The following is a 144,179-nucleotide window of genomic DNA, read 5'->3' on the forward strand; positions in this document are numbered from 1 at the left end:
CAATCTTAGACAAAAATATGATTCTTTGTTGTTCTAAACCGATATGTTTTAGTTAATGATCAATGAAACTATCTGAAAATATATTACTCCATAAATGTGTCGTTGTTTTCTCCATGTGAGTTCTTATAACCATACTGTAACCTAATATGGCCTTATCGCGACGTCCTTCAGGCGTCAGAATGTTAACGACATTTGTCACCCCAGGCTTGCCGGCCTAACTGTAGCTAACAGTTAAGGTGTAGGATTGTCAGTCCCGTATAGATATATACACAAATATCTCGCTCTCCCTACAAGAGACTCTGGTTATAACTCAGTACTTTCGTGGGCACTTAAATAAGTACTTGAATCTGTCTCACAAATTGCTTTAACGAGTTTACGAGTAATAAACTGAAAACCCTTTTAGTAAATGAAAATGTAACTTTGTACTGAATAAACTGTAGGTGTGTTTCATAAACTATACCTATTATAGTTTATATGTATGTTTCCGTATTGTAACCTGGACTTTATAAATAGTACGTATGTTCCATAAACTATACCTATTATAGTTTATATGTTTGTTCTTGTATTGTTATCTGCCTTAGTAAAATAGTATGTAAGTTTCCCAAACTATACATATTATAGTCTATATGTATGTTCTGTATGTAATGAAAACCCTTGGTAATATAACATTTTGTATTGATAGTATTGAAATATTTGAGAAAGATACCCTTTTGCTCAACATGTTACAAAAGGATTAAAGTTTTGTTTAAATAAGTTTTATACTCATATATATATATATATATATATATATATATATATATATATATATATATATATATATATATATATATATATATATATATATATATATAAGGCATATATAATTTAGATTGAAAAGGCAGTCGGATAAATGATTCTTCCTTAAGCCCACAACCAAACAAGGAATAGACGTTAAGGCGGAAACACCAGTCCTAAGCATGTTAAATCTTAATTATATATATATATATATATATATATATATATATATATATATATATATATATATATATATATATATATATTGTGAAAAATCAAAGTTGAAATAATTGAAGTAGTTTGAAATAGTTTGAATCAGTTAAAATAGCTTGAAATAATTTGAAATCGTTTGAAATCACTTTAATGTTATCACAAGATTTCCTTGTGTTTTACTTGTATTCCTCCCCCCCCCCCCCCTAAAAACATTGAATAGTAAAAACGTAGGGGTATGAACTCACCTCGAATGCGTGTGCTCGTTTAGATACGAAGTGGTTGCAAATGATCCTCGAGTTAGAATACGTGAAAATAGTCGTATCCTAATAATAATTAAGCACGATGTCGTATTTAAATTAATAAAATATTAATTTAAATAATAATCTAAATAATAATTTAAAGTGTTAGGCAACACTAAATTATGTAAGAAATACTTACCAAAATTATTTGGAGTTATTTCGAGTTGTTCTTGGTGTTCTTGAATGAAATATGAATATCTGAAGATGTGTTTGGTGTTCTTGAGGAAAGACTTGAAGATATGAAGGAAATTAGGAAGATTTGAAGGTGGGATGAAGATCTGGGCAATATCCTATGAAGATATGAAGGTTTTCGGATGATACTTGAGAGCAAATTTGAGATGTTTACGGTTTGGAAATTGAGAAATGAATTGATTTCACGGTTTAACACATATATATATATATATATATATATATATATATATATATATATATATATATATATATATATATATATATATATATAGAAGATATGGGCCAAGGCCTTTGTGATTTCGGTCCTTTAAGAGGTGATTTCAGTCACCATAAACCGAAAACCCCTTTTTGATTCCATTCTAAAGCCGAAAACCTAATTGTTTTTTATTCCTAGGACGAAAACTCCAATGTGGGGTGTTATTCCATGGTTTTATGTTTAACCTTTTGCCTTATGTTATTTTATACTAACCCAAATTAACTTAGGTTTCAATCCATGCTTAGTTACTAGTTTATAATCATGCCTTCATGGTTATAGATGACACAAAGCATTAAGGTTTTCAATGTGGTTTCACTTGTACTTTTTTAGCGTTTAGACCTTTCTTGATCTAAAATTTTCTAGTTGTGACACCAAAGCAGGATGGCGGAAACGTTCGGGGGTGGATGACTTTCATGTATTGTATCATAACAATTGAGTAATAGTAAAGAAAGCAAACATAATCATCATATATATAATTGAAAAGTTACATCATTGTAAGTGTTACATGTTTCAAAAGTCAATTCCAATATGATGACAAAACATTTGTTTGACGCCTTAGCGTCCCATCCTCAAAAGCTATTGGTTACCTGTTTTACTGATTCTCTGAGAATACAAGTTGTTTGAAAGAGTGTCAAGAATTAAGTTGGTGAGTTCATAAGCATTTGTATGAAAATAGTATGCCTTACTGTAAAAAGATATTGTGTTTATTTCCAGAAATTCTGATGTTTTCAATTAAATGAGATGTAAGCCGTTCACTTGTAAAATGATGGTGTTTATTCCAAAAAATCCAATATTTTCCGCAGAAATGAGTTGTAATCTTAAATGTTCCAAGACCGAAATGTTTAAGTGTTTCCTATACTTAAAAATAATAATATGTAGTTTTATTCGTATATAAAACCGTTTGAAGGGATGTGTTTTCGTGTAAAATAAACGTATCGTCGTTTTCCCATGTGAGTTTTCATAACCGTGCTTTTAAGATGCAGTGTCTGCCTCGTCGTTCTTAAGGCGCCAAGATATTTATGACATTTGTCACCCATAACCTGTCGGTCTGATTGTAGCTAGTAGTCAGGGTGTGGGATCATCAGTCCCGTATAGATCTTTAATCATGTAGTTTGGTCGGGCTTAATACATAATCCCAATCCGGTCATCCAAAATGCGGGTCCCGACAACCCATAAACCATATAATCCAAATTAGGGTTTTCTAACCCTAATTAGGGTTTCCAACCCAATCACCACCCAATAGGCCCAAAAGTTAAGTCCTTAGATCCATTAGGGTTTCATTAGACCCACTAGGGTTTCATAAGTCGGGCACCACCCACTACCACCTCGGGTAGTGGTGGTCAACGGCGGATCACGGCGGCGGCCACCACCCCACGGTGGTGGTTATGGTTCTAGTCTATTTTTGTCCAAGCATCCTAAAAGCAATCCAAACACATGCAAAGCACACCGCCACCCAACACGGCGGCTGTTGGCGGCAGCCACCACCCTACGGTGGTGGTTATGAGTTTCTTGATTACACTAGTGACTAATTACAATTTACAATGACAAAATCCCAAATAACACACACACACACACTAAGATAAACACACACACACGTTTCTGATTTGCACAAAGGACCCAGCCACCCACCTGGTGGCTCAGGGCGGCGGCAGCGACAGTTTTGCGATGGCAGCCACCACCTCACGGTGGTGGCGGCGGTTTCTCTTGATCCTTTGCCCATCAACATGTTAACACACGCGAGCAGAAAACCTACAAACCGGTGACAACTTGTCTTCAACGGAAACAACAGCAGCAACGCCATCGGCCGGAGATAGCGGCGACAGGTCGTGGCTGACGACGGGACAGAAGAAGAGGAGAAGAGGGTGGCGACGGATGTAGCACCTTGACGAAAAGAACTAGAAGCAAGGCGGCGACTGCGACAGCAAGCCACGACGACAGCAGCAGAGGCAGGAGAAGGAGGGGCCTGCTCGTGTCCTCGTCGGCGACTGGAGTAGCAACGGCTCTGGATAGCGGAATGGACGTCGACGGTCGCTTGGAGCTTCACCAGATCGGAGAACGAGAGGGAGTCGGGTGGTAACGGCGCCGGAGACGGAGAAGGAGGGTGGCGGCCGATGGGGAGACATAAGGGTGGTGGTGGCGGCTATAACATGGTTCCTAGGGTTAGGGTTTACCAGGGTGACGAGTTTATATACCCCGAGCCCCATAAACTTCTCTCCATAATACCATCTTTGGTCCCTCCCTTCCTCTTTTCTTTCAAAGTGAGTCCGTAATTTACCTTTTTAACCCCACCCATCCAAAAACCCTTCAACTTAAGTCCCAATAATTACCATGCAGCCCCCCTCTACAAATTATTTTCAACAGAAGTCCTTATATTACCAAATGGCCCCTCCTCTACAAAACCTTTTCAAATTAGGTCCAAAATTTACTCTTTAGCCCCTGCTTCCATAAATCCTTTCATATTAAGTCCAAATGATACCAAACACCCCCTGTCTTCTAAAAATCTTTACAAAATAAATCTCAAATTTACACTTTAACCCCGAATAATCCAAGTTATAACATTTGGCTCCCCAAAACCAACACCCCACTAAATATTATGGATTTTTGGCCCATAATTCATATTAATTTTATCTATTTATTTATTTACTAAACAGGGTGTTACACGTTGTCTTCATCGTACCTAACTAAGGTATACACGAAAGTTCTGTATTATAACCGGAATCTCCGATACGAGAGCGTGATACTTGTGTATAGATCTATACGGGACTGATGATCCCACACCATAACTACTAGCTATAGTCAGACTGGCAAGTAATGGGTGACAAATGTCATAAATATCTCGGGGCCTGAAGAACGACGAGGCAGGCACTGCATCTTAAAAGCACGGTTCTGAAAACTCACATGGGGAAACGACGATACGTTCATTTTACACGAAAACACATCCCTTCAAACGGTTTTATATACGAATAAAACTACATATTACTATTTTTAAGTATGGGAAACACTTATACATTTCGGTCTTGGAACATTTAAGATTACAACTCATTTCTGCGGAAAATATTGGATTTTCTAGAATAAACACCATCATTTTACAAGTGAACGGCTTACATCTCATTTATTAGAAAATATCAGATTTTCTGTAAATAAACACGATATCTTTTTACAGAAAGGGATACTATTTTCATACAAATGCTTATGAACTCACCAACTTAATTGTTGACACTTTTTCAAACAACTTGTATTCTCAAGGAATCAGTAAAACATGTAACCAACAACTTTTGAGAATGGGGCGCTAAGGCGTCAAACAAATCTTAGTCATCATATTTTAATTGACTTTTTGAAACATGTAACACTTACAATGATGTAACTTTTTCAATTATATATATGATGATTATGTTTGCTTTCTTTACTATTACTCAATTGTTATGATACAATACATGAAAGTCATCCACCCCCGGACGTTTCTGCCATCCTAGTTTGGGGGTGTGACAATTGAAGTGCAAACTATTGTTGGAAACGAAGTTCGGAATCAGTAGATTCTAGATCAAGGGTTTCTTCAAACGGATAGCTCGAAACTGGAGAGGCTGGTAAAACAAGTGGTGTAGGCTAAACAAGTGGGATAGGTAGGATAACTCCAAAGGGATCCAAATAGATGGGTTCAGAATCAATGGATTGACCGAGCTGACTAAAGTGAGAGGACATCCAGATAGTTCTCTTAACGTTTGAGCAAGGTTGGATTCATGACCTTGCAGTTCGTCAAACAACTGATAGAGTTTTAGTTTTTTATAGATCCATTACTCTGAAGACATGACTTAACATTTCCTCATCCTTTTCCAAGGCTGGTGATGAGCTTGAGGTTTTACTCGAATGGAGTTCGGACTACTACATGTGATGTCATGTTGTTCACCACGATCCTATACCAATTAGATGTAGAGGCTACAGACTCACCAGGAGTTGTAGTGAAGGTGTCGAAGTCGTTTATAATGGATGTTAAACGCTTATCCTTCATGTTCCCTGATCCTTCCAACAAATTTTGTAGTGTATCCCAAATCTCCATAGCAAAATTGCACAACTTAATGTGCTCAAAGAGAGATGGGGGTACACCAAAAACCATTTCAGAGAGGCGATTTCATTTGTATGAAGCTTCTCGGTGTCTGTTGAAGTCAATGGTGATGGTTGTAACAACCCGTTACTTTCCAAGTCAACAAAACTCAAACCCGTCAAATAAAATTTCAAATTTTATTTAATTTAAATTCATAAGGGTTAGAAAATAATGTTTATGTAAGTTTTCGGAATAAATCACACTCAAAAATCAACATTTTTCCATTATTGAACCAACAACCCTCGGACCGAAAATCCCTTTTTCGGCCGAAAACTCTTGGACAGCAAACCATTTTCGGCCGAGAACCCATTTCTGGCCGAAAACCCAACCGGTATAAGTATGTTTCCTCGAAAATTTAGTCATTTCTCACCTTTTACACTAAAAAACACACTCATTTTGCTCTCAAACATCATCCAAGAACATTCAAACCTTCAAGAGAAAACCTTCAAATCTTCATATTTTTTGACCAAGAACACCAAGAACATCAAGAACAACTTTCAAATCTTCAAGTGACTGAAAACAACCCAAGACCGCAAACTGTGTTCGGCCGAGAACCCCTTGGAACCGAAAACTCTTCAACACTTGTGCAATTCTCGGTAATTACCCTCAACACAAAACAAGTGTTTTCTAACACTTTAATTAATGGTTTCGCTAATTTAAATACAATTATGTGTTTAAATATTATTAGGATACCGTTAGTTCCGCGTACGTCAGCTCGAGGGTCATCTCTACAGTTCCGCTATCTAGCTACAAACACATACTAAAAGTGAGTTCATACCCCTACATTTTACTGTTTTCAATGTTTTAGGTGGGGGGAATACAAGTAAACACAAGGATTCCTGTGTTTTATACAAATGATTTCAAACAGCTTCAAAACCTTTGCAATTGATTCAAACAGAGAATTCACTACAGTTTACTAAAATATTTATATATTTTAACCCTTGTTGTACTATGTCGAGCATAAGGGTGTTTTTCCTTCATACAACTAAATTGCAAAAGTTTTCAGTACAATTCAGAACATACAACTAAACTATAATTGGTATAGTTGAGAACACTACATTACTTTCACTGAGTTCAATACACGAAACTAGAACATTCATCCAAACTATAATAGATATAGTTTGGGGATACATTACACTATTTTACTAGTTCAAGAACATTATTCAGAAACTAACATATAAACTATGGTAGAAATAGTTTATGGAAAACGACACTATTTTTCCGGATACAAGGAAACATTACTAAATAGTTATTTAAGTATAATTATTTTACAGTACAAGTACTTTACTACAAGGTTATACATACATATTCAAGTACAAGAGAACACTACACTACTACACGTAAACTAGTTAATACAGGGTTGTGAGGCACCACTTCATTGTACCCACCAGGGTACATGGCTAAGTCCTTTACAATATAACCAGAGTCTCCTGGAGGGAGAACGTGAATTTGTGTATAGATCTATACGGGACTGACAATCCCGCACCTAAACTGGTAGCTACAGATAGGCCGACAGGCCTGGGGTGACAAATGTCATAACATTTCCGATGCCTGAAGAACGTCGTAGAGGTCACTAGTCATATCAAGCATGGTTATACGAAACTCACAACAGTATAAACTAAAATATTTGATTACGGGATTTCATTTCTTCAAACGGTATTATTTTCAATAATAAAACTACTCTACATTACAACTGGAGGATTCCAGGGATTACAAACAAACGGATTTATTTTAATTAATGAAACTACAGTGCACTACTATACATTACTACTGGTGGTATCCAGGAATTCATATACAGGTTTTCGTACAGTACACTATTATACATTACAGTTGGTAGTATCCATACATACATACAAAGGTTTTCATACAAGGGTTTCATAACAAAAACTACTATGATATGCTATCATATAATAGAGTAACAAACGTACATTTTGGTCTTAAGACCTAAGACAACTTTTCACTACTAAAGAAAATATTGGATTTTCTTGAGGAACACAAACGAACATTTTTCAAAAATCAAAGACAAGTTTTCATTAAAAAAAACATACTTATAAACTCACCAACTTAAATGTTGATACACTTTCAAAACCACTTGTATTCTCAGGGAACCGGTAGACAGGTACACCCGTAGTTTTTGAGAAGAGGGAGTTGTTAGAGGCGCGTATTTTATACTTTTGTTATACATTTTGATGTCATACAAACTATGTGTTGAACAGATGTAAATACCATATTCAATCAATGTAATGGTTGTGTTTTCTTTGATTTACTATTATGAAATTGTTGTGATACTGTACATGACATCCTCCGCCCCCGAACGTTTCCGCCTTTCCGGTTTGGGGTGTGACAATGGTCGAGTGTCCTCTTGACCCATGAGAGTGGAAACATCTCTAACTACTTGTCTTACTAGAACATGAGGACCTTCTTTCACTAAACTCCAAATTTTTTCACCTTTTTCTTTACCAAGTAAAAATCTCTCCATTTTAACTTTCCAGTGATAATACTTTTCAACAACTAGCAATGGAGCACGCGCTAGGCAACCCACGCTATTTTCTATTTGCATTGAGTACATTTATGGGGATTGATTAGAAGCAGTCATTGAAGTTAAGATATTAGAGCTGAAGTGGTATATAGAAGAACTTTTATCCTGAACACAGTAATGATTGAGATACCAAGATTTATTACTAATGAGTAAAGACATGATGTTGTAGTAGTAAATTTACGAGATTTTTGTTAACAACTTTAAGTTTTGAATTTAAGGATAACAAAATTACTTAATAATATTTTACACAGAAAATTTTACGGTTTCACTTTAATTTTCGCACAAGGCCTCCGACATGTCAGAGTTCGACCTCTCAATTTCCATACATTAAAAACATTTCAAGCTAAAAAAACTAGGGTTGTTCACTATTTGGATAAAACCGAATTGTCCAATTGAACAATTTGGATTAGACTATTTGGTTCGGATATTCGGATTTTTGGATTGGTTTTCAACAAAACCAGATTATTATTTTAGATTTCATATTGATTTTGGTTTATAAAATAAGAACCGAATAGCTCAAAAAAACAAAATAATAATTTATTATTTATTTATTTTTAACATATCTATAATTATTTATTAATTTTGTAACTTATTCTTTTTAGGTTCAAAAAGTTTTACCTAATAAAAAACATTAATATGCATTTTCTCTCAAAAAAAAATTTATCTATAACTTATTTAGTAATTTGGTAACTTGTTTTTTTAGGTTAAAAAATTTTCACCTAATAAAAAACATTAATATATTAAAGTATAATATAACTTGTTAATAGTTGTTTATAAATTTTAAATCACAACTAAATAATTTGATTTTGTTTTTTCTATAAAATTAGGTAATATTATAATTATATGTCATTTTAAAATGTTCCATTTTTTTAAAACCGAATTATAAAAACCGATCCAACTGAATTGTAATTGGATCGGATCGGATTTAAATTTAGTTTGGACTATTCGGATCCAGTTTTTGAAAACCGAAATCATTTTGAATTTACTTTATTGGATCGGATAAAACCGATCCATGCAAACGAACACCCCTAAAAACAACAAGTGAGTTTGAATATAAGGAGTGAGAGTGGGTATATAGCACGACTCACGTAGACATAAGATCATCCGTTATACCCACCACATACATCATATGTGGTGGGTGCCACATCAGCACCTAATTCTCCTACGACTAACACACTACTCCACCTCATTTTTTTATTTAAATTTAATTCAAAAATACATTAAAAACAATTTTTTAATACTAGTTTTCCATTAAATTAAAAAACCAAATTACATTAAATAAAAACTACAATAATTGAAATAAAAAAAATAAAACTAACAATAAAAATAAAAATTACATTACTTAAAATAAAAAAAATAAAAACAAAAAGTTAAAAAAAACAAAAAATTCCAACCATAAATAAAATAAACTACCCCATACGCCTACGTCGGGCTCGAACCGACTCTTTCATCGCTTGGAAAAGTTCCAAGTCTTCTCCCTCGAGGTCGTCCGCTTTCATTTTTAAGATTTGCATATCGGTTTTTGTTTGGATCGTCGCTTGTGCCTCTTGAAATGATGTTTGTGATTCAATCATTTTTTGCTCCATCCTAGTCATCACCTCGGCCTTCGTTTCTTGAAGTTGTACATATCGATCAAATTTATCGCCAAACATATCCATAACACTAGAATTCGAAGATGTTGAAGCCGCTTTTTTTGCTTTATTTCTTCCAACGGGCCGACGTAGAGGTTGGTCGTTTTCAAGATCTAGCGGATCGGCGTTGATGTCGATATGTGTTCGGTCGTCCGATTGTTGGGGAGGTTCCATCGGGGTTTCTCGAACGCTTTGAACCGGAAGATTGCGAACTTCCTTCCATTTGCTCTTTCCATTTTGGACCGTCTTTCAATTTTAGCCACGGTTTCATATACGAAAAAGCTATGCGTGTTGGCGTTGTTTTTTCAAATTGCTCCATGGCCGCCTTGAAAACATCAAAATTGTTCGAGCCGCTTTTGCGTATGTTTAGGAGGTTGTTGTAGATTCCTCCAAACTCGGTGCATTTTAGTCGAATATCTCGCCATTTCGACGTAATTTGATCGACATTTCGAGTTTCACTTTCCATTAACTCGTAGAACATGGCTCGGACTTTCTCCCAAAAACTTCCGTAAGGCTGACTATCTCCTACAATTGGATCTTCGGAAGCCGTCACCCATGCCTCTGCTAACTTTTCTTCTTATTCTTTTGTCCATGGGACCCTTTCTTGGGTGGTAGTGAGTCGGGCCGGTTTTTTTCTTTTTTCTTTTTTGGTTGAGGTGGTGGTGAAGGTTGCGTTTCCGCAACAAAATCCGGCGAAAGTGGTGGTTGTGAGCTTGGTGGTTGTTGTTGTTGTGACGATTGTTGTTGGAGTTGTTGGAATTGTTGAAATTGTTGGTATTGTTGTGAAATTTGTTGTTGTTAGAAAGACGGAAAAGGTTGATATTGTTGTTGGAAAAGTTGTGCTTGTTGGATAGGGGAACCAGTTTGAAGTAGATTGATAAAACCGCCTTGAGGTGACTCCATAGTCGGGAATTGACGAGGTGTTGTATCTAACGCAAAAGCGTTATCGGGTTTGCGATTTCTGTAGTTTGGAGGGGTATTTTGGTTGGGATCCATGGTTTTTGGTTGTGAAGATGTAGTGTGTAGTTTGTGTATAGAGAAAGAAAAGAATGGTGTAAAAAAATAAGGAATAAAAGTGTTGTATTTATAGGTAAATAAATTGGTTAATTTTTATTTTTTTTAAACAAACTAGCCATTCAACGGCTATAGTAACGGTCAAATTGAGGGCTTCGACTTGATTGGGTGTGCAATTCCGTTGTGCCGAACACGAGCCTAAACGGCAACGAGCCACCACGAAACAATGGGGTAGTGTGCACGCCCGTTGTTCGTGGCCAGCTCAACCACGAACATGCTCGTGCTTAGTATACCACTCTATGTCTTCGTTGTCATCCATATTTGAAAGTGACCTCTGAAAACATTTATGAGATTCTGATGGGTGTAAAAGTGTACATAACCAAAAATTGAAGGGTCTAATTTTACTCACGCTCAAGACAACGCGACAACACGGTTTACACCGTCAAATGAAACCTCAAGGAAATACACTTTTGGCCCGTTATTTCTCCTCTCTAAAATTTGTTGACCCTAACGCATTCAGCATTGTAAAATTTTAATTGATATATTATTGTGTTAGTCGAATATTTATCTTCTGCCCTAATAAATAAGAATCATTTTGTTACATGTCCTTTTCTCATTCAATTGACCACATGTCATTTTGTCATAATTTTAAGATATATTTATTTTTCACTTGTCATTTACTTCATTTTTTATTTCCAATATATCATTAATTTAGTTTCCATAAATTAAACCTCAATTTAAGTTTCAAATAAATTTACAGTTTAAACCTTTGTGTTTAACATTTTGTTATAATTACGTTTAATACACGCGTCTGATAACTAAATATATAATTTTAATTTATTTATTATTTGCATGTTTTTTTTTATAATTTTCAAATTCAAATAAACTTCTCATTTAATTGTTCCTATTTAACATTTCGTTTTAATCAACCTGTATAATATACGAGTGTCACAACTAGTTTCATATTAATTAAGATCAAATTTATGATATATTAAAAGAAGGTTAATCACCAAAATGAAAGACTCTAATTAATGAGGATATATTATTACAAATTTACTATTCTTTTTGTAAAATAGGCTAAAGTGAAATATTTACATACGTTTCGTAAAATTTTACCGAAATTCTCCTTAAATTCTTACGCCTTTCATTTTATAGAAAATTGTTAGCTCACAAAATGATAAAAAAATCTACCAAATTAAGTAAGGTGTTGTTTGTTTTTTTAAAAAAAAAACTTCAGACCACTTATTGCTGCGCCGCGCAGCACACGCTCAGCAGTTTTTAAGTTAGAAGTCTTTAGGAAAACAAACAGCGCAGCACTTGGCCTTTCGCAGCTGTTTGTTTTCCTGAAGACTTCTAACTTAAAAACTGTTGCGCGTGTGCTGCGTGACGCAGCACTAAACCAATTGCTTCAAACCTCTTCGCGCCTTACTTTAACTTACCGCAGCAGTCTGCAGACGTTAAAAAACAAACAGACTTTTTATTAAATGTTGCAGCCTTTTGTTCCATCTCTTCTGCTACAGAGGATTGCAGAGGTGGTCCGCAGACTTAAGACATTTTCGCTTCGAAAAAACAAACAGCACCTAAGTGTATTTTAGAATACAATTATTTAAGAATATAAATTACTTATTTGTTGGTTTACGTCTATAGCAAACGATGTCAATATGTAGGCGACTTTTTTTTCAACAAAAGCCATAAAATAAGAGCAAATGCTAGCTAGGAGCTAGCAACACAAAAACAAGAACAAGCTAATTAAGAGTTGGATTTTTCAACCAAATAGTCAAATTCTTCCTAGCTTTAGCGTTTCTAGCGCAAAACCAATTAAAAGATAATGTTACAATGTTATCAAAAAGAAAATATCTTCTATACTTGTTTTGGTGAAAAGTCAAAGCACTCTGGTAAGTCCATATAACCTAAATGACTGTCATATACATCGAGTTCAAAGTCGCACGCTTCAAACGAACTACAAGCTGGATATCAATCCACTCTGTCACATACAAGAAACAATCGGAAACCGAAAAAATGTAATTCCACACAAGTTGCAATCCGTGATCAAAACTGACGAGCGAGATAATACTTGAAAAAAAATGATGAACATTTTTAACATCATCACTACACGCCATACACTATAAACTATAAAGACTTCACTTCTACACCATGTTTATCTAAATTCCTCCGTGTAGGAATATGATCTATCATAACCCTCCAAATAAAGACATTAATCTTTATAGAAATCCACCTATTCTTACGAGTCGCATAATTACCAGAAGATGCATGTCATCAATATGGAATATGACAGATTGAACCAAGAACGTACTAGAATGAGCTAACTCTCACGCTAATCATCTGTTCTCAAAGTCATCTGTACTGTAACGTCCCAAATTCCACAATAAAATTTTCAATTTTTAAATAAGATAAAGTACTCATTTCATAAAACAAAATCATGAAAAACATTTGTTCCAAAAGACAATCATCCAAAAACTAGAATATGCTAACAAACATGGAGTCAAAAAATACTAAAGCTGCTAATAAGTGTGTACAATTACGCATTTGCATTCTTACGATAATTTGAAGTACCGGAAACATTTAATCCAGAATTGTAAGCCAAATCTTAGTGAGTTCCCCAAAATATCATATACAATAATAAAATACATACATGCAAGCAATGCTCTCGGTACTAAAACTGATCCGCCTGAACAACATCAAGTATCTAGGTTTACAAAACTTTAGTTGATCTTGCAATCAACTCGCCCCTTGTGAGTGTCTAGACTCACAAAACTTAATGTTGATCTTGTCATCAAGTCACCCCTTGGTCTTTAGCATAAAGCTAGTCTACCCACATATGTTAAAATATACATGAAACAAATTAACAAATAACTCATCATCACATGTAACACTCTACAAGTCTACATGCGTAACAACATACCAGAGTCTAATATCATCCTAGCACATTAGGACACATATTGTAGTAAACAGTATAATGAGAAAACTCACCTAAAACATAGGCTGAAAGATCAAGACTCAATGAATCGCCAAACATCTATACAAATCTCCTAACCTGTCAGAGGTCAAACCATAGTCAACCACTCAATATCGAGGTTTTTAGGTTACAATTACATTGTACATGTAAAATTTCACTACACTCTTAAGGGTACATGCAACCTAAATGGATCTATGTCTTTTCTCAATTAATAGCAACATACTTATGAACCAAAAACTATAAACCTTTTGAATGAAATTCATGAATAGAACCACATACCTCTTTCTGGATTCGAAACAAGCTAATCAAATACCCTTTTCGTCTCGTTGAAAAACTAGCTCGAAAAGTATGGTCGCCTCTAATGGTTCACACCCAAAACTCATGAAACCCTAGGATTAAAGTAGAGAGGGGAAAGAATAGTGAAGTTTTCTTCTTTACCTTTTAGGTATGAGAAGCCACGCAAATATGATGCCTAAGGATCCTATTTATAGTTTAGGTAACTTGCAAGTGAATCCATATTTGAATGATTAAATAATAGATTTAATCTCAATTCAAATCCTTTCCTTATCAACAACCACGAGCCTTCCAGAAACTCCTTAAAACCGTCCATACTCATGGAGGTTCTAGAATTTCTTCTTTTGTTCAACTATTTAACAATTTCAATTCACCCCTTGCACCATTAATTGATTTCACTTAATCCCGAATTAATTACAGATTAATTCTTATTAATAATTAACAAATTCCATCTATTTCTAATTAATTTATTATTCATATAATTAATTAAAAAATAAATAATTATTTTTTTTAATTAATATATTAATCACATAATATATTAACAAATCATTTTATCTCTCTCCTTTGATCAATCCAAGACATTTCCTGATTATAAGGGCAACCAAAAAGGACTTTACTTTTATTCATCAACATTATACGAATTTAGTTAGGACCTTAGACACTTTAATCCAACAGTCTCCCACTTGGATAAGTCGTTAACTAGAATTGCAAGTACAACTTTGAATAACCATTAAAAAGTGTTTTCCAAAGGCACTTCCAAACTCTGATTAGGCATTGGTCCTAAGATAAGTGATCAACTATTCCTTAGTTCTACTGGATATCGTATGGACATGAGACATGGATTAAAATCAATCTCATAATCTAAGATTTTGTTTCTTGATTTCCAATTTATGACAACTGAATTCAGACTACTAACTGAAAGCATCAACTAGTCCAGGCTCGGCAAAGCACTTCAGATTTCGGCAACAAATCATCGATGGGCCCAAAGATATCGTTTTTCCTGTTAAGGCAAAAGGAATGAATAAACTTTGACTGTATAATCATGCATTTTACTCACCAAATCATGCATGGAATTGCACTTTATAACACCCAGTTACGAGATGCGTTGGAGTAAACCAATGCACAGCTGATTTGCAAATATGACTTATATATCTCTATTTGAAGAATAGTAGATATTATCGTCTTAGAGTTACTCGTGATTGAATCCATGAAGTAATCTCTAAGCTTGGGTTTAACTAATACTTAAAATCCATATTTTCAAAGTACTCATGAATATTGCAATAATCCCTATGAAATATCCAATCCATATCGGCAATCTACAAGCAATTCATGACAGTCTTAAATCAATACTTACTCCCAGAAGTATGACTGGCTGTGGCATTTCGAATAAATTAATATTCAGGAAGTAACACGTAAAATGAAACACAATAATAAACTAACCGTTCTATGGCATCATACTCTTTGAATATAAATAATTCTCTATTATTTAATCACCATAACAATTACATATTTATCTATTGTATAAATGTTTAGGTGTAATAGACTTAATAGCTAAACTTTTCAAGATTCTCATGCCAATGCTCTTAGCATGAATATCATGTTTTTTTCCTTTGGTCATTGCTATTGTGAACGAATCATCAATAAAAGATATTCACTTCATAACTAGATCTCTATCCTCAACATTTTCATGGATGTTGTAGAATTTACTCCTTCTGTGCATTGACCTTCTGTGATCTCAAGAATATTTAGTCAATATGACTGCACTTTCACAAAATGTATCTAATGACAATTTGTTACTCTAAAAAAATCCAAGCTCAACTATGAAGCTTTCTATCCATGTACACTCTTTGGATGCTTCATGTAATATCTGCAACTTCAGGCTAGACAAGTAAGATATAATAAGTGATAATTATTATAATTTGAGCCCTCGAATAGCGAGATCGCTAGTCTTGTGCGTTGAAAACTACATATTATAAGTCCTTTAAGGAATTTATCGATAAGTGATAAGACGAAACTTTGATAAAAGGTTATTTAGGATATATATATATATATATATATATATATATATATATATATATATATATATATATAATATTAGCCAAAGTTGTAGTAGGTATAACAATGATTCCGTACACATAAAGAACTCTAATATCCGATTTCGTACGAAGAAGTTATGCTTCTTCGAAGTTTCGCGATTAAACCGACACGACTATGCGCGTCATAAAAATTGAATTTTAGATAGGTTGCTTATTATCCTAAGTAATCTAAAAGAATGTCGTAGTGATCATAAAATCCAACTCGTACATATAGAGAACGTCCAAGTGTTACTTCATATGAGGAAGTTATGATTTTTTGAAGTTTCAGCGTAACTATGTTAGCACAAAAATCGAAATTAAAATTGGTTGATTTTTAGGTAAAACAATCTAAACGAGAGTTGAAGATCTCATGATTAGGAGTCCATCGATATAAAGACAGTCGAGAACAGAGATCGTACGAAGGAATTACGAATTTCACACGGACTTTAAAAGTCTAAACCGGTCTAAATATGAATTTTAGTTAGAGTGAGAATTAGTTGTTGAGACCTTAATGAAAGTTGTAGAGCTCATCGAGAGTATTCTAAGGATATAAAGAACGTTCAAAACGGAGATCGTATGTGAAAGTTATGGCCGTTCGAAGATCTACGAGAATTAACCTAGACTGATGACGTGGAAATACCTGGTGGCGCCACATGGCATGGTCGGCAACCCCCTCTTTCTGAGAGACACGGTGACGTGGCTCAAGGAATACATGACACGTTGCACCGCGAAATGGTGACACATGGAATCTTCTAAAAGGGATGATGTGGGCTAATACAGTTTTGACACGTGGCAAAATTCTGATGGGACATCACCACCCTGAGGTGTGGTGCGCTTCTTGTTTGGGCGCAGCGCGCGCTTGCTGAATCTATATAAACCCTTCGAAATTCATTTATTCTCCTCACAAATCCACTCCAGATTTCTTTGGAAACCTTCCACCCTTTTTATCCAATATTTTGGAGCTTCTGAGTATTTTATCTAGGCTTTGGAGTAGCTAAAAGCCCGGAGAAGTAGGTCTTCTGTTTCGGAGTTTTGCACGCGCAATTTCCCAGTTTTCACTAAAATCTCTGTAAGTTAAGCTACACTTATTTTATTTCAACTGTAACTTATATTTATATTCATTATCGTTGTTATGAATTTATAAATTATATTTATAAGTGATTCCAAGTCATTATATTGATTGATCTACTTACAGGGGGTGATGTATAGGCTAGATTTAGTGAGGTGTTTAAAGTGGGATTTTCAAACAGTATACCATGTATACGAAATGGACCCTACCTCCAATATGATCTTACCTGGTTGCTACTTATTTGATAGATCTTGATGTAGACATTGGGATTCTTAAGGAATCCATAATATTATTAGTCACGGGAAATATTAGACTAAGACTTAGTGATAATTGAACCTAGATCTCAAAGGAAAAGTCAAGGTGTTAGGCGAAGTGCTTCCGAATCCACTAGTCATCCAATTTTAACAAGTGAGTGCATAGTTACTTTCATCTTAGACATAAATATGAAGTATTTAGATAATTAAATGCTATATGTGCTTATTATCTATGATTTAAGATGTTTAGTGTTAGATGAAATAATATAAGATGATCTTTATATGAATTCTACCATATATGTATTGTTATCCTTATAATATTGGGTAGTAATGGGTTATGAAACATGATAGATGATGAGGGTGATGGGTGATGAGAGATGAAAACCATGATAATAGGCCACGACTTTAAATAGTACTAGTGTACTAATGATGTAGTCATCTAACATAGTATAGGTGACGACCATAGACTATTCATGATAGTCCCATGGGACACAAGTAGGTTCATAACCTGTAGGTGATGAACTACGTGTTCATTTGATGTACTCTACTTCCTACTGACATGTATTAAGGAGAAATCCCTGAAACAGTACTGTCAGCAACAATGTTCATGATGATCCTTAGGATAGGTCCTTAGGGATGAATATAGAAGAAAACGAGGATGGGTAATTGGATTAATTGTTTTATAGATAATTAAACATATTAATTATATTATTGTTGGTTGAAAACTCTATGCACTCACCAAGTTTCCCAACCTGACCCACTCAATTTCTTTGTATCACATGAAGTAGTACAAAGATAATGATGTTTGGATCCGATGAGAGATTCAAGGAAATATAGGCCATAGTATAAAAGACATTGTAAAGCCTGCAAGGACTACCTTTATGATTATGTTTCTTGTATTAGTTACGACATCCCAAGTTTTTAATAATCAATGAAAAACATTTCTTCTGAAATACTTCTATGGGACAAATTCTGCATCCACAAAAGAATATTATGTTTTAAGATAAGCATAAAAAGGTCTTTTCGGGTCGTGAAAAATGGGGATGGCACACTTCACTTGCACTAATGTAGTCTTACTCACATTTTCGAATCAACCACCATCTCCCACATGAAACCTTTCATACTACAACTCAAAATGAATATCTATTTATACTATAACTCAAAGTCATCTCTAAAATTCATGTCACTATAACTCTTCTCAATCATTTTCTCTACTTTCCACAAGCAACCATTCCTTGGTATAACTCTTCTCAATCATGTTCTCTACTTTCCACAAGCAACCATTCCTTGGTATCTTTCAATAACTTAGAATGTTCTTGACAATTGTCTAGCGATTTAGTCATGCCAATTCCGACACAATCTCACGATGCTTAAAACATCTGAGACATCAGAATAAGTACGAGTCATAATAGTCATGATCGATCCATATACGAAGCATATAGAAATTGACTCATCCTATCATTTTCATGACTAGTACGAAGGATTATTGAGATTCACTCAACTCCTTGCTATGAAGCATATCAAAAATCCCTTCATAACTATCCCTATAGAAACCTTTCATCATATTGTGCTTTGACTGAATCCTATTATTTACTTCGATATACACTTTTAGATCTAAAACCAAGTATCAATTTTGTTTTCCTTTGTCCATCATAGCGACACTATTCCCAAGCTTTTGCTCTTTGCAACTCAGAGGCAATGTATCCTGTGAGTAGTATTGTCATCAGCATGCAATACTAGGAAGACAACGACACTCCCACTAGTTGTGATATGTACTCAAGACAAATTTGAACTTCTAAAAAGACAACATTCATTGACTTTCTCATGGAAGAACATATTCCTTTCTACACGATGCTTGGTTTAATCTACGAATAGATTTTTTTAAGGTTACACACCTTATTTGGATACTGTGTATGTTTAAATCCTTTCAGGATGTGTCACACCCCCCTCAAAAGTTTCCTTCTAGGGAAAGTTGTTTAAACATCCACTTTACCATATCTTATAATCAAAGAAGGCAACGATGGTAAAAAAAACAATAACTAAATAGACCTTTCTCAGCTACCAGTGGGAATGTTTCCTCACAATCAATTTCTTGAGTTTGAGGGAAATTCTTTTCGACCATACTAGTTAACGTGTATACCTACTAGTTTCTAATTTATAAACCAAACAAACTTAACTAGCTAAAACACACTTAGACAGTGTACCCAGTCGAATTCTAGAATAGTAAAGTAAGTCGGTTGTGGAACACATGGAACAATATTTTAATTAATAAAATAACTACTATAATCTAAACTAAGAAAAGCAACTAAAATTGGGGGTTGTTCTATCAGATTTTGCAAGTTCAGACTAACTTAATAAATTTCTCAAACAACTAAAAACTAAATAAACAATTAACGACGATTGTAAATCAAGATATTAAAGACATTTTCATTTAGCTTTGAATCACCAATTTTCCTATGGTTAGTTTCAAGACATGGATTAATTTAAGTGTTTACCAATATAAACATTATTATAAGTCTTGGTTCGATCTCCTAATGTTTTCACCAATTTATGAACTACTATGTTTTGGTCTTGCACAAGTGGGACACATAACTGATTATGAAGATTATTGGGTTATGAATGATAAATCTACGATTAATTATCTATGATCTAGGCAAATAACAAAAACACAAATTATGATCTAATTATGTTCTCTAACACAGTTAAAGCAACTATCTTTATCACCTAATCCATGATTTGGTCAATCACCAGCCCTAGCAATTTGAGAATCATAAATAACTAGATAAACAAGTTCATGCAATTAAATTGATCATGTAACTACATAAAACTTGAAATCTAAGCACAAAATGTTGAAATTGTTAGCATACTAGGTATTGATCTATGAAACACAAGTTAAACCAATTTCAATAAATCCATGAAAATAGAAAGTAACACATAGTATTAGGGCCTATCATCACTAAACGAAAGTATAAGGTTTTAGCATCTAATTAAAGTAGATACACACATGAAATTTGATTTAACTAGATAAGACATGGTAAAAACTAGCAAACCGAGTGATATAATGATGTTCCTATTCTAAATATCTTCAATGCATGATCTCTAATCTTCTTCTGTCTTCCAAGGGTTCTCAGAAGGTATTTTTTTCTCTTTTCAATCACAACTCTCTGCTCCAAGTCTTTTGATTTCAATTAAAAGATCGATATTTATGTTTTCCTTAATTCAACTTTCACGTCATGACAAAAAAAAAGTGTCACATCGTGAGAATCGTAATAATCCCGTGTGCACCAAGGATTCCGTGAATACCCATAGAAAATTCTAGACTTGACACATGGTTACATTGTGACATATAAATGGTTAAGTCGTGATAAGGGTTCATGCAAGGATTCGAGAAGATTTTGAATGTCACGCCGTGGAATATGGTTGTCCACGTCGTAGGAACTTCAACATCCACAATTTCCTCTTCCTTCTTCTCCTAATTTCAGCTCCAATCCTCCCAGTATCTAGCTTTCTTCAGTTTCAGTCATTTTTCCTTGAGAATGTCCATTTTGGCTGCAAAATAGAATTCAAACTTTATATGTACCAAACATCTTTGCATTTTATCCAAATATAACTCAAATATATTAAAATAATGCATAAATATGTGTATAAATATGACACTATCAAAATACCCCACACTTGCCTTTTGTTTGGGCTCAAGCAAAACTTATTTTAATACATCACATAGAACATCGCCCACCAACATCACACAAAACAATCCGAATTGAACTTGCTAATTACGCATCACCTCAATGCATGTATTTGTGTCTAAAATATACTAACTACTTCCCAAGCGCTAAATACTCACAATCCTCATAAACGTTCCCCGCCTATTTTGAACAACACTCATTTCTGCATCTCTCTAAATACATCATCAGAAAACTTTATTAACCTCAAGGTAATTTTTGTTAAGTTTCCAAGCATACATATGGTAAAATAACCTAGAAAGAAAAATTATAACTTTAACTACTAAGCCTTTGGCTTTTGGCAATTTTCCTTGTTCTTCGCTTTCTTCAACTTGAATCTTTGATATTTGTAACTTTGAACTTTTTCTTCATAATACTTGATCTTCATACTTTGTTAACTTTTATTCAATCAACAAACTTTGACAACTTTTTTTTTTCTTTTTTAACTTTTTTCACTTTCTTTTCATAACTCACTTTTCACTCAAACTAAAAACCTAAAAGAAAAACATATGCTTAAGCAAGTGAACTTAACTTCAACCCTTATTGGTTAATGGTATTAGCCTAAAGTGCAATGACTACATAAGCTTTCCTGGATATATTTCATGTACATGATGCAAAACATATTATGTCCCTCAAACTACACAAGCTTGTATTTTTGTCTCATGATTTCACTAAGACTAGGAAGCCACATATACACTATAACATATTGGATCAACTAAATCTTAGAGTTCACATCGAATCATCCCGCATAACACTAGAAAATAGTCCTAATGCAATAATATCAAAATTTTAAATGAACTCGATTTTCAAAATTAGACTATTTTTGCAAGTCTATATAATTAATTTTTAAATTTCTAGCATTTTTCTAATTATAACTTTAATGCTTGAAAATCCTTTTTGACAACCTACCCCACACTTATTTCATACAACCCCCTCATTGTATGCATAAAAATAATAAAACATATAAAACTATAAAAGGTAGAAAAAGGAACAGACTCCTATGGGGAAGTAGTGGCGAGATCAAATCTGATTGTGGTGGGAAAGCTTGAACATCTCGATAGATTGCTAGAAACTAGACTTCTGCTCGTGAATGTGCCGACAAAATAAAACCAAGAACTTTAAATTTAAAATGTGGTGCAGAAATCTTTAAATTTATGCAGTATACTTCAGTCACGACGTGAAAAAGTAGGAGCCATGTCATGAGATCGAATGTGAGAGTATCTGAATCTCGATCAATGAGTGTGTCACGACATGAAAAATAGTCATCACATCGTGAAAATGATAATGCCAAAATCTTCTTCGCGATGGAATAAATTGTCACGACGTGACATAGTGTTGGTCACGTCGTGAGAACCGGAGGTTCACAAAATCATGAGCTGCCAAAATGCATTTCTTGATAAGTCTTCTATTCACTTCTAAATAACATTAGACCCTTTCTAGTCTCCATTTTATGTAAATACTCTTTAAATCTCATCCTCACTCGATAAGCACCCTGCGCTTATCAAAAGTTGTGGTTCTCGATATCCTTTAACGCTCACGACTTTTCTTGAAAAACTTTTTAATTCTGCGACATCAAAAATAACAAGAATCCTAGAGATGAAACAAGGAAACAAATACAATCATTCGGTTACAAGTTTTAAAATAAAACAAATCAAAAACTAAAACAAACCAAATAAAAAAATCACTCCAAATTAAAATAAAATAAAAAAGGATAATCACTAGTCTTCCTCATCTCAGATACCACTCGTCTCGGCTCCAAAATCTTTGGTCACCAACAATTCTTCCGACGTTGGAATGTACGGTAATTCTTGTGGCATATTTTTTGGGCACTCAATGTAGAGATGTGAGAATAAAGTATCCATAGATTGACCGAGATAATTCACTCCCCCGCGAAGATTATCCAAGTACGTTCAAACCTTTGAAATAGGTCGGTCGGGATCCCTCGTAAATGCATGCCTCGTGGTGGAGGTTGTGCTTGCTCTCCACCTTGTTGTCTCACATTTCTTCTCCTTCGAGGTCTCAGTTCCTCCACACCCACATTTGGTAATTCCTCGTCATCCGGTGGGATTCCATAAATACCTCCTACATTCACCGCCACCATCATGGTCTCTAAGAAATTCATGGTAAGATCATTGCCTGCAATACAAGTCAACGAATGAACCATGCCCAGAATAAAAGATGCACAAGGATTCATACTCTCATATACACTTAGGTTTTTCGAAATGAGGATGGAGGCTGGAGTGGTGAAGGGTCTTGAGGCCATAATGTTCGTTAAATAGGGTGCAAACCCTAAGAATTATGGTTTTGTCTCTGCCTGCAAACGGCTGGCGTCCAATATAGAACGTCTGGTGTTTGAACGCCGAGCGTCCAAAGCTAAAAGCCTGGCGTTTGGACCAAAGGGCCAAAAATTCACACAACAAGGTTACAAGTGCAAATACATAGAAACCATGGTGTTACATTTTGAGAGATCATAAATAAAGAATACTCTCCTCCTGCCTGTGGACGTAGGTCACCTTGACTGAACCACGTAAATACTGTGTCTTTGTGTACTTTTGGTTTCTTATGTTATCCGTATTACTTCTTAACAAGGGTCATCAGAACTTGGAAAGTGGTATCAGATTTGTTCTGAGTCTTGACAAGTATCGTGTGGTTTCCCTAACACATCGACTCCAACAAACTAAGAACACCTCTTGGCACCTTAAACATAGACATGTAATAGATACCAAGACTACCCAAAACAGATTTCAATCAGGCTAAGCGACCTCGAACTGAAATCAGCTTAATCTTCTAGTTTGAAAACCGTTTTTGAAACTTTTCTACAATCACCTACGAACCTCTCAATCACAACATATTATCTCAAACAGGTAACCCTAGATACATAAAAGGGAATGCAACTCGACTACAACATGTATGTGATAAATATTGTCATTATCACATTCATTTGAGTATTTTTCTAAATGTTAAAGTTATTGATGAGATCTTTATAAGATAATGACATGTGTATTTTCAGTTACATCCATCCCAAAACATGTTAAGTAGTTATACATATAGAGACAAAATGCAAATGTCATTATATTTAATTTCCTGTTTATTCTAAGTACCATGTTATAATTAGACCAATGGGATATTCTAATAGCATCCATCATTACAAGTTCATAAATCTTTAGGAGGAAATACTTTGAATGAAGACATAAGAGGTAGAATATTCACAATATGAGTTTTTTTGGGAGTTTTTAATTTTTTTCAAGTGCCTTTTCAAATACAAAAGCTCTTGAAAATTGAAATAGCTATTGGATGAGTTCTTTCACGTTTTTTTTCAAAGACCTTGTAAATTAACAAACTTTTTTCATGATTTTTTCAACAATTTGGTGGGCCACATAGGTTCCCAACCAATTGTAAATAAACAACTATTACAAACAAAGTAAATGATAAAAACAAATGTAACGAGTCTCATAAATAAATTGAAAATGCTTTCATTTTATGGAGAGAAACTTATCACATTGAATAAGAAACAATCCAGATTCTAGCGAATAACATGCTTCACACTTTACAATCTTTAACAATTCAACTTCAATTTAAACCTTATTAATTGACTGCATCTTTTCGACTTTAGTCCCTACAATTGTTTATTGCAGAAAATCAACCACAAATGTTTATATAAAAACCCACAAAAAAATTTTAAATCAACAACAAACTTATTTATCAGAACCATAAAGAAAATCAACAACAAATGTTTATCTAAAAAATTTACAAATTTTAGAAATAAATGAAATTTAACACGAACTTGTTGCTTCGTGGTGGAGCTGGTGGCTGGGGGTAGTGGCGATGGTGGTGGCGATGGTGTCCGAGGGGAAGGAAGACCACGGTGATGTTGGGTCCAGATGTGTCGTTTAGAGCTTGAAAGTGTAATCTAAAGAAAAAATAAAGAGATGCTATTTTATGTAACATCCATCAAATTTCAGTAAAATTTAAAACTTTTTCAAACATCCAAAAGCCATTAGTTATTACAAAATGTTTTCAAAATAGTTTCATATCAGAGTATCCCAGAAACCATAAGTTCCAAAACAAGAGGATCTGTACGGTCACGCCTTCGCCTTGCCAAAACATCTGAAGCACCTGAAACATTAAACTGAAACCGTAAGCACGAAGCTTAGTGAGTTCCACCAAAATACCAACACACACTAAATAACATATATCATAAAACAACATACTACGGGCCCAATCAACCATCGGGTTTGAATGCCCCAGACCCTCAACCATCGGGTTGGAATGCCAACATACTATGGGTCCAATCATCCTCGGGATGTTATACCCTCGGCCCACAACCATCGGGTTGGAATGCCCACATACTATGAGTCCAATCATCCTCGGGATGGAATACTCTCGGCCCACAACCATCGGGTTGGAATGCTCATGTCTGTTGGCTCATGCACAAAGTAGAAAGCCTCAACCACCAATCAAACATATGCACATATATCAGATAATCACATAACAGTGTACAGACAGTCACACCGATCTACAGATCACTAAATATAGCATCATCCTATCTACCAGGATACCGATCTAATAGATCATAATAGCATAACAACATCCTATCTGCCAGGATACCGATCTAACAGATCATAATAGCATAACAACATCCTATCTACCAGGATATAGATCTAACAGATCATAACTGCATACAAGCATACTATAACCAGGATAACAATCCAAAAAGGGCCAGCCTTGGTGCCTTAGACCCTTGAGCATAGTGAGGAAACTCACCTCGAACGGTAGATGAATCCCATAATTGTTGCAGCTGCTACGAACCGGCTTCCACGAACTGGACCAATAACCAACTAACCATGCTCACAATTGGCCCAAGCCCATTGGGCCCAAACAAGGCCCAAATCCATTGGGCCCACTAAGGCCTAATTCACCATTCAAGGCCCATTAGGGCAAGCACAACAAGGCAAGCCCAACTAGAAATCCATTACCCTAAAAATCCTTAGTCCATTATGAGCCCAAACCAAAAGATAAGTCCAAGACCAAGCTAGCCAATAATCAAAGAGTCAAAACTTGCACAGGTGATACTCACGTCGTGAGCACCTTAGGCTCACGTCATGAGGTCGTGACTTTGGCTCAGAAACTTCCTCGAATACGTTCTCACATCGTGAGGCTTCATTCCTCACGTCGTGAGTCTAGATCTGACTAAAATGAGCATTAAGCTCTTAATCCATTAAGCCTTGACATGGGACAGTCTAGAGGGTCTTCCTTGACCCAAAGGGCCATAAAAATCGAAGCTTTTTGGACATGCATGTCTAATACATGTCCCAACATCAACTAGGGAACAAATGAAGAAATATGACATCAAATTTCATGCAAGAGTCATAAAACTCTACCAAACTAAATATCTAGAAATTATCATAATCAAGGGACCCTGGAGATCCATAAAGTTGGCAACATTATGGATTCCAATAACCACACCAACTTGGATCTAGAGAAATAAGCACAAAAAAATCTAGATCTAGGTTTATGGACACATAAAGAAATAAACTTGAAACTCACCATAGGTCCAGAAGGTGTCAAAATGGATGATGGTGATGCTTGAATGCAGAAATAATGGACTAGATGCTCTTCCTCTTCTTCTTTACATCTCCAAAACTCCACAAAAAGTTTAAGAACACAAGGAGAGGCTAGGCTTAGGGTTTTTCTGAGTTTAGGGCTGAGGGAGGCTGGTTTGGAACTCTAAAATAGAGCTTATGGGGTTTAAATACGATGGAAACCCTAAAAGATCGTGGGTTTGGGCTGCAGCGTTACTCACATCGTGATATCTTAATGCTCACGCCGTGAGCACAGTTTAAATCAATATTCCTGTTTAATCGCTTCTCACGTCGTGAGCTCAGTTTTTCCCTGATCCTTTCCAACTTCGAACGTCCATAACTTCTTCGTTTCAACTCCGTTTTTGATGTTATTTATATCCACGAAAAGGTGACGAGAAGCCATACACTTCTAGAAACTCATCATGGCCTTAAAACTTCCCGAAAAAAACTCAAAATCCATAAAAGGCCGAGTTATCAAATTACGGTTATACCCTTGGGCTCCGAAACGCCATCGAACACTCGGACTACTTAGACTTCAACACCCTCATCCAAAAAGGGCTAACTCCTTTCTTCCCCAAGAACTAAAATGATCTAACTACAACCCAGGAGATGAATTTTGAAATACATGAAAACCGGGGTGGTATATTTTAGGTTATATTAGGGTTTGATTTTGAAGACCTTAGACCTATATATATATATATATATATATATATATATATATATATATATATATAGAGAGAGAGAGAGAGAGAGCTAGGTTCATTTGTTTAAACTAATTATTGTGTTATTGTATGCATAAATGTGGGCCAATCAAAATTAAATAAAAAATTAAATAATTAAATAAATAAATAAGGGTAATATAGTAATTTGTTTAGTAACTACCAAAAATAATCCCTATAATTATGGTATTTGACTTTTAACCTAATTTCTCTAGTTTATAAAACCTACAAATCGACCAACACCCACAGAAGATCCACCACCATCGATTCGATGAGTCACTCCTATAAGGCACAATGCCCTAAAGTTGCGCCTCCATCTTTTTCATCCTAGCGACTCCCACCGCTATCACATGATGTTAGTGGTTCATCCCGTCTGCACTATCGCCGCTTCAAATACTTCAATTCGGAGTCTATGTTACCTGTGGAGGTTGGAATGTCTGTGGCGTTGGTCGATGGTAAAGATATCCAGCCCCAAGTCGAAAATTTAGGTCACAAAAACGTGATCCCTGCATCGGAAGAGCTTTGAATCGAGGTAACTTTGGTCTACTTCCACTTCCACTTACACTCCTAAAATTTGCTTATGTTTCTGATGCAGTTCACCTGATATGATCGATTCCCATTTTTCTGTTACTGTGAACTTACTGCTCAAGTCATCTGCTAATTTGTTCCTTTGCTCAAGGAAGAATTTAATTACACTAACATTCTTCAGGTATATCATTCGAATTTCTATTCTCCGTTCTCTGTTTCACATAATGGTGAATATCTTCAATTTTACTTATTAAAAGTGCTTGTAGAAACTAGGGATAATGGTGATTAGAGTGATTATAGTGTTATTGATGAAAACTAGTACTGAGTCTAGAACGATTAGCCATCTTCAATTTTACTTCTCTTTTTTTTATAGGATCATCCTCTATGCATTAGCCATCGTTTAGCCCTTTATCACTCATCAGTTGGAAGGTTTCTTTTCACTCTGATTGTTGTATCATTTAATTTCTAGCAATTCACATAGAAGATTTTCAATTTAAGGGAGACGAAGTCTAGAACGATTAGTAAAATACATAGATGCTTTAATGCTTCTTTCATTTGGAATTAATTTGTTTATGTAGATGATTCAATGGATGATATTGGTGAGATTCCAATTCTATTGGAATGGAATTACAAATTCCAATTCTGTTAGAATGGAATCATGAATTCTAATTCTGTTGGAATGGAGTATGGATATTTTCTCACTGATTTATGCATGTTCTACAATTTTTGTTTATTGGTTTTGATGCAATTCACAAGTCCACATCTTTTTCCAAAGGAATTTAGTTTTTTATTTTTCATTTGCTAATGCATTATTGGAATCTAAACTACAATTTTGTTTTGTTTTCACAAAAGTTGATGCTTGAAGAACGGACTACAAAATTGAAAGTGATTCTAGCAACATTATTCTTTTAGAATGTATTAGTGTCGTTGGTAGATTTTGATGTTTTCTTTCCCATTTTGAAAGTTTTTTTAGTTTTATTCTTTAATAATAAATGTAATTTCTAACAATTGTTACCCATATTCTATAAGAAATAATGTATTTTTTGTTTTTATTCGTCAATCGATTGTTCAAGAATTTATTATTCTACTAGAAGTTTTTAAAGTCATGATGAAGAAATAGGTTCAAGAATATTTTTATTATTTATGGTTCAAGAATATTTTTATTTTTGAATATATACTCATAAATATATCCTGTCAGAATGTCCGAATTAAAAGAATTATAATTCGTAAATTCGGATTTTTAAAATTAATAGAATCTATGATCCCTAAAAAATGCAATTTTCCTTTATTAAATCTATATTAATTGACTAAATTACCCTTGTAATTAATTAAGATTATATTTTTCAATTATATTTAATACAATAATATATATTAATCACTTTCTTAAAATAAGTAAATTTGATTAGTCCACATTTATGCATACAATAACACAATATTTAGTTTAAACAATATATATATATATATATATATATATATATATATATATATATATGTGTGTGTGTGTGTGTGTGTGTGTATGTCTGTGTGTGTGAAATCCCCATTTTCACGGCCAGAAAAGACCGATTTTGTTTATGCTTTATAAAAATCAGAGTACTTCTTTTAATAAAAATGTTGTGGAATTTGTTCCCAGAAAAACATGATAAATACGTTATTAAAGCATTTCCGAAGAAATGTAATTTTTATTTATTTTAAAACATTTGGGATGTCATTGTTAATATAGAAACATAAGCATAAACAGAACTTACATTCATTATCACTAGTGATTTATATCTCCTTAATCTCTCAGTGTAATATAACTTCATATCGACACCTGTGATACAAATAAGCTTGAGTGGGTCAGGTTGGGAAACCTGGTGAGTACATAGGGTTTTCAACCCACAATAATATCATTATTATGTTTAAACATCAAACAATCAACCCAATTACCCATCCCCATTATCTTCCTTACTCTCAAGGGTCTACCCTAAGAGTCATTTATCCTGCATTCGTTCATTCTGAAGTTCCTTGCTTCCAGGGTTATAAGACAGGCACTAAGTCCATAGCTGCCAATGCTCGTTCGTAAAGCACTAATTCCATAGCTGCTATAATTCATTCATCAGGTACTAATTCCATAGCTACCAGTGTTTATCCAATGGGTACTAAGTCCATAGCTACCAACGTTTAACAGGTACTAAGTCCGTAGCTACCAACGTTTATCTAACGGGTACTAAATCCATAGCTACCAACGTCTAACAGGTACTAAGTCCATATCTACCAACGTTTATCTAACGGTTACTAAATACATAGCTACCAACGTCTAACAGGTACTAAGTCCATAGCTACCAATGTTTACCTAATAGGCACTAAGTTCATAGCTGTCGATGTTATTTATTAGGCACTAAGTCTATAGTTGCCAATGTTCACTCATGTCATCTTTCATCTACCCATTTTTTACCCAACATATTCGTAGATATAAAATACATATACAGTTTAAATTATTTAAAACATGTATAAGATCATTCATCCAACATAGACAGCAAGTATTCAGATAATATGCACACATAGCACGTAATTTATATAAAATACTTCATATCTATGTGTAAGATGAAAGTAACTATGCACTCACCTGGTAAGGTGGTGACTCGGTACTCGGACAGCACTTCGTTATCTCAAAACAATTTTCCCTTGACAAAACCTAGTATCAATACCACTAGGGTTTAGTCTAACGTTAACTGCGACTAATTAATAGTCTAGCCATTATTACTATTATATAAGCGTTAAGTAACACTCTTATATAACTCATAATAATAACACATATATTTATTATAAGGTCCTAATAACATTACTATATTTAAATATAAGTTATACTTAAGGTAGGGTAAGCATATCTCACTTACCAGGGGTTTGGCTAGGAGCCGGGTTCTGCAGGGGTAGAACTTCCGAGCAGAAAGCTCTTCTTCTCGGAGCCTTCCGGCGCTCCGGGACTCGCCTCTGACACCTAGGAGGTGTTAGGGAAGGGGGAAGAGGGTTTGGGGGTAATGGGAGAGAAAGAGTATGAAAGGTGTGAGTTTTGGGGGTGATTTACGCCTCTATTTATAGGCTGTCTGGGCCGATTCAAGTCGTGAGAAAGGGCGCTCACGTCGTGAGCCTTGCGTAGGCTCCAAGGTGAAGTCTGGTGCTGACACGTGGCGTGAGACGCAGGTAAAACTGCCAATCTTTAAAAATTCATAACTTTCGGATACGAACTCCGTTTTTGACGTTCTTCATATCCACGTGTAGGTAAAGACAAGATCTACAACTCTCCTTTTAACTCCATCAGCTAACTCTTGACCGATTTTAAATTTAATAGTATGAGAAGATTACATTGTTAAATGTCCGCGTAAAATTCGTAACTTCTTCATACAGACTCCGTTTTCGTCTGTCTTTTTATCGTTGAGTTCCTATTAATGAGATCTTCAACTGTCATTTAGCTCGCGTAAGCCAAAAACCACTCGAACTAAAATTCGAGTTTCGGACCTTGCACTGATATGCCAAATCTTAGAAAAATCGTAACTTCCTCATACGAAGTCAGATTTGAGCGTTCTTTTTATGGATGCTCTCGGTTGAAAGTATACTACAACTTTTTTTTAGATTACTAAGGCTAAAAACTCCTCTATCGTAAATTCACTATTTACGTCTCCCGGTGCCGTGCCGGTTTTGCCGTAAAACTTCGACGGGCCATAACTTCTTCGTTATAACTCGGATTTCGGCGTTCTTTATATGTACGGAACCCTTGAGACATATTCTACAACTTGGTTAATATTATTTATTCTAAATAATCTTTTATCGAAAAGTCATTTTCGACCCCTATTATCTCTAAATTGACTAGCCCGGATCTACGGGCGTTACAATTATCTCCCCCTTAGGATGATTACGTCCCGGTATCATCAACGAAACAGGGCTCACATGATGACTCCATACGTTATCTCTTCATCCTAAGTAATAACCGCAACTTTGATGTTTCTTCGAACGAGTATCTAACTCTAAGACTTCCTGACTGCAGACGGTGCCCGATCTCGGACCCGCTCTCTATCTCATGTTAGACTTCCAATCATGATCTTCGTGTCACGATCTCGATCTTTATTGGAGACTCCTTCTTTAACAAACTTGAGATAAGTTTCTTCCTTCGATTTTCATAACAGACCGATGGGTCATGTTCTAATGACCTCTCATCGTATGATGCATTGCTTGGACTCAGGTCTTTTAGAGTCAAATTCCAGAACAGGCTATACCTTCCTTCATGTTCTAATGTGATATGATCACATCTTAAAATGTAGCATTCCTAGCTACAAGCAACTAACGCGATACCTCTACTGATCGCTTTGATTGTCTTTCACTTCAATCTTCTAGCTTAAGTCAGATGCTACATCGGAATTGGTTCTCTGAACCATGTAACATACTCGTCTTAGTCGGACTCAATTTGATATAACCACTAGGTTCGGAATAAAAATAATCTTCTTATTCATTACTGAAACAATGGTAACGACATACTTGAATAAAATGGTATCAATTACTAGCTTCTTGGTAACCTTGCGACTTTCCCTGATCCACGTGTGAGTCCTATGCTTCCGGTAGTATAGGCCTCTACTACCATTCACACCTACTCATACTTTTTCCAAGTATTGTCTCACAGTTTTCCAAGTTATTATCACAAAAACAATTTTAACACATACAAATGTGTCCAAACAATCATATAATTTTTCCTAGACTCTACTAGGACTTCTTCCATGCGTATCTTTGATCGTCAATTCTGCTTCAACTCGGTAGGTGATGGAAATGTTAGACGATGGGATAACTTCATGGATTATACAAAAAAATCTTTCTTTCTGCTAATCGAAAGTGTACTTCTCCCATACTAGACGTATTATTTCTTAGACGCGTTCTAAAGGCAAGATATCACTCTTAAAATATCTTCCGATAGGTATCATTCAATATCGTAAGCCTTCTCATTTCCTCCATTTGCTCAGTCTGCTATGAGTCCTTATCATGATATTCTATACACCAAAGCAGGCATTTGGTGTATCGAGACGAGAATACAGATAGAGGAAGATTTAGACGCGTATTCCTCCTTATTACTCCAAAAAGTTACATGTCAGTTCTAATATCGTAATTAAACGTTTAGAAACCGGAGCACATAAAATTTCCAGATCAGGTCGGCAACAGACCATAGATCCGATCAAACGATAGCATAAAGCATCACAAATCATTTAGCATATAAAAGCATGTTAGGCATTTTCCCTAAATAAGCTAGTGTTTGTGTCTATTCAGGTGCATTACCTAAATTTTATTAGACACATTCCACACAATCATCGCTTAGCATTCTAAGTTTAAGTCTAGAAATGAATCCATATTCCTAGTTTACTTAAACTAATGCTCTGATACCAACTGTGACATCCCCATTTTCATGGCCAGAAAAGACCGATTTTGTTTATGGTTTATAAAAATCAGAGTACTTCTTTTAATAAAAATGTTACGGAATTTGTTCCCAGAAAAACATGATAAATACGTTATCAAAGCATTTCCGAAGAAATGTAATTTTTATTCATTTTAAAAAATTTGGGATGTCATTGTCAATATAGAAACATAAGCATAAACAGAACTTACATTCATTATCACTACTGATTTATATCTCCTTAATCTCTCAATGTAATGTAACTTCATATCGACACCTGTGATACAAATAAGCTTGAGTGGGTCAGGTTGGGAAACCTGGTGAGTACATAGGGTTTTCAACCCACAATAATATCATTATTATGTTTAAACATCAAACAATCAACCCAATTACCCATCCCCATTATCTTCCTTACTCTCAAGGGTCTACCCTAAGAGTCATTTATCCTGCATTTGTTCATTCTGAAGTCCCTTGCTTCCAGGGTTATAAGACAGGCACTAAGTCCATAGTTGTCAATGCTCGTTCGTAAAGCACTAATTCCATAGCTGCTATAATTCATTCATCAGGTACTAATTCCATAGCTACCAGTGTTTATCCAATGGGTACTAAGTCCATAGCTACCAACGTTTAACAGGTACTAAGTCTATAGCTACCAACGTTTATCTAACGGGTACTAAATCCATAGCTACCAACATCTAACAGGTACTAAGTCCATTGCTACCAACGTTTATCTAACGGGTACTAAATCCATAGCTACGAACGTCTAACAGGTACTAAGTCCATAGCTACGAGTGTTTACCTAATAGGCACTAAGTTTATAGCTGCCGATGTTATTTATAAGGCACTAAGTCTATAGTTGCCAATGTTCACTCATGTCATCTTTCACCTCCCATCATTCATCTACCCATGTTTTACCCAACATATTCGTAGATAAAAAATACATATACAGTTTAAATTATTTAAAACACGTATAAGATCATTCATCCAACATAGACAGCAAGTATTCAGATAATATGCACACATAGCATGTAATTTATATAAAATACTTCATATCTATGTGTAAGATGAAAGTAACTATGCACTCACCTGGTAAGGTGGTGACTCGGTACTCGGACAGCACTTCGTTATCTCAAAACAATTTTCCCTTGACAAAACCTAGTATCAATACCACTAGGGTTTAGTCTAACGTTAACTGCGACTAATTAATAGTCTAGCCATTATTACTATTATATAAGCGTTAAGTAACACTCTTATATAACTCAAAATAATAACCCATATATTTATTATAAGGTCCTAATAACATTACTATATTTAAACATAAGTTATACTTAAGGTAGGGTAAGCATATCTCACTTACCAGGGGTTTGGCTAGGAGCCGGGTTCTGCAGGGGCAGAACTTCCGAGCAGAAAGCTCTTCTTCTCGGAGCCTTTTGGCGCTCCGGGACTCGCCTCTAACACCTAGGAGGTGCTAGGGAAGGGGGAAGAGGGTTTGGGGGTAATAGGAGAGAAAGAGTATGAAAGGTGTGAGTTTTGGGGGTGATTTACGCCTCTATTTATAGGCTGTCTGGGCCGATTCACGTCGTGAGAAAGGGTGCTCATGTCGTGAGCCTTGCGTAGGCTCCAAGGCGAAGTCTGGTGCTGACACGTGGCGCCAGACGCAGGTAAAGCTGTCAATCTTTAAAAATTCATAACTTTCGCATACGAACTTCGTTTTTGACGTTCTTTATATCCATGTGTAGGTAAAGACAAGATCTACAACTCTCCTTTTGACTCTATCGGCTATCTCTCGACCGATTATAAATTTAATAGTATGAGAAGATTACACTGTTAAATGTCCGCGTAAAATTCGTAACTTCTTCATACAGACTCCGTTTTCGTTTGTCTTTTTATCGTTGAGTTCCTATTAAGGAGATCTTCAACTCTTATTTAGGTCGTGTAAGCCAAAAACCACTCGAACTAAAATTCGAGTTTCGGACCTTACACTGATATGCCAAATCTTAGAAAAATCATAACTTCCTCATACGAAGTCAGATTTGGGCGTTCTTTTTATGGACGCTCTCGGTTTAATGTATACTACAACTCTTGTTCAGATTACTAAGGCTAAAAACTCCTCTATCGTAAATTCACTATTTACGTCTCCCGGTGCCGTGCCGGTTTTGCCGTAAAACTTCGACGGGCCATAACTTCTTCGTTATAACTCGGATTTCGGCGTTCTTTATATCTACGGAACCCTTGAGACATATTCTACGACTTGGTTAAGATTATTTATTCTAAATAATTTTTTATCGAAAAATCGTTTTCGACCCCTTTTATCTCTAAATTGACTAGCCCGGATCTACGGGCGCTGCAATATATATATATATATATATATATATATATATATATATATATATATATATATATATATATATATATATATATATATATATATATATATATATATATATATAGGCATAGATTATTCTATTCAAAGTAATTATTGTGTTATTGTATGCATAAATGTGGGCCAATCATTTTACTTATTTTAAAAAATTGATTTACCTATATTATTAAATAAAAGAAAAATAGAATAATGTCATTTAATTAAAAGAAGGTTAATATTGTACATTTGCATTGTCTTAAAATTAGGAAATCCAAATTTAAAAAAACAAACTTTCAGATTTTAATGGATCTTTGATTATCTTAATTTTTGAATTTTGATTTTTTTTAAATTAATTTAGTTTAAATAATTCTAACATAATTTTTAATCATACCCGGTTTTATTCTGTCAGAATGACATTCTTTTTATAATGATATTCTATGAAAATGCAAGCCATAAACTAATAAAGAGACTTACTTCTCGCAGAATAAACAAATTTTTAGATACAAGTTAAATTTTTTCTATCACATCCTTGAAAAAATAAAAAACTTTATATTTTATTCTATAATAATGAAACACTCCCTAATAACAAACAAATATAATATGTAGATTATTCTATTGGAATATATTATTACATATACTCTTATCATTCTATTATAGATTAATCTAACAGAATATGACAATGAGTAGTGCATTTTTCTGGAAGATCGGTGACCATTGAGGATTGTTCATGTCTATCCCACACGCATTCATCCAACCTTCGGATCATTGATCATCATGTACTTCATTCATTCTATGAGAATAACTGTCATGAAAATGAATTATGTAAGAATAAAACTATGTGAGAATGCTTTTATACGACAAAAATAAAACAAATTTTAGTAATTCTATGAGAACTCATACTACATGTTAAAATCAAGTAACACAAATAACGAACTCATAAATTATTTTTGTGTTCTTAAGGAATTCGAACATCAAGTTCTCTTTCAGACATTTCTACAAACACCTGGTGTGCAATATTCTCATAGAATTATTTTTGTGTTCTTTAAGATTTCTGAACCGCCATGACTTGTTAGAATCACATAAGTACTAGCTATGTGATATCAGGTGTGTGTTCAACGGGTTCGAATGTGAGAAACAAAAAAAATGGCCTTAACCCAATCATTCTTTTTTACTTCCTCAACAAATGAAAACCGCACCAGTTGTCTTTGTTCTTTCAACAATCCAACAAATATACACGAGATATAGAAAGCAAAAGAATGAAATCGAGGAAGTGAATTAGAGGACTTACACACTGGCATATTCCCTCCCAAGAAGTTTGAAAGGTGTTCCAGATCGGCGAGACATGAGAGGAGAAGCAGAGAGCTCATCGGAGCTCATCGGGGTCCATGGTCCCAACACCGCAATCAACCATGCCTGTTTCTGCGTCAAAGTTCTCCATCGCTTCCTTCCCTTTAAAAAAATTATTATCTTCCCTTTTCTATACAAAATAATATATATATAGTGTAGTCTTTAAACTCTCCTATTGATTGTAAACCTAAAACGAATTGCTTAGTCTCTTCGAGACCAATAAAACAACGGAGAGATTAAAGTTCGCCTCCAGAGAACAAGAAGAGAGAAAAATGTTGATATGGATAAAAGATCCAAAGACGGCCACATTTGGAAGATTCACGGAGGGGGATATGTTTTAGGGTTAGGGCTTCCATTCAAATTAGGGAAAATTTCAGAGGGGTTTTTTGGAAACAGAATTCGCATTACATCAACAGATGCGTGATTCAATTTCTCTTTTTGCAAGTTATTGGATGTGCATGCGTCCTTGTCTGTGCGGAGGTAGAATGAGACTCGTTGGTGTTGACTCGCTGATTCAACTGAGACGACAAGTTGAGTTAGGTGTTACAATCTGTAATTGACTGTGTACGAGGAGTGTGTACGAGAAGGAACTCCTATGGCCATCCCGCCCCTCTGCGTCGGTGGGATTGAAGTTAACGAGGAAGAGGGTCGATGTTTTCTATCTAGGGTTTTAAAGCGGTAAATGTAAACGATTTTGCCTAAATTAAAGGGTTTATGATTTGAATAATTAATTACCAAAATTAATTAAAAGCTAAGATTACAATTTTACCCCTATCTAGGTTTTTAAATTGATTAGTCCACATTTATGCATACAATAACATAATAATTACTTTAAACACCTGAACCTCTCTCTCTCTCTCTCTGTATATATATATATATATTCATTACTATATTCTAAAATTAAAACATACATTTCAAGACTTTAATTCACAGTTTAATAAAATAGTTTATAACACTCATTTACAATGTTCACAACTTAAAGACACTTTTCAAATTTTATAATTTTCATTCACACAAATCATCAAACACCTTGTGTGCATAAAAAAACCATTGACAATACTTATACAACTCAGATTATTCATAAATACAAAAAAATCACAATAGGATTTAGGTTATTCAAATACTAATCCATAAGTTTATACACTTATTCACAACTTAATGTACAAAAAACACTATTTATAGTTTCAAATTTTCATTCAGGAAAATCATCAAACACATTGTGTGCATCATGAAATGATTCTTGATTCTGATTTTTACTAAGCCTTTAACACATAATAGGTAGCAAAGATGGAGTAAGATGTAAAACACAATAAATAAACATGAAAATAATTGTACAAAGGTTAAAAAAACACTCATATGAGCCTCATCATAATGTACCTGATGTGAAGAAGATGATGAGTGACACATCGGTTGTAACAACACCACCAAATCTCATCGATCTAGCTTTGCCACTCGCAAGATCTCATAGATCTTGTCTCGTCGGATGCTGGTGCTCGTGTAACTGGCCTCGTCAATCGTCAGTGGTATTGTAGTCGTCGTTGCTGGTGGCGATTAATTGCAGAACTTACAGATCTGGAGGAGGATGACACTACTGGTGGTTCTATAGTGGTTGAATGGTGGTGGATCTCATAGATCTAGAGCAGAAATCGCACATCTAGATGGCGGTACCAGTTCCGGCTTGGATTCCACCGGAACTCCTTTGTCTGAACATTAGATTTCCTCAGAAATCCTTCCACGTCTCGAGATCCCATCCGAGCTCTTTCCACATCACGAGATCTAGCTGAAAAACTTGTAGATCTGAAGGAGGAAATTGTAGATCTAGCGTCAAAAATCATAGATCTGGAGTCAGATCTCGTAGATCTGCAGAAAAGAGTGTGTGCTGCAGCGGCGATGGATGTTCAGACATGAAAGGGGTGGTAATGACGTGACATCGACGGTAGGAGGAAGATATTCTGATCAAAATATGAGAAAACACACCATATCAGAGATACTTGCGGTGGTGGAGACATCGTCACTGGTGGTGGTGGTGGTGAAGCCGTCGTCACTGATGGTGGCGGTGGTGCAACAACCGATGACAATGATGGTATTCATCAAATTGGTGGTTGAAGGATATAAATGAATGTTTTTGCTCTAAATGTTAAAAGGGAAGAAGTTGAAGTTAATAGATCTTAGACCCATCAGGTAAATCAGATAATGATTCTTATGGTTCTTATTCTTTTTTGGTTCTCATTTTAACCTTTACTTCTCTCTCTCTCTCTCTCTCTATATATATATATATATATATATATATATATATATATATATATATATATATATATATATATATATATATATATATATATATATATACTAGGTTATAACCCGTGGGCACCACGGATGAATAATTTAAAAATAATTTGAATTAAATTATAACTTAATTATTGAGAAATGATAATAAAAACTTTAATAAATAATAAATATATATGTTTTGTCGGTAATATCACAATGACATAATTATTGGCTCAAATTAGAAAATGATATTGGTTTGAATATCCAAATGGCACTTTGTATATATAGATATGTTAGAAAATTATAATTTTGCAGAATGCAATATAAATATAAATAAAAACAGAAACCGAAATATATATATATATATATATATATATATATATATATATATATATATATATATATATATATATAATAAAAGTATACAAAGTTTTATAAATTTCTAAAAACTTGTTTATACACAACATTAAATGTTTTATTTGATAGTCTACCATCCTTATCGAAACACATATCAACAAACACAAGTCGAAACTTTGTTGCTTATCCCGTTATCACTTTAGAGTGTTGATGACAATTTTGACAATTTTACCCCTGTCCAACATAACATATTAAAGGGAAAATGAAGCATGCACAAAAAAAAGAACAAAAATATTAAAATTATGATACATATAACAATATTTACATACACAGATCAGTGATATAAATTTTCAAGCATACAATTTTGGTTTCAACAAACATTTACTTTAAGAGGCCAAAATATAAGGATTCTTATGGAGATTTCCCTATTGCTATAAATTATAATTAGGTAGATTTTTGTTTTTCAAAATATAATGTTGTAATACGAAGAAATGAAAATAGGATGCAATAATAAACAAATCAATGAAAGTACATTGTTATTTCTTGTTTTACCTCCGTAGATCAAAGTTTTGATTCATAAGGGTAGCAAGTTTAGAATAATCTTTTTCAAGTAAAGTTGTTTTCCGTCAAGAGCTAAGTTTGCCGCTTCCTCCATTGATGATATTATAAACTTGTCTCCATCTAGCCATCTTTGTCGAACTGTGCTATGCACCTACACTCATGAAAACTTTATTTTATAAATAATTTTTTTCCATAAAATATTTTTATCAACGCAAAGATGCACAGAAGCCATTTAATTACCTTTCCAGAATCACTTGGATTTTCAGCATAGATGAGATGAAAAAGTGGAAGAAGACTTGTATCCAACTCTATGTAATTTCCATGCCTACATTTATCCATCTTGTCCTTGTCAAAATCCTGCAAATAGATTTTATTATATTATATATTAAAAGCATTAAAAACTAAATTATTTATGTAAAATACCATGTAAACAAGGCCTCCATAAACTTGAGCTACTCTGTCTTGTAAACCTGCAACAATTCCAAGTTCTTTTTCTGCATTGAGGATAAGTTGAGGTCTTATCTCAATACGTATTTTGTCTCTGACAATGTAGAAGTCAAGAAGACAGCTAAAGGCAACACATACAATGACACTGAACCAGATAACCATGTCTGAGAGATGAAAAGGGTAAGAAAGAATTTCCAAAATGATAACACGAGATTTGGGATCAAGGATCATTGGATATACAATGAAGAAGAGATAACATAAATGGTTGAAAGATTTACCTGACGAGGGATGTTAGTTTCATATGAAAGAGAAAAGTTGTTGTTGTGAAGATCGATCCCCTGTTCTTTGCAGTATTTGGTATAAACTTTACAAGTTTCCATGAGCAGACGTACACCTCCATAGTAACCTTCATTCTCCAATCGAATTGTCTGTAACACAAATGTGTTAAAAAAAATTACGTAATGGCCCCTGTGTTAATAAAATGGAGTGAAATGGGGAATATGGTAACCCAAAGTAGATCTAATTTACAAATATTCATGAGCATAATATACAAATATGTTGGCATCAGTCTCTAATTAGTAAATGGGGAAGATAAAAGGGTATGTTACCTGAAACTATTCTCCTTCATGATAAATGAATTTTGGTATAGTCTGATATTTGAAAAACAAATCATGGAGTATTACCTTTTCAAAAAAAAACCAACAAAAAATGAAAGAAGAAAGTAAAAGTTCTTAAGTTCAAAGAATGTTAAAGACTATAACTGTTTACAAACTGACGTATTTACCCAATTTCTATACTTCAGCAAGAAAAAACCTAGAAATCTCTTCATCTTTCAAGTCTATTCCCATCTAGAGAGCAAAAAGAAAAATAAAAGGAGTGTCAATCTTTAGTTCCGCATCATGGAATCTGAAAACCACCCAAAGCAATGAAAACCCCTATATAAAAAAAATGTAAAATTGGAACATACCTAGGGTTTGAAAGCGAGAGAGGTGGAGTGGGTAAAAGATTAAGGCAGAAAACAAACGGGAGAGAATCATCAGATCTGCAAAAAAGCATTTCATGTAAGGCATGAAAGATCTAATCCACCATGGAAAGTAACGAAAACAAAAACATTCAAAACCATAACAACCATAGACGATTTGCTTCCAGATTAATCAATTGATGATTAATTGATGCTCGGTTGCTTGCGTTAAGAGTCGTGTTTGCTAGAAATTCAAGAAGATTAAACAAAACTTACAATAGAAGGAACGAAGCACTGGAATATTGCCGTATCAGCAAAAATGGTAGTAGTTGATGCACAAATCAAAGGGTTTATCTTCTTCCTCGGCGCTAGGGTTTTAGAGAGCTGTAAAAGTAAAATATGAGAATTCAAAATGGTTTTGTACACGGTGTATGCGATTTCAAATAGGGAAATTACCTGATTTTATGCGATTGTATTTATGGAAAAGATATATTTTGAAATTGCTACGAGGGGAATGAGTTGAAGATAACAGAATACTTATTAGTAAGAGATGATGTCGATTCTTCAATGAAGCAATGGACGGGAAAACAATCGATAAGATCGCTGCAAGATTGACACGTGGAACGTAGGTGTTTATAATAAGGACATGTGGCATCGTAGAGAGATTTTTATTAGGAAGAGAGATATCTAATCCATTAATACTACGATAAGATACAACATCAATAGACCATTGCTAAGTATATTTAGGATTAAAATCAGAAAAATTGTTCATTTACAAAATAAACAACAAAGATAATTAGCAAGAGAACGGTGACAAAAGCCGATTAGTTCCAACAGGTTAGCGACAAATTGACGTTAAATTATCAACTTATTAGCAATGGATTAACAACAGACTTCCGTTCTTAGTACTAAAAAATGGGGCCCCTTTGACAACAAGGGTGCTATGCGGTGACAATTTTTAATGATTAGTTGGAAATCATAATTTTTAATGTTAAAACTTTAGCAAATAACCCTTTCTCTACTATAATTACTTGGCAACAGTGGACAACTGACCTAGCAATTGAGTTTGAGGATCATTGGACTGATATGACTTCGTAAAGCTATGTGATTGGCAAAAAACTTAAACAAAAAGACGCATGATGGTAGAAAAATGTTTTGTTTTATGATAAGTTATTAAAAAACATAGGGATATATAAACTAAAGTCCTAATATTTTCATCGATTTGACAAGAAAGTCCTAAACTTTATTTTTTTGACAGTAAAGTCCAAATTACCGGTAATTTTTGACATTTTTACCCTTTTTTCCCGGTTAGCCGGTAATTAGGAATTTTTTGTCAAAAAAATAAAGTTTAAGACTTTCTTGTTAAATCGTCAATTAGGACTTTACTATCAAAAAATAAAGTTTAAGACTTTCTTGTCAAATCGTCGAAAATATTGGGACTTTAGTGTATATATCATTTTTTGTTAGAAATTTAATGGTATGATACTTTTTAAGCATAAGAGTTATTGAAATATTCTCTAGTCAGCTAGATCCTATTGAAATCCTTAACGTTTGTTTCTTGTTAAATCGTTTTTTTAATCTCAACAACCCGACATTGAAAAAAATGAATATAATAAAGAAAGAAATAAAGAATCAGGGTTGTGTTGCCTTTTTTGCAGTCCCAAAAATGGAGAAATAAGAAACCGAAAAAAAAAATTTGCCCATCTTTCCCTTCTCCACATTCACACACTTTTGATTAGGTATGTGTTCTTTGTGTTTGTATAATCTGTCCCCACTTTTTAGTTCAAGATTTGGCGGCAAAGTAAGAAGAAAGTTTTACAAGTCTTTTCACCATTGTAAAACTTTCTTCTTGCTTCACCCCCAAATCTTGAACTAAAAAGTGGGGACATATTATACAAACACAAACAACACATGCCTAATGAAAAGGGTGTGAATGTTGAGAAGGGAAAGAAGAGCAATTTTGTTTTTTTCGTTTTCTTATTTCTCTATTTTTGGGATTGCAAAAGGCCAACATAATCCTGGTTCTTTCTTTCTTTCTTGATAATCTCCATTTTTTTCATTGTCGGTTTTTTGAGGTAAAAAAAAACGATTTAACAAGAAGCAAACGTTAAGGATTTCAATAGGATCTAGCTGACTAGAGAATGTTTCAATAACTCTTATGCTTAAAGAGTATCATACCATTAAATTTCTAACAAAAAAATAATAATATATACACTAAAGTCCCAATATTTTCAACGATTTGACAAAAAAATCATAAACTTTTTTTTTGACAGTAAAGTCCTAATTGAGGATTTGACAAAAAAGTCATAAACTTTATTTTTTGACAAAAAAATCCTAATTACCGGCTAACCGGAAAAAAAAAGGTAAAAGTGTCAAAAACTACTAGTAATTTGGACTTTACTATCAAAAAAATAAAGTTTAGGACTTTCCTATCAAATCGATGAAAATATTGGGACTTTAGTGTATATATCCCAAAAACATAAGACAATGATCAAATACTTTCACAACATTACATAACTATTATACTACAAAGGACATGGAAATAACGATCGTGATAAGAATATAAATTAGTAATTCGGTACTAAATCTTGAAAAAAAAAAAAACTATTATAAAACATGAATTCATTAATGATGTTTTTAGTTGCAACCCATATTTTAAGGGTAGAAAAACCTTTTGTTTGGTGTTTTAACGTTGAAGGCCCGGCATTTACACTTTGCCCAATTATATTCCCCACAAACATACAACCGCCCCCCATACCCCCCCCCCCTCCCCCCCCACACCCCACCCAACACCTTTAACTTTCTTCTATATAACTTCATTGTAACTCAGCCTGTAACCTTCCCTCGATCGATCATTTTGTGTTGCTTTTGTTTGCATCACCATCGCACCAAACTTTCATTATCAGACCCAACACCACAATCTTCATTCATCACTTCGACTTCTTACTCAATCCCATATAAATATAATGTGATTCTTTTGAGTTTTTCGTGATTCAATATTATTTTGGACCAATTTCTGATCTGGGTTTTCGATTTTAGCTCAACTCCAGTTTTTCCAATTCTGTGTTCTGCCATGGATAGAGATTTCTTCCTTAATGCCGGGTTGCAGTTTGAACCGTCGTCTCAATCACCCTGGAAGCTGATGACGTTGATGCCGGAGATGAATTATCCGGTGGAGCAAGCTTCTGCCGACGGGGTTTCCCGGCCAAATTACTCGCATTTCGAGTCTGCTTTAAGTTCAATGGTCTCTTCCCCTGTTTCTAATTCCACAGTATCCAACGACATTGTCGCCGTCCGTGAACTCATCGGAAAATTTCGTGATGGTTCTCCGGCTGCTATGACTCCACCGCTTCCGTACAGTAATACTAATACACCATTAAATCCATCACCACCCAAATTAAATTTACCAATTATTGACCATTTTATGAAAGAAAACCTACCCAGAATTCGGAATTCAATGCCATTGAATCCGAATCTACCATTGCTCACGGCGGATCCTGGTTTTGCTGAGCGAGCAGCCAAGTTTTCTTGTTTCGGTAGTCGTAGTTTTAATGGTAGAACTCATCAATTGGGGATAAATCCAAACTCCCCAGAGTTTCAAATTGGATCTAATGGTTCTTCTCCGTTGACAAGTAACGCGAAATTCCCTCGTGTTTCAAGTAGTCCGGCATTGAAAATCGACCCATCTCCGGTGAGGTTGGAAGATAACAGGAATTCAGAAGAAATCAACATGAAACTTAGCAGATTACCAGGCTCTGCTGCTAATTCTAATGAAGAATCCTCTGTTTCTGAACAAATTCCAAGTGGGGAACTTGGATTCAAGAATCAGAAAGATTCGAATACGAGAAAACGGAAAGGTGGTTCTTCCAAGGGAATTGGATCAACAGCAAAAAAGGTAATAAACCAATATCGATTACATGAATGAATCCGATATGAAATCTTTTAACTTATTCGATCCAAATTTTACTAAAAATAGGATTGTTTTTTCATGTTTCAGGAGGAAGAACCCATTGACGATTCAAATTCAAAAAAAATGAAGAAACCCGAGCAAGAAAACGGAGACACGAAGCCACAAGAGGCACCAAAGGATTATATTCATGTTAGAGCAAGAAGAGGGCAAGCTACAGATAGCCATAGCTTAGCAGAAAGAGTAAGCTTTTCTTAAAAACTTTCTTCCTTCGATAATGGCAGTTTCTGGAGATTGGTGCTCATAAATCTACAATTTTGCATATGATTGTCAGGTCAGAAGGGAGAAGATAGGTGAAAGAATGAAGCTTCTTCAGAATCTTGTACCAAATTGTGACAAGGTAAGCATTAAAGTTGTCGATTTTGATTGTTTTTACTTTTGAATGGTTAAAAATGGCTAAAAACTGCGAGGTGAAAATTGACCTGAAATGTTCTTTGGTATCTTTTTATCGTAAAGATTGCTATATATTTGGACTTTCAACTTTTTTAAAGGCGAGACATGGTAAAAATGTTAGACTTTGTTTAATTCTAATGTAAAAAATGGTAAAAATATAGGCTTTGTCTTTCTAGTGTCAAAAATAGCTAAATAATGTCTTACTTTGATGTTTAGGTAACTGGAAAAGCGCTTATGCTCGATGAAATAATCAATTACGTACAGTCATTGCAGAGACAAGTCGAGGTAACAAGATTTTTCTCAATATTTCATTTTGAATTATTTAAAATTTTTGCCATTCTGACTTTTTTGTAATCTTTATTTTTGCATAGTTTCTTTCAATGAAGTTAGCTACGGTAAACCCGTGCCTTGATTTTGACGGGGAGAATCCACTCTCACAAAACGTAAGTCAGTTTTATATCTAAAAACATATGTTATTTTTTCAAGTCTTCCAAAAATTTCAATTGTGCTTTGAGAGTATTCTTATATGCGTATGAATTAAATTGCAGGCTAATCAATCTAATGTGAATTTATCTCAACCAACACACCACGTTCAATCTTCTACATCGACTTTTTATCAACAAAACCAACAAGTACTCTTTAACGGGTCGGCCCCAGTTATTCAATCGGGTCACCAATTAGCCGAACCTTTTCTTCAGGTAAAATCCTTAATCACCCACTTAGGTCTTATATACCGGTTTAAGGATTTTAATAATATGAAAAATGACAACGTATTCGGCTAAAATGAAAAGTCAAACTTGTAAACAGTTTGGACATATAAAAGAAAACCTTTATTCTCGTATTTTTAATACAAATAAAACTATAATAATTTAATTTATTAATTCATGTATTCGTTAAACTCATCAAGTAAAAAACAAGCACCATATTTTCACAACAGATTTAGAACGTATAAACACATTTACGTTGATTTTAATCATAAGTTTGGGCTTGAATTGGTTCTTGCAGTTCCCGGGATTCGGTCAAGACGATCTTCAAAGCATTGTTCAAATGGGTTTTGGTGAAAATCTTGATCTAGATGCACCATTTTTTCGAGATCAACCATCTAATATGAAGATGGAGCTCTAATTGCAACCTTAAAAGACTCTTGTATATACAAAAGAGATCAAATTGGTTCATATTAAAAATAATATGAACCGTTATTACGCTAATCAATCCATTTTTAGGTCTAATTGAAGCGAAATTCTTCAAGTTATTTCATAATTTTTTATAATTTTCTTCTTATTAATATGTATTTGTAGTGTATTTCTAGATTGTGTGTTGTCTTTCTTCATATATCACACGATTTGTAAAATATATTTTGTTAATAGAGAGAAATGAAGATGTGCAAGTCTCCACCTTCATTCCAATATACTGTATTGTCTACTTGTATCTTATGCATAATAATAATAATAATAATAATAATAATAATAATAATAATAAACAGTTATATTGCTACAAACTAATAAAAAAAATATTAAACTTATTCTTCTATAGCAAAAATTATTTAGAGCAACTCTCGCCAATTGACTTGTATAATGAATATTACGTGTTTATCTTCATATATGATCTCATTACAAGATCCAAAATTATAAATATTAGTTCATTTGTACAAAAGCTAAATTAAATTTGATGATTACAACTATGGGAAAAAATCGATTAATTTGCATAATATCTGCCACATTTTCTGGTCCTGTAATTTTCAGAGATTAACCAGAAACAGAACCTTCTGTTCTTCCTTCTTCATGATTACAGCAATCATAAAAACTAAAATTAAAAAAAGAAAAAAAAAATCTAAGATTAAAATATTAAATTAAAAATTAGGAATAATTAGAAGAATCACAGGTTGGCTTTGGTGAATTCTGACTAGACCCAATGAACACAAACCTAACTTTTATAAAAATAAATAAAATATAAATATATCATCCACTGTTTTAAAATATTGGTGTGACAAAAGAAAAGTTAAAGATGTTAGTGGATTTACAGGTATTGAAAAAGATGCTATTTTTTATTATTCATAGGGGGTGGTTAGTAAAAATCCAATTTTTAAGGGTATTAATTTAATATTTGGGACATTTGCTGCTTTACCGCTCTTATTTTATTACGATGTGCATTATTGGATTGATTTCATTATTAAGAAGATTCTTTGAAAATGATATATTTTACACAAGAGTTAAGAATTATAAAGTAATTTTTAATAATAATTTCTTTTTTTTATGGTTAGGTGGCAGAAATGTCCCCCATAACTTACATTAAAATTGAAATTAATAGAATTCAATCATACAGTGAAACTTCAATTTGAATTTGAACTTTATTCTATATAAGACTTTTTATTCAGTTTCTTAAAAGTTTATGTCATCAAAAATCGAATTTTACTTTAAATAACTAAGAATTCTTTATCTAACTATAAACTTATTATAAAGAAAACTTCAAACCGCTAGTAAAAATAATTTCTTAAAAAGAAAAAAAGACAAATAGAATTAAATTACTTTGACGTCCAAGTTGCCGAATTATGCTCAAAATTTTGTATATGTGACTTTTGTATTAATATTATCAAACTAAAATTAATAATTATATAAAAAAAAGTCTTTCCCAGTATCTTTTCCATAATCAAATGTTGACTAATTACATCTAGTTGTTGCTCTTGTCAGATTTTTAGTTTAAAAAGGTTAGAAAAAATAACTAACACACATTATATATATATATATATATATATATATATATATATATATATATATATATATATATATATATATATATATATATATATATATATATATATTAGATGTGTGCTCGCGCAAAACAACGACGATAAATAGCTCTTTTGGCGAATAGTTTTCTTACGGAGAAATAATTATTATATTTTATTATTAGTTTTATGTAATAAAAAATTACCACTTTTAAATAAAATATTTATGTTTAAAACTTATATTTATATTATTTGTTTATACATTTGATGTAAATTAATTACTGTCAGTGTCTAGTTTAAGAAATGTAAATTAATTTATATAGATAAATTTATATTTTAAAATTGTCATTTTACTTCAAATTAAATTTCTTAATAACCTTCCTTAGTTTAAGTATTCAAACTTTTGACAAGTATTAATGATTTATTTATGCATAATTTAGTTGACTCAATTAATGGAAGGGACTAAAAAAGTTATAACTTTGACGATGAAGGACTTATTATGTCAAAACTTAAGTTAAAATTGTTTATGATTCACGCTAATTTCACCTCAGCGTGACTGAAACAATCCATTCTTTCATTTATCTTCTTAATAAAACTTGACGATTCAATTTTATACCACACACTGATAAAAGTTTGAAACTTTGTGCGGATGGTTAACCTATGTATCGTAGGCTATCATACACACCAACACATTCTTGCCTTTATATTCTTCTTTAAAGTTTTATGATTCAGCGTAATGTATCATATGATGATGAGAGCTTGACAAATCTATGTCGATGGTTAAGCTAAAACACCACAACTTATCACACACATCATACCATTCTTGCCCTTTTCTTCTAGTAAAAGTGATTAATGAGTCAGTGTATGAAACCACACGCTGATGAGATCTCGCAACACTATGTCAATGAGTGGTAGTTTAAGCCCACACTATCAGGAAACATCACACTCTATATAAACTACAAGCTGCAACTCAGATTCTATAATTTTTTTTTCTCCAGTTTTATTTTCTATGTCAAAAAGGGGGAGAACCTAGCTATAAATGAAGTAACTCCTAGATGTTATCAATAAAAGGGGGAGTCAAGCGGATTAACACGTGGACATCAAAACTCTCAGCTCTTCACGTTCCGTTCGTTGATAGCTCGTACAAATTGCAAGCAGTTTTAAAGTCATTCACATTCTCAGACAGAGCACTCGTTAAAAGATGAAGAACTTAAAATTAAACTTTCTATAACTTTCAATCATATTCTCAGGGGGAGCATACGGAGAGATTGAGTTAAAGAACTCATTGAAGATTAGTTTTGACATCATCAGATAGGAGGTGATTGTAAGGTCACACATTATGATCTGATGAGTCAAACACTTGTACAAGTTATCTATCAGCGTCAGCGTCTTCTCTACTACCAGTGCCAACGTATCAAGCTTATCAACGTCAACACATACTATAGTTATTTTATGCAGTCCCAGTTTAGGAGGGGCCAAACTAGGCTACTGCCCAGGGCCCATAGCAAGTTGGGGGCCCAAATTTATCTGTTTAATAATAAGTGCATTTGTTACTACATAACATCAAATAACCTTCAGTGGACTTGGTATAAACATCTTATATTAATTAAGACACCTCGGTTTAATTCCTATAGTTATATTCTCTTTATTGCTTTTGTATAACTTTTGACAAAAAGAATAAGAATTTCTAGTATCTCACGGGAGATGAACCTTTTTTTTAATCTGTATAGCTAGAGTTCAAAGTACAAACCCTTAATTGCTTCTCTTTTTTCTATATTTACTTTGCTTTTTTTTTTAAATCTATATTAAAGTTATACCCTATAAACAATCAAAAAAATAATAACACATAGTCCAAATGATTTAAATGCTTGATGTAACACCCATAAAATTTAAGCCAATTTAAAACTTTTTCAAACATTTAAAACCGTTAAGTTATTACAATTTGTTTTCAAATTAGTTCCATATCAGAGTATCCCAGAAACAAATTCATAAAATGTGAGGAGCTGTACGATCACGCTTTTGCCTTGCCGCGATCCCCTGATGTACCTGAAACAATAAACTGAAACTATAAGCCCGAGAGCTTAGTGAGTTTCCCCCAAAATACCCATACCCACAATAATACACATATAAATCATAAACTTCATACTATGGGTCCAGTCAACCATCGGGTTGGAATACCCCAGGCCCTCAACCATCCGGTTGGAATGCCAACATAATATGGGTCCAATCATCATCGGGATGGAATACCTCAGGCCCACAACCAACAGGTTGGAATGCCCATATACTATGAGTCCAATCATCCTCGAGATGGAATACTCACGACCTAGAATGCTTAGAGAATTCTTCAATCAGTTCTTTGATCACCGGGGGTGCCTTCTTTGTGAGGGGTCCTTGCGAGTCTAGGAGCTGCCTAGTTGTTACATTGACTCCATCATAGAAAATGGAGACTTCTTGTTGGCTATTAAGATCATGATGTGGGCAATTCCTTAGTAGACTTTTGTATCTCTCCCATGCCTCATAAAGGGACTCTCCAGGTTGTTGTTCAAAGTTGGCGATAACTTTCTTCAACTTGGCTATTTTCGAGGGTGGGCAAAACTGGTCAATAAATTATTCCTTCATCTTAGCCCATGTAGTGATGGATCCGGGAGGGAGTGACTTGAGCCAATCCTTTGCAGCACCTTTGAATGTAACTGGAAGCATACGAAGCAGCTGGGTTTCGCGAGGCACATTTGGAACATTAAAATAATCAGCTACATCATTGACTTCATCCAAGTGTTTATAGGCATCTTCGTGGTCTTTTCCATAGAAGGGATCTCCTTGAGTTGAGCAAGAATGTGACCCTTAAGCTCAAAAGTGGCAGTCGCGGGAATTGCGGGTTGCACAAGTCCCGGGCCGGTATCATCCCGTATCCTCTTCTTCCATTCGCCCATGGGAACTTCATCAATGTTCGCCATGGTGTTGTTAAAGTTGCCTTCTAGATCGCTACCTTCTTCAAATTCGCTTTCTTCTCCTTCAGACTCGTTCACGATGTCTTCCTTGATTGGGTCTTCGTTTGCCAAGGAAGAGGTGTTGGATGCTCCTGATTTGCTGCTCTTTTTCTTTCTAAAAACGGATTTGTATTTCTTCAAAGGTGAGTTCTTTGAAGAAGCGGATTCTCCAACGGTTTTTCCTTTGTTCTTTCTTAGAGCGGACTCCGGGTCTTCAAGTGGGGGAACCAAAGACATATTGGATCCTCGGGTCATGTAACAACTGAAATTAAAGTAAGAAAAACGCGTGAAAAGAACAAAAAGAAACTAAAATAAAAACTGTGAATCAGCGATGGACTCGCCGAGTAGAGTCGATTGCACTGGGCGAGTTTAAGGCAGAAACAGAAAAGAAAAGAAAAAAAATCTAATTAAATTTCTAAAACAGAAAACTATGAATACTAGTCCTATCAACTAAATTACCTAAAAAAATAATGCAAGATAAATCTCACACAAAGGATCGATAAAACTAGATATTAATGCTAATTTTTGAACCGTTCCCCGACAACGGCGCCAAAAACTTGATGTGTGTAAAATGCATTGGTTTTATTCCTACTCTAAAAATATAGATTTAGCACACAAAGGCAGTGAACCTGTCTTTTAGTGGTATAGTTGAATAAGTAGGGTGTCGAACTCAGGGAACGGAAATTAAACTAATAACTAATTTTAACTAAACAAGTAATATAAGTAAGGGTTTTCTCTAGTTTTACAAGACTAGAAACTTAAACACACCACCTAACACGTAATTAACTAATCAACTAAAGCAAGTAAAAATTCACCAAATTTGATAAAAGGGTTTCTGTTTAGGTCCAACCAATTCACTCCTATGGTTAATTTTATGGTAAAGTAATAAATTAATTGTTATTGGTTACCAACTATAGTGATTAGATTTGCATCCACTATTACCAACCCTTAGGAAATTAATCAATTCAAGCAGTGATCAAGTGTTTAAACTAATTAACTCCCTAGTTCAATTATTTGGATTAAATAAGATTTGTAATTGGTTAATCAAATTAGTAATTCAACTAACCTCTTGTTTGTTGGTGTCTCAAACAAGCTCACACATTAATTTACCCATTCTCTAATTAATCCTAGTTTCATATTCACTAATCCTAGGCATATAATGAAGTGTTCACATAAATCATATGAGGTTAACTATTAAGAGATGTTCATGCAGCCTAATTGTCTTCCTATTAACATAAAATAGTTATGGTTAATGCATAAGGGTCTTTAACAAACTTAACTTAATAAAATCACCAATAATCAATCAATCAAAGTATAAATCAAACCATAGGAGTAATTTGGTCTTTCCTAAACAGAAACTACGAAAATTCAGCTCATGATTACAGTAAAAGAGAAGTTAAAAACGAATTTAGTTGATCTAAACATGATTCACTTCTAAGAATAAGTGGAAAATTTAACCTAATTCGCCTTGAGTCTTCTAAAGATCAAAGATTAGGGTTCTTCAAGTCTCCAAGGGTTTCCTCAGTCGCAAGTAATTCTCCAGAGATCCAAAAAAACTCCCTAATTCGGAATTAGATCCTCTATTTATAATTATCTCAAAACAGGGGCAACTCGGCGAGTAGGTATCCAACTCGCCGAGTTCCTTTAAGAAATACGTGTACGGCAAGGATTCTGGACATTACTTCGCGAACATTCATTGGAACTCGCCGAGTAGCTTCTGAACTCGCCGAGTAGCTCCAGGTTTGTTCTTCTTTCTTCATTCTCCAGCTTCTGATTGCTTCTCCTTCTTCCTTTTTGCTTCCAAGCATGTCTTCTGGACTGAAAATATAATTTAGACATTATTAAGTACCTTTTGTCCATATTATGCAAATAATTAGCAAATAATTGATAAAATCTATACTAAACACATGGCTAAATATGCACATATCAAAATACCCCACACTTGACTTTTGCTTGCCCCCAAGCAAAACCGAATTTTAGCACACTAGAATCACATAAGACAATTCCAATTGGATCCATCCATTATGCCAAGACCGCAACGCATGCATTTGTGTCTAAAATTTTCCTAAAGACCCCCCAATACTCTAAATACTTACAATCCTCATAAACATTCGCCCACTTATTCCGAACAATGCTCATTTTATGCATCTCTCCGAATCCATCCGCAGAAAACTTCCTAATCCTCAAGGTATTTTTGGTTGAGCAACCCAAGCATACATAATCTAGAAAATTACAATTTATGATACCACTATGAAGCTCTTTGGAATTCTTCACTTCTTTGACAATTTGATCTTTGATTTTTGGGTATCTTCAATTTTTGAATTTCTTCAGAATTTTTTTATCTTTGATCTTCATACTTTGACTTTGATGCTCCAAAAATTCTTCAAACTTTTTCTTGTAATTCTCTCTCTTTTTTTTTATTATTATTTTTACATGTACCTCACTTTTTTTATCACTCAAAAACCTACATGCTTAAGCAGGGGCGCTCAACTTCAACCTTTATTGGTTAAAAATAAAATTTTCCTGGATACATTTCTGGTACACGATGCTAAACATATTGCATCCTTCAAACTAAGCAAGGTCGTGTTTTTGTCCCATGATTTCACTAGAATAAGGAGGCCACAATGCACTAGAACGTATATAGGCTCAACTAAACATTTGGGTCTTCATGCAATCATCAACATAATTCTAACATGGAATCCTAATTACTTTTACCATAGTTTTCTAAGTTAAGTCGTAAGCAATTTTTTTATGCAAGATTTTTGAAAAAAATTAAGCCTAAATTAGGATTCTAAGTTGACTAAAATGTAGCCAACCCCCTACCCCACACTTAATTAATGCAATGTCCCCATTGCATGTTATGCATGAAAACGAACATAAAAGTAAAGAGAGAATTAGAACAAACTCCCCTGGGATAGTAGTTGCGAGGTTGATATTCTTCATTGAAAGCTCCATCTTCAGCTGACTTTGGGCATGGGAACAGCTCATCCATGCCTTGGGTATCATGTCGCGTGTGGTAAACTTCTAAATAGCTCCAATTGTTTAAGACAAAGCTCTCAGAAATCTTCCAGGAATGAATCTCCACGAAAATACGGATAAAAGATGTAGTGAATGTGCCTAAAACAGATCTTGAGAGTGAAACGTTGAGGGACTCGGCGAGTCAACCGTGAACTCGGCGACTAGACCGGACGCCAGCAGAAAATCATGGAATTGCACATAAACTCGGCGAGTACCGTAGGTGCACTCGGCGAGTTGAACGCTGAGTCGAAAATTAATTTTTCTGCTGTTTATCCTTGGCTGAGGTGCTGAAACAGGAGACTTCAGTGACTCTTCTTTTATTTTCTTCAGTAATAACGCATTTTGTCACTCTTATTCCTAACGGACTCAACCTTAGATGTAACATTTCACATTCTCATCTAAACCAACCCTCACTTTAGCCTTGACCAATGAGACTCCTAAATGTATCCTAATCTTCAAACCTGAAAAACAAACAACCACAAGTGAAAGAAAACAAACAGGATCCTAATTAATATTCGGGTACATCAAAGTTCAAACACCAAACAAAAGAAAATAAAAAAACATCCAAATAAAAGCAAATTTCAAGCTTCTTCTTCCATGTCCTCTCCTCCTGCTCCACTTCCACTTGCTTGGTTGTTCCTCCTTTGCATACGCTCCTCCCAACTCATTATGTATGGATATCCGGGATCGGGCCTTGGAGCAATGTTCATTTGTTGAAAGAGATAAGTGAATGACTCATTATTATAGTTAACACCTCGGCCAATATCATCCAAATACCTCCTATACTCCACATTATTCCACCCTCCATCCTCGTCTTCCACCGAGATAACCGGCGGGTCTTCTCGGGCCCGTTCCCTCCTTTGCCTAACTCTTCTTCCCGGCTCCTCGGGAACAATCACCTCATCTTCAAGTGGGATTGCATATGAATCCCCAAACTTCTCCGCAATCCTTTCCCTCCGGAATAATGTAGTGCTAAATGGAGGAGGAGAAATTACTGTTCATGCCCTTGCCTCTTGCATATCCAAAACCCCATACGATCTTGCTAGTCTTGTAACAAACATACCCCCATTAATTTTGGAGGTAATCTTTTCCTTCACCGCTCCATCCACAAGATATTTTGCCAAACAATAAGGCAAGTTGCAAAAAAATTCTGGGGTGATTATGCTCCACAAGTATAAAATATCGAGAGTAGGGACTTTGTCATCATCCTTCCTCATGTTGATGGTGCTGGCAATGAGGCGATGGATGAGACGATGGATCGGAGAACGGATATGGTCTTCCTGAGCAGAAGAGGGAATATAAACATGATTTGCAATACTATTCCACCAAGTGGAGGCAACGAATTCCTCGGGAAGATCCTTATGACATTGCTCCAAAAATGTTTCAAAGTCCTCTGACATAATGACGTTTTGATCATAAAGACCTACCCTCCAAGCAAGTTCTGCTATGCTGCACTGACGCAGCTCCCCTCCAAGGCAAAAAGTGATAACATTTGGGTTATAGTATTCACTACCACCCCGGAACGAGATAGTAGCAAAGAATTCCCAGCACAGTTCCTTAAATACGGGTTCTTGCATTTTGAAAAGCTGCATCCACCCATCACATATTATTGTTGCTCCTCTCACTTCAAAAGATTTCACCAAGTAGGGTGTTAACTCCTCTTCCAACCCAGTCTGACTCAGCCAATCCCAATTAATTGCATTGGGGAGGTAAATCTCTTTCTGTTTCAGCGTCTCCAATCTGTTTTTCGCCCGATCTTGCGAAGACCTTGAAGTAATTCGTGGGAAGGCAAGCCATGGAATATCTCCATAACCTCCTCCTCTAGAGCTCTGGCCTCTTCTGGACATGATTTCTTTGGCTTTGTAGATGAAGATTCAGCGAGAAATCAAAGGAGTTGCTTGAGAGAAAACGAAATGCTCGGCGAGTATGCTTGGGAGGCGGCTGGTGAAAATGATTAGGGTAAAAGAAACCCTATTTACAGATTGTAAAAAAATAAAATAAAAATTTCAAGTAAATACGTGGACTCGTCGAGTAGGAACACCGACTCACCGAGTAGAAACGCGAGTTCGCGATTTTTCGTGGATTTCAAAAAGTACTCGCCGAGTAATTTATGAACTCGGCGAGTTCATCATTCAGTTTGAAAAAAAAAACTCGATTTTTAAAGCCACCACCCCAAACTTTGAGCATTGCTTGCCCTCAAGCAATCATGTTAAACATAATTTCAAAAGAAGATTGAAAAAAAAAACAGATCCTAAAAGTGAAAAACAAAAAGAAAAATAAAGGGAAAAGAAATGCAAACTCTAAACTCAGGTTTCCTCCCGGAAACGCTTCTTTTTAAGGAGTCGTTAGCTGGACTCCTTCCCGCTCTACGTTTCTGCCATGCCTTCCAGCAGCAACCCTTCTTCAAGTTCTTCATTCCTCGGGATTCCTTCTTCATATTTTTTCACCCTATGTCCATTAACTTTGAAAGGAGTGCCATCTCTTGATAATAACTCAATAGCTCCATGTGGAAAAACTTTCTTCACTATAAATGGACCATCCTATCGTGAATTTAGCTTGCCCGGAAAGAGTTTGAGCCTTGAATTAAAAAGTAACACTTTTTGCCCTTCGTGAAAGTCTTTATTACCCTTGATTCTTTTGTCATGCCAATTCTTGGTTTTTTCTTTGTAAATCAAGGAGCTAGTGTAATCCTCATTCCTAAGTTCTTCAAGAGCATTCATTTGCATCAACCGGTTGGTTCTAAGTTCAGCTACATCAAAATTGCACATTTTTAAAGCCCAAAAAGCTTTATGCTCTATTTCTACCGGTAAATGACATTGCTTCCCATAAACTAGCCTATATGGTGTAGTACCAATAGGTGTTTTAAAAGTTGTTCGGAAGGCCCAAAGTGCATCATCTAACCTATCCGACCATTCCTTTCGATTGCTACCCACCGATCTCTCCAAAATTCTTTTTAATGCTCTGTTCGTCACTTCAGTTTGCTCACTAGTTTGTGGATGGTAAGATGTAGAGAATTTATGGGTTACCCCATATTTTCTTAACACTTTTTCTAATTGATCAGTGGCAAAGTGAGTGCCCCGGTCACTAATAAGAGCTTTAGGGACTCCAAATCTTGAGAATAACTTCTTTAGAAAGCGCACCACCACCCGAGCATCATTAGTTGGTAAAGCTTGTGCCTCCGCCCATTTGGATACATAATCAACCGCCACCAAAATATATTTGTTCCCTTTTGACATTGGAAATGGTCCCATGAAATCGATCCCCCACACATCAAACACTTCACACACTTGAATACTATGTTGTGGCATCTCGTTTCGGGATGATATGTTTCCCGCTCTTTGGCATATATCACACTCTTTGACATATTGGGTAGCATCTTTAAAAATTGTGGGCCAATAAAACCCAATATCAAATATCTTCTTAGCCGTGTAATGTGCTCCATGATGTCCACCGGTGGGCCCGCTATGGCAATGCTCCAAAATTTCTCGGCTTTCTTTCCCAAATACACATCTCCTTATGATCCCATCCGCGCAGCTTCGGAAAACATATGGATCGTCCCAAAAGTAGTATTTTATTTCTGAAAAGAATTTCTTCTTTTGTTGGCGGGTTAAATCTTTTGGAATATACTTGGTAGCTAAGTAATTAGTTATATCTGCAAACCATGGCTCCTCCCCGTGGTCACTAAAATGTACTCGTCCGGAAAGTCATCTCCAATTTTATCTTCTTCCAATGCTTCCAAATGCGGGTTTTCTAGTCTTGATAAGTGGTCGGCAGCTACATTCTCCATTCCCTTTTTTATCGTGTATCTCGATATCAAATTCTTGTAAAAGTAGAACCCAACGTATCAATCTTGGCTTTGCATCTTGCTTGGAAAACAAGTACTCAATAGCAGAGTGGTCAGTAAAAACAATGGTTTTAGATAAAATAAGATAAGGGCGGAATTTGTCAAAAGCATACACCACGGCTAGTAATTCTTTTTCAGTTGTGGTGTAATTTTCTTGGGCCTGATTCAAAGTCTTGCTTGCATAATAAATGGGTCGAAAGTGCTTATCAACCCTTTGGCCAAGTACAGCTCCTAATGCAAAGTCGCTCGCGTCACACATTATTTCAAAAGGTAGGTTCCAATTCGGGGCAATAATGATCGGGGCATTAGTTAATTTTTCTTTCAGGAATTGAAAGGCCTCTAAACACTCTTTAGTGAAATTAAATGGTGCATCTTTTAAAAGTAATTGTGTTAGAGGTCTAGTTATTTTAGAAAAATCTTTTATGAAACGGCGGTAAAAACCCGCGTGACCTAAAAAACTCCTAATGCCCTTTACATTAGTCGGTGGAGGTAATTTAGCAATTGTGTCTATTTTTGCCCGATCCACCTCAATTCCCGCTTTGGATACCTTGTGGCCCAAGACTATACCCTCTTTAACCATAAAGTGACATTTTTCCCAATTGAGGACTAAATCGGTTTTTTCACACCTTGCAAGCATTAGATCCAGGTTAGCAAGACAATCATGGAAGGAAGATCCAAAAACAGAAAAATCGTCCATAAATACTTCCATGAATTTTTCCACCATGTCATGGAATATGGCCGTCATGCACCTTTAAAATGTTGCAGGTGCATTGCATAACCCAAAGGGCATGCGGCGATAGGCAAAAGTCCCACTAGGGCAAGTGAAAGTAGTCTTTTCTTGGTCAATTGGGTCTATGGGTATTTGGAAGTAACCCGAAAATCCATCTAAGAAACAATAGTAGCTATGGTCGGACAATCTTTCAAGCATTTGATCAATAAAAGGTAAAGGAAAATGGTCTTTACGAGTGGCATCGTTTAGTTTTCGATAATCGATGCACACTCGCCAACCGGTTACCGTTCGGGTCGGAATAAGCTCGTTCTTCTCGTTTGCTACGACCGTCATCCCGCCTTTCTTGGGCACCACTTGAACAGGACTAACCCATGGACTGTCGGAAATAGAATAAATGATCCCCGCATCTAAAAGCTTGACTACTTCCTTCTTGACCACTTCTTGCATGTTTGGGTTCAGTATTCTTTGGTGTTGCATTACCGGCTTTGCTTCTTCTTCCAGGTTGATCTTGTGAGAGCAATAAGAGGGGCTTATTCCCTTGATATCGGTGATACTCCATGAAATGGCACTCTTTCTCTTCTTTAGGACATGGACTAATTCTTCTTTTTCAGATTTGGAGAGGTCAGAAGCTATTAAAACAGGTTTTTGTTGGCCATCTTCAAGGAATGCGTACTCCAAGTGATCTGGTAGCGATTTCAGCTCTATTTTCGTGTTCTGCATGGTGAACACGTCGAGTCCAGTGAAGTGACTCGTCGAGTCCTGGGCAGAATTCGCGATAACTCTAGGTTCTTCATATGGACTCGCCGAGTAGATCGGGGCTACTCGGCGAGTAAGCTGCTCAGTGGTTTTTATTAGTTCATTATAATCAGCTTCTTCCAGCAGTCTCTTTATTTCCAGTAAGTCTCTTTCAGCATCAAGAACTTCATCAAAGGCGATGGTGGACTTGTTTGGTTCTTCATTGTTCCATTCCTCCATTAATTCATCCAACATATCAATTGAAAATGTCGTGTCATCACTGTTCCTTGCATGCTTCATGGCTTGATCAACCCCGAAAGTGACTGATTCATCTCCCACCCGTAGAGTAAGTTTTGAATCTCGCATGTCAACTATAGCGCTTGCGGTATTAAGGAAAGGTCTTCCAAGGATGATCGGGACTTGAGGATCCGCTTCCATGTCCAAAATTATAAAATCCGCAGGGAACACGAACTTATCCACCTTTACCAAAAGATCTTCACAGATTCCCCTAGGAAATGTAACCGTTTTGTTTGCTAGGTGGATTGCCATGCGAATGGGTCTTGGCTCGGGGAGATCTAACTTTTTGAAAAATGAATAAGGCATGAGGTTTACACTTGCCCCGAATCAGCTAGTGCATATATGGTGGCCAAGTTTCCAAATTGACAGGGCAATGTTAAACTTCCCGGATCTCCTTTCTTCTTAGGAAGTGTGTTCAACATAGCAGCTGAACAGTTTTCGTTTAGGACCACCTTCTTCACTTCTTCCATCTTCCTTCTATTAGTTAGAAGCTCCTTGAGAAATTTGGCGTATTTTGGCATTTGGGCAACCGCTTCTATGAATGGTATGTTGATTTGAAGAGCCTTTATGTGTTCTAGAAACTTCTGGTAGTCTTCTTCATTCTTTTCTTATCTAGCTCGGGCTGGATATGGCAGTGGAGGCTGATATGGCTTAACAGGAATTTGACTTTTATGATCAGGTGGCGGACTCGCCGAGTCCATATCATGGACTCGGTGAGTAGGGTCTGGGCTCAGCTGGTTCTGATCTTGATTCTACCCTTCTGTCTCCTTTTCTTGCACCGGCTTCGGATCTTTGTTCTGAATAGGGGCCAGAGGGGTTATAATCTTCCCACTCCTAGTTCTGACAATGTTTATATGTGCGCCTTTTGGATTGTTTTCGGTGTTACTCGGAAGTTCTCCTGGTGCTCTTTGATTCATTTGTTGGGCAAGTTGCCCCAGCTGCATCTCAATGTTGTGAATAGATGCTTGCTGATTCCTTAATATTGTTCTTGTATCTTGTATTGCAGCATCGTGGTCATTGTGTCTTTTTTCGGATGCAGCTACAAATTTAGTGAGCATTTCTTCTAGATTTGGTTTCTTTTCTTGTACCGGCTCCTCCTTTTGGTAAAAACCCCTTGCCTTTTGTCTAAATTTCTCCTCCCTCGCTTTCTTGTACTCATCATAAGGGAGCCAATCTTTCTTAGGTTTTCGCCAATCGTCATCGAACCTATCACCACTAGAATAGCATACTTGCACTTTCTTATTCCCGTTCTCGTCCAAATCACAATCTCTAGTTAGATGAAGCCCATTGCAATTTTCACATCCTACCCGAATAGCATGGATTGTTTGATCCATTTTATCCATCCTTCTATCCATGGTTTTCAACATTACCATAACTGCCGACAAATCTTCAGAAGTTGCGTAAGCCGATCCCTTGGTCATATCATTCCTTGGATTGTGGTATTCTCTAGAATGCTTAGAGAATTCTTCAATCAGTTCTTTGATCACCGGGGGTGCCTTCTTTGTGAGGTGTCCTTGCGAGTCTAGGAGCTGCCTAGTTGTTACATTGACTCCATCATAGAAAATGGAGACTTCTTGTTGGCTATTAAGATCATGATGTGGGCAATTCCTTAGTAGACTTTTGTATCTCTCCCATGCCTCATAAAGGGACTCTCCAGGTTGTTGTTAAAGTTGGCGATAACTTTCTTCAACTTGGCTATTTTCGAGGGTGGGAAAAACTGGTCAATAAATTCTTCCTTCATCTTAGCCCATGTAGTGATGGATCCGGGAGGGAGTGACTTGAGCCAATCCTTTGCAGCACCTTTGAATGTAACTGGAAGCATACGAAAAAGTTAGGTTTCGCGAGGCACATTTGGAACATTAAAATAATCAGGTACATCATTGACTTCATCCAAGTGTTTATAGGCATCTTCGTGGTCTTTTCCATAGAAGGGGATCTCCTTGACTTGAGCAAGAATGTGACCCTTAAGCTCAAAAGTGGCAGTCGCTGGAATTGCGGGTTGCACAAGTCCCGGGCCGGTATCATCCCGTATCCTCTTCTTCCATTCGCCCATGGGAACTTCATCAATGTTCGCCATGGTGTTGTCAAAGTTGCCTTCTAGATCGCTACCTTCTTCAAATTCGCTTTCTTCTCCTTCGGACTCGTTCATGATGTCTTCCTTGATTGGGTCTTCGTTTGCCAAGGAAGAGGTGCTGGATGCTCCTGATTTGCTGCTTTTTTTCTTTCTAAAAACGGATTTGAGATTCTGCAAAGGTGAGTTCTTTGAAGAAGTGGATTCTCCAATGGTTTTTCCTTTGTTCTTTCTTAGAGCGGACTCCGGGTCTTCAAGTGGGGGAACCAAAGACGTATTGGATCCTCGGGTCATGTAACAACTGCAATTAAAGTAAGAAAAATGCGTGAAAAGAACAAAAAGAGACTAAAATGAAAACTGTGAATCAGCGATGGACTCGCCGAGTAGAGTCGATTGCACTCGGCGAGTTTAAGGCAGAAATAGAAAAGAAAAGAAAAAAAATCTAATTAAATTTCTAAAACCGAAAACTATGAATACTAATCCTATCAACTAAATTACCTAAAAAAATAATGCAAGATAAATCTCACACAAAGGATCGATAAAACTAGATATTAATGCTAATTTTTGAACCGTTCCCCGGCAACGGCGCCAAAAACTTGATGTGTGTAAAATGCACTGGTTTTATTCCTACTCTAAAAATATAGATTTAGCACACAAAGGCAGTGAACCTGTCTTTTAATGGTATAGTTGAATAAGTAGGGTGTCGAACTCAGGGAACGGAAATTAAACTAATAACTAATTTTAACTAAACAAGTAATAAAAGTAAGGGTTTTCTCTAGTTTTACAAGACTAGAAACTTAAACACACCACCTAACACGTAATTAACTAATCAACTAAAGCAAGTAAATATTCACCAAATTTGATAAAAGGGTTTCTGTTTAGGTCCAACCAATTCACTCCTATGGTTAATTTTATGGTAAAGTAATAAATTAATTGCTATTGGTTACCAACTATAGTGATTAGATTCGCATCCGCTATTACCAACCCTTAGGAAATTAATCAATTCAAGAAGTGATCAAGTGTTTAAATTAATTAACTTCATAGTTCAATTATTTGGATTAAATAAGATTTGTAATTGGTTAATCAAATTAGTAATTCAACTAACCTCTTGTTTGTTGGTGTCTCAAACAAGCTCACACATTAATTTACCCATTCTCTAATTAATCCTAGTTTCATATTCACTAATCCTAGGCATATCATGAAGTGTTCACATAAATCATATGAGGTTAACTATTAAGAGATGTTCATGCAGCCTAATTGTCTTCCTATTAACATAAAATAGTTATGGTTAATGCATAAGGGTCTTTAACAAACTTAACTTAATAAAATCACCAATAATCAATCAATCAAAGTATAAATCAAACCATAGGAGTAATTTGGTCTTTCCTAAACAGAAACTACGAAAATTCAGCTCATGATTACAGTAAAAGAGAAGTTAAAAACGAATTTAGTTGATCTAAACATGATTCACTTCTAAGAATAAGTGGAAAATTTAACCTAATTCGCCTTGAGTCTTCTAAAGATCAAAGATTAGGGTTCTTCAGGTCTCCAAGGGTTTCCTCAGTCGCAAGTAATTCTCCAGAGATCCAAAAAAACTCCCTAATTCGAAATTAGATCCTCTATTTATAATTATCTCAAAACAGGGGCAACTCGGCGAGTACGTATCCAACTCGCCGAGTTCCTTTGAGAAATACGTGTATGGCAAGGATTCTGGACATTACTTCACGAACATTCATTGGAACTCGCCGAGTAGCTTCTGGACTCGCCGAGTAGCTCCAGGTTTGTTCTTTTTTCTTCATTCTCCAGCTTCTGATTGCTTCTCCTTCTTCCTTTTTGCTTCCAAGCATGTCTTCTGGACTGAAAATATAATTTAGACATTATTAAGTACCTTTTGTCCATATTATGAAAATAATTAGCTAATAATTGATAAAATCCATACTAAACACATGGCTAAATATGCACATATCACATGTCTATACAGATATAGTTATATAAGTAGGATTGAAAGGACTTAGGACTGATAACTCGCCTTATTTCATGTTCCTTGTTTGGTTGTGGACTTAGGGTATCGGTTGTTTGTCCGAAGGTCGTTTGAATCTTAGTTATATATTATGTGTATGTATATAGATATTAAAGTACTTCATTCAGTTCAATACCTTTGGTTAGCAAAGATGTACAAACATGCTCATTCATACAAACAACATTACTAGTAAACTATAATAGGTATCGTTTACGAAGTCACTAATACTATTACTAGAACAATGAAACATACAAAGAGTTAGTTCATATATGAGTCAGTACATACTATAACGAGAGACAATACTTACTATAAAGAGAAACAGATAGAGCATACTATAACGAGAAACAATACTCATTACAAAGAGAAACAGTACATACTATAACAAGAATCAATACATACTACACACTATACACTAGAGAACATACTACATACTAGACAGAGAGAACATACACTACACTAGTACATACTATACAAATACAAGAATACTATAACATTAATGTGAGATACTACTTCATGGCTCGGCATATACTGTTGTGTCACATTTTGTACCCAGAGTCTCCTGGAGGGAGAGCGGTAATTTGTGTATAGATCTATACGGGATTGACCCTCCGACACCTTGCTGCTAGCTACAGTGGGACCTGCAGGTCTACGGGTGACGAATGTCATATCATTTCGACGTCTAGAACGTCGTGTTATACTAGTCGATCAAGTATGGTTACAATCATATCACATTTTACCTTAATTAACTAACAATTTTAAAGGTAGTTAGTACATTAGTAGTTACCTAGATAAAACTATAGTGCATCTTTATTTTTCCCAATTCATTCACATTGTGATCTTCTCACATAAACGGTAATGAGAAACTATATTTTGGTAATGATAGTCATACTTTAGGAAAACTCACACGTTTACAAAAGAACAAACATCGAGAACAGTTAAGTCTTGGTAGAAGACTACTTTAGTAGAAAATATAGGATTTTCTAGGAAGTTTACAAACATTTACATCAAATACTTACAAACTTTTACATCAAACATTTACAAGTACATTCTTCAAACTTATACAAACAATGACACTAAAATACTTATGAACTCACCAGCTTTAATGCTGATCTACGCTTTCAAAATAACTTGTATTCTCAGGTCACCAGTAGACAGGTACCGATGACCAGGTTTTGAGAAGATGGAGTACGTTCAAGACTCATCTCTTATTTTGATTATTCATTTTGGTGTCTTATAAACTATACAGAACACACTTGTATTAAAATTATTACTATTAATGCAATGGATGATGTTGTTGCTTGTTTACTATTATGCATTGTTGTGATAGTGTACATGACGTCCTCCGCCCCCGAACGTTTCCGCCGTTCTGGTTTTGGGGTGTGACAGATTGGTATCAGAGCATTGTTTATAGTGAATTGAGTATATCAACCCATAAAAGATATACAACTATAAACACAACGGGATTAAAATACTCTGACCAAGAGTTTTTACTTTTAAATAATAAAATATTTAACCAAAGTATACATATCTGTATTCATACTAAAATGAGTGTCACTAGGACAGAACAAAAGTATTACGATTATTGAACAACATAATTAGGCTTGGGAACATATAATCAGATCTGGGAGTGATATAGCCTGATCAACTATATCTTTCCGAGAAGTGATTAGCATGTGCCCAGGAATGGTTGTGGTGTTGTAGCAAGTCTAAAAACTTACCAACACTACTACAATGAAAACATTAGAACATAACATAAACTTAAAATACTATAGGAGTATTTTGTGTTACTATAATTACTTATGTGAAAACTAAAAAGGTCTTTACTAGTATGTCAATTGTTGCGGAGTGGATACGCTAAGGTTATACGTGACTAGGGTGTTATAGACTTAGAATCTGTGATTTTTGCTTTACTTCCTGTTCCTTGTTTGGTTTTGGGCTTAGAGTTAGGGTCACTTATTCGAAGGTCTATCCTGTTTTGGTTACATATGACTGGTATGCACTACACAGATTTTGGAGTAACTGGTAAGGATCATCTTATAATTATCTTAATTAGTACGTCTATTAATTATTTCTTTTACCCCTTTTCTCGCGTAGATAACATGGCTGGATTCCATATCCCCGGAGACCCGTACTATCCCAACCAAGGCGATGGAGGATGGCTTGATGTTGAGCCCGAAGAGGAACCTGCAATTCCATTGGATGATGACTTTGCAGAGAACTTCCCGGAGGATTCTGACTCCGAGCCTGAAGTCAACGATCAACCCCTGGTAGCTCTAAACCCAATCCAAACCCACGTCCAAACCCACGTCCGACTTTTCAAGGCCCGACGCCTCTGTGGGTGGAAAGTCTGGAGACCTGGAGTCAGGAACAGGGCCAACCCATCCCATACAATGGAGACAGAAGTTTCTACAATGTGAGCGAAGGAGGCTCAGCGGACAGAGTCCTGCCTATTCTGGTCCGCAGGGTTGCTCGTAATGAAATTCAGGGTAGGACAGCCCTCCACCGAATTACAGAACTTGATGCCAATACAGGGATCAACACTGTCCACATTCGTTGGCTGGAAGATGCTCGTGAGAGGACTGCGAGAGACCATGAGTCTCTACTTCAAGCACTAGTTGAGACTAGGGCTGAAGTCATAGAGCATCGCGTGCACCAACGAGTATACGAGCGACGACTTCTTGAATTGGAGCGTCAGATGGACGACTTAAGGGTTCGCCCAAGGGGTTCCCGCCGTTAGTAGGGGATGCTCTGCTCATGCCTTTTCTTTTGGATTAAGGATTAGCCTTCTTATCTATGCTCTAAGTAGCACTTTTCCTGTAATTTTCTGTTTATTTTAAAACCTTGAACTTTCTGTCGATAGGTCTTTATTCTGTCAAAATTTTCTTATCTTGGTGTGATGTAAGACCTTCCCCTAGGTCATTTTTCCCGAACTTGTAACATCTGTAATACCAGTATTATTGACAAATATTTAATCTTGTGAAAATTATTATCCAAATGATTTCATCTTTCTAGTACTAGATTTCTATTCAATCATACTCTCATCTGTTTAGTCGGGCTATGGAGAGTTAGTCCATGTTTCACTCTCATCATTCTCTCTCTTTGAATTATTATCAATATCTTCATCTGTTAAACTTATAGCTACAAGATGCCTCCACACCGGATAACGAGGCGCAACCCTCCGAATCAAACTCCACCTCCTCCTCCTCCTCAATAGAACCCAACAACTATTCAACCGGCTGTGAATGTGGCTGTTACGGCAGCTCTAGCGCAATTTAACTCAACCGGTACTAGTGGGAGTGGGACTAATGTACCTCCCACCCCAGTTGAAGCTCCAGTGCTCTCTAGGGAGTGCTCGTATAAAGACTTTACCAGCTGCAAACCTAGAGCCTTCAATGGAACTGGCGGAATCATTGCCCTCTCGCAATGGTTCGAGAAGACGGAGTCGATCTTTGAGATCTGCTCCTGTCCGGAAGGGAGCAAGGTAAAATTTTCTGCCTGCACCTTCGCGGACCGAGCTCTGACGTGGTGGAACAACCATGTCAAGTCACTATCTCTAATAGTGGCAAATGCTATTGGCTGGGAAGCTCTTAAAGAGCTCATGATCGAAGAGTACTGCCCGAGGGGCGAAGTTCAGAAGTTAGAGCAGGAGCTCTGGAGCCTAACCATGAAGGGCTCCGACATAGTCTCCTACACAGCCAGATTCAGCGATCTGGTGGCACTATGTCCATCCATGGTCCCTACTGAGGGGAAGAAGATAGAGAGGTATATCTGAGGGCTGGTGCCTCCATTTCAAGGGAACGTACTAGCTTCTCACCCCATTACCTTCGACAGTGCCAAGCGATTGGCACAACGGCTCATTGACCATGGATTCCGAACCCCGTCAACAACAACAACCCTAGACATCTCAGAACCCTCCCAAGCCTCCGACAACAAGCGGAAGTTCTGGGATGACAAGAAAAAGCATAAAGCTGCCAAAAAGCAGCAGGTCGTAGCTGTTCATGCTGCGATAGCACCTGCCGCTGCTGCACCGGTAAAGCAGTACGCGGGAAACTTGCCGAAGTGCAACAAATGCAGCTTCCCCCACAATGGACACTGCCGGGAAATGCAGTGCTCTAACTGCAACAGGAAGGGGCACACTAACCGTTTCTGCAAGGCTCCGGCAAGGCCAATCACCCAAGTCCCCGGCGCTGGTGTGGGCCAGACTTGCTACGGATGTGGCGAGGCGGGCCACTACAAAAGGAACTGCCCGAAGGCTGGGAATGCCGGCGGAGTGGGAAAGGTTTTGGTTATAGGCCACGAGGAAGCAGTTGCCGACCCTACAGTGGTCACTGGTACGTTTCTCCTCGATAACTCATATGCATGCATACTGTTTGATAGTGGAGCGGAGAGGAGTTTCGTGAATCAGAAATTTGCTCAATTACTTAAGCAAAAATCACGAGCACTTAAAAGAACCGTTCACTGTAGAAATGGCTAATGGAAGGACAGAGAGCACTAGCTGCATATACGTAGGTTGTACACTAACACTAGATAACCATTCATTTCCAATCGACCTCATGTCGGTCTCAATTAAAAGTTTCGACGTCATAATCGGCATGGATTGGTTGAGTTCTCATCGTGCCGACATTATGTGTTACGAAAAGGCTGTTCTCCTTAATCTACCATCTAGCGAAACTCTAGTAATCTACGGCGACAAACCCGACACGAACCTTCGCCTCATCTCAAGCATTCAGGCCTAGAAATTCTTGCGAAAGGAATGTCGCGCATTCCTTGCTCATGTTGTCGACGTGAGCCAAGAGACGAAAGACATAAAGAACATTCAAGTGGTAGGCGATTTTCCCGACATCTTTCTGTTGGATTAGGTGTCTAAGCCCATAACTATTATTGGTATGTATTCGACCCGAGAGTAGCATGGTCCATTTGGGTTGCATATCATCAGGACAATTTGTTAGGATGGACTTTTGAGAGAAGGTTATTTATGGTTTATTAATATATTATAAGTAATAATATATTAATATGAAATCATATGTTTTAATTAGTAGTGATCAAGAATTAATTTGGAATTAATTTAGTGGTCGAAAGAGACTAATTAAATCTATGGGGACTAATTATGATAATTAGTTATATTTATATATGTTGGGCTTATGATCCATGTTGGACCAAGTTTATGTATGGATACATAAAGAGTTGGGCCACATGAACCATGGATCATAAAACCCATGGGTATGGATTTGGGTTATATCCATGACCCTAGAAATCCCACATATAAATAGATACTTTATTGCCCAAAATCGCCACTTGTATCTTTTTAGAGTTCATGGTGTCTTTTGTGTGCATGGAATTCTCTCTCAAGTTCGTCCTTTGTCCATGGTGTGTTGTGATTCCATTTGAGGCTTCCACACTATTGGGGCTAAGCTCTTTAAGGCCAAATACACCAAGAATTCAAGCTCCATCAAAAGGTATGTCATGCTAACTAGTATACTGTAATTTTATGTTAAATGCATGCTAGTTGTAAGATTAATACCTTGGAAACCATTTGCATGTATAATTAGTGAAAACATAGATCCAAGGTATTTAGGGTTGTATGTGCACCATAGGATGTTGTAGTATACCAAAACCCAACAGTGGTATCAGAGCCATGGGTTGTTTTCAATTATACTTGATGCAAGTTGCTGAAAAAAACTGAAAAAAATCGAATTTTTTGCTGTCGGGACAGCAGACTCGACGAGTCCAGTGATGGACTCGACGAGTCCATGAACAAATTCATCCAACTCGTCGAGTTGGTTCATGCACTCGACGAGTTGGACCCCCTGACAGCTTATCTTCGAGTTTTTTGGCCTGTTTTGGATTAGAATCATTACCGCAAAGTGTTTTTGTTCATAAAATTTGTTTTTTGATACTATGGTAATGTTTATTCTCATCCAAATAAAGGATAATAATCAAAGTTTCAAGTTTTATACATGTTTATATGATGCTTGAAAAATGTTGATTATGAATGTTCATGTTTATGAGTTTGTTTAGATTAATAGGAAAAATTATGAGATAGTTGTTTTCAAATCCAAATTAATCTTGAAGTTGTTCATAATATGTGTTTTTGTAACTTGTCCTCAAGTTACATGAAAAGTCACATTTATGAATTTTAAAACCCATAAAAATTCCATAAGTTATGAAAAAATGAAGAGTCACATTTTTAATGCTTTTAAACTCTTCCATAACTTGTCTACAAGTTATGGAACTTGAAGGGTTTTTTCCATTAAACCACTTTAAAATTCATAAGTTATGGAAACCATAAGGTTTTTGAATTGTTCAAAACTTGTCCTCAAGTTTGGAATTTGTAAAGTCAAACCCCATATACACTTTAATTCCAAACCCAAGAATTTTAAAAGTTAAAGTTCAAACTTTATGGACTTCATTAAATTAATTAAAGTGTCTAATTAAAAGAGTTAATAATTCCATAAAGACATGGTTTAAGTTTAATTAAATTAAGAGTATAGTTTAATTAATAGATTAAACCACCAAGTATTTTAAATGTTTAAAATACACCCTTATACTATTATAATATTAATAGTTAATACTTATATATATATATATATATATATATATATATATATATATATATATATATATATATATATATATGTATAAGAACAAAGTCAGTCTTACCGTTAGTAGGCCTCATTCACGAAGCCAATCTATAAGGGGGGTATAAGGTTACTGCCTATAAAATGGCAGTTTAATGGGTGTCCACTCTCACCCACCGCTTCCTTGACCGGTGGAGGGTCGTTAGCCGAACGGGTAGGACAAGGACTATAATTCTCCCTTCATTAAAATTATTAATGATAAATACTACGTAACTAAACCTTTTATAAATACCCAATCTTAGTTACTTAGGAAAAAGTGAATAAGGTGCTAATCCATGAAATTACACTTTGCACTTTGTTTAAGTCGGTTAGTGGAGCGTGTGTGGTTAACCGGCACACTAACTCGTATTTAACAAGGTAGGCAAAGGGTAACCTAATGTTTATCATAGTATCGATGGAGCGTGTGTGGTTAACCGGCACATCGATTGAGGGGTAAACACTTAAGGGTACCAAGTAATTTGCATGGTTACTTCACACCTTGTTTTGTGATCCTCGGCATCCCAGTCACAAAACCTGAAGGGCACACTCGAGATTGAAACATGCCACTGAACAGTTCAATGAATCTCAAAGATCTAGGAGTTTCAAAAACCAATTAAAACCTAATAATATATATTTCGTTTTCATGGTGGAAATTGGTGAATCGTCATTCGCCTACCTTCAAATATTTTATAGCTTGGATTACGGCATCCCTCTTCCAAGTTATAAAAGTATTGTGTTGGGTCCTAGCCTTAATATTTCATATTGGGTGTTATATTAAGGACTTTAAATCAACTATCTTGAGTATCTCCCAAAAGATGTCTGGTTTAGACATTTATGATCTTCCCAAATCTCTTGAAACAAGCTTTCCTAAATGAAGATGATGTCCCATGGAAATCATACTTCTTTCACCTCCTCCAACAGTAACTCGGTTGACCAAATGGTAAAGAGAAAAGCTAAGTCTGAGATAGTCCCATTACCAAAGGGTCCATATGTTTATATTGCCAAAGAAAGGGGCATTGGTTTCGAAGCTGCCAAATTTACCTAAGGATGTTAAAGTCAATAAGTTTGACTCTACTACAGGTAAAGTCCACTATCTAACTCTGCTAAGTTTCTATTCTGAGATTCTTGATACATGATGTGACTGGGTCACATGTTGATGTTTTAAGAATCAAAGAAAAGTGAAGAAACTTAAAGAAAGAATATGCTGAATCTGATCGCGTAGATGGATTTCTATCGCATAGTTTGAAGATCGGATTCTTGAGCTACTTCTTAGGAGTTATGATATTTTACTTAGGAATAGATAACAACAAGTTTTCATATGGATTGTAAGGATAAGTTTTTCCGCAAAGTTTTAAAATAAAAGGTAAATCTTTTGATTTTATTTATTTTAAAATATCCTTACAATGACATTTGTGAAAAATCTGTGTTGCTTATAAGATTCCATTAAGAGCAAGAGTGGAAATATGAATTTGATTCTTTCATTTGTGGTAGTGTCTAAATTTACCAAATAAGGAAAGATTCTCATCACCCAAGTTTCAGTTGGATAGAAACTTGGAATCATGCAAGTTGTATAGCATGATGAATGAGAACTTTCGAGCATTGGAAAAATTAAGACTAACTACTTGTTCACATGGGTGTGTGAGTCAAGTGAAGGACTAAGGGATCGGGTACACATTCTTGTGCACTGGTCAGAGTCCACCACAAAATATCGATAAGACTATTCGTCATAATTTACTATAGCTCAGTAAATATGGTTATACTTACAAGCTTAAGTGTAATTCTGAGACATTGGAAAAGGTTCCAATGTATGGCAGAGCGAATAAGAATAATCAATTTAGGCAGAAAGATAAAAGTTTCTCAAATCTAAAAAGATGGAAGAGTACTTTAGTATCATGTTTTAAGACCATCTTAATGATTTTGAGACCTTATCACAATTCATCCTCTAAGTGCATTCTGATAGTTAAGAAGAGGAGTTATGAATTATTGAAGTGGTTAAATCAAGAAGATGATTCATACTTCGTTCCAAAAACAATTCTTAGAGTTATACTCTAAGATTGTAACTTGAGTGACATGTCTTAAAGAAGGTTTAAAACACTTATCAAATGTAAGAGTAAAAGTTTTCTACTCTTGTACATTTGAAATGGGTAAGTTGTGATGTTTTGGATAAAACAAAGACCAACTAAGGCCAATTGTGTGAAGTGTTTGTCTTGATTAGAATCCACACTATCTCTTGAATATCTGACAAGAAAGTCTTATATGTCAAGAGGACAGTGGGAGTCTTAAAGGTCTTGAAAGTCTCAAGAACTAATCAAGAATAAAACCTGAAGTTCTTCACTAGCACACGACTTGAGGTTTATAACCTATCGTGTTGACATATTCTGTGCCCATTCCAGTTAAAGTTGGCTTTGCATATGAGTTCTTAGAGTTCTCAATTGGTTGCACAACAACTTGGAAGCAATGGCAGGCCCTTGAGCTGCCAGGTGGCAAGAAATTAAGATTGAGTTCAGTCCATATGAGTTTGGATTTGTCATTATCCTTGTCTTGTGACTATGGTTTTGACAATTCACATGGATAAGAACACATACACCATTAAATCTAAGAGTCATAAGGTTTCTCTCCGATTCATGAAAATGATGGTGAGGAAACACTTCCACCAAGTAGATTTGAAGTAGATAGCAATTGTGATATTTGCATTCTCAAAGTCGTTAGTGGAGCTGTGTGGTTAACCGGCACACTAACATGGACTTGTGAGAAGTGGCAAAGGTCTAAACAATTAAGACTATGATTACGGCATCCCTTTTCATAGTTCTGAAATTGTTTAGACACACCTGTGAGCTATCTAAGATAAGGTGTATGATATTGATAAAGTTTTATCAAAGCAATCTAGTATCAGAAATCTGAACTTTGGTAAGAAAGTCAATAAAGTATTGTTTTTTCTAGAAGTTCAACTGATTTCTGAGTACATGTCAAAGCTAGTGGGAGCATAAGTGTTATGCTAATAATCATCATGTTAGTGGGAGCATGATAATTATGATAAAGGTTGCAAGTTAGCAATGTTAATTATAGAAAACAAAAGGTTTCAATTGGGAAAAAGTTTTTTGCTATAATTAAGGGAGAGGAAATTATACTTCATCTCAAATCTAAAAGCTTAGATTGAGGTTTTAATCGTATTTAGTCAAGTATATATATGAATGTTATGTTGGAATGGCTCAACATAAGAAAATTCTAATATAGGGTCCATTATTTGCGTTCTAAAATTCGATTATGATTACGACATCCCTTTTCATAATCTGAATTATGAGAACTTGGCAAATTGAAATGGAAATATTATAGCAAAAGACTGGTTTAGTCTTTATGTGATACATCATGAATCGTGTCCCATATGCTTCGGATATAGGATCGATTGCATGTGCTATATTCATCCTTTCTAAAATTTTCCAAATGCTTGGGGCATTAAGAAGGGAAAAGGTCTAGAATTGGATATGACTAAAAGGATTAAATAATTGTCGAGGACAATCTAAGGTTTAACAAAGATTGGTTGCTCAAGGACAGTTGGAAGTATAATGATAATTCTGGAAGGACCATATTGACATAATCTGTAAGGAGGAAACTCTTGTTCAGAAGTGATAGTCAAAATGGAATATGGAAATGTTTCAAAGTTAGAAATTATTCAATCCGTGTAAGATTAGGAAACTTAATGCAAGAAGGATGTTTCCAAGGAGTTGATCTCCTTTGGAATGCTCTGTAATGTTTGTTGTCAAGTCTATCTGACTTTGTGCATAATCATTACAAGAGGATCAATGCATATAAGTTTAGAATCTAACATATTTCAGTAAATGGCATGAATTTGGAATTCTTGCATTTGCAGTAAGGATTTGGGACTATGAAAAGAGGATCATTGGAGTTATGTTCAATTGATCTATTTCACAAAGTAAAGATCATAGACAAACATAGTATGCATACTTGGTGTATGGCATGACAAGTGTTTAGAAAACATAGTGTACATGCTTGGAGCATGGGACAACTATTGTTTTAAATTCAAGAATAAAGTTGATAGCTGAAACAGTATACAATGCATAATGTGTAATCATATGGTGATAAATAAAAGGTGTTTTATTTATGTTCATAGGTTTTGATACCATATTCGATTCAATTATTCTTGTGTTTCATTTTGCATGTTTTGACTTCCAGAATAAACTAGGTCATTGTTCTGGATGACTAAGTTATTCAAACCATCCACAGTCGGTCATATGTTGGAAGTAGATATGAATTAAGACTGTCATGGGTTGGCTTGTAGAGGTCTAAGATGTTGGACAAAGGGCTACAACACTCATGAGTGCTCATAAGTTCTGAGTATTGGATTCAACCCGCGCTCATTGGAATCACTTCATGGATTTTATCACGAGTGATCATGAGACGATAATATCTTATATTCTTCAAACCTAGAGATATGAGTTGTTACTATGAGTTGGTTATACATTGATTGCACGAAAACGCATTGGTAACTCGATGTTATAAAACGTGCCTTTGTGTATGATTCAACAAGTAGTAGAACAAGCCATATGAGTCGAAGTTTATCCATTCCTTTTACCTTCGGGATAAAAGCGATATCTGTGGGCCCCTCGATGATTTGGTGATGACAAACGTAAGTGCTCGGCCGGGACTGGACTGATTTGATTTGTTCAATTAGTCAGTCGTCATAAATCGGAAATCGGGAAACAACAAATGGACAGAGAGAATGATTATAATCCATGTCTCAGTCCATATGATATCTAGAATGGAGGAATATATGATCCCTTATCTAATGGACATGTCATTTGATTTGTTCAGATTTTGACAGCGGCTTTAAGAGCTACGATTGCTAGTCGGGATCTTGGAGTCATACTTGAATAATAGTTTTAGACTTATCCAAGTGGGAGACTGTTGGATTAGGTGTCTAAGCCCATAACTATTATTGGTATGTATTCGACCCGAGAGTAGCATGGTCCATTTGGGTTACATATCATCAGGACAATTTGTTAGGATGGACTTTTGAGAGAAGGTTATTTATGGTTTATTAATATATTATAAGTAATAATATATTAATATGAAATCATATGTTTTAGTTAGTAGTGATCAAGAATTAATTTGGAATTAATTTAGTGGTCGAAAGAGACTAATTAAATCTATGGGGACTAATTATGATAATTAGTTATATTTATATATGTTGGGCTTATGATCCATGTTGGACCAAGTTTATGTATGGATACATAAAGAGTTGGGCCACATGAACCATGGATCATAAAACTCATGGGTATGGATTTGGGTTATATCCATGACCCTAGAAATCCCACATATAAATAGATACTTCATTGCCCAAAATCGCCACTTGTATCTTTTTAGAGTTCATGGTGTCTTTTGTGTGCATGGAATTCTCTCTCAAGTTCATCCTTTGTCCATGGTGTGTTGTGATTCCATTTGAGGCTTCCACACTATTGGGGCTAAGCTCTTTAAGGCCAAATACACCAAGAATTCAAGCTCCATCAAAAGGTATGTCATGCTAACTAGTATATTATAATTTTATGTTAAATGCATGCTAGTTGTAAGATTAATACCTTGGAAACCATTTGCATGTATAATTAGTGAAAACATAGATCCAAGGTATTTAGGGTTGTATGTGCACCATAGGATGTTGTAGTATACCAAAACCCAACACTTTCTAGAAGAACTCCCAGGATTACCTCTGCAACATCAGGTCGAGTTCAGAATCGACTTAGTTCCAGGGGCTACCCCAGTAGCCAAATCGCCCTATCGTCTAGCACCAGCTGAGATGCAGGAGCTATCCAGTCAACTTAACGAACTCCTCAGCAAGGGCTTCATTAGGCCAAACTTCTCACCTTGGGGAGCACGGGTCTTGTTCGTCAAGAAGAAAGACAGATCGTTCCGTATGTGCATCGACTACATGGAACTTAACAAGTTAACCGTCAAAAATCGTTACCCTCTGCCTCGCATTGACGATTTGTTTGACCAACTTCAAGGGGCGAACTTCTTTTCAAAGATAGAACTGAGATCCGTGTATCACTAGTTACGAGTGCTTGGGGTGGATGTTCCAAAGACAGCCTTCCGAACTCGTTATGGACACTACGAGTTTGTAGTGATGTCGTTCGGATTGACCAATGCGCCCGCAGTATTCATGGACTTAATGAATAGGGTGTGTCGTCCTTACTTGGATCAGTTCGTCATTGTCTTCATCGATGACATACTTATCTACTCTCGTAGTAAGGAGGAACATAGTCAACATCTGCGACAGGTCTTAGAAATGCTGCGATCGGATAAGCTCTATGCAAAGTTCTCGAAATGCGAATTTTGGATCTGAAGAGTCGAATTCTTAGGGCACGTGGTTAGCGAAGAGGGAATACACGTGGACCCTTCCAAAATCAAAGCCATTGAGAACTGGTCAGCACCGAAGACGCCTACAGAAATTCGTCAATTTCTAGGCCTCGCTGGCTACTATCGCAGGTTCATTCAGAACTTCTCGCGAATTGCGAAACCGCTTACAACATTGACCCAGAAGGGTGTGGCCTTTGACTGGGAAGAGAAACAAGAGAAAGCGTTCCAAATGCTGAAGCGAGCCTTATGCACCGCACCGATACTATGCCTCCCATAAGGGATAGAAGACTTCGTGGTTTATTGTGATGCATCCAATCAAGGGCTCGGCTGTGTTCTGATGCAACGAGGTAAGGTCATCGCTTATGCCTCAAGACAGTTGAAGACACACGAGGTCAACTACACCACACATGATCTTGAGTTAGGAGCTGTAGTGTTCGCTCTGAAGATCTGGAGACACTACCTGTACGGTACGAAAAGCACTATCTTTACAGACCACAAAAGCTTACAACACATATTCGACCAGAAGGAGCTCAACATGGGACAACGATGGTGGGTCGAGCTACTCAGTGAGTACGAATGAGAAATTCGTTATCATCCCGGCAAGGCCAATGTAGTAGCTGACGCCCTAAGTCGGAAATAATACTCTGGTCGTAGAGTCAAATCATTGACTATGTCTATCCATTCACACTTATCCACACAAATTAAGGAGGCTCAGCTCGAAGCTTTGAAACCTGAAAATGTGGCGGGTGAATCCCTGAGAGGGATGGATAAGAACTTGGAAGTCAAGGGTGGCGGAGCCTTATATCTCATGGATCGTATCTGGACACCGAAGCGCGGTGGATTCAGAGACTTGGTCATGACCGAAGCACACAACACTCGATATTCCGTCCACCCAAGTTCAGATAAGATGTATCTGGATCTTAAAAAGTTTTACTGGTGGCCTAACATGAAAGCAGAGATTGCTACCTTCGTGAGTAAATGCCTTACTTGCGCCAAGGTTAAGGTCGAATACCAGAAACCATCAGGTTTACTTCAGTAGCCGGAGATACCTGAATGGAAGTAGGAGCAGATCACGATGGACTTCATAACCAAGTTGCCTAAGACAACTGGTGGTCTCGATACCATATGGGTGATCGTAGACAGCCTAACAAAGTCCGCACACTTCCTGCCTATCAAAGAGACTGACAAAATGGAGAAGCTAACAAGAACATACATTAGGGAGATAGTACGACTGTATGGTGTTCCCATATCCATTATCTCTGATAGAGATAGTAGATTCACTTCAAGGTTCTGGCAGTCGCTACAGAGTTCCCTAGGAACTAGGTTGGACATGAGTACAGCCTACCATCCGCAAACCGACGGACAAAGTGAGAGGACTATTCAAACTTTGGAAGATATGTTGCGAGCCTGCGTGATAGACTTTGGGAAGGCATGGGATGTTCATTTACCCCTTGTCGAGTTCTCCTACAATAACAGTTATCACACGAGCATAAATGTTGCTTCATTTGAAGCCCTCTATGGCCGTAAGTGCAGATCCCCTCTATGTTGGGCTGAGGAGGGCGACACACAGTTAGCTAAAGGACGAGTTCCTGACAGCACTCTCACAGGTCCGGAGATCATTCGGGAAATGACAGAGAAGATCGTTCAGATTCGTGAACGATTGAAAGCCTCTAGAGACCGACAGAAAAGCTACGCAGACAAGAGAAGGAAATCGTTGGAATTCCAGGTGGGCGACCGTGTTCTATTGAAGGTCTCACCCTGAAAGGGCTTGATACGCTTCAGAAATCGTGGAAAGCTAAATCCAAGATACATAGGGCCTTTCGAGATTCTCGCTAGAATCGGCCTTGTAACTTACAAACTCAAACTACCTCGCGAACTCAGTAACGTACATTCTAATTTCTACGTCTCGAACTTGAAAAAGTGTCTGTCTGACGAGACTCTTGTAATCTCACTCGACGAGATCGAGATCAACAAGAGCCTCAACTTCGTGGAAGAACCTGTAGACATCATAGACCGAGAGGTCAAGCAAACGAAGCAAAGTCGTATCCCGATAGTGAAGGTTCGTTGGAATGCCAAGCGAGGAGCTGAATTCACTTGGGAGCGCGAGGATCAAATGAAACTGAAATATCCTCATCTTTTCATTTAGTTATTTGTAATAGCTTATTTGTTAAATTCTAATTTCGGGATGAAATTCTCTCTAACGGGGGGATGATGTGACAACCTGAAATTTCTATCTTGAATAGTTATCCAAATCAATCAAGTTTGGACTCATTTTTCTATCTTCTAGCATTGTTTAGAGTCAATTAGAGCGTTTTAAGCCTAGTATATCCAAGAAATGAGTGTTAGGATTTATCTGCTTGAGTCCATTGTGCACCAAGCAAGCCATAAACTTCATCATGTGGATTTTACGGCCACATCCCATGAGTTTACGGCCGTAAACTCAAGGTGGCCGCAAACTCATGCCTTATACATGATGTTCTTTCATTTCTTCCTCATTATTCACCATTTCAACCTCAAGAACTTGATTTCTCTCTCAACTATCATCGGGTTTTTACTCTTAGATCTTCAAGATTGTAAGTGTTCTTCCCTTGAATCATTGATACATCTCATTATCTAGTATCACCCTTTGATTTCATCTATTAACTTCATCTTTTGGGTTTGATCTTCAAGTGTTCTTCATTTTTACCAAGAACACCAAGAACACCTACTAAGTTCTTGGACTTCAAAACTCGTAAGTACCTTACTATGTGTATTACTTACTAGTTATGCTACTTGAAATCATCCAATATCCATGATCAAAGAGAGTTTACGGCCAGGAGCATCTCCCTTGGCCGTAAACCCTTGTTAAGTCTTCTAGTTGGACATAGACACTTCTTTAAGGCTTGTATTGGGTCTAAAACACTTCCATGATGTTTGTAAGACCTTAAATCACCTCTTTGGCACAAGACTTCATGAGTTTACGGTCGTAAACTCATAGGGCCGTAAACCCTATGGCCGTAAACTCATATGGCCGTGAACACATGGCCGTAAACACCATAGTGTGGCCTTAAACTCCTTAGATGCAATCCTTTGTGATTATAACACTTCCATATAAGTGTTTCCTAGTTCCTAAGGTGTGTTCCTTACATGATTAGTTGTATAAACACTAATTATACACATATATGTGTCTTTATATGCTTATTAGGATCCGTTGTGCTCAAGTCTTCACTTGGCACTTAGCATCCTACAATCCGATCTTTCATTCGATCACTCACTGCAGGTGAGTTCATACCCCTTTAACTTACCTTTCAAATGATTTTAAATGATTTTAAATGCTTTTATGGGGGGAATACAAGTAGAAACATTATAGTTATTATATCAATCACATGTGATTAATAACTATTAAACAAACAGATTTCTTATACTTCAAACTGTGTTTTCAAACAAATTGCTTCAAATAGTTTTACAAACTCTTTTATATGCAAAACTCTTTATTAAACTCTTTTAAACTTATGTTTTTCTCAAAATCATGTCTATATAGATATGGTTATATAAGTAGGATTGAAAGGACTTAGGACTGATAACTCGCCTTATTTCCTGTTCCTTGTTTGGTTGTGGACTTAGGGTATCGGTTGTTTGTCCGAAGGTCGTTTGAATCTTAGTTATATATTATGTGTATGTATATAGATATTAAAGTTCTTCATTCAGTTCAATACCTTTGGGTAGCAAAGGTGTACAAACATGCTCATTCATACAAACAACATTACTAGTAAACTATAATAGGTATAGTTTAGGAAGTCACTAATACTATTACTAGAACAATGAAACATACAAAGAGTTAGTTCATACATGAGTCAGTACATACTATAACGAGAGACAATACTCACTATAAACAGAAACAGATAGAGCATACTATAACGATAAACAATACTCACTATAAAGAGAAACAGTACATACTATAACGAGAATCAATACATACTACACACTATACACTAGAGAACATACTACATACTAGACAGAGAGAACATACACTACACTAGTACATATTATACAAATACAATAATACTATAACATAAATGTGAGATACTACTTCATGGCTCAACATATACTGTTGTGTCACGTTTTGTACCCAGAGTCTCCTGGAGGGAGAGCGTGAATTTGTGTATAGATCTATACGAGACTGACCATCCTACACCTTGCTGCTAGCTACAGTGGGACCTGCAGGTCTACGGGTGACGAATGTCATATCATTTCCACGTCTAGAACGTCGTGTTATACTAGTCGATCAAGTATGGTTACAATCATATCATATTTTACCTTAATTAACTAACAAGTTTAAAGGTAGTTAGTACATTAGTAGTTACCTGGATAAAACTACAGTGCATCTTTATTTTTCCCAATTCCTTCACATTGTGATCTTCTCACATAAACGGTAATGAGAAACTATATTTTGGTAATGATAGTCATACTTTGGGAAAACTCACACGTTTACAAAAGAACAAACATCGAGAACAGTTAAGTCTTGGTAGAAGACTACTTTAGTAGAAAATACAGAATTTTCTAGGAAGTTTACAAACATTTACATCAAATACTTACAAACTTTTACATCAAACATTTACAAGTACATTCTTCAAACTTATACAAACAATGACACTAAAATACTTATGAACTCACCAGCTTTAATGCTGATCTACGCTTTCAAAATAACTTGTATTCTCAAGTCACCAGTAGACAGGTACCGATGACCAGGTTTTGAGAAGATGGAGCACGTTCAAGACTCATCTCTTATTTTGATTATTCATTTTGGTGTCTTATAAACTATACAGAACACACTTGTATTAAAATTATTACTATTAATGCAATGGATGATGTTGTTGCTTGTTTACTATTATGCATTGTTGTGATACTGTACATGACGTCCTCCGCCCCCGAACGTTTCTGCCGTTCACGTTTTGGGATGTGACACTTTGGACGTCCAGAAAGTTCTTAATACTTGGTCTTAATCCATTAAGACCTTCCTACTCCATGCATGGGACATCTTAAGCCATTGAGACCTCATTTTTATCACTCAAAACTCCTTCAAAAGTCTAGAAGGACAGTTCATTTTGTCCAAATCACATCATGCACCATCTTGGGACTTTTTGGGACAAGAAATGGTTCTTTAAAGCAAAATGGCTAGATCTAAACATATATGCATAAAATTTGAAGCTTTTTACCTTTTGGAGCTTCTAGGGTACAAACCAACTTCAGATCTACAAGCTTGATCTTCTCTTCCAACTCCTTGGTGCAAAACCTTCTTCTTAAAACACTCAAGAAACACTCAATAAGCTCACACACTCAAGGAAATGGCTAGGGTTTGGGTAAAACGACTCTAAGCAGCGGAGGCTGAGGTAAAGGAGGGTTTGGTACTCATAATGTTACTTATATAGTCCCCAAACCCTAAATATTAGGGTTTTATCCAGATATAAGTACGCCCAGCGTACTAAGGCGGACCTTAGTACGCTCAGCGTACTCTTATGTACGATCAACGTACTCCTTCTTGACCCAAGGTTGCAACCTTGGCCCTTATACTTGACTTAGCTCTACACTTCCAACCCCAAGGACTACAAATGACAAGTAATGATAGAAGAGGGTTTGGAAATACCTGCAAAATCTCGGGATGTTACACTTGATTTTATTAGATTGTTATGGTATTGTATTGATTTTGACATTTTTCTAATTCTTTTATTTGAAACTATTTACATATAAATCGTTACAATAATAACTTTTTTTAATAAATTACTTTTATTTAGGATTCGTAGGTTTGTCTATTACAAAGAGTTTTTGAAAAAAAAATTAATTTAGATTTAATTATTATATAATTTTTTGTAATTTGAAGAGGCCTTTTTTTGTTTTGTCCCGGGTTCCTAATATCTTAGGACCGGCCCTGAATTTATGTAATTGTTTGTGTATTAGGTAATGGTATATATAAGTATAGAATAGATAGCAGATTCAGTATCTTTGTTATGAAGATCGGTTCTTGGTATAGATAAGATTCAATCCCTTCAATCATGGGATTCATATGTATAGATTAGTATATAATATACATTAGGGTAAACCTTGATGTAGAGAGTTTGGCTTTGTGTCAATCGTCTTTGTGACAACCCGTCTTCTTAGTGAAGACAAAAACTCTTTCTTGGTGAAAGAAGAATTTGGAGAACTCTCTGTGTCATTTTACTTTCTGTTATTTGTTTTCTTATTTTCGTTCTTTATACTTGAAGTGTATCCTATTGATACAAACCTTCATCATCCTTCTTAGTTTGAAACGAGTTTTCAAGATACGATTTATAGTTACTAGAGCATGGATCTAAAACTTTTATTGGAACAAAGTATGACTCATATATCATCGAACCATTTCGAATAATGTTCGATTCCTCTTCTTAGTCATACAATTGCACTAAGATGTTCTTGGAGGATTAATTGTGATACAATTTCACAATTAATAAGATGATCATAATTCATGATACTAAAGCATTCTTCTTTCTTTTTAGATTGGAGAATAGATTCTTTTATTCGTTCGATTACTCTTTGAACTTTTCAAAAGTATTAGAATTCTGCTTAATCTTATAAACAAAAACATATTTACTGAAGTATAAGTAAATCATGACGAAAAGAGTTATCGTCCCTTGTGGTGGATCTGAAGAGTCCATATCAATATGTACTATATCCATTAGTCCTTCACTTGCCTCACATAAATGTGTAAACAATGAATTAGTCATAATTTTCCAATGAACAAAATTCTCATGCATCATGCAATTTGAATTACATGACTCCAAGTTTCTGTCCAATTGAAACTTGGTGATTTGGTCAAAAAAAAAATGAAAATGCCACAAGCACGTTCTAAAAGAATCAATATCCACCATTAACATTACTATTATTAGAAACATAACCAACACTTTCATAAATGTCATTGCAGGGAACTAAGGCAACTTCATAAGCCAAAACATCATTTTATTGCTAAAAAGAAAATTGGAATTTGTCCTTATAATGCATAAAATGAAAACTATATTTCTAGACGTCTCCAAAGAGTGACAACAATCTATTAAATTATCCTAACTCCTTATTAACAGCTCCAAATTCTGACCATCGAACTATGCGACAAAAGTCCATTTCCCACAATCAGATTTAGCTCATTCTGCTTAAGCATGCTTATTTCATTTGGATCATGCAATACCATCAAAATTTGATCATCACATCATGTATTAAGAATCTAAGAATATGAACTTATGGAATTAGATACTGGATGTACCTGAAGTAGAGTCATACGAATTGAATTTACCATCTTCAAGATCTTTCATGTATGTTTGGCAGCTTCGTTTTCAATGTCCCTTCAATTGGCAGTAAAAACAAATGGACCCATTGGGGTCAACATTGGGAATGATCTCAGAACGAGCCTTTCTCTTTACCATACGATCAAATGGTTTGATCTTGGCCGATCCCTTTCGATTAGGAAGAGAAACATTTTCTTGATTATCATTATCAACATCCAATGAACTTTTGGGATTACATGCTTTAAACATTTCTGCTTCAGCTGTACTCTTAAGCATCTTTGTCTCTATAGTTATCAATATCTGGGTCAAATCAATTAGGTTCACATCAAGATTCCTCATATGAAAGTTCTCAACGAACTGACCATATAACTTAGGAAGCAAGATAAGAACCAAATCAATGGCCTGCTCCTTCGGGAATACGATACTCATTCTTTCCAATTTTTCAATGTACGAATTCATTTTCAGAACGTGTGCACACATAGAATCTCCATCTTCATGTTTACATGCCATAAGGGCTTAAGTTGTTTCATATCTTTCAACTCGATGAAAACGTGACATTGGGAGAGTCATAGGAGGAGGTGGAAGAGTTGAAGAGAGATGATGTCCAATTCCATCATTTCCAATGGAAGGGAAGACATTTTCACCTTGGCTTGAAAGTGGAAGACCATCTCCAGAAGATTAAGGAAAACCATTTCCCAAAGAACGAGGAAGACCATCATTGTCGTGATTTGACATCTAATATTGGGAGAATACAAAATTTAAGTTAGTTGATTTTATTCCTTAATTATGAACACAAATTTAAATTGATGATAGGATCCATATTTTCGATTCGAACTTTGAAGAGGAATGTCGTAATAAAATTTGAATCTATTTTAGGTAGGTAGAACATTTCACCAATTTCAATCATGTGAAGCTATAGATCTTTTAACGAAGATCTAAACATGAAAAGCTTCAAAAATCGATCGATTATAGCTCGCGAGAATGAACGGATAGAGGGTTTAGGACCGAAGAAATGTTTTGATTCGAATGAACTCGACTGGAATATTGATATAAGATCAAATGGCGAAAATGCCCCGATATATCTAACCCTTACAAGGAATAATGCAAAAAGTTCCACTTATTTTCAAAAACGTCACCGTGTTTTTTTAATAAAAATAAATGAAATCGAATTAATTTTAGCCATTTATTTTTCATGATAAATGGTCGAGATTAGTCCTTGCGATTCCTACCAAATTTTGGGTTTCTATGCGATCATATATATATATATATATATATATATATATATATATATATATATATATATATATATATATATATATATATAGGCTTAGGTTATTCTATTCTAACTAATTATTATGCGGACGTATGGACAATGCTATTTTTTGAGAATGATAAATAAAATATGTTGTTTGATAATATAAATACGTTCAATCTTACATAACTATTGTCATTAACACACATTCTCACAAATTAAATCGTCTATAATGTTATTATACACTTATTATTATTATTTTCATTTCTGTCAGAATGTTGTCAGAATGTTTATTGAGTCGTATTTTGTCAGAATGACAATGAGTGAAAAACGACGTGTGAGAACAAAAATAAATAATAATTAACGAGAATGCATGAAAATGACGATATTTTTGTAAGGTTGAACGTATTCGCATTGCTAAACAACTTATTCTTTTAGTAATTATCATAGAATAACATTATCCACACATCCGCACAATAATTAGTTAGAATACTTGAACCCAACTCTCTCTCTCTCTCTCTCTCTCTCTATATATATATATATATATATATATATATATATATATATATATATATATATATATATATATATATATATATATATAGGTTTAGGTTCTGTGGAAAACAGAAGCCTAAAAATCATAAAAATGCATAAAAAATACTTAGAGATTACAAGACTTTTTTTTGAATTTTTTTATGAAAAAATCGCAGCTTTTACTACAAAATCGCTGAAATTTTTTTGAAAAAAAACCAATTTTTTTTTTATAAAAAAAAATTGATTTTTTACTTTTTTTCAACGATTTTATTAAAAAAGTTGCGATTTTTTCATAAAAAAAATCAAAACAAAGTTTTGTGATCTCTAAGTATTTCTTTATGTATTTTTATGATTTTTAAAGTTTTTTAGGGTTTTTTTGTTTTCCAAATAACTCTACCCTATATATATATATATATATATATATATATATATATATATATATATATATATATATATATATATATCTTCCTATTTAATAAATGAAACCTTTTGTCCACGTGTCACTTCCACCAAACATTTTACATCAAAGTGAATTTCCAGTTGTACCCCTCCTTCATTCAATATTCAATTCAATTTTTTTTTGATCTAATCTAAATTCATTTATGTATACATTATTATTTACAAAATAATTTTTTACTATCATGTTTTTAATAAACTACTTTAATAAAATTTTATAATTCTTTAATTTTTTATTATCATTTTTAATCATCAATATTCTTTTTATTTTTACCCGTGGGTTCTACGGGTTGTAACCTAATATATATATATATATATATATATATATATATATATATATATATATATATATATATATATATATATATATAACCGTACGACGAGTGAGATGTTTTTAACGCGTAAGGAGTACATTTATAATCTTCATCAAAAAGTGATAACTTTTATTTTGTTAATTGCTTTGTAATTATATGTTAACTTAAAAAGAATCTTGAGAACACAATTGATATTAAAATTATGGGAATTTTATTTCGCTGTCTTCATTTAATGTACGATTTGTTTTTATTTATGAAAATGATTGTTGAAACTCTATTAAAAATTAAATTTATTTAAGCACTTTGTAATGGGCTTAATTTTTATTCAAGGGATGGGCAATGATCACATGGCATGTTTTGTTTTTTGACCTTTAAAAGACATTTTTTTTGGGGTAAGGTAGTTTAGACCACTAAGGTTCAACAATGAAATGCCCTTTGTTAATATAATTTTTAATATGCGAATAAACTTTGGTATCATTCATCAATTGGTTTCTTTCTACGGAAGATAAAATATATTTTACAGTTTTATAGATTTTTTTTAAAAATAAAATATATAGTTGCTGCCTTCCATTAAGAAGAAAGAAATGATTGTAGTTAGAGGGAAAGGAAGCTGATGGTGGTTGTTATACACTATGATTATTAACGGTGGGTCTCCACTTACCACAATATTAAGATTACTTTTGTTTTTCTCTTAAATCATATGAACACAAAAATAAATATCTAAAGATATACAGAATATTGTCTTTGTTTAGAAAAAAATGCAAATATTTTCTATATTGGGTAGTTAAAAAATAACATTTTTAATTTTTTATACAAAATTATTATTTTGCAGATTTACATGTCCGGATTATTAGCAACAACTTTTGTTTGACAGACAAAACGATATACTTCAAAGATTTTAGGTATGGATGGGTATAAGTGTTGTTTTTTTTTTTTTTCCATTGTGGTCTCCAACTATGTTTGTGCAATACATGTAACACCAACTTCAGTCTTTTTCCCACTTTTGGTCCTTTTCACTAAAAGCAACTACCCATCGTCAACACATGATGTTGTCTCCCAACTCCAACCAAATACTAGGAAATTTAGCCTAATCATGTCCCCATTCCTTGATCTAGGGCATGAAACCATAAACTTTATTTAAAAGTAGCCCTACAAAAACATTTACATGGACATGTGATAGAATTGAAATGATACGTAGAAGATTAACGTGACACCTACAAACGGATGACACACTAATCCAGAAATGGTCCAAAAAGAAGACTAATCGTATAAAACAACTTTAAAACACTCAATGCACGTCCTTTGGGGATAAAAAGATATAGACATCCAATATAAATATAGGAAGTGTACGTTAAATAACAACTCATGGAAATAATAATTGCATCACTTGAAGACATTAGAAACGTGTGCAATTTAGTAGTCATTAAAACAAATTAGTAGTCATTAAAACAATTAAACACGATATGGTTCGATTATAGGAAGAAGATGATCAAATAATATTATGTCCCGTTTGATAGTCTCTGTGTGGGAAAATGTTGTCTGAGAAAGTTTTCTGACTGATAAAGAAACCATGTTGTTTGATTATATATCTGATTGACTGTGCTGAATAATGAAAAATGAAAATATTACCCTGCTGTTTTTACTGTGATGGATGAAGTTGTTGAATAATTATAAAAACACACAAATTGTCATATAAAATCAAAATTACACTATAATCATTTAAAAATCCAAATAGAATGTCGATTAAGTTGTTTCTAGTTTTTTTTTTTTCAAGTTGATGTTACGTTGTTATTCTTTCTAACAATTCAGTTTTATATAACTCAACATGTGATTCTTGACCTGGTTATGTTCGATAGTGGTGGGATAGATGATTTTTTTAAAATACATTAGGATGATGGTGATGTTGTCTATAAAAAGGATTAATCCAATAAAAATAAAGTAAAAAAATAACTAAAACAAATTAATAATCTAATAAAGTAATATTTATTAATATATAAATATTATATATTTATAAATAATATTTATTAATATATAACACATATATACTAATAAATACATAAAAAGGAAATAAAAAAAGAATTATTTAAAAAAAATTAATAATCCAATAACATAATATTAATTAATACATAAATATTATATATTAAAAATAATATTTATTAATATATAATAATCCAATAAAAAAATTAAAAAAATTATTTAAAAGAAATTAATAATCCAAGAAAGAAAGAGACAAAGTTTGGGGTACAATTGTCTTACAAGTCTATTTAGCCAGAAACATATGGTTTTGGAGCTTTCTGGGAAAGACATATCTTACTGGGAAAGACCCATTTTTTTGTGAATATCAAACAATTTTTCCGGTCCATTCAGTCAGAAAGATCTGTTTGGACGTGAAAAGATGTCTATCAAACGGGGCTTTAGTCGAAAAGTTTTTTTTTACTGAGGTATAATTTTTATCATTTTAGGACGGCAGAAAAGGAACACCATTAAGACAAGAAGATTAGGTGTATTTTTTTCATTTAATTCTATCTTATCTATAAATATCAAGAATGACATAAAATAAAAATGGAACACACATAGATTAAGGGGGGTGTTTGTGATTGTTTATTGACTTATTCCTGTTTGACACCGATAATAAGGAGTTTTTAGTGTTTCGATAAAAAGATTTCATTAATACTTACTAACTTAAATAATGAGTTTTTGATAAGTCATTTCTTACTTACTTATACAATTGTAAGCAATAATAAATGTTGTAACCTTGAACAATGTGTATGGTATAAAAAAGAGTATCCTAAAAGATTGCATTCCAAAGTTGAAATTGAAGTGTATCTCAATCTCACCAAGAGGGAGTTTTCGTATCAAATCACTAACTACCGACTTTTATTTTGACGCCCACAAATCACATACAAATCTTGGCATCATCAATGAACTCATGGAAGAGATTATTCTTTTATTTTGAATATTTATGCATCAATTATTAAACTATAGAAAGGCTAATTTACACTTTTAGTCCTTATAGTGGAAGTTATAGGTTTCCATCTCATCGAAGAGTTTTGAACTTTTGTGTCCCTATCATCTCACTTTGTAATGCTTTTCATCCCTCAAGTGATCGCCGTTTAATTTACACCATTAAAGCTCGGCATGTGCATTGCATATAGTGTAGAAAGTTCTTTTTTGTGTTCTCTCTCTTAGTCATTCCTTATCTCCATTTTGTAATGAAAGTAATATCCGTAGTTATTAGAGACAATATTTGATTTGATTTTGTAAATCCTGATGTTAGAACAATGAAAAAAAATTGAATCAAGAAGAAACTAGCACCAAGATTTGAATCTTCACTTGTTAAAAAACAGAGCACGCATGTGTACAGTAAAAAAGAAAAGAAACTGAATGCAAACTGAAAATGGATTTCTTTGTGTACCGCTGAACATATTGGTCAAAAATAAAAGAATTGGATTTGTCAATTTAGCCCCAACACTTCTAGATAATAGCAACTTTGGTCCTTGAACTTACTCAACAGCCACATTTTCCCATCCTACACGTGTAAATAAAGATACTTTGTTTTGTATTGTATAGTATTTGTATTATATTTTTTTTGAACAGGCTAAAACTTTATTAGAAAAAGTTAGCAAAGGGCTAACACAATTATAAAGAAATTGAGATACTAAGTATAACCTATTTATTTTTAATAATATTGTAGAATATTCTTTTAGTTGGTTTTCATTACCAAACTCTAAGGCCAAGATTCATTGGGTTGCAAAATGCAATCATACCTTAATCTATTTGTTGCTAGCTTCTAGCTAGCATTTGTTTGGTTTTGGAATTTAATATAATGTTGTTCTTAAAAAGACTATAAAGGAATAGCTAAAATAGGGTTTTGCAACCACAAAATCAGACTATTTATCTTCCTATTACGAAACACAAACCAATAACCTATTCATTAATAAATTCCTTATAACTGTATCACCACTAAAAAGAATGACATTCGGAAAGTTCCAAACGATCCACCACATCGTCATTATTATAGCTTCCAAAGCCATACATTTCATTGATGAAACCAAAATCGAATCAATACATTGTCTCACTTCTCCCACCTCAGAAAACCCAGTGACGCTAATGTCACACCATCCGCCTACTAACCCCCACAACCCCGTTTCCATTTCACAAGTAATAAAGACATAAACCATATCTTCCATATCCGAGTTGCAAACTCCACAAACAACAGAGGAATGCCAATATCTTTCACATCCAAATTAATACGAGTATGTATCATATTTAACATGCATCGCCAATAAAAAATATTTATTTTTGTAGGAAGATAATTGTTCCATATAGTAGAAATATAACAATCGGTAAGCGAATGATCATCAATTCATCTCTAGTCTCTAAAACTATAAATTGATCAACACCTCCTAAGTTCCAAACCCGCATGTCACTTGAAAATGAGAAAGTGCGTCCATGAAGAAGACCGGCCAATTGTTCTTCTTTGAGAAAGAACTATCCCTCCAAGAATCGGCCTAGACCAATTCCAACCCCAAGAAATTCGATTCCATCTTTGATTGATGTAACAATCTTTTCACATCTCCAAATCGAACAATATCGGAAATTACATCATCAAAGGACCATTTCCAATCCAATGATCTTCCAAAACGAAGTAGATGCGATACTCCCAATCTTTATTTTGATTGTGGTTCAAGGAATAACTCCCAAGTCATTTAATTGGTTAATCATATCGATTATCGTGTTCCACAACCCTCCCTTCAAAATCGATACCTCATTCCAACCTAAAGCACAACTTTTACCATAAAGCTTCATTGTTATTATGGAATCACCATTTCCATTTGAATAACAAAGCCTTATTAAACACATCTAACGATCCTATATCCAAACCTCCTTTCTTCTTATTGGCTAACGATCCTATATCCAAACCTCCTTTCTTTTTATTGGCTAACGATCCTATATCCAAACCTCCTTTCTTTTTATTGGCTAAATTCCATCCAACTTCCTAATATGGAATTGTCATTTCCATTTGTATTATATATCATCATGAATGAAATGAATCACTTCAAAGTGATATTATAATATGGTTTCTTTCTTTGTCACTAACTTTCGATCAAAGTTTAAATCTATTTGTAACAAACTAGCCGACATCAATCGCCATATGTATGAGATGGACAAGTGTAACACCCGCAAAATCGGGCTAAGCATTTATGATATAATATAAGTTTCGTATTAAGAAAAATAGGAAAAATCAACCGAATCGTCCGTAAATCGTAAAAATAAGTGCACCAAAACACACACACACACACACACACACACATATATATATATATATATATATATATATATATATATATATATATATATATATATATAAGTACACTTCGTCCCGATCCCGAAAATATAAATTTCGTAAAAATCCGACTTCATATGAATTAGATATGATTTTTATAAGATATAAAAGTCAGTCGCGCACAAGGAATGTGTGACGTTAAAAGCTACAAAAAGAATGGATGACTTTAGCTAAAATCACCAAAAGGACAATCATAGTATTCTTTAATATAGGAATTTTGAGAAAAAGAATGTCAAAAACGGAGTCCGTACGAGAGTAATGGTTTTAGCAAAATCATTTAATCTTATAAAAATATGGACAAAAAATAAAGTCAGAATTAGTTGATGGAGTCTAAAGGAAAGTTGTATATCTCGTCGAGAGCAATCCAAAGATATAAAGAACATCGAAAACGGAGTTCGTATGAAGAAGTTATGGAATTTACAAAATATGTGATTTGCGTCCCGCGCAATGCACGCCAGGTGCGCGGCGTGAACTTCTAGAAGGTGAAAACGTAGACCACTGAGAGGCCGACACATGGCACAAAGTAACTGGGGAGACGTAGCCTTAAAATGCGCGACGTGCACCCCAAAAATGGCTATAAATAGGAGGCCAAGCCTCATTCCTTCACACACCTCCCATGATATTCTCTCTTGAGTTGCTTTCGATTTTAGCCCTTTTTCCGTTAGTTTTAGTCTTCGGAAAAACCCTACAACCTCTGAAGTAGTAGTAGCTAGCGAGTAGAAGCTCTGCCTGTTCAATTTCCTAACTTTTGTCATGAAGAACCTCTGTAAGTTAAGCTACACTCTAATCTTTTCAGTGTAACTTATATTTATAGTCATAAGTCGTTATTATGAATATAAATAAGATTTAAAAGTAACTCCATGTCATTATACTGATCGATCTACTTACATGAGAGGTTTCTAGAATGGTCACGTTCGCTTGGTTGTTGGATATCAGAAAAGCTATTATGTCGAAATGGTCTTGCCTCCTAACTGTCCTGCCTAACTGATCCTTACTTGATAGATCTTGATGTAGACATTTGTGACAACCCGAAACTTTTATCTTGTACACTTAGCCAATTCTATCAATGCTAAACTCATTTCAGCTATATTTTAGCATCGTTTTGAGCCTGTTTGGATGATCTAAAGCCTTGTACAACCAAAGTTTGAATTAGGGATGGGTTGGTTTAAGATTTAGGGTTGCAAATAGGCCAAACACTCCATCAAAAGGAGTGTGTAGCAGCACACCCGAGTGTATGGCCGCACACCCGAGTGTGTGGCCGCACACATGAGTGTGTGGCCGCACACCCATCCTCCAGCCGCACACTCATCTCTATTTATATAGGGTGACCCCTTCACTCATTCCTTTCATTTGGCTGCACTCTACTTTCTCTCTCTACTTTCTTTCTCTAAAAACTTCATCCAAGAACGCTCTCAAGGCCTCAAAAACGTGAGTTTTCCATCACCTAGCTTATCATACATGAAGGACCCATTGATCTAAGCCCTTAACCATCAAAGTTCATCATGTTCTTCATCATATGAAGGGTGTACGGCCGCATACCCCTGTGTACGGCCGCACACACCCTCTGTACGGCCGCACACCCCTTGGGCCGCACACCCATGGCCGCACACACCTTAAAGGTGGCCATACACTCACCTAACACAATCTTTTAAGGTCCTAACACTTAGTGCAAGTAGTCCCAAGTTCCTAGAGTGGTTCTCCATCACATTTAGTGGTGAAATACCTTCATTTGACTCCTTTATGTATCATTTCATGTTAATTAGGATCAAATCGTGTTCAAGACTTCACTTGAACACCCAATTTTTCGTGTCGATCCTTCATTCAAATCACCCGAGGTGAGTTTATACCCCTACGTTTTTTCGAGTTTTTCATGTTTTCAGGGGGGGAATACAAGCAAAAGTACAAGGAAACTTGTGCTCAAAATATACTATTTTGTTTAAGATAATCATATTTTCAGTATGCTTTTAACACGGAAAACAGTTTTACCAACCGATTAAGAAATCAACACGTAGAAACAGTTTTCAAAACTAGAACAATGAACTTGTGAATCATGTAGTAAAATGTATTATTTTATAAAGGATTCATGCAAATCATAAACAGAATTTTCTGTATTATTACTTGTAAATTTGTTAGGCTAAGTTTGAGACACGTCCTTGGTAACACTCCCACAGAATCAGGATGTAGGACTAGCACTTGTGACCAGAGTCTCTTGTAGGGAGAGCATGACTGTTGTGTATAGATCTATACGGGACTGACAATCCCGCACCTCACTGCTAGCTACAGTCGGACCGGCAGGTCTGCGGGTGACAAAGTCATTAAGGATACAGGCCGTTGCGGGCTATATCCAGTCAGTTATGGTCATGAAACTCAAAACCTAGATAGCAGAGATTTACTTTTGTAATAATGAATCAAGTGAACTAACCTCAAAGTAATAACCGATTTAATTACTGGAGGGTATTAATAATAATACCCTTAGGACTTAGTTCATCACGGTTTTTCTTTTATTTAGTTCTTAAGGCTAATATACCTCTCTGGGTGTAACCAGGGTTTTTAAAAAGAAAACTGCTTTTATCAAGACGAGTATGGTAGATACTTGCAAACCTCAGTTTAAAACGGATAATCAACCATCAACCTTTAGGGAAAATATAGGATTTTCCCGGGATAAACCGAATATTCAAAACGAACTGCTTTACAACCAACGGATATTCATATTCATTCCACGACTCCTTGGATTGTACATGTCTTGTACGAATCTGGAAGTCATGGAAGGAATGGGCTTTCAAAAACGCTTTTCATAAGAAAATGTAGGATTTTCTTGAGGAACACTTTTCAAAAGGATCAAAGAACATTTTTCCACCAAAAACTAAACGCTTATGAAGTCACCAGCTTTATGCTGATATTCTTCAAAACTGCTTGTATTCTCAGGGAATTAGTAGACAGGTACTTCCAGGAGTTCGGAGAAGTCGGAGCATTAGAGTCGCGTCTTTACTATTTTACTTTTGATATGAACAAAGCTATGTATTAAACAATGTAAACCTTTTTCATATATGTATTCAATGTCTGGTTGTGTTTACTATGCTTGCTATGATACAATTGTTGTGATACTACGCATGACGTCCTCCACCCCCAAACGTTTCCGCCGTTCCGGTTTGGGGGTGTGACAGATTGGTATCAGAGCCCTTGTTTATAGCGAACTAAGTATACCGAACCTTAGATGGTATACAACTATAAATATTAAGGGGCCTAAGTGCTCTAAACTAAAAGTATACTTTCAAAAATACAAGTATTTTTATATAAGTATACCCGAGTATCAGAATCTGTGTCGTAAGTAGAACAAAACAAAAGTATTTGGATGTTGGAAATCGCGGTTAAACCTTGGCAGTTATGTAATCATGTCTAGGGTGAATATAGTCTGATCAACTATATTCAGTCGAGACATGACCAACATGTGCTTGGGAGTGACTGTAGTGTTGCAGCAAGCCTAAAAACTTACCTAGATACCAGAAGAGTTCTAGAACCGAACATAAGGATTAAAATACTATAGGAGTATTTTAGGATGCTATAATGACCAAACCGGAAACTTACCCAAGAATCCATCATTGGAAGTATTATTAGATTCGATGCCTATCCCTTTACCATTACCTCGCGTAGATAGCATGGCTGGATTCCACCTTCCTGGCAACCCGTACTTTCCCAACCAAGGAGATGATGGATGGATCGAGCCAGAGCCAGAAGGAAACCATGAAATCCCTTTGGAAAATGACCTTGCCGAACCATTTCCCAAAGAGACTAACTCGGAACCCGAATTCGAAAACCTACCTCAAGTGACTCCAATACCAAATCCTAACCCTCGAGTTGAACTCCAAGGTTCAACGCCTATGTGGGTCGGGAGTTTGAATAGGTGGAGCTATGAGCAAGACCAACCCCTCCCATATGACGGAAACCGCAACTTCTACAATCTGAACGAAGGAGGTTCCGCGGACAGGGCCCTTCCAATCCTGATACGCTGAGTGGCTCGTAATGTGAAGCTATGTATGGCAACCCTTCAGCAAACTATGGAGCTCGAAGCTGATTCGAACACCAGCACGGACCGCATCCGTTGCTTCAAGATTGCTCATGCGCGAGCTGCAAGGAACAATGAAGCCCTACAGCGAGAGTTAGCTACCACTCGAGCTAAGGTCATATAGCTCCGAGCACACCAGATAGTATACGAGAGCCGCCAGCTTGACATGGAGCGCCAACTGGCTAACTTAAGGATCCGTCCGAGGAGTGCCCGTCGCCGATAGGAGAACACTCTACTCATCCTCCCTTTTTGGTCTAAGGAATAACCTTCATATCTATGTTCTAAGTAGCTCTTTTTTGTAAACATCTCTTTTGTCTTTAAAAGCATACGTCATAGGAAGTACTCTTACCTTAAGACGATCATTCCTTTTTCCCATCGATTTCATATCGGCCTCCATAAAAAGCTACGACGTCATAATCGGCATGAGATGGCTGAGCCCAAGTCATGCCGATGTCCTTTGCTTCGAGAGGGCGATTCGTCTCAGTCTTTCTTTCTGACAAAGTCCTCACTGGTCATAGTAATAAAATTTATTCGAACCTTCGTATTATTTCCTGCGCCAAAGCCCAGAAGTATCTGCGAAAGGGATGCCGTGCATTCCTGGCTCATGTTGTCGATGAGACGCAAAAAGTTAAAGGCCTCGAGAGCATCTCCGAAGTCTGCAACTTTCCTGATGCTTTCCCCAAAGACAGTCAAGGGATTTCTTCCGAGTTTCAAGTTGAATCCCGTATCGACTTGACCCTCGGAACTATCCGTATAGCTAAATCTCCATATGTTCAAGAGCCGACGAAAATATGAGAGTTATCCAGCCAGCGCAATGAGCTGAACAACAAGGAGTTCGTAAGTTTATTGTATGAGAACTTTATTGCATTCAAAATTTTCTATTCTTGCTAAGACTACATCATGGGGATGTGGGTCGAATCAATGAGAGTCGGATAGCAAAACGGGAAATCTTAATGCATATATAAACATTTAGGATACATCCAAAGGCAACCATTGTTGCTCACAAGCTTCTTTTCTTGACATGTAGCAGATCATGCCTCCGAAGAAACAGAACCAATCCACCAGTAAGGCACCAATCCTCCAGATGGACTCAGCTACGTTCCAAGCTACTGTCACAACAGCTGTAGCAGCCGCTCTAGCTGTTCTTAATGCTAACAACCCAAATGGGAATGAGAACAGTTTCCACACCTCGAATTGTAGCAGCACACCAGAAAGCCAACAAGGACTTATCCAGGAGGACACTCCAACTCCCAGACCCAAGAGCGCCAAACGAAAATTCTGGATAGGGGTGAAGCGCAAATCGTCTCAGAAACTAGCTAAGAGACGAAAACCCGTGATAACTCCTACAGCCACCACATCCGCCAAACCAGTGCCAACGCCAGTGCGGCAATATGCTGGAAAACTTCCAAGCTGCGAGAAATGCAACTTCCACCACGTAGGAAAGTGCCGAACACTTCAATGTAAGAACTGCAATAGACAAGGACACACCACCCGTTACTGCAGGGCACCTGCACAACCAAACATCTCGAAGATGGGTCAGGTTTGCTACAATTGTAGCGAACCCGAACATTTCGAAAGAAATTGTCCAAGGGCTAAGGATGGCAAGGAAGCCCGCTTCGCAAAGACCCCGACCCAACACATCACTTCCACTACTGATGCTAGCATAGTCCAAGTGTGTTGCGTATGTGGCGAAATGGGACATCTCAAAAGAGACTGCCCAACAGAGAAGAACAATGAGGAAACAGGAGGAGTCTAACCTCAGGGAATGAGGAAGCATCAAAGAAACCTGCTGTGTATTGGTACGTTCCGAAAACCTCAATAAATATTCATAATCGTGATTTCTTTCCCGTCCAAATTTAATCACGACGTACTTTTAAAAGTTGATGCCCTAATGGGTAAATCATGGTAGCCTAGTGTTACATTAGAGTCAGTTGTGTTTATTCATGACTTGTATACGCCAAGCAATCATAGGAAAATCTAGTGAGAACCATTCCATCGAGAGTTCATAGTTTCAAAACATTAGGACCCTCGCATTAGTAGTACCCACCAAGCTCAAATGAAACACAGAAAACACCAGAGACATTCATCTAGGAACATCAATGTTCTAACAAAACGATCCTCCCGAACTAACTTAACGCGCGATTCTACGACATCATCCTCTCTAGTTCGACTGAGTCTATGTTATATCAAACCCTTTTGTCTTAAATCGTTCGAACGCGAAACTCCCGTCGCTCGTGACGACAAACTAGATGCGAACTTCGAAAAATTCATCTCTCTTCGAAACCCGAAAGTATTCATACGAAGAGTATCGTCCACAAAGAGAAGGACAAAGTAAGGGAACCATCCGGACAATTGAAGATGCATCGTAGGACATACATCTACCCTTAATTGAACTTTCTTGCAACAACGGAGACCTTTCCCGTAGCAAGGCTGCGCCGTTCAAAGCCCTCTGCAGCCATAAGTACAGACCCCATCTACGCTGGGCTGAGGTGGGCAACACACAGCTAGACAAGAGTCAAGTCCACAATAGCACTCTCGCAAGTCATCATCCGAGAGACGGAAGAAAGGATCGTACGAAAGGGCTACGCCGATGAGAGACAAAAATCCTTGGAATTCCAAGTTGGTGACCGTGTCCTTTTTTTGGTCTCACCCTGGAAAGGCCTGATATGCTTCGCAAAGCATAGAAAGCTAAATCCAAGATACGTTGGACCGTCTGAGATCCTAGCTAGGATCGGTCCCGTAGCGTACAAACTCCAGTTACCTCGAGAACTTAGCAACACACATCCCATCTTTCACAGGTCAAACCTAAATAAGTGTATGTCCGATGAGACACTTGCGATTCCCCTCGACAATATCGAGTTAAACGAGAGTCTACACTTCATGTAGGAATCATTTGAACTCATGGACCAGGAAGTCCAGCGCACGAGACGAACGTCGTATCCAGATAGTAAAGATTCACTGGGATACCAAACGAGAACTTGAATTCACTTGGGAGCATGAGAATCCATGGAAACAAAAGTACCCCATCTTTTCCAAGTCCGCGAGTTACAACTTTATTCTTGAATTTCGGGACGAAATTCCCTCTAACGAGGGGATGATGTGACAACCCGAAACTTTTATCTTGTACACTTAGCCAATTCTATCAATGCTAAACTCGTTTCAGCTATCTTTTAGCATCGTTTTGAGCCTGTTTGGATGATCTAAAGCCTTGTACAACCAAGGTTTGAATTAGGGATGGGTTGGTTTAAGATTTAGGGTTGCAAATAGGCCAAACACTCCATCAAAAGGAGTGTGTGGCCGCACACATGAGTGTGTGGCCGCACACATGAGTGTGTGGCCGCACACCCGAGTGTATGGCCGCACACATGAGTGTGTGGCCGCACACCCGAGTGTATGGCCGCACACACGAGTGTGTGGCCGCACACCCATCCTCCAGCCGCACACTCATCCCTATTTATATAGGGTGACCCCTTCACTCATTCCTTTCATTTTGCTGCACTCTACTTTCTCTCTCTAAAAACTTCATCCAAGAACGCTGTCAAGGCCTCAAAAACGTGAGTTTTCCATCACCTAGCTTATCATACATGAAGGACCCATTGATCTAAGCCCTTAACCATCAAAGTTCATCATGTTCTTCATCATATGAAGGGTGTACGGCCGCACACCCCTGTGTACGGCCGCACACACCCTCTGTACGGCCGCACACCCCTTGGGCCGCACACCCATGGCCGCACACACCTTAAAGTTGGCCATACACTCACCTAACGCAATCCTTTAAGGTCCTAACACTTAGTGCAAGTAGTCCCAAGTTCCTATAGTGGTTCTCCATCACATTTAGTGGTGAAATACCTTCATTTGACTCCTTTATGTATCATTGCATGTTAATTAGGATCAAATCGTGTTCAAGACTTCACTTGAACACCCAACTTTTCGTGTCGATCCTTCATTCAAATCACCCGAGGTGAGTTCATACCCCTACGTTTTTTCGAGTTTTTCATGTTTTCAGGGGGGAATACAAGCAAAAGTACAAGGAAACTTGTGCTCAAAATATACTATTTTGTTTAAGATAATCATATTTTCAGTATGCTTTTAACACGGAAAACAGTTTTACCAACCGATTAAGAAATCAACACGTAGAAACAGTTTTCAAAACTAGAACAATGAACTTGTGAATCATGTAGTAAAATGTATTATTTTATAAAGGATTCATGCAAATCATAAACAGGATTTTCTGTATTATTACTTGTAAATTTGTTAGGCTAAGTTTGAGACACGTCCTTGGTAACACTCCCACAGAATCAGGATATAGGACTAGCACTTGTGACCAGAGTCTCTTGTAGGGAGAGCGTGACTGTTGTGTATAGATCTATACGGGACTGACAATCCCGCACCTCACTGCTAGCTACAGTCAGACCGGCAGGTCTGCGGGTGACAAAGTCATTAAGGATACAGGCCGTTGCGGGCTATATCCAGTCAGTTATGGTCATGAAACTCAAAACCTAGATAGCAGAGATTTACTTTTGTAATAATGAATCAAGTGAACTAACCTCAAAGTAATAACCGATTTAATTACTTGAGGGTATTAATAATAATATCCTTAGGACTTAGTTCATCACGGTTTTTCTTTTATTTAGTTCTTAAGGCTAATATACCTCTCTGGGTGTAACCATGGTTTTTAAAAAGAAAACTGCTTTTATCAACACGAGTATGGCAGATACTTGCAAACCTCAGTTTAAAACGGATAATCAACCATCAACCTTTAGGGAAAATATAGGATTTTCCCGGGATAAACCGAATATTCAAAACGAACTGCTTTACAACCAACGGATATTCATATTCATTCCACGACTCCTTGGATTGTACATGTCTTGTACGAATCTGGAAGTCATGGAAGGAATGGGCTTTCAAAAACGCTTTTCATAAGAAAATGTAGGATTTTCTTGAGGAACACTTTTCAAAAGGATCAAAGAACATTTTTCCACCAAAAACTAAACGCTTATGAAGTCACCAGCTTTATGCTGATATTCTTCAAAACTGTTTGTATTCTCAAGGAATTAGTAGACAGGTACTTCCAGGAGTTCGGAGAAGTCGGAGCATTAGAGGCGCGTCTTTACTATTTTACTTTTGATATGAACAAAACTATGTATTAAACAATGTAAACCTTTTTCATATATGTATTCAATGTCTGGTTGTGTTTACTATGCTTGCTATGATACAATTGTTGTGATACTACGCATGACGTCCTCCACCCCCGAACGTTTCCGCCGTTCCGGTTTGGGGGTGTGACAACATTGGGATTAGTGAGGAATGTAGATTATAATTATTATAGTCGTCAGGAGTATGAATCTAGACTAAGGCCTAATACTCTATGTGTCTAGGTCTTTTCAAAGTAAGAAGTGAAGTGCTGCCAAAATCGTTAGTCACCCATTTTCATCAAGTGAGTGTATAGTTATTTTCATCTTACACATAGATATGAAGTATCTAGATAAATACATGCTTATGTGCTTATTATCTGTGCTGAGAATAGTATGTGTTAAATATGATATTATGAGATGATATTTAACTGATTTAATCACATAAGTATTATACAGTTATAAATATGTGTTGGGTAGTAATAGGCGATGGTAAATAGGAAATGGTAGATAGGTGATGGTAGATAGATGATGGTAAATAGGTGATGATAAATAGGATATGACTAGGAGATTCCCTGACCTTGACTTGCAATGTTGCGATGTAGTCATCTACTGGAGTATAGATGGTGACCATTGACTAATCTAAACAAGTCATGTGGAAACATCGACAGGCTCATAACCTGTAGGTGATGAATAATGAGTTCAGGAGATGTAGTAACTACGTATTCATGCGATGATACTCTAACCCTTACTGGACACGTAATGGGGGAGTAATCCCCAAAACAGTATTGTCTATGCGGTGTAGGCGGTGATCCTTAGGAAAAGTCCTTAGCAACAAACATATAAGGAAATGCGATGTAGGCGATGATAGGTAAATGTGATATAGGTGATGACCCTTAGGATAAATCCTTAAGGAAGAATGAATAATAAAACGGGGATGGATAATTAGGTTAATTGTTTGATAATTAAACATATTAACTATATTATTGTGGGGTGAAAACCCTATGTACTCACCGGGTTTCCCAACCTGACCCACTCAGTTTCTTTGTATCACAGAAAGCAATACAAAGTTACATGCATGGTGAGAGATTCAAGGAGATATAGACCATTAGATTATTGAGACATTATAAGTCTCCGTTTATGCTTATGTTTTGTATCAGTTATGGCATCCCAAACTTTTATAAATCAATGAAAAGCATTTAATCTGAAACGCTTTGATTTGATATTATATCATGTCAAGGACATATTTGGGACCAATTCCGCAACAAAAGAAATACTCTGTTTTAAAATAAGCATAAATAAAAAATTTAAAATAACCGTAAATTTGGGAATGTCACAACAAGTCTCACTAATTCCTTGGTGGTTCTGATTCTTCTTTTGAGACATTTCTATCGCACACTGGATTATCAAACCTCGTCCCTCCTTTTGTTATATACTTTCCTAAGCCGAGAGCCATGAACTATTATTGACGTCAATTCACTACTCCTTTACTCTGGTCATGACCAACACGCCCCAACAAGACCATTTCATGACCTTTTCTTCTTATAGAGGATATTCTTGTTAGTATGGACGTATCAACGATATTTTTCATGGTGTCTATTTTTGTGGATGTGGTTGTGGTTGTTATCCACCACATTGTTAACTCTATAGGAAGAATGATAATTATGTTGACTAATGTATCATATTCCTACATTTGCTTAAACAAATCTTCTAGTGGTGCAAACATAGCTCATGTATTTGAAGCCTAATGCAACGTTACTAATGACACCCCCAATTGTTATGTTGAGCAAGTGCATCTGCACATATGACACCATCTGCCATCAATGTCTATTCTTTATTCGCTTACAAGGGCAAATAGAAAGTAAGCTTTTGCAATGGTAATGTTTAAAATATTTCTCATATTAGCACATTTTGGATGTCCTTGTGGTCCTTTATCGCCAAAGAACTTTCTTTCTATTAGTAAATTGAGAAAAGAATTATCTCTTGTACATCTTGTTTTCTCATCATTTTCCATTCAGAATCAATTCACAAATGAAGTTCTAGCAAAAGGGGAAAAAATAAGAACGGGTTTTACATGCTAGAGCATGGTCAAAAGGTGTTTATGGCAAGTTTTAAATAAAAAAGGCATCATGCTCCTTATGAGCTATGGAACATTAGATTGGTGCATGTAGAGGTTGATATTATTTCTTTATTACTTAAGTTAGGGCATGTACTTGTTACTTCTATTTTATCTAAATCAAGTCATTATTTGTCTTGCTAGCTTTCTAAAAAATAAGGATTACATTTTGACAATAATTAGAAACATTCTTCACATATGTTTGATTTGATGTATTATGATTTGCACAGACCGACACTTATTGCCTCTACGGTTGGATACCTTTACCAAGTGATGTTTATTGATGATTATTCTTGATTTTCTTGCTTTTACCCATTAAAGATGAAATCATATTTCTTTAAAGTACTTGTAGTTTTCTTAACCTAAGCACAAACACAATTTTCATGCAAGGTCAACCCCTTTAAAAGTGATGGAAGCATTGAATTTATTCATCAGTGGATTGGAACTATTTTTACGAAGAATAACACTCACCATCACATATCTTGTCCTTATACATCGTAATAGAAACTTTGTGAACATCATCATATAACCAAGACTTCTCTTATCATGATATAGAATGCTCATGTTTCCACCTCTTTATAAGTCGACACCCTCAGTTCTACTTATGTATTATTAATCGTTTGCCTTTAAATTTTTTACAACAAAAAAGTGTATTTGAATTGTTTTTTGCTACACCACTAAATTTAATAACTATTGCACCTTTGGGTGTTAAGTTTTTACATATATGCAGGACTACTCTATACACAAAATAAGGCATTGTAGAATCTCTTATCTTTGTTAGATATAACACTTAATATGAATATTATCATTTCTTTATCCTTCTATAAAACATATCTATATCATAAAGCATGCTCTATTTGATGAAACTATGTTTCCCTTTATTGGAAAATTACCTCCTAATGATCTTGAAACATTGTTTTTCACCAAATTTAAAGAAGCAAACACAAACATTTTATCATGAGTTCCTTAAGTACCACCAACGATTGTATTTGTTCCTCACCATTCACTCTGAATTTAACTTCGACTCCACCTATGGCCAAATAACATATCCCCTTAGGATCCATCTTCCTCCTTGGTCCAAAAGGGTTTAAATATGTTGCTAAAAACCATGATGGCTAATGACCATTGAAGAAGAAATGTTTGTCTTGTGCTCTAAGACACTTGGGATTTAGTTTCCCCATCCTACATATTCCAACGTTGTTGGATCCAAATGTTTTTTCCGCACCAAATATCACTTTGATGGCATAGCCAAACGACTTAAAGATTAATTAGTCACTTAAGGTTTTACTTAAGTTTCCGAGTTAGACTACTCTCATAATTTAGTCCCATTATCCACGCCTCTACAATATATATTATGCTTTCTCTTGATGTAATGCAAAAATAGACACTATATAAGCTTGATGTTAAAAATTCCTTCTTAAACGAGCATCTCAATGACATTGTTATTATGGAACAACCCTTTGGCTTTACTGCTATCGAAGTTCTCAGAATATGCTTCATCTTTAAAAAGGATTTATATGGCCTCAAACAACCAGTAATAATCTACCTCTCATTTGGACCTTCATCTCTCATGTTAATGACGAATTTGCTACCAAAGATCTCGGTCAACTAAACTATGACATTCTTATTCATGTCAGTTTGCTTGATGCTAAACTTGTGGCTAATCGTCTCTACAAAACCATGCAACTTACTACCCTTAGCTCATTTTTCTAGAATTTCACCTTGAATCCATCATTAGTTGGAGCTCTCCTTATATAACGATCAATTGTCTCAATCTCACTTACGTGGTCAACCAAGTTAGTTAATTCTTTCATGCTCCTATAGGCAATCAAATGGATACCCAACAATATGTTAAAGATACTATTTCCTATGGTATTCATTTTCAACATCCTAATTAATACTCAGATGTCAGTTGTCCTGGTTGTATAGAAACTAAACATTTTATGTATGGGTACTCTATTTCTCTATTGGGGATCGAATATTTTTCTCTTTAAGAGCTAAAAAGCCACCCATGGTTTCTAGTTCTAGTTGTGAATACCAGTATTGGGATATGGCCAAGACCCATATAGAGAGTGTCTAGATCACTCTTTTCCTTCGGTATTTCCATGCTTTGCCTCCATATTGACCGATTCTTCTTTGTGGCAACTGAAGTGTGTTATTTTTAAGCCAAAATCTGATCTCTCACAAGTAAGCAAAACATATTGACATCAGTTTCACTTTGTGCTCGAGCTCGTTTCTTCAGGTTGACTACATACCTGTTTTTTGTTCCCACATGGCTTAAGTTAGAAAATATCTTTACCAAAACTCTAACATCCTCTTATTGATCAATTTCATGTCATGCTTCGTCTTGGCCTACCACCTCTTAACTTCAAGGGAATATATTATAGATAAGATTTAATTTGATTTGAGTTTGTAAATCTTATAAATAATGATAGTTTCTTTCATGGGTGTCAAAATCGCGATCCTGATCGTAGGATCGTACGATCTACGATACTAGGTATGAAAAACGAGTCGTATCGTATTTGGGGTAGGATCGTAAGATCGTAGGATTGGGATCCGATCCTACCTTCCCTTGATTTTTTTTTGCAGATGAATTTTTTTTTACCACTTTATGTCTTTTACCATTTACCAAATTACCGTTTATCCTTTTGTGTTGTGACATATGACTAATATTTTGAAGTTTTTATAACTTTTGAACGAAAAATTGAATGTTTGAAATATTTTTTATGTTTGAAAATTATAAATTAAAATTATGTTTTATTTTGTAGGATCTTAGGATTCTGATCCCGATCTTACGATCCCAATCTTGCAAACCCAAAAACGATCCTACATAGAATCACGATCTTGACAACATTGGTTTCTTTTGTGATATCTTCCATTTGTACATTCTTTGTATTATATGTGGTTATGCTTGAAATCAATTCCTTCAAGGTGAAAATTCAATCCTTATAGTGAATCGATTTTCTTATTCTCCACTCAATTAAGATTTTCAAAACTAGTATCTTTTTATTGACTTCATTGTTCCCATCGATCTGTAAAGTAAAACCATGACTAATCATCTCTGTTGCACCTAGTATTTGACAATGATGTTGTGGACTGTTAAAAGAATTTACATTTGTCTTGGTCTACTGAAAAGATGTTTAAGGGCACTTGCATAAAGTCATTGGGTTTAGATGGGGCTTTCATGAAAGGTCCTTACACTAGTTAGATTCTTGGACTTGAATGTTTATGTTTCTACGATATTACCATCTCTTTTTTTTGCATTTTAATATGTATTGGATTTTTGGCACTAACACCCAAGTCCCCAACAATCGCACGGCCCTTTGGCATATGTTGTTGGAAAACACATATATAGTATAAACTCATGTACATTTTATTTTTCAGTTTGGGGATAATCTAGTTGTATCTAGTATCTACCAACTCAAAGTTTTACCTTTATGAGTAAAAGGAAAAAAAAGTAAAGAATGACATGACAAATGCCACTTAAGGGTCCATGGATGCATCATTATGTGGTTGATATGAAGGAAAAAAGTATACCATGCAAACACGCTCTTGTAATGCTTTAGGCATGACATGGCACTAAATGTAGACTTTCAAAATTAATCCAAACCAATTACTTAAACAAGATAGACCACAATGCAAGGACTTCCAAATGAATATACATTAATAGCAATCTTTTTCTAGATTTAAGATTATATATATCGAGTAAGTTTTAACCAAAAGTGAAAAAGTGAATCTAATGGTCGTGTTTAATGTATGATTTTTATGTTAGGCATAAATGGCAATCATAAGTCTCTCTTATAATCCACCCCTTTTCCATTAATTGCAATAAGCTCCGTATCGAATATTAGTGTGGCCCCACCTGTTGTACATTTATGCATGCATATTACCATGAGAAAAAATATCATGCATGCATGCATATTACCATTTTAAATCATGTCATTGTTTGAAAATTTGAAATGGATTTCATTTCATATACTATTAATTAGTGCATGCCAACCTGGAATGACAGGTGGATATCCCTGGTCTCCATAAGCTAATTTAGAAGGTATAGTTAGCTGACGCTTCTCTTCAATACACATTCCCAACAGCCCCTCGTCCCATCCTGCAAAAGTGTGTATGTAAATTACACTTTTACCCTCCTATATTTACCTAAATTAAGCAATTTATAACGATCTCAGTATTTTGCATTAAGCTTTTGTGGGAAGGTCTAACACTTTCGTACATTTTCCTACTTGATTTCAACATGTTAAGTTGTGAAATTTTGCACATAGAATGCAATGCAAACACCAAATAGAGAGAGAGAGAGAGAATAAAAGGTAACCCCTACCTTTTATCACCTGACCTTTACCAAGAACAAATTCGAATGGGGTTCCCCTTTCAAAGCTTGAATCAACAACAGATCCATCAGTAAGTTTTCCCTGCAAAACAAGCCAAAGCATATATTAATGCATGCTACGTACATAGAAACGAGGATATATATTATGACTTTTGCTGAAAATGAAACAAGATCTTGATATTTTGATGTATACTATAGAGAAATAATTGTATGATCGAATGAATTAATTTGTTCATTAATGGATATGCCTTATATAGGCTATTTACAACAGATTATACAACTGGAAGAGAGCGATTCTGTAGGCACAAATATAGAATCTAATTGACTATACATTTGAATATACAAAGTGAATTATAAACGTGTTGTATCAGCTCCTTGGATCGGATCTTCAGATTGCTCATAGGCTGATGTATTGGGCTGCTGTTGATGTTGTTTAATGGGCTCAGACTGTATATCCTTAATACGCCCCCGCAAGATGGAGGATCCATCGGAGACTCCAATCTTGGATCTGTTTCGCAGGAATGGAGCACGAGTGAGTGGCTTAGTTAACATATCCGCTAGTTGATCTTGAGAGTTGACATGAAAAACCTTGAGAAGACCAGAAGAGATTTGTTCCCTACCAAAATGGTAATCCAAAGCAATGTGTTTCATTCTGGAGTGATAAATAGGGTTTGCACACAAATAAGTAGCACCAGTGTTGTCGCAAAATAATGTAGGAGTAGTTGTAGGCGTGATACCCAGTTCCTGTAGTAAATTCTTTAACCATATGAGTTCAACAGTGGCATTGGCAAGAGCTTTGTACTCGGCCTCCGTTGATGAGCGAGAAACTGATTTTTGTTTTGTTGACTTCCATGAGACAATGTTAGTACCCAAATAAAGTAAGTAAGCAGTTGTTGATCTACCTGCACTGTGAACACCTCCCCAATCAGAATCAGAAAATATCGAGAGAGTGAGAGACGAGTTTCGACTGAGAACAAGACCGTGGTGAATGGTGCCTTTAAGATAACGCAGAAGACGCTTGAGTGCTTGACAATGAGTTTGACGGGGATTATGCATGAACTTGGAAAGTTTATTTATAGCAAAGGAGATATCAGGACGTGTGAATGCAAGATATTGAAGAGACCCTACAAGTTTACGATACGGAGTAGCATCTACGGTGGGGGACTGATCGATGATGGATAAAGGTTCAGTGGCACTAAGGGGAGTGGTGACTTCCTTAGCACCTTCCATGTGAAACTGAGTAAGGATGTCTTGTATATGTCGGTGTTGAGAGAGAAACAAACCAGTGGGTGTAGGAATAACTTCGACACCAAGGAAGTGATGTAATGCACCAAGATCTTTTAGAGAGAACTTTGCACTTAGAGAAGTGATAAAGTGATCGAGAAAGTGGGAATGGTTACCGGTGAGTACTATATAATCTACGTAGACCATGAAGTAGCAAGTGATTGATTTATTTTGGTAAATGAACAGTGACGCATCAGCTAACGATTTTTTGAACCCAAACCGAATTAAGAAAGTGGTAAGTTCGATGTACCAAGCCCGTGGGGCTTGTTTTAAGCCATATATGGATTTCTTGAGTTTGCAAACATGAGTAGGGTATTGGGGATCAGTGTGGCCAGGTGGTTGTGTCATGAATACTTCTTCATGAAGTGTACCATGAAGAAATGCATTGTTAACATCTAATTGTTTAACGGCCAATTGTTGGAAAGAGCAATGGATAAAACAGTGCGTATAGTAACAGGTTTAGTGACCGGGCTGAAAGTATCAAAATAATCCTTGCCATATTGTTGTAAGAAACCTTTGGCTACGAGACGGGCGTTGTATTTAGAGATGGAGCCATCCGGATTGCGTTTTATTCGAAAAAACCCATTTTCATCATATGGGTGTGTGAGTGGAGGCAGGAACTAGTTACCAAGTATTGTTTTGAATGGGTGCATTAAACTCGGTGTCCATTGCAGATCTCCATTTCGGGTCTTTGGAAGCTTGATTATGGGTAGTAGGTTTGAGGGTTGTACGTATTAGATGTAGGGTGGTAGTATTTATGAGGTTGTTGTTGAAGTATTTTGAGTTCCGTTTTCGGTTTCGTTGTGGGTAAGGTGTGACAGATACAATAGGCGGATCAATATTTGATGAGGAGGTGGTTGGTTGCTGTGTAGGAGACTGAGGTGCGATGTGTATGGGTGAGGATGGGGGCTGTTGGGATGGGGCAGTGGGTGGAATTATCTTAGGAGATGCAACTGTTATCTGGAAGGGTTCTAGTTGCTGGTGGCGGGAAAAGTGGTGGTGAGATAGCCGAGGCAGGGGTAGAGGTGGCTGGGGCTGTATGTGATGGTGAGCAAAGGGAATCAGCTGTGGGTAAAGTTGTTTGTGAATCAGTGTGATAGGGGTAAGTATGCTCAATGAACTCAACATGTCTTGAGTGATATAGTTTGTGGGTTGTAGGATCATAGCATTTGTAGGCCGACTTAGATGTAGAATAACCAAGGAAAATGCATTTTGTGGATCGTGGGTGTAGTTTAGAGGGTGAGTAAGGTCGCAACCATGGATAGCATAGGCATCCAAATGGTTTGATTTTGGTATAGGATGGGGCTGCATTGTGAATTTTTTCATAGGGTGATTGGTAGTTGAGTAAGGGAGCAGGCAAACGATTTATGAGGTGAGCTGCTGTTTGAAACGCATGACTCCAAAAATGAAGTGGGAGATTGGCATGGTGTAAAAGAGAGAGCCCAGTTTCAACTATGTGGCGATGGTGTCTTTCGGCAATCCCATTTTGTTCAGGGGTGTGTGGTGGGGTGGTGAAGTGAGAAATACGGTGTTGTTGCATGTAAGAGGAGAGCTTGATAAACTCGCCCCCGTTGTCAGTAAATAAGGAGACAATGGGTGTTTGATAGTATTTTTCGGTTAAGGTTTTGAACTGGGTAAACAGAATGGAAACATCCGACTTCTTTTTCATTGGGTACAACCAAATATAGCGAGAAAAATAGTCAACAAAGGTAACATAATATGCATAGCCATCATTTGAAAGTTGTACAGGTCCCCACACATCTGAATAGATAAGTTGAAGGGGTTTTGAAACTTTAAAGGAATTATCACCAAAAGGCAATTTATGGCTTTTATTGATAGAACAAGAATGACAATGGAAAGAAACATTAGAAAATTTATTACAGCTGGATCCTAAACGACTAAGAAGATACTTGAAAACTTTAGTAGATGGATGCCCAAACTTGTGATGCAAGGAGCTTATTGATTGACTTGAAGTGGTGGTGGAGTTGACTCTTGGAAGACTACGAAGTGACTGGATAGATGTATAATAGACATCATGAATGTTCACTCCCCGCGTGAGTATGATGCCTGTTCGAAGATCCTTAACAAGGAAGAAGTGTGGAAAGAATTCCACAGAAACATTGTTAGATTTGCACAATTTAGCAACAGAAATAAGATTATTGCGGAGTTTTGGAACATATAAAATATCATGCAAGTTTAGAGGTTTAGAAGTAGTAGGAAGAGCAGATTGACCAATGTGAGAAATAGAAAGAGTTTTACCATTGCCTAACACAATCTCATCTGGACCTCCGTATTCTGAGATGGTGTGAAACGATGCAGGTGTGGAGGCTACATGATGAGAAGCGCCAGTGTCAAACATCCAAGGTGGGGTTGAGGAAGTTGGTCCAATAGTAGTGGTATTCACGAGTGGACTTGCGGAATTGGAAATAGTGATGTTGTTTTCCCTGAGAAAACGGGCTAGCTTCCTGCAGTCTTTGGTTTCATGAGCTGGGATATTGCAATATTGACAATAGCTTGAATTTCGATTACCTTTTGAGTAAGAATTACCACCACTGTATTGACTGGATGGACGAGAGAAACGAGCCCCTGTGGTTTGATTTTGATTGTTGTTGAATCGCTGTGAGTAGCGATTATCATTGCTGGATTTGTTGGAGTAGCGATTTGTGAACTTCTGTGTATTGTTGACAGTTGCGATAACAGGGGAGGCAGAAGTGTTTTTTAGGGTACGCTCATGGTCAAGTAATTTTACAAATAGGTCTGGATAGGTAATAGCAGTATCACGAAATTTGAGGGCAGCTGTGATATTGTTGTAGTCTTCTCCTAATTGGCTTAGTATATGGACCACTAAGTCCTCTTCATCGACTGGACTTTGAGCTAGGGCTAAGTCATCGGCTATGTTTTTCATATCATGGAGGAATTCAGTGATAGAGCTTGTACCTTTAGGGTTATTGGCTAGCCAAGACTTCAGTGAGATAATTCTTGAGCGGGAAACACTAGCATAACTTTCAGTAAGACGTTTGAAGGCTTGATAGGATGTGTGTGCGAAGGAGACAACGGATTGAATTGTTTCTGAGCAGCTTCCAAGCAAAGGCACCAAGGATAATCTGATCCTGACGAAACCAGGGTCTGTACTCCGGGTTTGCTTTTGTTGCGTCGGTTGATAGAACCTTTGATGGGGCTTCGATTGAGCCTGTGACATAACCGTCCAAGCCTAACCCTATTAGGGTTGCAATTACTTGTTTTCTCCAAACCGGAAAATTATTTGAAGTGAGCTTGATTGGAAAGTGTGTATGAGTGTTAACATCAATGATCGCCATGGAAGAATCACTGGAATAGGATCGGAAAGAAAACTCAGAGGAGCTATTGGAGCTCTGATACCATATAGAGAAATAATTGTATGATCGAATGAATTAATTTGTTCATTAATGGATATGCCTTATATAGGCTATTTACAACAGATTATACAACTGGAAAAGAGCGATTCTGTAGGCACAAATATAGAATCTAATTGACTGTACATTTGAATATACAGAGTGAATTATAAACGTGTTGTATCAGCTCCTTGGATCGGATCTTCAGATTGCTAATAGGCTGATGTATTGGGCTGCTGTTGATGTTGTTTAATGGGCTCGGACTGTATATCCTTAATATATACTAAGACTGGATTTTATAACATGCAGATCTGCTTGCAAAATTCATTTAGGGTTTATTTAACAAGTTTGTGGAAAGCGGTGACAGAATAACATAACAAATATTACAACTAGAGAAAGACAACAAAAAACAAAATTAGAAAAAACAAGAATTGGATAAAATCGTTTCACCCGATAATGGATTTTGATTGTATCGCCATTTTGTGTCTTCACTTCACAAGATGCTGGCTTATACTGCAACAATAATAGATCCGATTAATGTCCAGAAACAAAAGAAAGAAGGTTAAATTATTAGAAACGTTCATTTTAAAGAGTAACCTAATCACAAAATGACACAATTCAGCTAACAAAACTACTAAGATTGCTCAACATAATCGACACGCATTCAACAAATTGATGAGGAACACATCGAATCGTCGACGTTGATCTTTAACTCAGTCACGTCTCCGGACTTCGCAAAATCTATATGATTTGTAGGGAATACATCGAATCGTCGTTTCATTTAAAATACGAAATTTAGAAAAATGCGAAATATAAGTTGATTAAATTTTGATTTTACTTGCCTAATGTAGCTGCAATTAGTAGTAGAATCAATATGGAGCTCCACTTCTCCATTTAATTTCTGTGAAAAGGCAATTTTCTCCTATGAATTCCCACGAATGCATGTAATAAATTCTGATGAACTCCATTAGTAGCTAAACATAAGGAGCAAGATAACAATAAATGAAACTATGCTGATACGTTGACCTAATTAAAAGGAGATCTGGAGAAATAAAAATAAAAACATGCATCATAAATTTGGACTTATTCTTCCTGGATTGCAGATTACCGTAGGTATCACGTGCCATTAGTATTACCCACTGAATCCGATTTCTAGTCTTCCAAATGGGCTGGACGTCGCTTAATTCTTATGGGCCTGTCTACTTGTCTGGGTTGAATACCTGAATGCTGAATGGTTGGGCTAATAACAGTTTGTTCAGCTTGACTTTAAATAACGGGTTAGATGAGTTTTAGGGATAATGCCACAAAAACATAAACCCTTATTTTAGTAGCTTCTAACAGGGTCTTTTTTTTTTTTTGCCGCTTTATCCAATAACTTTAAGAAAGACCTGCAAAAAAAACTCTTAGAATTTACAATATTTTTTACGATTTTATCTTAAAATATGTTTTTTTATCTAGATTTATGCTCATAATGTTTATGCAACTTGTTAATTTTATTCGTTTACCGGTAAACCAAATAATATTTTAAAACTAATGCTATTTTAATTGCAAAAAATGTATATATAAATAACGCTACCTTAATTACAATTTTGTAATTAAAGCAAAGGCAAATACCAAAAAAATCTCAAATTTTAATGTATAGTTTGGCAAAAGTTCTAACTTTTTTTTTTGGTAAAAAACATAAGTTTTTATAAAAGCTTTTATTATGTCATCAACCGATTGTCCCTATTTTTTAAAAAATGAAAGATTTTCTGAAAACTTATGGTTTTTACCAACAAAAAAAGTTATGGTTTTTACCAACAAAACATGTAAAACTTGGAAGTCTCAAGTTATACATGTTTTGTTGGCAAAACCCTAACTTTTTTGGTCGATAAAACCATAAATTTTCAGAAAACTTTTTATTTTAAAAAATAAAGAATCGTCCGAAATTTATGGTTTTACCAACAAAAAAATTGCTAATTATACATGTAAAACTTGAGACTTTTTGTTATACTTGCCCATTAAAGCAATGCATATAAATAAAAGCTACTTTTTATATTGACATTTATACATCACATTAATTATATATATATATATATATATATATATATATATATATATATATATATATATATATATATATATATATTAATTACAAAAATGTAATTAAAGTAAACTTAATTATATATAATGAGATTTTTCTAGAGATATATTAGTATATTTTTGTTCAAAAAATAAAAGTTTTGTTTTCTTTTTTTGTCCACTCTATAGGTTGTGACGTGCCCCAATAAATCTGGTCTAAATTCCGGACAATTATGACCCGGTAAAAAAAATATTTTAAGTAAATTACTTATAAACTATTATAAAACTACGAAAAAAAAAACTACGGTTAAATTGATGTTCTTTCATTTAATCAGTTATTTACCTACGAAATTCGATTAGCATGTTACTAATATTATAAAGATAGAGACTAGTCTAATCCAGAACAACCTAATAGTGTATATATTATTTCGGTCATAAATTATTGCAAACATTTGTATCATACTTTCTAGCCGATTTTAGTGGTAAATAATGATTTAAATATAAAAAATTCAAAGTATCAATGATTTTTCTATAAATATTAAAAAAAAAAGCAACTTGTAATCATGTTTCTAGTAAAAGACTGAAAATCTAAGTTTTTTTTTTTTTTTTTTTTTTTTTTTTTTTTTTTTTTTTATAATTCGCACAAAAAAAACTATAGCTTTTATGTTGAATACATCAACTAACCTATACAATATATAGTAATATGAAAAAGAAAACAATGATGCGAGTCCACAGTTAAAAAAACCAAGGTTCTAAATAACGTGGGGTGTTGGTTTGGCGGCAATGTCAAAACTAAGTTATGACAAGCCCCGGTGAGTCACGGTATTTTTCAAGGCGTCACAGTTTTATATATATATTAAAAAAGATAAATCATAGAATTATGGAATTATATCAAATATATCAGGTTTTTAAAAATGGTATATTATCATTTAATATAAAAAAAAGTTAACAAATACTCAATTGTTTTACGCCCGATAATTAAAACAAAAAAAAAAACCCACGTCATAACGCAATAATGCACACCTTTTCATGTTATTAGAACATTACCCTTAACAAATCCGTCTTAAACGTTTTCATAACTGTTAGATCACGCCTCACACGCCTTAAAGAATCATGAATAAACTAATACGTGTCCAACTTTGAGGTGACAAAATAAACTTGTATTCTTTTTGTTACTTTTAAGGTTTTAATTTGATTTTTTACCTCTGATTTTGTTTTATTTTTACCTTTCACATTATATTATTTTTTTGAAGAGTTAATATTGGAATATATATATATATATATATATATATATATATATATATATATATATATATATATATATATATATATATATATATATATATCTTGCATCAGTGCATTTCAAATTCTAGTGACTTATCAAAGACAGTTTCTTGGAACTGAAAAGAAACACTCGATCTAGCACAAAACGTATAGAAGTAGCAGAATTGATCAATCTCGATCTGATGGAGTATTTCCAATTCTCACATCCACTGATGATTCATGGAGATGGTTAGCCCATTAAAAAAAAATCACTCATCTGGCTTGGCTTTATTTACTCCATAATCAAATACTGTATAATGAAATGGCAAAATACCTATTACACTTAATTACTTCACATGGAGATTCCAGATCATGTGTTGTCGAACTACAAATTTGCATCAGTGGTGTAAAGTTGCTTACACACATTTTTATTGTTCTAGTTTCTCAGCTTCATAATTTAGTTCCCTTTTACGTGATGTAGTTTGGATTGGAAACTAATTAACCAACATAGACATCTAAAACTTTATTTTATGAACTTCTTAACGTTAACATGCATATCACTTGGAAGCTAATTAATTACCTCTTTCCTAAGAAAGAATTCATATGTTAAATATAATTTAAAAAACAAGTGGTAAAATTATGATTACAAAACAAAACAGAATGATGAATTTTACTTGAAATTGATGAACGGATTGCTCTCCTTGTAAATTACTCACTGGGATTATCATAGCTATAGCTCACTGTTGTCGTCTCCTCCAACTCCAGCTGCTCCTTTTCCATTAACTGCAATAAGCTCCGTGTCGAATATAAGTGTGGCCCCACCTGTCACAATATTCATCGCAATATTTATTTTTATTCTTCTATAGCCAATAATAACCAAAAATATAAACCAAGAGAAAGAAATAATTTGAATTACCTGGGATCTTAGGCGGTGAACCTCTGTCTCCATAACCCATTTTAGCAGGTATCTTCAGCTTACGCTTCTCTCCAACACACATTCCCAATAGCCCCTGATCCCATCCTGCAATCATAAATTTCTTAAGCTATTACAACAGTAACCATGGTGGGTGGTGGTGGATGGTGGTCAATGGGTTTGTACCTTTTATGACTTGACCACTGCCAAGCTCAAAGTCAAATGGGGTTCCCCTTTCAAAGCTTGAATCAAAAACACTGCCATCAGTAAGTTTTCCCTGCAAGAAGAGTCACTATTTTTACCAATTGTTTGCTGATTTAGTATGAAACAAGATCCTTCAATCGCAATTGCATCTTCTCACCCGATAATGAACTTTGATTTTATCACCTTTGTGTGCCTGTATCTCACAAGATGCTGGCCTATGCTGCAACAATATGCATCCAAGGTTCAGAAGCGAAATCATGCTCAACGCATTAACATTCAAATGATATCACGACTACAGATCTATTTCAATCACTCGCTCGATCAATTAGGGATCTGACATCCTCCTCTAACTAAAAGAGTAACGTAATCATAAATAATCAAGCGAAATCATGTTCAACTAATAAAACTAGTCAAATTTTTCAGCGTAATCATAAATTTCAAAACAAAATTCATGATCAATTTATTAACTAATCACAGCGATTCAAACAGTACACGCGCAAAACAAATTAACGAATAACAGCAGTAATAAAATATGGAAATCGGTAAATTTACCTTGACTCCGATCTGCAACTCCGTTACGTCTCCGGACTTTGCTGAAACTACGATTTGTGTCGGAATACATCAAATCGTCGTTTGATTTACTCAAACCATATTAAATATTTTACAAACGAAAACTTTGAATAAAAAATACAAATCGATGCATCAATCAATTTCGATTACACTTACCTAGTGTAGCTGCAATTAGTAGAATCAATATGGAGATCCCCGTCATTGCAGAAACTTGAGCCACATTCGCTATCTTCTTCATGACTGCGTAGTGCAAAGGTTTGTTTGACTCGACTTTGAATATCTTGCTAGATGATTCAAGGTGTGACGGGCATCACCCAATCATAACTCGCCACGTCATAAACAAACCCTAGAATTTTGTTGGCCAGATACGGCGGAGTATACGGCGGAGAAGTTTATGATCGGTAATAATTAGTTATATGAATCGAGTTCTAATTCTGTTCAATTTATAAAATGTTTAATTTTGATTGGATTATCTATGAATCGAGGTTATAAATTAAGACGATTTCATTAAATAATAATCAAACTTTATAAAATATTTCATCATTTAAACTTTTAAGAAGTTTAACTTTAAACGTTATTTTCACTTGAATTTTAATAATGTAATATTTTAGTTTCAAAGAATATTTCAGGACAAGAGTTTTTAAAAACCCCGAGTATTATGTACATAATTGAATTTTAAACTTTTAAAAATGTCGGATCTTGCCTAAATGATATAGTAAAAACTAAAAATAATAGTTTATTATATTAAATGGTTAAACTTGTTAGCATATATATATATATATATATATATATATATATATATATATATATATATATATATATATATATATATATATATATATATATAGGAGGGTTCAATTGAGAAAAAAAAAGGTTGAGAATGGGGGAATCATTCTCAGCCAATCATTTATTTTTGCCGCAAAAGCCTCCAACGTAACGGCGGAAATGAGAAACGAATGCACATGTGTTTTCCAACAAAACATGTTTCCTTAAACTATGCTAAACATTACCTTAATATATACAAAAACACAGTTTTTTCGTTTTTTTTTTAATTTTTAAGAAACTATTTTTATCGAAAAATGATTTTAAATATACCAAAATTCATGATTTTTTATTCTCTACAAATAGACATCCATATTGATATAGTTTTAAGATAAAATAATTTTTTTTTTATATTTTCAGCTATCATTATTCATAAGTGAATAAAAATGAATCAGGTTTTTACTACAGTACATTCGTTATTCACTTATGAATAAAAACTATGATTAATTTTTTTTTATAATTTAAGTATCATTCATATATGAATATAACATATACTAAACATAGTATATTCATATTTAAATATTAGACGATGCATTCACTTGTGAATATTACATAGTTTATTCACTTGTGAATGTTAGATGGTATATTCACTTATGAATATTAGATTATATTTTCATATGTGAATATTATATAGTATTACATAGTATATCAAATGAGAATAGTACATAGTATATTCACTTGTGAATATTAGATCGTATATTCACTTATGAATAATAGTTGGTATATTCATATGTGAATATTGCACAGTATATTCATATATGAATATTACAAGGTGTTCTTAGAAATATATATAATTTTTATATGTTATTCACATATGAATAACATACAGACTTGCATATTTGTTTTGTGTTTTAATACTCACATATTAATTCAGGTGAGAAAACATATTCATATGTGAATATAACGTGGTAATTTAGTTTATGCATTTCATCAAACAGTTGGAGTGCATACAAGTTAACTTTTTTAAAAATGTGATAAATATAATACTTTGACTATTTAAATCTTACAAAATAGTAGATTGGTAGAGAAATATATGAAAATTTTCAAACAAAAAGTGATTTGATCTTTTTCTAACCTTAATTTCGATGTTTTATTTGATGAACGATGTTGAATGAATGATACGAATTGAATTTTTTGTTGATTATCGATGATGTTGTTCTAATGATGCTGGGAGTATAATTAATCGTAGATGTTGAAGATATGTTCGTATTCAAGCAGAATTGAAGGTTGGATTGAAAGAGCAAAAAACGAATGAATTTCAACTGTTATCTAATTCTCTACACTTACGTATTTGTGATTGAAGGCTATTATATCATATTTACAAGTTTACCACCGTGTCCTTTATGTTTAGATGCTAATTAAATGAGTGGCTGAGAATGATTCCCCCATTCTCAACTTTTTTTATTTTCTCAATTGAACCCACCTCTATATATATATATATATATATATATATATATATATATATATATATATATATATATATATATATATATATATATGTTTAGGTTATTTTATTCAAAGTAATTATTGTGTTATTGTATGCATAAATGTGGGCCAATCAAATTTACTTATTTTAAGAAAGTGATTAATATATATTACTGAATTAAATATAATTGAAAAATATCATCTTAATTAATTACAAGGGTAATTTAGTCAATTAATATAGATTTAATAAAGGAAAATTTCATTTTTTAAAGGATCATAGATTCTATTAATTTTAAAAATCCGATTTTACGAATTATAATTCTTTTAATTCGGACATTCTGACAGAATATGTTTATGAGTATATTCAAAAATAAAAATATTCTTGAACCATAAATAATAAAAATATTCTTGAACCTATTTCTTGATCATGACTTTAAAAACTTCTTGTAGAATAACAAATTCTTGAACAATCAATTGAAAAATAAAAACAAAAAATACATTATTTCTTATAGAATACGGGTAACAATTGTTAAGAATTACATTTATTGTTATAGAATAAAACTAAAAAAACTTTCAAAACGGGAAAGAAAACATCAAAATCTAACAACGATACTAATACATTCTAAAAGAATAATATTGCTTAGAATCACTTTCAATTTTGTGGTCCGTTCGTCAAACATCAACTTCTGTGATTCCAACCGAATTGGAATTCATGATTCCATTCCAACAGAATTGGAATTCGTTATTCCATTCCAATAGAATTGGAATCTCACAAATATCATCCATTGAATCATCTACATAAACAAATTGATTTTTATCATATAAGAAGAAGTAAAATTGATATGAAAATAGTGACAAACTACGTTCACTTTCAACATCATTATCCACCTTAGTCCCTTCCTGTGTCGATGACCAAACCCCAATCCAAACACCCAATTGATATCAATCAAAACCAAGAGGAGAATAAGAACTTGTGTTGTTCTTCTCCTTCAATTTCCGTTAAAAATCAAACAAAAGAAAGAGAAACCTTTACCTGTTGCTTCCCGTTCATTTTTCTATTTAAGAAGAACCAGCCAAACACCCCTTTAATTTGTCATTGTTGTTGCTAGCATCTCCCTTCCCTCTTTACATTTGGCTGCCGGACAGAAGAGGGGAAAGCCAAGAACCAATCGGAGCAGAAACCCCCATCCGTTACCTGCAATCGTCGGAGGGCCGAAATCCTTTTCCCTTTTCTCGTATGTTACTGACTTCGATTAAACACCACAGTACAAATCCCATACCGTCTTCTGTCGATCGATTCTTCTCCCCCTTGATTCGTGATCACTGGTGACGAAGCAGATGGACCAAGGAGGAGTCCTCCGGAGATCGATTGCCTATCCCTCTCTACTTGCGATTTCTTAGCTAAGACCGATGCTTCCCCCCCCCCCCCCCCACTCCTTGCGACAGATCGACAAACGGACCAAAAGAAATCCCTGCCTTCATGCCTCCTTCTTGTCTGTCAACCGCCACTGCCGCTATTGCTTTTGGGGCTGCCGACGATGGGAGAAGGATCACAAAGAGTCATCGATCCAAACACCCCTTTAATTCATCATTGTGGTTTTAAAAAGCAGACGATGGATGGAGAAAACCTAGGTAGCTGAAGTCAATGGTTACCATAATTATAGGATATTATTTGTGGAAACTAATTATCAAATTACCTATTTACCCTTATTTATTTATTTAATTAATTATTTTTATTTTAAATTTTGATTGGCCCACATTTATGCATACAATAACACAATAATTACTTTAAACACCTGAACCTAGCTCTCTCTCTCTCTCTCTATATATATATATACATATATATATATATATATATATATATATATATATATGTGTGTGTGTGTGTGTGTGTGTGTGTGTTTATTATAAGCCCACTTATTTTTGGCTTTTTTTGTTTTTAGCCCATTAGGGTTAGGATTTGCTTCGTTTGCTTATATATTCTCTATCTTGTTGCTCTTTGTTTTTATGCTTTTCAAGAACTTTGTAATCTTTCTCTTTCATTAATCATATGACTCTATTATCATAGTATCAAAGCAGAGGTTTGATACATTGTTAGAAGGTTTTGTAGCAGTCATATGTTCGATTTCTTACTGCCTGATTGGTTGCTTCTGCTGGTTTGTTGTTCTTGTTCTCTGATTGCTTGTCCATTATGACTGGAAAGGACGATTCCCATCAGTCAATCAATACTCGATTGGATGGAAAAAATTACACTTATTGGAGCTATGTTATGAAGAACTTCCTTCGTGGGAAGAATATGTGGGGCTATATCACTGAGACTAAAGCCAAACCTTCAGTGCCTTAAGCTGGAAATTTTGATTTGTTGGTTGATACTTGTGAGACTGATAATTCAAGGTCATTACTTGGATTAACAATTATGTTACTCGGTCTATTGGTATGCAATTGGCTAAATATGACACATCAAAGGAAGTGTGGAACCATTTGGAGAGACTGTATACTCTATCTAATTTTGCTACCCAATATCAGTTAGAATATGACATTCGTGCCCTTCAACAAAATGATATGAGTATTCAAGATTTCTATGTTGCTATGTCTGATTTATAGGATCGGTTAGCTCTTACTGAATCTAAAGAGTTAAAAGATTTTGAGCCTTATATTGCTAGGAGGGAAGAATAACCTTTGGTTCAGTTTTTGATGGCGTTGCATTATGATTTAGAAGGCTTACGTGGAATGATTCTTCATTGTTACCCTCTTCCCTCAGAGGATTTTGTTGTTCATGAGCTGATTGTTGAAGAGACTCGTATCAAATCTCACGCGGATAAAGGGTCTAAAGCAATCTCCACTCCTACTTCCACTCCTGTTGTGCTTGTTGTTTCCACTAATCAGTCTCGTCAAAATACAAGGGTTGCTTATGATGAATGCGCCTTCTGCAAACAAAAAAATCATTGGAAATTTTAGTGTCCATTGTTAGTTAACAAGGGTAAATCTGGTCAGACTCGGTCGGGACAACAACATAGGTATGGTCAGCAAAAGTTCCAGCCACGTTCTTCTGGTGCTTCTCCATGGACACCTCGTCTTCCATATTTTGTTGATGTTATTGCCCCATCAGTTGACACTGAGTCAGTTGGCAACATGCCACCTTCTGCATTGGATCCCAAGGTTTTTGAGAGTTTCAGACAGTATTTGGCCTTCAATCCTACTGCCATGTCTGCATCTATGTCTCATTCTGGTCCTAGTTCATCCAGTACCTCAGGTAAACCTTAATCTTTGTGGATTTTAGATTATGGTGCAACCATTAAATGTCTCCTTATTTGTCATCGTTTACTTCTCTGTCACACATGTCATCTATCTATGTTACGTCTGCTAGTGATATATCTATGACAGTCGAGGGTGTTGGGTTTGTTTCTATTCCTCATACCCCTCTCCCTTATGTTTATTATATTTCCAAAATCACAATGAATCTTGTTTCGATCAGCCATTTGTGTAAGTCTGGTAGTTGGGTGTTCTTTTCTGATTTCGTTTGTGTTATATGGGACCAACACACTCAGAAGGTGATTGGGATCGGCCGTAGGGTGGGAGAACTTTATGTCTTGGAGGTTTTCAAAGTGTATGTTGTTGCTGCCTCCAACATTGATTTGTATTCTTTTCGTTTGAGTCCTTTGTAGTCTCAGTTTTATCTTTGGGATTCTCGCTTGGATGATTTGAACACTTGTGATATTTCTGATTGTAGTGGTTGTAAACTGGCAAAATTCTCTGCTTTACCTTTCAGTAAAAGTATGTATTGCTCTATTTCTCATTTTGATATTATTCATTCTGATGTGTGGGGTCCTGCACCAGTATCCACAGAGGGTGGGTCGACCTATTATGTATCTTTTATAGATGATTATACTCGCTATACCTGAGTTTATCTTATGAAACGCAGATCTGGTTTCCTTAGCGTTTATAGCAATTTAGAGCTTGTGTTAAAACTCAACATTCAGCTGTGATAAAGTGCTTCAGGTGTGACTTAGGGGGGGGGGGTGAATACACCTCTAATGAGTTTACTCGGTTACTTGCTTCTAATGGTACCATACACCAGTTATCGTGTACAGATACTCATCGGCAAAACGGTGTGGCAGAACGGAAACAACGTCATATTGTTGAGACAACCCGCTCATTACTCTTGTATGCGTAGGTTCTTAGTACCTTGTGGGGAGAATCGGTCTTAACTGTTGTTTGTGTTATTAATCGTGTTCCTACTGCATTGAATTCAGGAATGTCTCCTTTTGAGAAGCTATATGACCACTTACCAAACTACTCTGCTCTACGAGTTTTTGGATGTACTTGTTTTGTTCGTCGTCCTCATGTTGAGAGGAACAAGTTGGGATCAAAATCTGCTATTTGTGTATTCTTGGGGTACGGTGTCGGGCATAAAGGATATCGTTGTTATGATCCTGTGAGTCAGAAGTTATTTGTTTCCTGGCATGTCACCTTTTTGGAACATATGCCTTTCTACTCGATTCTTGCTACAACCCATAATGTAACGAAGTCAGATCTTCTCTATATTGGTCCTTTTGATGAGGATACAGACGCTCGAGATTCATGTATGCAACCTGATCCTCCAGCTCAGGACACGCCCCCATCTTCAGAGAGTTCCTCGACTTTTCCTGACTCCACACCTTCGACTGTTGAGATTGAAGACCCACCTCCACCACCCCTCAGGAGGTCTACCCGTCCTATTAAGTCCACCAAGCTTCCAGATTTTGCCTACTCTATATACTCAGGATCATTTGCTTCATTTATAGAGAGCATCCACCATCTTTCGGAACTTGAATCATATAGAGAATTTGTATTGGATCCTTTTTGGCAAAATGTTATGGCTGAGGAACTCACTGTTCTTCATCAGACTCATACATGGGAGTTGGTTTTCCTTCCTCCTGGGAAACATACGATTGGTTTTCGTTGGGTGTACAAGATAAAGCAAAATCTGATGGGTCTGTTAAGCGGTACAAGGTCAGACTTGTAGCAAAAGGGTATTCCCAACAGTACAGTTTTGACTATGAGGAGACTTTTTCCCCAGTGGCAAAGATGACGACAGTACGTACTATGATTGCAGTTGCATCTGTTCGACAGTGGAAGATCTTTCAAATGGATGTCAAAAATGCTTTTTTGAATGGTGACCTCCATGAAGAGGTTTATATGTCTCCTCCCCCAGGAATTCAGCACCAGTCGGGTGAGGTTTGTCGGCTTCGCAAAGCTTTGTATGGTCTCAAGAAAGCACCTCGTGCTTGGTTTGAGAAATTCTCCACAGTGATTACCTCTCTTGGATTTGTATAGAGTAATCATGATTCGGATTTGTTTATTAGATGCTCAAGTGTAGGGCGGATTCTTTTGTCCTTATATGTGGATGACATGATTATTATTGGTGATGACCATGATGGTATTGAGTCTTTGAAGCATGATCTAGCTCGACTATTTTCTATGAAGGATTTGGGTCTGCTGCGTTATTTCTGTTGGATTAGTGTCTAAGTCCATAACTATATTTGATATGTACTTGAACCGGTTGTAGCATGGTCCTTTTGGGTTGCCTTCACCAAAGCAACTTGACATGATGATTTCTGGAGAGAGAGGATATTATGGTTTATTAATATATTATATGAATAATATATTAAAAGAGAAATCATCTTGTTTAATTAATATTGATCAAGAATTAATTAAGAAATTAATTTTGTGATCAAAAGAGATTAATTGAACTAAGGGGACTGGAATTGCAATTATAAGATAGTTGAGTTTTGGGTTGGGGATCCTTATGGACGTAAGGAGGGAAAAAATTAGGGTGGAAGCCCACTTTGAAATCGTCCAAGCCTTATTCCAGAAGGTTCCTTGGACTGCTTAAGGCCTAAGTTATCCAATTACGGTTTTGGCTGAAACCCTAGCAGCTCAAGTATATAAGGATCCCCAGGGCTACAGAATTCGGCTACCAAATACCCTAAGAAGTTCTTAGAGCCGAAATTGTGCCTTCGTCCCCTCTCTTCTAGATCATCTTCTTGCCTTGGTGTTTGTAAGCCATTAGAGGTATTACACTTGTGATATTAGGCCCTCAAAGCTTGAAGATTCTTGCAACAATCAAAAGGTAAACATCTAAACCTGTTTTTTATGTTATTTCGAATTTGATATGCTAGATCTACGGTTTATAACCTTAGGATAAATTTGCATGTACAATAGAGAAACCTAGATCCAAAGCTTTAGGATTTTGCATGTGCACTTAGGAATGTTGTTTTGCTCAAAACCCATCAGTGGTATCAGAGCCTTGCTTGGTTTCTATTGTATTTGATGCATTGTGTGTTTGTTCATTGCTTAAAATCGATTTTTCTTGCCTTCTGCCTGACAGAATCGTCGAGTCCCAAAGTGAACTCGACGAGTCAGATGAACTCGCCGAGTTCTGTAAGGGACTCGGCGAGTTGGAGAGTCAGACAGATGGAATTTCGGGATTTTGGCTTATTTTGACTTGGGATAATTACCATAATTGTTTTTAATTAATAAAATCTGAATTTTATTGATTCTATGTGATTATCTTTGTCAAAATAAAAGATATTTATCAATTAATTAGATAATTATTACATTATTTGATAAATCTTAATTATTTGATCAATTATCTTGCATGAAATTGGATTAGGTCAAAATTAGACAATCACCAATTAATTGTTTAATTACATTATTTGAATTTTGATCTAGATAGTTTTGAAATGTTTCAGAACTTGCCCTCAAGTTTTGGAATTAATTTTTTTTATTAAAAGCTTAATTTAGAAATAATTAAATTCCAAACCCTAGAATTTTACAAGTTTAAAATTCAACCCTATACTATTATAATATTATAAGAATAATTATTATATATGTATAAGATAAATGCTAGTCTTACCGTTAGTAGGCCTCATTCACGAAGCCGATCTATAAGGGGGTATAAGGTCGTTGCCTATAAAATGGAAGTTTAATGGGTGTCCACTCTCACCCACCGCTTCCTTGATTGGTGGAGGGTCGTTAGCCGAACGGGTAGGATAGGGCAACTAATTCCTCATTAAAAGTATAATGACTATACAAAGTAACTAAATGTTTTTATAAAATTCCCAATCTTAGTTACTTTAGGAAACATGTGAAAATGATGATATTCCATGAAATTACACTTTGTACCCTTGCCAAGACGTTAGTGGAGCGTGTGTGGTTAACCGACACACTAATTTGGGTCTAGCAAAGGTGGCAAAGGGTGACTCGATGTTTGTCATAGATCAATGGAGCGTGTGTGGCTAACCGGCACATTGATTAGGTGACTGTAACATCGAGGGCACCATGTACATTTGCATAGTTATTCACACCTTGTTTGTGATCCTCGGTATCCCAGTCATAAACTTGAAGGGCATATCGAGATTTAAACATCCCATTGAAACGTTCAATGAATATCAAAAGATATAGGAGTTTTCAATACATTTAAAACTTAATTTCTTTTCGTTTTTCATGGTGGAAATTAGTGAATCGTCATTCACTTACCTTCAAATTATTTGTTGTTTAGATTACAACATCCCTCTTCTAAATTGCAAATAATGTTGTTGGATCCTAGCCCTAATTTCTCATTTGGGTGTTTAATTGGGGATTCTTGTCTAATCAAACTTTGTCTCTTTTCCATTTCAGATGTCTAACTCGAACAACAACAACGCTTCAGGCTCGACCTCTTCAGGCCCGTTCTCACTCATGAACTTGTGTGGGAGGGTGATTTCGATGGGACCAATTTCAATGATTGGATCTGCAACATCCGTATGGTCACCCGCTACGAGGACAGGGAGTATGTTCTCGATGAAAAGCTGAAGGAGGTCAACGTCAACACTGCTACTCCCGAGGAGATCGTTGCCTTTGAGGCCCACGAGCGAGATGCTATGAAAGTCCATTGCATCATGCTCGCGACTATGACTGTCGAACTCCAAAAGTCCTACGAGGACTTCTACCCCTATGAGATGCATCAGGATTTACTGGACATGTACCACCAAAGTGCCAGGCAGGAGAGGTACGAGATCATCACTTCGATGATCACTACCAAAATGAGGGACGGAGAGTCTGTCACTGCTCATGTGCAGAAAATGCAGAGATATGTCGACCGCCTGCTGAAGTTAAATGTTAACTTCGATGAAGAGTTAGCGACTGATATTATTCTTCATTCCCTGCCTCCTTGCTACAACCAGTTCCGCATGACCTACCACATGAACAAAGAGGAGGTCACGTTGAGGAAGCTTCAAGGCCTATTGAGGACTGCTGAGAGCAACCTCAAGGACAAATCTGTTACATCAACTCCTACTACTGCTGCCCCCGTCTTGGCTATTGGGCAGGGGAAGGGTAAGAAAAGGAAGGCTCATTCCAAGAGCCACCACTAGGGAAAGTCTCATGATGGCACCTCTTCTAGTGGAACCAAGGTTAGTACCACTGCACCCTCCTCCAACCCAAAGGATGCAGAGTGCTATCACTGCCATGACAAAGGGCACTGGAAACGAAGCTACCCAAAGTATCTGCAGGACATCAAGGATGGAAAGATAAAACCATCATTCGCAGGTATTTATACTATTCAATCTGATAACTCAGCGCATGCTATTTCTTGGGTTCTTGATACATGATGTGGTTTTCACATGTGTTCTGATTTGCAAGGCCTAAGAAGAAATAGTGTGACATCCCCATTTTCACGGCCAGAAAAGACCGATTTTGTTTATGCTTTATAAAAATCAGAGTGCATCCTTTAATAAAAATGTTGCGGAATTTGTTCCCAGAAAACATGATAAATAGGTTATCAAAGCATTTCCGAGGAAATGTATTTTTATTCATTTTCAAAACATTGGGATGTCATTGTCAATACATAAACATAAGCATAAACAAAACTTACATTATTTACACTAGTGATCTACATCTCTTTTAAATCTCTCAGTGTAAAGTAGCTTTGTATCGACACCTGTGATACAAATCAGCTTGAGTGGATCAGGCTGGGAAACCTGGTGAGTACATAGGGTTTTCAACCCACAATAATATAATTATTATGTTTAATCATCAAACAATTAACCCAATTACCCATCCCCATTATCTTATTTACTCTTAAGGATCTACCCTAAGAATCAGCTATCTCTTGTTCATTCATTCCTAAGGATCATCCTAAGGAATCGGCACGAAGTCCATCATCACCGGGGTTTAGGCACTAAGTCTGCATAGTCGCCAGGATTTATACAACAGGCACTAAGTCCGCATAGTCGCTAGGTTTTTAGGCACTAAGTCTGCATAGTCGCCAGGGTTTATACAACAGGCACTAAGTCCGCATAGTCGCCAGGGTTTTGGCACCAAGTCTGCATGATCGCCAAGGTTTAGGCACCAAGTTTGCATGATCGCCAGGGTTTAGAGTACACCGGGTGAACACATCGTTCACAACACCTACAGGTTGCGAGCCTGCTAGTGTTCCACTGGACTGTCTAGAATAGTCCGTGGTTGTCATCCATACTCTGCTAGATGACGGGGCCAACATTTGGGAACAAGGCTTCTCACATCGTCCACCTCTCACCCTTACCTCATGGTCTATATCACCTCTCAACTCATCATCCAACTCATATTTCATCTACCCATGTTTTACCCAACATATTATGTAGATATAAATACATATACAGTTTAAATCATATAAAACTTGTATAAAATCGTTCATCCAGCATAGATAGCAAGTATACAGATAATATGCACACATAGCACGTAGTTTATATAAAATACTTCATATCTATGTGTAAGATGAAAGTAACTATGCACTCACTTGATTAGGTGGTGACTCGGTACTCGAACAACGCTTCGTTATCTCAAAACAATTTTTCCTTGACCAAAACCTAGTATCAATACCACTAGAGTTTAGTTTTAACAATAACACTCAATATAACTCATAATAATAGCCCAAATAATTATTTTAGGGACCTAATAACATTACTATAATTATTTAAAAGCTATATTAAAAATAGCGTAGGCGTAGCTCACTTACAGCGGATTTTAAAGAAAACCGGGCTTTGCTCGGAGCAGCGTTTCCGAACCGAAAGACCCTTTTTCTCGGGACTCCGGGAGCCTAGGGGCTTCCTTTGGGTGCTAGGGGTTTTTCCTAGGGTTTAGGGGGGTTAAAACCCTTAGAGAGAGAAAGTATTTAGAGAGAGAATGAAGAAAGGAGTGAAAAATATGGGAGAATTCGCATGGTATTTATAGGAGTCAGCATCTCGGACTACGCTGCGCGTTCCTTCGGATAGGGTGCGAGGTGGCGGTCTCCGGGTGGTGCAACGTGGCTTAAGCTGGACCGAGGGAAGGCTCGCGTACGTGGCGCGTTCGGAAGAGTCTACGCTGGGCGTAATGCGAGGGTGACGTGTCCTTCATCCGAAGCGATTCGTGATCAGCAAGCGACGGCTAGGATCTTGCCACGTCATCAATCGAGCAACAGGCTTCGCAATTTCGAGTCTAATCTTTAAAAATTCGTATCTTTCACATACGAGCTCCGTTTTCGACGTTCTTTATATCCACGCGTAGGCGGGAACGTACTCTACAACTTTCGTTTAGACTCCGTCGGCTAATGTTGACTTTATTTTAAAAGTTATATTTTTAACAGGCCGGGACATGATTGGTCCGTTAAAAATTCATAACTTCTTCATCCGATGTCCGTTTTCGTCTGTATTTTTATCGTTACGCTACTATTAACGAGATCTTCGATTCTCGTTTAGGTTGTTTCGGCTAAAAACCGCTCGATCTTATATTCGAATTTCGGGTTGTACACTGCTACGCCGAAACTTCGAAAAATCATAATTTCCTCATACGAAGTCAGATTTGGGCGTTCTTTTTATGGACGCTCTCGGTTTAACGTATTCTACGACTTTTGTTTAGATCGCTAAGGCTAAAAGTCACTCTATTGTAAATTCACTATTTACGCTTCTCGATATTGTGTCGGTTCCGTCGCGAAACTTCGACGGGTCATAACTTCTTCGTTATAACTCGGATTTCGGCGTTCTTTATATGTACGGAAACCTTGAGACATATTCTACAACTTGGCTAAGATTATTTATTCTAAATAATCTTTTGTCGAAAAGTCGTTTTCGACCCCTATTATCTCTAGATTGACTAGCCCGGATCTACGGGCGTTACAAGTAGGGATGTGGAGCATGGAAAGATAAACCTGGTCATGGGAAACAGAAGATCGTCTCCTGTCACCAAGATTGGAGTTTACTCTTTAGTGCTTAGTAGTGGGTTAGGACTAGAGTTGAATAATTTTTGCTATTCACCAGAAATGGCTAGCAACATCATTTCTTTTCATGGTTTATATAAACAAGGATTTAGATTTTCATTTGATAATTAAAAAGGTTCTATTAATGCTTTTCTTAATAGTGTTTTCTATTTTGAAGCATTGCCTTGTAATGGAATATATGAAACTGTGATGGTTGTAGACAATTTAGGAAATGATGTGTTATATATCGATTCTTCCAATGATTTGGATAAAGCATGCTTGTGGCATTGTCGTCTTGGACATGTCAACAAGAAACGCATAGCTCAACTCCAAAAGGATGGAGTGTTGGAGTCATTCGACCTTAGGGACGATGACGTATGCGCGTCTTGTTTACTTGGATAGATGACCAAGTCACCCTTCACTGGATCTTGTGAAAAGGGTGAGGGTTTATTGGATCTCATACACACAGATGTGTGTGGGTCATTTAGATCCACCACAAGGGATGCAAGCCGCTTCTATGTGACTTTCACTAATGATTATAGCAGATATGGCTATATCTACTTAATCAAATACAAGTCAGAAACCTTTGAAAAGTCCAAAGAGTTTAAGCAGGAAGTGGAGAATCAGTTGGGCAGGAAAATCAAGATGCTTCGATCCGATCGAGGTGGAGAGTACCTTAGTCTTGAATTCCACGACTACCTCAAGGAATGCGGAATCGTTTCGCAATTGACGCCACCAAGGACACCGCAGTTGAATGGTGTAGCTGAGAGGCATAATCGAACCTTGCTCGACATGGTTCGTTCCATGATGAGTCATGCTTCGCTACATATCTCATTCTGGGGGTATGCCTTAGAGACTGCCGCCCATATCCTTAACGTAGTCCCTACAAAGAAGGTTACCAAAACACCTCACGATATGTGGACAGGGAAGGCTCCCTCGTTGGCACATATCAAGGTTTGGGGTTGCGAGTCTTTCGTAAGACGAGAGACTCACGACAAGCTCAAACCTCGTAGTGAGCGGTGTATTTTCATCGGCTGTCCACAGAAGTCCTTTGGTTATCTCTTCTATAGACCGAGTGAGAATGTTGTCTTCGTTGCGAGGAGAGGGGTTTTCCGAGAGCGAGAACTCATAAGCCAAGGAGACAGTGGGAGGCAAATCAATCTTGAAGAGCTTCAAGAATCGCACAATGAAGGAACATCTAACACTGGCGCTCAACCTGAGGAGGAAACTCCTGTTGAACCGATTGGCGAGTCCTTACCTCTTAGACGTTCCAGTAGAGTTAGTGTTCCGCCTATGTTATATCGTTTTCATATAACAAGTGATGGTGATACGTTTATTAGTGACAGTACACTAATAAATTTGGATGAACCTAACTGTTGGATAAGGTGTCTAAGTCCATAACTATATTTGATATGTACTTGACCCGACCCGGCATGGTCCATTTGGGTTGCACTTCACCCGAACAATTTATATGGATAATCTTTTGAGAATAGTATAAGTTATGATTTATTAATATATTATAAGTTCTAATATATTAATATGAAATCATATTATTTAATTAGTATTGATCTAGAATTAATTTAGAATTAATTTGGTGATCAAAAGTGTGACTAATTAAATATGGACTCTTGTATTTATATAGTGTGGGCTATTGCTTATTTAGAATGGGCTAGGCTTGCATGGAAAGTCCATGGATAGTCCATGGAGCTTTTGTTGGATTAGTGTCTAAGGCTGTAACTATATTTGGTAAGTACTTGACCCGGTTATGCATGGTCCTTTTGGGTTGCCTTCACCATAGCAACTTGACAGGATGATTTGTTAAGAGAGAAGAAATATTATTAATATATTATGAGAATAATATATTGAGGAAATAATAATATTATTTGATTAATATAAGTCATATATTAATTGAGAATTAAGTTGGTGACTTAAAGAGGTTAATTGAATAAAGGGGCATAAACTGTCAAATGTGTGATAGTTGTATTTTGGGCTATGTATCCTTATGGATATTAGGGTGAACGAAATTTAGGGGCTTGGGAACCTTAATTTCGTCCAAGCCTTGTATCTAGAAGGATCTTGGATTGCTTAGGGCCTAAGTCATTCAATTAGGGTTAAAGGAGAAACCCTAATAGCTCATAGTATAAATAGGACCCTTGGGATGGAGAAATCGACACTCTTGCAAGCCAAGGAACCCTAGGGCCGATTTCTATCCTTCCTCCCTCTCTATCTCAAGATCATCTTCTTGCTAGTTGGTGTTTGTAAGCCATTAGAGGAGTGACAATTGTGACTCTAAGCTCCAAGAAGAAGAAGTATCAAGCAAGTAATTCAAGGTATTCTTTCAGATCTGATTTCATATGATTAGATTCAATATATTACATTAGATCTAGTATTGCAAGTCTTGGATTCAATGCATGTTCAATTAGAGAAACCTAGATCCAAGCAATTAGGGTTTGTATGTGCACATAGGAAAGTTCTTATGGCTCAAACCCATCAGTGGTATTAGAGCTTTGATTGATTTCTATTGAATTGATGCATTGGTTGATTGCTTGTTGCTTACAAAATTCGATTTTTGTGATTCTGACTGCTGTACTCGGCGAGTTCCACTGTGGACTCGACGAGTAGCTCCAACTCGGCGAGTCCATAGGGGAACTCGGCGAGTTCGAGCGTCAGAAGGAGGAAGTTTCGGGATTTCTTGCTGTTTTACTTGAGGATACTTGCCTTAACTGTTTTGGGTCATTAAAATCCGATTTTAATCATATATATGAGTATATTCTTGACCTAACAAAAGATAATTACCAATTAGTTGAATAATAATTCCCTTATATGATAATTGTTGATTATTTGAATTGAATTGGTAAATTGTTTTACAAGTAACATTAAGTAAGATCAAATTGAGATAATCTAATTTGTTGATTTATATTATTTGCTATTTGATCCTTATGTTTTGAAAAGTTCAAAAACTTGTCCTCAAGTTTTGAAATTTATATTTTGTGATTAAATGTTTAATTTGAATAATTTAAATTTCAAATCCCTAGAATTTTACAAGTTTAAAATTCAACCCTATACTATTATATTATTACAAGCTTAATATATATATATGTATAATTTAAAATGCTAGTCTTACCGTTAGTAGGCCTCATTCACGAAGCCAGTCTATAAGGTGGGTATAAGGTTGCTGCCTATAAAATGGCGCTTAATGGGTGTACATTCACACCCACCGCTTGCTTGACTGGTGGAGGGTCGTTAGCCGAACGGGTAGGATAGGGAAAACCTCCTCTCATTAATAAGTATAATGAATCTATATAAAGTAACTAAACATGTTTTATAAAATTCCCAATCTTAGTTACTTTAGGAAAAGTGAATTGATGCAATCCCATGAAATTACACTTTGTACCCTTGCTAAGACATTAATGGAGCGCGTGTGGTTAACCGGCACATTAATTGGGTTCTAAGCAAAGGTGGCAAAGGGTGGCTCATTGTTTGTTATAGTTCAATGGAGCGTGTGTGGTTAACCAGCACATTGAATAGGTAACTGTAACAGTGGGGGCAACTTGTACATTTGCATGGTTATTCACACCCACTTTGTGATCCTCGGCATCCCAGTCACAAACGAGAGGGGCATATCGAGATTTAAACATGTCATTGAAAGGTTCAATGAATCTCGATGAAATCTAGGAATTCTCAATACATTTAAAACTTAAAGCTTATGTTTTTCATGGTGAAGAATTAGTGAATCGTCATTCACTTACCTCCAAATTATTTGCATGTTGGATTACGACATCCCTTTTCTAATGTGTAAATAATGTTGTTGGGTCCTAGCCCTAATTTTCTTTTTGGGTGTTAATTAGGGACTTAATCTAATCAAACTTTGTTCTTTCTATTTGTAGATGTCTAACGCAAACAACGCAGCTGCTAGCTCATTTCCTCTAATGAGCCTTTGTCAAAAGGTGACATTCGATGGAACGAACTTTAGCGAATGGATAAGATACATTCGCACAATCGCGCGTTACGAGGACAAAGAGTATGTTCTCGATGAGAAGCTCGAAAAGATCAATCCAGAAACTGCTACTCCTGAAGAAATGGCTGTCTTTGAGAACCATGAGCGTGATGCAACGAAGGTCCATTGCATCATGATAGCCACAATGAACTCAGAATTCCAAAAGTCCTATGAGGACATGTATCCTTATGAGATGCATCAAGACTTGATGGAGAGGTATCACCAAAGCGCGAGGCAAGAGCGCTATGAAATCATAACAAATATGATTACTGCTAAAATGGGAAGTGGAGAGTCTCTTACTGTGCACTTGCAAAAGATGCAAAGGTATGTTGATCGTCTTCGCAAGTTGAATGTCAACTTTGGGGAAGATTTGGCTATCGACATTGTTCTTCACTCCTTGCCCTCATGCTACAACCAATTTAGGATGACCTACCACATGAACAAGGAAGAGGTCACCCTAAGCAAACTCCAATGGCTCCTAAGGACTGCTGAGAGCAACCTCAAGGACAAGTCTGTTGCACCAACTCCCAATCCACCCGTTGCTCCTGTTTTGGCTATTGGACAGGGAAGGGGCAAGAAGAGGAAGGCTTTTTTCAAAGAACCACCACAAAGGAAAGTCCCAAAATGGTTCCTCCTCTAGTGGGACCAAGGTTGATCCTGCTAAGCCCAACCCAAACCCAAAGGAGGCAGAGTGCCACCATTGCCACAAAATAGGGCATTGGAAGAGAAGCTGCCCGGAATATCTGCAAGCCATCAAGGATGGGAAGATCAAGCCATCTTTTGCAGGTATTTACACAATTAAATCTAATGATTCATCTCATGCTATTTCTTGGGTTCTTGATACAGGGTGTGGTTACCACATTTGTTCTGATTTGCAGGGACTAGGAAGAAATAGGGATGTGGAGCTTGGAAGAATAAATCTGATCATGGGAAACAGAAGAACGTCGCCTGTCACCAAGATTGGAGTGTATTCTTTAGAGCTTAGGAATGGTTTGAATTTAGAATTAAATAATTGTTGCTACTCGCCAGATATGGCAAGAAACATCATTTCTTTTCATGGTTTATTTAGACAAGGATTTAGATATTCGTTTAATAATGAGAATGGTTCGATTTATGCTTATCTAAATGGTGTTTTATATTTTGAAGCAATGCCTTGTAATGGAATTTATGAAACTGTTATGGTTGTAGATAACCTAGGAAATGATGTGTTGTGTATGGATTCTTCCAATGGTATGGATAAAGCATCCTTGTGGCATTGTCGTCTTGGACATGTCAACAAGAAGCGCATAGCCCAACTCCAAAAGGATGGAGTGTTGGAGTCGTTCGACCTTAGGGAAGATGACACGTGCGAATCTTGTTTACTTGGAAAGATGACCAAGTCACCCTTCACTGGCACTTGTGCGAGGGGTGAGGGTTTATTGGATCTCATACATACAGATGTATGTGGACCCTTTAGATCCACCACAAGGGATGCAAATCGCTTCTATGTGACTTTCACAGATGATTATAGCAGATATGGGTATATCTACTTAATCAAGCACAAGTCAGAAACCTTTGAAAAGTTCAAAGAGTTTAAACAAGAAGTGGAGAATCAATTGGGCAGGAAAATCAAGATGCTTCGATCTGATCGAGGTGGAGAGTACCTAAGTCTTGAATTCCACGACTACCTCAAGGAATGTGGAATAGTTTCACAATTGACGCCACCTAGGACACCACAATTGAATGGTGTAGCTGAGAGGCGTAATCGAACCTTGCTAGACATGGTTCGTTCCATGATGAGTCGTGCTTCACTACCTATCTCATTCTGGGGGTATGCCTTAGAGACTGCCGCCCATATCCTTAATTTAGTACCCACAAAGAAGGTTGCCAAAACACCTCACGAGATGTGGACAGGGAAAGCTCCCTCGTTGGCACATATCAAGGTTTGGGGCTGTGAAGTTTTCGTAAGACGAGAAACTCACGATAAGCTCGAACCTCGTAGTGAGCGATGTATGTTCATCGGCTACCCACAGAAATCCTTTGGATATCTCTTCTATAGGCCGAGTGACAATGTTGTCTTCGTTGCGAGGAGAGGGGTTTTTCGAGAGCGAGAACTCATAAGCCAAGGAGACAGTGGGAGGCAAGTCGATCTTGAAGAGATTCAAGAATCTAGCGATGAAGGAACCTCTAACACTGGCGCTCAACCCGAGGAGGAAACTCCAGTTGAACCAATTGACGAGTCCTTACCTCTTAGACGTTCCGAAAGAGTTAGAGTTCAACCCCAGTTTTATGGTTTTCATATTACTACCGAAGGGGACACGTATATTAGTGATGGTACACTAATAAATCTAGATGAACCTAATAGCTATAAGGAAGCCATGGCAGGCCCAGAGTCTGTAAAATGGAAAGAGGCGATGGACAGCGAGATTCAGTCCATGTATGACAACCAAGTTTGGAATTTGGTTGACAATGTACCAGGTCGTAAGACGGTCGGGTGCAAGTGGATCTTCAAGAAGAAGACCGACGTGGATGGGAACGTGCACACTTATAAGGCGCGATTGGCTGCGAAGGGTTTCACTCAGACTCCTGGAGTTGACTACGACGAAACCTTATCACCAGTTGCGAAGATAAAGTCTATTAGGGTGATGCTAGCCATTGCTGCATTTCATAACTATGAAATATGGCAAATGGATGTAAAAACCGCTTTCCTTAATGGGAAGTTGGCTGAGGATGTTTACATGGCTCAGCCAGAGGGTTTTGTCGATCCAAAGCATCCCAATAGAGTGTGTAAGCTTGAGAAGTCCATTTATGGGCTTAAGCAAGCGTCTCGCAGATGGAATCTTTGCTTCGATGAGAAAGTCAAAGAGTTTGGATTTGTACGAAGTGAAGATGAATCATGTGTATATGTCAAGGCCAGTGGGAGTATAGTTAGCTTTCTCGTTTTGTATGTCGATGACATACTGCTCATAGGAAACAACGTCCCGACTCTGCAGGAGGTTAAGTCCTGGCTCGGGAAGTGTTTCGCTATGAAGGACCTCGGAGAGGCTTCCTATATTTTAGGAATAAGGATAGTGAGAGAACGAAGTAAGAGACTAATAGGACTTAGTCAGAATACTTACTTGGATAAGGTACTAAAATGTTTTAGTATGGAAAACTCGAAAAAGGGAGAACTACCGATACAGAGTAATGCCAAATTGAGTAAGACTCAAAGCCCGAGTACAGAAGCCGAGATAGCTGAGATGAGCCGAATACCCTATGCTTCCGCAGTTGGCTCAATCATGTACGCTATGACTTGTACTCGCCCTGATGTGGCCTTTGCTTTGAGCATGGTCAGTAGATATCAAGGGAACCCGGGCAGAGCTCATTGGATTGCGGTCAAGAATATACTTAAGTACCTTCGGAGGACCAAGGAATGGTTTTTAGTCCTTGGAGGGAGTGATGACTTAAAGGTGCGAGGGTATAGTGATGCCAGTTTTCAGACCGACAGGGACAACTACCGTTCGCATTCGGGCTGGGTCTTTACTCTTAATGGGGGAGCGGTGACTTGGAAAAGTTCCAAGCAAGAAACAGTAGCTGATTCAACGTGCGAATCAGAGTACATTGCAGCGAGCGAAGCGTCAAAGGAGGCTATGTGGTTGAAGAACTTCATTGGTGATCTTGGAGTTGTGCCTACCATAAAGGAGCCTATGGAAATTTTCTGTGATAATGAAGGAGCGGTTGCCTTGACCAAGGAACCGAGGGATCATGGTAGATCTCGACATATCGACAGAAAATATCATTTTATTAGACATCGAGTAGAAGAAGGACACCTCGTGGTAAAGAGGGTATCGTCAGAGGATAACCCAGCAGATCCGCTTACGAAGGGACTTAGCAGGGTTAAGCATTTGCAGCACGCTAGGAGCATTGGGCTAAAGGACGATATTAGTTTAGATTAGATAGTTTGGAAACGTGTAATAGATAAATGTAATTGACATTTGATGATTAAATAAAGGAGTATTATATATAAGTAAAGCTACTGTCTTATGTTAATTGTTTAACTATTGTTTCATTTTGCATGTTTTGACTTCCTGGGTAATTAATTATTTGATAATAATCAAATTATTCGAATAGTCCACAGTCGTTCATATGTTGGAAGTAAATATGAATGAAGACTGTCATGAATTGGTGTGTAGATTGTCTAAAGTGTATTAGACATAGCAAAGGTTTGCTACAACGTTCATGAGTGCTTATGAACTTGATTTGAGCATTGGAATAAACCCGCACTTGTTGGAATCACTTCATGGAATTTATCACGAGTGATCACAAGATGGTAATATCATATAGTCTTAAAACCTAGATATATGGTTTATTGTTTGTTAATTGGTTATGCATTGATAATACGCAAACGCATCAGCAACTTGATGTTATAAAACGTATTGTTGTGTGTAAATTGATTAGTGGATAATAAATGCATATAAGTCGAAGTTTATCTGTTCCTTTTATCCTAAGAGGGTAAAAGCGATATCAGGGCCCCTCGATGATTTGATTTGACTTATGTGTCGGGCCCGGTCAGGACTGAATTGATGTGTTCAATTAAGTTCTATGTCAAATGAATCTGAGATCGAGAAACAAATTGCAGGACAATAAGTATGACCATGTTCCATGTAATTGTCCGCACGATATCTAGAACAGAGGATTATACGATCCCTTATCTAAAGGACAGGATACTGATAAGATCAGAGTTGACAGCGTCTTTGAGAGCTACGATTGCTAATCGGATTATATTTGCATATATAGTTACTAGACTTATCCAAGTGGGAGACTGTTGGATTAGTGTCTAAGGCTGTAACTATATTTGGTAAGTACTTGACCCGGTTATTCATGGTCCTTTTGGGTTGCCTTCACCATAGCAACTTGACAGGATGATTTGTTAAGAGAGAAGAAATATTATTAATATATTATGAGAATAATATATTGAGGAAATAATAATATTATTTGATTAATATAAGTCATATATTAATTGAGAATTAAGTTGGTGACTTAAAGAGGTTAATTGAATAAAGGGGCATAAACTGTCAAATGTGTGATAGTTGTATTTTGGGCTATGTATCCTTATGGATATTAGGGTGAACGAAATTTAGGGGCTTGGGAACCTTAATTTCGTCCAAGCCTTGTATCTAGAAGGATCTTGGATTGCTTAGGGCCTAAGTCATTCAATTAGGGTTAAAGGAGAAACCATAATAGCTCATAGTATAAATAGGACCCTTGGGATGGAGAAATCGACACTCTTACAAGCCAAGGAACCCTAGGGCCGATTTCTATCCTTCCTCCCTCTCTATCTCAAGATCATCTTCTTGCTAGTTGGTGTTTGTAAGCCATTAGAGGAGTGACAATTGTGACTCTAAGCTCCAAGAAGAAGAAGTATCAAGCAAGTAATTCAAGGTATTCTTTCAAATCTGATTTCATATGATTAGATTCAATATATTACATTAGATCTAGTATTGCAAGTCTTGGATTCAATGCATGTTCAATTAGAGAAACCTAGATCCAAGCAATTAGGGTTTGTATGTGCACATAGGAAAGTTCTTATGGCTCAAACCCATCAGCTTTAACCCATGGATCTCATGGAAATGAAAGGTCATGGGTATTAGGGTTTACATGGATGTAACCCTAATCCACCACACTATATAAAGTAGTCCTTGGCACTTGAAATGGCACTAGTGTGTGTGTGAGCAAAGGTGGCCGATTTCTACAAGTGTTCATACTTTCTCTAAAGGTTTCCAAAGTTTGTGGTGATTTGTGACTTCCATTTGAGGCATCCACATTATTGGTGCTAGGCTCTCAAACTCCAAGTAATCAACCACTACTAAAAGGTATGTAATTCTACTAGTGTTTTATGATTCAAGTACCTCATAACATGCTAGTTAGGAAGTAAACCTTGGAAAAATTATTATGTGCATGTATCTTAGTAAAACATAGATCCAAGGTTTCTAGGGTTGCATGTACACCATAGGAGTGTTAGAATGCTCAAAACCCTTCAGTGGTATCAGAGCCTAGGCTTGTTTGCTTGATACTTGATGCTACATGTTTTTTCCAAAGTTGAAATTCTGCATTTTTTGCATCTGACTACTCACCACGACGTGGCAGTCTTTACCACGACGTGGTGATGCCCCTGTATGCAGAATTTCGGGGTTTTGCTTGGTATTGGATAAGGATCATTACCCTAAACTGTTTTTTGAACCTTAAAACCTGTTTTTGGTGTGGTAATGATTATGCTAATCCAATTTCAAAGGTTATTATCAAAATTTCAAGTTTTATATGTGTTTTTATGATTCTTGAAATTATTGATATGAATGTTCATGAACTTATGAGTTTAGAAGATCATAGGAATTATTTGCAACTTGCTTGGTAGTTTAATTCTTGATCTTGATGTGTTTTAATGGAATCCATAATTTGTCCTCAAGTTATGGATTACCAAAAGTTTTTCTTTTAAAGTCCATTAATAAACACATAGGTTACATAAAATGAAAAGTCTCTCATTTTAATAAACCATTAACTCATAAGTTATGAAAGATGAAAAGTTTTGAAAGTTACAAAACTTTCCCTCAAGTTTTGGAACATGTAAAGTCTCACACACCTTGGTAAAACTTTAGTTCCAACCCCTAGAATTTTAAAAGTTAAAATTCAACCCTTATACTTTATAATATTATAAGTTTAATAATAATTATATATGTATAAGAGTAAGTCGTTTTACCGTTAGTAGGCCTCATTCACGAAGCCGGTCTATAAGGGGGTATAAGGTTGTTGCCTATAAAATGGCAGCTTAATGGGTGTACACTCTCACCCACCGCTTCCTTGACTGGTGGAGGGTCGTTAGCCGAACGGGTAGGACAATGACTTTAATCCTCATTAAAAGTATGATGATTATAAAGTAACTAAATGTTTTATAAATTCCCAATCTTAGTTACTTTAGGAAAATGTGAAAAAGGTGCTAACCCATGAAATTACACTTTGCACTTTGCTTAAGTCGTTAGTGGAGCGTGTGTGGTTAACCGGCACACTAACTTGGACTTTACAAGGTAGGCAAAGGGTGGCTTAAGGTTTATCATAGGTCGGTGGAGCGCGTGTGGTTAACCGACACATCGATTGAGTGATAAACATTAAGAGTACCAAGTAATTTGCGTGGTTACTTCAAACATTGTTTTGTGATCCTCGGCATCCCAGTCACAAAACCTGAAGGGCACACTCGAGATTGAAACATGCCATTTAAAATGTTCAATGAATCTTAAAGAATCTAGGAGTTTCAAAAACCAATTAAAACCTAATAACTTATTTCGTTTTTCATGGTGGAAATTGGTGAATCGTCATTCACCTACCTTCAAAAACCAATTATAGGAGTTTCAAAAACCAATTAACACCAATTAAAACCTAATAACTTATTGCGCGCAGTCAATCACTGCCCCATTGGGGCTTAGCCAATCCATACCAATAATAACCGTGTTCCCCCTCAACGGTATGGGAACCAAATCCACTAAATAACGCTCTTCGAACAACCTCAAAACACAATCCCGGAAGACCTCTGATGCTCTCACAGACCGGTCGTCGGCAATCTCGACCTCTAGAGGGCACTCCAACATGCCCGAGGACTCAGGAAACTACTTGCTAAGAGCAAGGGAAACAAACGATCGGTTAGCGCCCGAATCGAACAACACCTGAACTGGGATACCGTTCACATGGAACGATCCTAAACATATATATATATATATATATATATATATATATATATATATATATATATATATATATATATATATATATATATATAGCATATATCAATATCATGAGCATCATATGAATAAATCAGGGAAAAAGAATCATACCTGTCACTACATCGGGTGCGGCGCGTGCCTCCTCAGCAGTCAACTGGAAGGTCCGGCTCCTCACCACTGGAGCGTCTGACTTGCCCTGCCGGCCATCCGTAATCCGCAGGGTCGCTGGAGCTGGCGCCTTCAGTGGCGCTACTGCTGTCAACTGGGGGCAATTGGCCCTCTTATGGCCCCTCTGGTTGCAGTGGAAATACAGCAACTCGGATGTCTGAATAGAGGGTGCAGGGGCGGTACAATCCTTGCTGAAATGCCTCTACTTGCCGCACTTATAGCAGCCCGACAATCCCAACCTGCACGCTCCCTCATGTGACTTACCGCATTTCCTGCAGCGGCCTCGGTCCTGCTGGCCTTTTGGCCCAGCGTCTGATCCCTTGGGCTTCTTCCCCAAAGCCCAATCACCTGTCCCTCCGCGGCCTTCCTCTTTCGGATGTGCTCCAGGTTAATCTCCCTCTCCCTTGCCCTGGCAATCATGGAATCCAAGGTAGGGCAAGCTGAAAAACCGACATGCTCCCGAATGTCGGCTCGCAGCATGTCATGGTAGCGGGTCCTCCTCATATCCTCGTCTCCCGCATACTGGGGTACCAATAACGCCATCTCTCGGAACTTGGCGGTGATCTCCGCCAC

The 144,179-nt window shown here is 36.1% G+C and overlaps 2 protein-coding genes, 2 non-coding genes and 1 pseudogene across 5 annotated transcripts; 3 read left to right on the forward strand and 2 right to left on the reverse strand.

Annotated features, from left to right (window-relative positions):
- Positions 1–23,287: 23,287 nt before the first annotated feature.
- On the reverse strand, positions 23,288–41,617 carry LOC145114235 (uncharacterized; annotated as a pseudogene).
- Positions 41,618–44,771: 3,154 nt separating this feature from the next.
- LOC145114035 (transcription factor bHLH62-like) lies at positions 44,772–47,718 on the forward strand. The gene is made up of 7 exons (XM_079050054.1): positions 44,772–45,845; positions 45,948–46,100; positions 46,192–46,257; positions 46,527–46,595; positions 46,682–46,753; positions 46,859–47,008; positions 47,316–47,718. Exons 1-7 carry the CDS (start codon positions 45,024–45,026, stop codon positions 47,433–47,435), a joined length of 1,452 nt encoding a protein of 483 aa, XP_078906180.1. The 5' UTR covers positions 44,772–45,023; the 3' UTR covers positions 47,436–47,718.
- Positions 47,719–51,499: 3,781 nt separating this feature from the next.
- Positions 51,500–51,606, forward strand: LOC145118008 (small nucleolar RNA R71). Its single transcript, XR_013712994.1, has one exon. It is a non-coding gene; the product is annotated as a small nucleolar RNA R71 (small nucleolar RNA).
- A 10,627-nt stretch (positions 51,607–62,233) lies between these two features.
- On the forward strand, positions 62,234–62,339 carry LOC145118096 (small nucleolar RNA R71). The gene has a single exon (XR_013713079.1). It is a non-coding gene; the product is annotated as a small nucleolar RNA R71 (small nucleolar RNA).
- A 54,762-nt stretch (positions 62,340–117,101) lies between these two features.
- LOC145114040 (FK506-binding protein 2-like) lies at positions 117,102–118,557 on the reverse strand. Of its 2 annotated transcripts, none has more exons than XM_079050056.1 (6): positions 118,388–118,557; positions 118,214–118,254; positions 117,819–117,881; positions 117,644–117,734; positions 117,461–117,565; positions 117,102–117,366 (listed from the first exon to the last, which is right to left on the reverse strand). In XM_079050056.1, exons 1-6 carry the CDS (start codon positions 118,467–118,469, stop codon positions 117,275–117,277), a joined length of 474 nt encoding a protein of 157 aa, XP_078906182.1. In that variant the 5' UTR covers positions 118,470–118,557; the 3' UTR covers positions 117,102–117,274. The 2 variants fall into 2 exon arrangements, with proteins under 2 accessions (XP_078906182.1, XP_078906181.1); XM_079050055.1 differs by having other exon boundaries at positions 118,214–118,260; positions 118,388–118,548.
- Between the last annotated feature and the right edge of the window lie 25,622 nt (positions 118,558–144,179).

This window comes from Lactuca virosa, chromosome 5, assembly GCF_052849685.1.
Source record: "Lactuca virosa cultivar CGN04683 chromosome 5, Lactuca_virosa_CGN04683_v6, whole genome shotgun sequence".
Lineage (NCBI taxonomy): Eukaryota > Viridiplantae > Streptophyta > Magnoliopsida > Asterales > Asteraceae > Lactuca > Lactuca virosa.

Bases quoted from the DNA above. Each gene is read 5' to 3' on its own strand.
- LOC145114035 (XM_079050054.1), top strand. From the start codon at position 45,024: ATGGATAGAGATTTCTTCCTTAATGCCGGGTTGCAGTTTGAACCGTCG. The intron at 46,101-46,191 runs GTAAGCTTTTCT...TATGATTGTCAG, and splicing joins GCCATAGCTTAGCAGAAAGA to GTCAGAAGGGAGAAGATAGG. The intron at 46,596-46,681 runs GTAACAAGATTT...ATTTTTGCATAG, and splicing joins CATTGCAGAGACAAGTCGAG to TTTCTTTCAATGAAGTTAGC.
- LOC145114040 (XM_079050055.1), bottom strand. From the start codon at position 118,469: ATGAAGAAGATAGCGAATGTGGCTCAAGTTTCTGCAATGACGGGGATC. The intron at 118,261-118,387 runs GTAAGTGTAATC...CACAAATCGTAG, and splicing joins ACTAATTGCAGCTACACTAG to TTTCAGCAAAGTCCGGAGAC. The intron at 117,882-118,213 runs GTAAATTTACCG...ATATTGTTGCAG, and splicing joins AGTTGCAGATCGGAGTCAAG to CATAGGCCAGCATCTTGTGA.